Source organism: Mirounga leonina, unplaced genomic scaffold (genome assembly GCF_011800145.1).
Source record: "Mirounga leonina isolate KUSES-001 unplaced genomic scaffold, KU_Mleo_1.0 Mir_169, whole genome shotgun sequence".
Classification (NCBI taxonomy): Eukaryota; Metazoa; Chordata; class Mammalia; order Carnivora; family Phocidae; genus Mirounga; species Mirounga leonina.
In genome coordinates, this window is record NW_023270431.1 from 13,084,725 (window position 1) to 13,228,903 (window position 144,179).

A 144,179-nucleotide genomic window follows, 5' to 3' on the forward strand; every position below is an offset into this window, starting at 1 on the left:
ATAATTTACTATTATTTTTTTAAGATTTTATTTATTTATTTGTGAGAGAGAGAGAGAGAGAGAGAGAACATGCACAAGCATGGGGAATGGCAGGCAGAGGGAGAAGCAGGCTCCCCAATGAGCAAGGAGCCCAGTGCAGGACTCGATTCCAGGACCCTGGGATCATGACCCAAGCTGAAGGCAGACGCTTAACTGACTGAGCCACCCAGGCGTCCCTATAATTTACTATTAGATATTATTTTTGTTACTAATATCTGGCAGACAGTCATGTAGCTATGCTATGATTTATCTAAGTAGGTAGATCTCAAAGAATGGCATTATTGTGCTAAATTTACCAAGGTTTAATGTGAGGTCTTCATCTTTATAAATAGGAAATAGAACTTTTATCAATATGGCTAGAAATAATTTGGTTATTAGGGAGACGAACCAATAATAATTATATTCACCTGATGCCAGTGTAGAATTAATACCCACTGGTGTCTTGATTAATTTATAATGGGGACGAAAGCTTTCTATTCACTAGGCTGCTCACATCCATTTTCTAGAGCACAACATTTCTCCTGCTTCTTCTATAAGATGCCTGAGAATCTACCTTACTGAGCAGAGAAGTTTAATCGTAATAGCATAGAATTAAAGCAAAGGTAAATGGGTTGAACTGTGGGCTATTTATCAAGGCCAGAATAAAACCTGATAAAATATCCCGTCTCTCCCCATGGAATTCCTTTCTTGTGATCTAGTTCACTGTGTTCTCACAGGCTCAGTGTCACTGTGGCCAATGCTTGATCTGCACCATCACGTTTTATCTTGCTGACCCTGCTGTTGCTTTCTGGTTCCCTATCTTTTAACATATCACAGACTGATCTAGGGTTAGGTGCATGTTACGGTTCCATGGTTTGAGTCTTCCATTATGATGAGTTAAAAATTTGTTTTTCATTCCTCAAAAGTCAGCTATGTTACTCTTACTTCTAGGTTCTTAGGTGGGAAATGGGGGGAAAGGCAGGCAAATCATTGTTCCCTCCATGTTCCACAAAAACTTGTTCGCTGGAATCATTAAAGAGAGATTAAGAACAATGAGCCTGTGTGTATGTGTGTGTGTGAGAGAGAGAGAGAGAGAGAAAGAGAGAGAGAGAGAGTAAGAGAGTTAGGAGCAATGATAGTTGAATCTGTCATAAAATGAGTTTTGGATCTCTAAAATCAAATGCTTTGATGAAGTACCCTAATTTATTCATGAGTTTTGGATCTCTAAAATCAAATGATTTGATGACGTACTCTAATTTATTTAACAATATCTGTGCTTTTCAATGAACAGAGGCCTTTTCATAGAACATTTTGATTCATTCTCAGAATTACAGATCATGATTCAGTGAAACATTTGACAATACTGCACAGTGAAGCAGAATATGATTAAAATTGCAAAAACATGTATGGCTGCTAGAAGTAAAACCACATATAATTTGCCTTGGTAGAAATGCCAAATAAATTCATGTTCTGCTATTCTATAATGGGAAAGAACTATTTTTAGTTCTGTTATCTCTCCAGATCATCACCTTACAATCCATTTAGTTCCTCAGCAAATCTAAGTAGCAATAAGACACAATGTAGCTTTTCAGGGAATGAACATCAAAAGATCTCCTTGATGAAGCTTTTTCTTTCTATGCTACTGAGCGCAGCAATTTAATGTAAAGGGCCCATTGAAGTTGGAATTGAAAAAAAGATCCAATCATAATTTTTGAAACCAGAAGAATGCTAGAAAAGAGATTTTTTGAGCATGGCTTATAGCTTTTCTACTGTGGAAAACCTTATCATTTAGACCGAGAAAATGATGGCTAGATATAAAGATATTGATTTGTAAGATGGCTAATTTTCAACTTTTAGTTTCCACAAATATGATTAGAACTAAAATAAGCAGATGGAGTTTCATAACAGCTTTTTTACTGGAGTTAATTATTCAAAGAAAGAATGAATAAGAAAGGAGTATTTGACTATGCCAATTCCATATATTTCTATGAGAATTATTGTTTTCAAATCAATTTGGCATCCTTTCCCCTAGGAAATGTCTGAGATAATAAATAATATATTGGCCCAAACATATAAGAAAGGTCTTTTTTAATTTTAGAAAAAATTTATGAAGAACAGACTTAGACTAATGCTAAGTTACCATTTTATTACACGAGACATGTACCATGACTAAGAACTAAGGTAATAATCTTCTTAGTATTGATCACCTTTGGGCTAAAATTCAATCTATACCTAGTATTTTATATTCTCTAAAGCCAAAAATACTTTTGAGAAAATGTGATAGGTATGAATATAAAGTAATGGCATTGGCCAACAGAGCGTCATTTCCTTATGAACACGTTAGTTATTTGAAGTCCATTTCATAAACTTTAAACGCATGATTTCTGTAAAAAGTATTATCTACTAACAATAATAATACATTTTATATTTACTAAACTTCTTGCAAAAATCCTGTAACACTGATAGCGCACCAACTGCAATTTATTTAATACTCATACTGGTGGTATTACACTTGATTTATATTAGGTTACACAAGGAGTTTGTCTAGTCTTTCAAAAATTAAAAGAAAAATAATCATGAGCTATGTGACTGACACTTAAGCAATACAAAGTTCACCCTGAAAATCAGATGATTATTAAGTAAAGTTGCAGTGTTTACATTAATGGAGGATACAGTAGGATCTATTTTTGCATGCACTTATTCAAGAAATGTTTATAGTGATTATGTGTGGGAGATTGTTAGACATTAACACAAATGAATTGTACTCAGATCCTGAGCTTGCTGTCTGGTTAGATTATGACATGGCCATAAAGAATCATAATAGAAGGCACAAAGTGATGGCAGGTGTCTGCCTAATTTCTGGCACTTTAGGGCAGTCACTCTTCCTCAAAACCATTTTATAGTGAGTACATAAAAGCTGGTCATACACAACACCACCAACTGGAGGTTTTTTCTAGAATCCTCATTTGCTATTTGCTCTGAGCTTTCCTTAATTCTGGCCACAGATTTATTTTCAATCTTCCATCATGCCTCCATGGTTTGACACAGTACTTATTCTTCTTTTTCTGGCTTACTGACTTTGGCTACGCACTTATTCTTGGCTTGCCTTTCATCTTTGAATTTGTTCTGTTAAGAGATATTTCTATTGTTCACCGTGAATATTTAAGCATGTCTTAGTAAGAAGAGGGGAAGGAATTACAGAAAAGGGTTATAGGAAAACAGAGGAAACTGGAAGGAAGAGAGATCGGAGGAAACTTCCTAGACAGGGGAGTACAGTAAATCCACATTATTCTTGTTTAGTTATTCTTGTTTAGCTCTATAGAGTCACCATGAGCAATGAATTTGCAAATATTAAAACACTGCTTCTAGGAGAAAACTGGGTTAGTTTACTTTAAACATCTAATCATGGCATTTTTGTCAACCAACCAATACATAATCTTATTTTATGTGTATTTCCTTTTAAAAACACCTTATTTAATATGGGGCTCAGTCAGTTAAGCCTCCAACTCTTGATTTTGGCTCACGTCATGATCTCAGGGTTATGAGATTGAGCTGTGCCGCCTCTGTGCTCAGTGAGGAGTCTGCTTGAGTTTCTCTCCCTCTCCTTTTGTCCCTCCTCCCTCTAAAAATAAATAAATATCTTTTTTTTTTTTTTTAAGTAAAAGGACATTATTTTATATATTGATTCATCAACATTGAATTCATGGTCAACAGCATATAACTCGTGCCTGAGCAAAGCTTATATAACATATTTTTCTGTAAGTCCCATCCCAGCCTCCTTGCACTTAGGAACAGCAGACCGCACCTCAGCACTACACCTGGGGGCCATTTTAAATAGTAAAGTCACCAACAAAAAGCACAAAAAATGTGAAAAGCCTGGTACTAAGTAGACTATGAAAAGGACTCTGTTTATAGTAGGAGAGCTGAAATAAGAAGGCAGAACACCACCTTTGTTCTACCTCAGCTAGGAACACTGCCTTTGGGAGATAGTGGGAAATTTTTCCCTATTCCACCTATCTGCAAATGACAGTGAGAGTGACTCGGGGGTCATGAATACATTAGAGTGGGTAGGAAAATTTGCAAATATGAAATCTATAAATACTGAGAAACTAGTATTGTTCACGCCCATGAATTTTGGGTAGGATTTTAACATGGATAGTTAAGAAGGAAGGGTATTTGGTAAGAAACAATGGTATAAAAAAATTATGATCATGGGCAAGTAAGTACATGGCTAGAGTTCCTGGAGTACATTTCAGGCAGAAACCAGGAATAAGAATGGTAAATCAGGATGGGAACGGAGATTAGAAGTGTTGAATTCTTGGAGAATTTGGATTTCACATCTAAACTGAGTTTCAGACCCTTCATGTGGATTCAGAACTCCCTCTTCATCCAAAGGATTCCTTAGAAATCCAGCATCACAATGTGTAAACAAGGAGCAGATCTAGTTACAAAGCATGCAAGGGTCCTGTATCAGTCAAAGGCTACTCAGGAAAGGTGAATACACTGCAAATATTTCTAATAGAGTGAACATGGTGCAGGGATTTGATACACAGGTGCTGAAAATCTGAGTCTCCAAGAGGGGATGGAGGAGTACCTAGAAGCTACTTGGAAACCATGATCACATTTAGGACAAAGAACTGGAGGGAAAGGGAGAAGGTGGTGGTAGGTGGCACCAAAGAGCCAGCAGCGTAAGGGGAATATGAAACCAGATGAATCTGTTCTGTGTACCTGTAACTAAAAAAAAGAAAAAAAAAAAGCCTTTGCAGTAGAATACCTTTGCCAGGAGTTCCTGCCAGTGCTTCCAATAGGCTAAACATTGCCAGAAGGCGGCTGACTTGAGTCTAGGAAATGCTTCCGATGACGTGTGGAAGCCAGCATGGCAAGAAAACATGAGGAATGGTTCCAGGGACAAATAGGCCCAGCACCAGTGTAGAACTGAGCCACACACATCCCCCCTCCCTTCAGTTTGAATACAGTTGATGTGGAAAATCTCTGCATTAAGCAATGCAGAATCATCGGCTTATTTTAGTACACAGAGTAACATGATCTCTATGCCTCATGCTAAAGTACTGTGCTAGAATATCAAGAGAGATCAAGAGGAAAAATATTTATATATGTAATGAGATTCCAAAGTTAGAAATTTAAGTCCTAGTCCATTTAATGAAAAGTTCAGCAAGTATAAGTTGCTCTCAGATTCAAACGGACAACTGAACACATTAAAAAAAAAGGAGATCGTTAGATTCCAAATTAAGTGCACTTTTACTGAAATATTAGAAGTTTGGGTTTCAAAATATCAAGTTGGGTGAAGTTGTGAATATTTTTCTAAGTGCATTCCTTAATTATATCACTTAACTATTCTTTCTCATGCCCCTTTTGTTGGCTAAAGGTTTCTTAGCTTTTGCAATTTGTCACATGTCTGCAGGATAGTTCCGCAAACACTGTTAGAATTACACCTCCAATCTTAGGCAATTGATTTACTGGCCAAATGGAAAAACTAAAGCTAACAAACAATAATGCTTCACAACCTAATATGTTCACTTATTTTCATTTCCTGGGACAACCGATTAGAGCAGTCAGAATATTAGGAATAATCATAGCTCCAATTTTTTCATCTACTGTCAAATCTCCTTTTCTTAGTTGGCAACTGTAAAAACATTGATTTGAAAACTTTAGAGGGATTATGCCCAATGTAGGGACCTTAAAAGACCAAAAGTTACAGTGATCACAGCTTGATGAGCCTCCTGGTGGTGGTAGCCTTGCATAAATTTTACCCATTCCAGGACAAAGCAGACTTACCATGAAACTAACAAGCATATGAAGGATCATTTGGTGGCCATATTGCTTATGCAAAGCTAGATTTTATTTCACATAGACATTTTGTTTCTGACCAAAATATACAAGATATGGAACTCTACCAAGAAGTACGTCTAGGTGGGTGAAAGAAGATGAAAGGAATTTGCTCTTCTGCTTTCTTCACATTCTATATAAAGCAGGGCCTAACGATTACTTCCGTCTGTGAGTCATTGGAATTCAAAAACAAAGAAAATCCAGGTCATTCATCTGTGATTTGCTTCAAATTGACCTTGCATATGGCAGCCATTCGTCCTCAGAATTATAGATAGCTCTGCATCAAATACAACCAAATCTGGTCTCATAGTCAACTATTACCATGTTTTCATTCATCTTGTGGAATGAAGATGACTAATGAGTTTGATAAAACAGTTTATTGTTAATAAAACATGTACTATATGCACATATTAATTATGGGTTCTAAGTGTGACACATAATACAGTTGTTGTTGTTTTTTTTTTTTAAATTAACTGTCAAGCAAATGCCTTTCCCTGGTAGTAGAGCTTCAATAAACATTTGCTAATTTGACTTATTTAAGTTCCATTACCAGACAAATTTCAGACTCAGTTTTAAATGCTTTATTAAAAAAAGAAAAGTACCATATACCTTGTGATTTAGAAAATTAAGAGAAAGTGACCAATTTATGTATGCTACCATTCCTGTCAAAAGTTAGAATTAAGTGGTAGATTTGGCAGCTCTCTGGGATAGACTGTTACAGACAGCCAATCTAAATAATTAATACTTCTCATATTTACTTAAAAATTGGTAAACATTAATATTACCTTTATTTGCTTCTATTTGGACACTATCATATCAGGGAGCTATTAGAAATGGGTGTCTGGGGGCGCCTGGGTGGCTCAGTCGTTAAGCGTCTGCCTTAGGCTCAGGTCATGATCCCAGGGTCCTGGGAACAAACCCTGCATCGGGCTCCCTGCTCAGCGGGAAGCCTGCTTCTCCCTCTCCTACTCCCCCTGCTTGTGTTCCCTCTCTCGCTATGTCTCTCTCTGTCAAATAAATAAATAAAATCTTAAAAAAAAAAAAAAGGAAATAAATGGGTGTCTCGACTTGTGGTACTAATCCATTGCCACACATAGAGTATATGACCAAATTGGAGCTGACATTATGATGAGGACTTATTTGGAGAGCTATTATTAGCCTATCACGGGGACTATAGATTCTGAGAAGAGTTATTTTAAAATGCCCTCTATTTCTGTATGTATTAATTGATTCTCAAATTTAAATGTTTATTTTAAATAAACAATGAGATTTGATATCTCATTGCTGGTTCTGAAAGGTAGCGGTTTATGTGGAAAGACAACAGAAAGGCCTCTAAAGGCTGGAAGAGGCAGGGAAATAGATTCTCCCCTAGAGCTGCTTATAGAAAAAGATGTAGCTCTGCTAACAATGTTTATTCCAGTGAAACCTGTGTTGGAATTCTGTCTTATAGAAATGTAAGATGATATTTTTGTGGTTTTTAAAGTCACTACAGGGGCGCCTGGGTGGCTCAGTTGGATAAGCGACTGCCTTTGGCTCAGGTCATGATCCTGGAGTCCCGGGATCAAGTCCCACATCGGGCTCCCTGCTCGGCGGGGAGTCTGCTTCTCCCTCTGACCCTCCCCCCCCATGCTCTATCTCGTTCTCTCTCTCAAATAAATAAATAAAATCTTAAAAAAAAGTCAGTACATTTGTGGTAACTTGTAAATGGCAGCAATAATATCTGAATTCAATTCATTACTAATTCATTTTTTCATACTTCCTAGCCACAAAATTTCATCAAAAGGAAAATTTCAAAAACTTAAGATTGCATTTTGTCTCTTAAAAAATGAAAAAAAAAAGTGTGGAGGGGTGCTCTATGAGATTAAAGGAGAAAACTTTTTGGAACACAAGTCTCCTAATGTCTAATCTATTGTGCACTCGGATTTTCCTTCAGTGTTATCTTAAAGATGTTCTTTTATCTTTGTATATCTTGAAAACATGAGCTATTTTTATATGAGATCATTATTCTCAAGGGAAACAGGAAGTTGTGGCTACAGATGTGCTCCTGGTGGCAGGAAGCCGAGTTTTGCAATCACCATTTATCACTGTAGTTTGCATATTTGCTTCTATTCTTTCCAGCTAAAGTAAAGTTCATGAAAGCTGCTGAGACTGGCTCTCTTATCTGTCATTGAACTGTCCTTTCAACTCCTCTACTCCTGCCTCTAACACAGTGCCTGGTACTTAAAAAAGATACTCATTACTTATCTGTTGAATGAAAACAAAAATGTGCCACAAATATCTTTTTTTTTTAAGGAAGAAAAGTGATTTTATTTAATATTTTAAAAGTGACCTTGATTAACATTTTGGTGATCTCTCTCTCTCTCTCTCTCTTGCTATATATCAGAAAATCAAATCTGAATGTACACAGTGGTCGGTCAAGACCTGGACAGCTGTGCCCTGTCCTAGGCTCCATAGACAGATGACTGTACAGATAGATGTTAATTTTACAGTTCCAACCTAGCAGCTATTTGTGATGTCTGGAAATTATTATATAACCTATAAATAACCAGCAATGTGGTACTGGTAAGAAAAATGCCAACAACCAAGAAGTTAGAACTGGGTAATGTGGCTCAACAACACAATATTTGCAATCATAGGAAGTAACTAATTCTGGAATTTCTGAACAATATGGGTAGATTATAAGGACTTTCCTCTGAGGGGATTGGGAGAGACTCCAGAATTTCACTCATTAAGCATCTATCAGCCAGTATCATTTTTTATCTTCTATTGAAATAGGATTCTTTGAACTTATTGTTCATCTAGAGATGCAATTTAAATAAGTTTTGTGTGGTAGAATGTTATTACCCACAATCATCACTGAGTCTCATTCACTTGTGTCAAAAACAAGATATTGGCAAATACCAGCTTTGAAAATTGATGCAAGAGGTCACAGATTAAAAAGTGTGAGTATGGGGGTGCCTGTGTGGTTTAGTTGGTTGAGCATCTGACTCTTGACTTTGGCTCAGGTCATGATCTCAGGGTTCTGAGATGAAGCCCAGCGTTAGGCTCTGTGCTCAGTGGGAGGTCTGCCTGAGATTCTCTCCCCCTCTCTCTGCCCCTCCCCACCCACTCACTGCTCGAGCATAAGCTCTCTCTCATTATCTCTAAAATAAACAAATCTTTTAAAAAAGTGTAAGTATGTATGAGATCTTGAATCTCACAGTGGCCTAACCTCAGTCATCCTTTGATAGCAACAAACATAAGGCCCTTTCAGGTAATCTAAACAGTTGTGTTGTCTGAAGCCAGAAGAAAAGAAAAAAGGTGGAGACCTAATTATCCCCAGAGAGATTATCATAAGAGTGTTGAACAAGGCAAAGATGAGGAAACAGCCAGTGGGAGAAGTTAGAAGCTATGCTTGGAAACCTAAATTTTGCAAACATATGATCAAAGAGAAGGGGCAGTTAATACATTTTATTATGGTAGAAGTGCAGGGAACTTTGGGCTGTAGGCAGATTGCCTGAATGTGGAAGCAAAGCAAACAGGGAATTAACCAAAGTTGCCCTTGCTGAAGTCACAACCCTACACATCACCAAGACTGGGAGGGTTGCAATCGAGTGAATCAATGCTTCCTTCCCCATCCTGGTGAATATGAATGTAATGAACCAGGAAAAAAATTAATTAACCAAGAGGAGATTGAATACCCATTTGTGTTATGACCTTGAAAGTGTAATAAATCATTATTTTTAACTGCTATAACATTCCTGTGTTAAGACTTGAAGGAAGACACAGGGCTCTGACCAGCCACAGTATATCGTTACACCAATATCACACTTAATACAAAGAAGTACAGTAGACTCTAGGTATACAAGTGATGCATCTCCATAGTTTTGTCTGGGAAATTAATCTCAGGAAAATGTAAGGTTCAAACCAAACTAATCCCTGTGAATATACTGGCTGAGGTACACATGAAATACCCTCGATCTAGTATACTCATAACTGCTAGAAATCACCCCTCCCTTCCTAGTAATCAAGAGACCCTAAACTCTATTGGACCATTGGCTTCTGTATAGGATATATCTAGTATTTAGGAATATTTACATATATACATTATAAATATATGATAAATCTATTATATATAGGTATATTACTATATAGAGATATATTAGGTATATTACCATATATAGATATATTGGGGAAAGAAAGCAAAACTGTTGCTAGTGGTTCACTAGTGGGAACTGAGAGGAGTCACTCCCATTTCTACCCCTTGAGTCCCAAACTCATGAATGTTAGCCAAGGGAGAATCATATTCCATGCTAATTTACAGCATATACTGACCACAACCTAGAGGATATTGCTCCAGCACCATAAAGTGTTGCCACCTACCTGGTGGTGTAACTGAGTTTTCAAAAGACTAGCCACCATTCTATCAATCTGGATGCTTAATAATGATAGGGCAAGGTAAGGACCAGTGAATTCTATGAGTATAGCCTAATAGTGCACTTCAATTATAGTGAAATTGGTTCTTTGATCAGAAATTATGTTGAGTGGAATACTATGATGGTGGATAAGGCATTCTGTGGCCCATGGATAGTAGTTTCGGAAAAGGCAACATGATCGAGTAAACTATTTCCAGAATAAATCTATTCAAGTAAGAAAAAAAGTGTTTCCCCTTCTATGCTGGAAGCAATCCATTTCAATCAACCTGACATCAGGTAGCTAGCTGATTCATCTGGGTAATGGTGCCATACTAGGAATTCAGTGTTAGCCTCTGCTGTTAGCAGATTAGATATTCAGCAGTGGTTGTAGCCAGATGAGCCCTGGTGAGTGAAAGTTCAAGTTACTGGGCTCCTACATAACCTCCATTCCTGCCATTATGGCCATTTTGTTCATGAGACTATTGGTCAGTCACAGGAGTAGGTGAGGAAAATGGCTGATCGATGTCCATCCTATCCACCTTCTTAAAATCCTCCTCTTCTGAGGTCACCCTTTGATGAACATTCACCAGGGACACAAAATCTTCACATTCTGTACCATTTTGAGGTATTTATCCACATATCTCCTCCCTAGACCTACTTGTTGTTAATTTTCCAATCATGTTCCTTTGAAGTCCCTGACTATCCATCCAAATTATTAGCCACAGTTCATAATCCAATGTACAGTCATATGTCTGGCCATGTCTCCTTCCCAGCAAAATAAACAACCAGATACACTGCATAAAGTTCTTCCCAGTGAATATTTCCTTGTCCTTCAGGCCAATTCAAAGTGGGACTGTACAATCAGAGAAAGACAATTAGCAAAAGGTTTCACTCATATGTGGAACATAAGAAACAATGCAGAGGATCAGAAGGGAAGGGAGGGAAAACTGAATGGGAAGAAATCAGAGAGGGAGACAAACCATGAGAGACTCTGGACTCTGGGAAACAAACTGAGGGTTGCTGGAGGGGAGGTGGGTGGGGGGATGGGGTAACTGGGTGATGGGCACTAAGGAGGGCACGTGATGGTACCCAGGAGAGCACTGGGTGTTATATGCAACTGATGAATTATTGAACACTACATCCAAAACAAATGATGTACTATATGTTGGCTAATTGAATTTAAATAAAACAACAACAACAAAAAGTGGGACTGTAATGCTGCAGCTATGCACTATTGGATGGTTTGGGCGTGCTGTATTGAACCATCTGTAAACCAAGCCTGAGTTGTTGCTTCCTTGGTCACTGGTTATCAAGAATTCCTCGTAAGGTAATAGGAGAGCGCTGTAGAGAAACAGTAATATGTGTAGCTAACAAAGGGGCTAATGGTATTTGAGCCACTTCGTCATGCAATGTACTTGTTCCTTAAAGACCTGTTTGAGCATGACTTGTATATACCACTTCATTTTGGTGAAGGATTGCTGCTACATACAACCAAATTTATAGTTTGATGGGACCGATAAACACCAAACTCTTGATGGGAAGCTCTTATGGCAATTTTGTTGCCTTTGTTCAAGAATTAAATGTCCACTAAGACCTATTTCCATAGCCAGCACTCATAGCTTCAAAGTCAAAAATGTGGCAACGGAGCTGATTCCTCTCACTGTTAACAATTTTTATTTCCTGCCCCTACTACTTCAGATTCATCTGGTTTAGAAATTGTAATTCTAAAAGGAGGAATATGTCCACCATGGGAAAAAGACAATGATTCCATTAAGTGTGAGACTACCATGTAGCCAATCTGGTACTTGTCCCTTTAAGAAATGGTGCTTAATTCCCCTCTCCTTCAATGTGAGCTGGCTTTAGTGACTTGCTTCTAGTATGGAATACAACAGAACTGAGGTTATGTCACTTCCAAAAGTACATTATAAAAAGACTAAAGCTTCTGTCTTTGGAATTCTTGCATGTTCCCCAACTCTTTGATCACTTGCCCTTGGGAAGCCAGATACTATCTTACAAGGGCACTTATGGAAGCCTATCAAGAGATTCATGTGGTGAGGAAATGACTGGCCAACAATCCGCAAAGAATTGAGGCCTCCCAACCAAGACATGTGTGATCTTGGAAAGGGATCCTTCTTCAGCTGGCTCTTCAGATGAGTCTGAAGCCAGAGCTGACAGCTTAACAACCACTCCAGGAAAGGTTTTCAGCCAGAATGTCCCAGCTAAGCAGTCTCCAGACAGAAACTGTGAAATAATAAACTTTTGTTGTTTAAATCTACTAAGTTTTGGCTACTTTATTATGGAGCAACAGATTACTAATACTAACCAATATTAAAATTCATCAGGGAATGAAGCCTTGTGGCATTTGATCTTCAACTGTGTACAGCTCAATGGAAGGTCAGATTGCATGGGAGGATATTATGGGTTTTTTCATGTGTCTGTTGGACATCTCTATGTCTTCTTTGGTAAAATGTCTATTCAGAGCCTCTGCCCATTTTTTTATCAGATTGTTTTGTTTTTGCTATTTAGTTGTGTGAGTTCTTTAAATATTTTGGATATTAACCCCTGATCAGATATATGATCTGCAAATATTTTCTCCCATTCAGTAGGTTACTTTTTCATTTTGTTGATGGTTTCCTTTGCTGTACAGAAGTTTTTTTAGTTTCATGTAGTCCCACTTGTTTAGTTTTGCTTTTGTTGCCTTTGATCATGGTGTCAAATCCAAAAAATCATCTCTAAGACCTATGTCAAGGTGTTTACCACCTACGTTTTCTTCTAGGAGTTTTATGGCTTCAGGTCTTACATTCAAGTCTTCAATCCATTTTGAGTTATTTTTTGCTTATGGTTTAAGATAGCGATCCAGTTTCATTCTTTTGCTTTTGGCTGTCCTGTTTTTCCAGCACCATTAATTGCAGATACTCTCCTTTCCCCTGGAGTTGCATTTTAAGCATTTGGATTTGAGACATCTATTACATCTCGAAGCAAATATGTCATGTAGGCATTTGGATAGATGAACTTGAAGTTTAGGTGACAGGTCTGAGTTGGAAATATATATTTGGGAATTACTGGAAAATATTTGATAGTTAAAACCTTGGGGCTTGATGACATCATCAAAAGAGTGAGTGTAAATAAAAAAGGTAATGATTAATAATAGGATCCTCCAAAATTAAAAGGCAGAGTAAAGAGGGAGCACCAGAAAGGAAGAATGAGAACATACAGACACTGGACTGGAAGAACCATTGTCCATTTCATGTGGATGACTACAGTGGAAATTTTTCTTACCACTTTCATACTGTCACTTCCAATCCATACTTCCTAAAGCAGCAAGAGTGAGTTTCCTATAACACTTCCTTACTTTACTTCCTTCAGTGGCTTATTTTTGTACTTACAAGCCTTGGTCTTGCACTGCCGAAGTATTCAATGGTATTGAGAATCAGTAAACTTTAGCCAGGATTGTTTTTTGTTTTTGTTTTTGTTTTGGCCCTCCTGATTCTGATCTTCCATACTCCTGACATTGAAGGACTTGCTAAATTCAAACTTTCTGCTTCCTTATCCTGTATATTCCATGGTTCTCTTAAGGTTTTGATCTTCATATTCTGAATACCAGCATTGCAATGGACAGTTTCTTCAAGGGTAGCTCAATAAAAAAGAACTGGCTCTCTTGAAGTAAAAGATTTGTTTCCTTTTGACATACCTCCTAAATGCTGGTCATTTTTCTGTGTAATAATTTGTAGAAGATTCCTTCAAAATAGGTCCAATAGCTCTCTTCCTATATCATAGCATTTAAAATTGATTGAATATTTATTATTTAATACGGAAAATCACAAAATCACAAGCTAGTTTTCCAAATCAAGTTATTTATAGGTTGGTAGATTATTAATACCTTCTATTTGAATAGTGCTTTAAAATTTAAAACTCAGGACGCCTGGGTGGCTCAGTCGGTTAAGCGTCTGCCTTCAGCTCAGGTCATGATCCCGGGGTCCTGGGATTGAGTCCTGCATCGGGCTCCCTGCTCAGTGGGAAGCCTGCTTCTCCCTCTGCCTCTGCGTGCTGCTCCCTCTGCTTGTGCTCTGTCAAATAAATAAAATCTTAAAATAAAATAAAATAAAATAAAATTTAAAACTCTTTCCAAAGCATTATTTATTGTCTTGGATATTACTATCAGTTAAATAGCTATGTTTTAGATAATAAAGTCAACATAAAAAATACATGTGTGCTACTTCCTTTCTAGAAATTTATGTGTAGTACTTTATTATTCTCCCCCTTTTTAATATTGTCTCATTTGCAATTTGAAAAATGTCAAAACAATATTTTATTGAGTTCCAAATATATGGTTAATATGAAATTCTAAGAAATGTAATGGGAGATACAAGTTTAACTCCTTAAGACAAGACTCCTTTGTTTGAGATCCATGTGCTCACAGATGGTAACATGACCAGGAATGCCATTTTGAGCAGAAAGAAAATATGATCTTAGCAATCATAATGCCCTTAGACATGATGTAGGAGACAGCAGACACTTAATGAAAATTATGGAAAAACTGCTCTGTGTAAATCTTTAGCAACCAATGGAAGGTACTCCTTTATATTTTGCTTATAGCCTTTCTTTTTCTTTCAAAAATTGTCTTTTGTTTGTTTGTATATAGACCCCTAGTAGTACTGAGAGCCCTTGCACAGCTATTGTTTTTGTCTTCCTTCAGAAAATTGTTGTATATATGCAAGTAACCCAGGGATGCAGGACAATTTTATCCTGGCCTTTCATCAAGTCTGACTTCACCATTACATGTTATTTCTAACCTCAGTATTCTCTCAGGCAATTATTGAAAAATCCATTTTCAATTTCCTTTATTTTTTTTTTTTATACTTTCATTTGCTGTCATGCATCATTCACTTTTCAGAAGTGTTTTCACTTTAAGAGGACAAACAGCTAGTGTTGCCTGACTCCATGCTTTGCCATTTCATTTTAGAGATCTTTTTGGAATTTAAGCAGACTAATCTATCTAAATAAAAAAAGGCATATCAGATTTCACTGACTCCTGACCTCCTCGTAAACAATCAGATACTCTCTTATCTCACTCTGGAAAAAAAAAAAAAAGAAATGGATCTTTTCTGTGCTCTGATAACTCTAAGTTTATCTGAGACTATAGCACTTGATGGAACTGTGATAGTTATGGAGCATTAGCTACTCCGTTTAGGAATAGCTCATGTTTACAAATTCACTTAGTGACTAAATTTATCTCATTTTTTTTATTGGCTTAAATGTAGACTGTTTCTCTCAGCAATAAAAAGACATTTTAGGATGCTCTTTTCTTTCAAGGGGATACCTTTTATATTTGTGTAGAACTCTTCTCCATGTTTTTAATGAGAGAATAAAAAAGATTTTACATCAGTAAATATAAAGACAGGGAAGATTAGAAGGAGAAATAACTAAACCCATTAGCTATTTATTTTTGCTATTTAAAAATATTCAATGAAGTTGTTATATTAAGTCACCTCATTGCTTTAAGTATGCATTAAGCTATTTGAACAAATGCTTCTTTGAATAGTTCTCTGTTATCCCAGTCTCTACTCTGAAAATCCAAACAAAATCTGCTACATCCAAGACCAGCTGCTTTTTTTTTAATGTATGTGTGATATATGCATGTATATATTTGTATTTTTGCTTTAAGCTTAGATTTCTGGATCTTCTTTGCTCATGCTTTCTTTAGATCTAATAGTCAACCCGTTCATCCAAGTCCTGTCTGATGGTTATTCCTTCATATTTTCTGAGACCCACTTTTTCCCTTCTAAACCAAAATCTAATCCTTACATTCAATGACCTTACACTTAGTTGCCTACAGTTTGTTCTTATTTCACAGTGGTGCCCATTTAAATTCACTGAACAACTTTTCTGATCAGAAATGATCCCTAGCTGCCCATCCATGCTACAGGATAGAGTTCATCTTGGCAAGGGAGAGCTTGCTATCTTTTCCAACACAATGTCCTACTATTTCACACACACACAAAAATCTACTACTCCTATCGGGCTTATATCTTCATTGCCTTTTATTTATTTTTTTTAAGTTTTTTTTTTTTTAATTTATTTGAGAGGGAGAGAGGGAGAGAGATAGGGAGAGAGAGCATGAGCAGGGGGAGAGGGAGAATCAGACTCCCCACTGAGCAGGGAATCCGATGTGAGGCTTGATCCCAGGACCCTGGGATCATGACCTGAGCCAGAGGCAGACACTTAACTGACCGAGCCACCCAAGTGCCCTTCATTGCCTTTTAAAATGTTCTTTCCATAGCCAAATCGTTGGCACTTACTCCTTTTCTCCAATTCTTTTAATTAAACAAAATTTTCAAATACAAAATTTTTATCAAAGTAATACACTTAAAATATTGCTGAAGAACATAAAATGTGAAAATACGATCTCTTACATTTTTCTATTTCATACAAACTGTTGCTTACCAGCATAAACCATCCTCAACTCATATGGCACTTCTCATTTACAAATGTTTTTCTAAATAATGTTTATATTGACACATGTTGGCAAAAGCATTTTAGGCATTATCTCCTGATTTCTCATCTTGTAGGTGTAGATTTCCCATCTTGTCTTCTCTTCCTCAGCATATTTTTTCTACTCTTTGAGTCAAGGAATAAATTATGTCTATGCCTCCTTTTTATGCACCATTTAATTTTTTCCCCTGAGGTTAACAATTATTTCATTTTTTTCACTTTTTTAATGTACCCACTATAATTTTCCAAGTCCCAAAATGTTCTTCCACCTCCCTATTTAAAATATTTTCCATATGCCATCTTCCAATTCCATTTTCTTTTCTTGGAGTCATCATTCCAATGGTCTTCTTTTCTTCAGTTCCAATCTAGACTGTTTATGTTTTAGGTTTCTTCAACTGCCATCATCTGAATATTATCTTTGCCTCTGTGACAGACTTCTTTTCTTGCCAAATCCTAAATTTTATGTCCAGGTTCCCAATAGAGGGAACATTAAAAAATAAACATTTTGAGTCATCATATGTCTCAATGTTTTATTCTATTTTCATATTTGATTGATAGGTATAGAACTCTATGTTGAAAATAATTTCACTCCAATTATTAAAGCAGGAACCTCCATTCTGAGAGGAAGTGGATGTCAGAGTACGAGGACCTTAGGGTCATCTTGTCCCATGAACACAACTTGGAAACTATGAAATCATTCTAAATACCCCAGAAACTAATCTGAAGACTGACAGAACAAGCTCCACAACTAAAGGGAAAGAAGAAACCACATGGAAGAACATAGGAAGTGCAGAGACATGGCTCAGGGGAGAAATGGAGATGGTGGGTGCTGCAGAGGGTGCAGAGGGGAGGGAACCATGGTCATAAAGAAGGTCGAGAAGGAGAGAGAAAGAGGGAGGGAAAGAGAGAGAGAAAGACAGAGAGACAGAGAGAGGAACACATAGGGGAATGCACAAGGAGAACATTTCCCCAAAGCCATTGGCTGGGAAAATGAGAAGGACTGATTTTTGTGAGTTCTTACAACCAGCAGGGCTTAAAGCCTGGAGCTTTGAAAGTCAGTAGGTTTGGCTGGGACAGAGTACTCAGGGAGCTGCACTGCTCCTGTAGAGAAGTCAGGCAAACCCAGGGACAGACAGTGTGGAGAGAACAACTTAAAGAACGCCTGGGGCACACAGAGGGGAGATTATTTGCTCTTCTTGGAGCATTTCGCTGAGAGGCAGCATTCATGGAGACTCTGCAGGGACAAAGGAGCTGACTGGTGCCATTTCCCTACCCTGCCTCTCAACATAAATACCAAAGCCACATGCAGGAAGCAGCACAGCATCGACACCGGCTGCCTAGCTTGCCTTACACCAAGGCCCACTCCCCTGCACTCTGCAGGGTGGCCCTTCTTGGTCAAGCTTACCTCAGTCCCAATGTGGGGGCCCCTCCTCTAGAACACCAGCACAAGTCCCTGGCCAAACCACATCCCTAAAGCCTGGAGTTTTAAAAGTCAGCAGGGCTGGGTGGGGTAGAGCCCAGAGGGCACTGTGCTACTCCTGGAGAAGAGGCAGGCAAACAACCGAGAGGCAGACAGTGCAGAAATAGTGATCTGAAAAATACCTGAGACACAAGGGGGCACATTACTCACTCTTCTTGGAGCACTTCCCTGAGAGGCAGCATTCACAGAGACATTCTCTGGGAACAAAGGAGAAGGCTGGCGCCATTTCCCTCCCAAGTCCCTCAGCATAAACACAGAGCCACCTGTGGGAAGCAGCTCAGCACCTACACTGGCTGCCTGACTTGCTTACACCAAGTCACACACCCCAGTGCTCTGATGGGACTGCCCTTCTCAGTCAAGCTTGTCTCAGTCCCAGTGCTGTGGGCCCCTTCTCCAGAAGACTAGCGGAAACCCCTGCCCACACCACATCTCCCAACCAGAGAGTTCATCAGGGCTTCAGTTCTACTGGAAGGAGTATCAGGTCTCATTTCACACACACTGAGCAGAGCACACCTAGTTATAAAACTCACCACATACTGGCAAAGGACCAAACACTGCAACTGCAGGTAAGGAGAAACTCTGCAGAGGACTAACCTGAGGGAGAGAGCAGTCAAAACACAGCAGCAGAGTGCACACAGCACACACACCAGAGACACTTCCTGAAGTGCCCTTGGACACTGCATTACTTCTACATAAAGCCATTACTCTCAGGAGCAGGAAACATAATGGGTTTTTCTAACACACAGGAGAAGGCAGAAACATAGACAAAATGCCAAGATGGGGGAATATATCCCAAATGGAACAAAATAAGGTCATGGCCACATATCTAAATGAAACAGATATAAGTAACATGCCTGATGGAGAATTTAAAGCAACAATCATAAGAATACTCACTGGGCTTGAGAAAAGAATGGAAGACTTCAGGGAGACCTTAGCACAGAGATAAAATAATTAAAAAAGAATCAGTCAGAAAGGAGGAATGCAGTAACTGATTGGAAATAGGCTTGATGCAGTGAACAGCAACCTGGGAGAAGTAGAGGAAGGAATTAGTGATATAGAAGACAAAATAATAGAAAATAATGAAGCTGAGCAAAAGAGAGACAGAATTATGGAACACAAGAATAAACTCAGGGAATTCAGTGACTCCATCAAACATAATACCATTCATATTATTGAAATCACAGAAGAAGAAAAGGCAGGCCAACATGAAGATATATTAAATTAAACTTGCAAAATATAATGAAAAAGAAAAAAATCTTAAAAGCAGGAAGACAAAAGAGGTCCCTAACTTACAAGGGAATACCCATAAGGCTAGCTACAGATTTCTCATCAGAAAATTGGCAAGCCAGAAGAGAGTGGCATGATATATTCAAAATACTGAATAGGAAGAATCTGCAGCCAAGAATACTCTATCCAGGAAGGGTATCATTCACAATAGAAGGAGAGAGAAAGATATTCAAACAAAAACTAAAGGAGTTTGTGATCAATAAACCAGCTAGGCAAGAAATATTAAAAGGGACTCTTTGAGTGGGAACGAAAGACCAAAAGCAACAAAGACTAGAAAGGAACAGAGAAAATATCCAGAAACAATGACAAAACAAGTAATAAAATGGTAATAAATACTTACCTATCAATAATTATTCTGAATGTAAATGGACTAAATGCTCCAACCAAAAGACATAAGGTATCAGAATGGGTAAAAATAATAACAACAACAACAACAAGACCCATCTATATACTGACTTATTTCAGACCTAAAGACACCTGCAGTTTGAAAGTGAGGGGGTGGAGAAACTTTATCATACAATTGGTTGTCAAAAGAAAGCCAGAGTAGCAATACTTCCATCAAATTAAACTTTTTTTTTTTTAAAGATTTTATTTATTTATTTGACAGAGACAGATATAGCGAGAGAGGGAACACCAGCAGGGGGAGTGGGAGAGGGAGAAGCAGGCTTCCCGCGGAGCAGGGAGCCCGATATGGGGCTCGATCCCAGGACCCTGGGACCATGACCTGAGCCGAAGGCAGACGCTTAACGACTGAGCCACCGAGGCGCCCCCATCAAATTAAACTTTAAAACAAACACCGTAACAAGAGATGAGGGAAGACACTATATCATAGTAAAGATGACAATCCAACAAGAAGATCTAACAATTGTAAGTATTTATGCCCCCAACATGGGAGCACCCAAATATATAAAACAATTACTAACAAGCCTAAAGGAACTCATTATAATAGTACAATAATAATAGAGGACTTTAACACCCCACTTACATCAATGGATAGATCATCTAAACAGAAAATCAACAAGAAAACAATGGCTTTAAATGACACACTGGACCAGACAGACTTAACAGATATATTCAGAACATCCTATCCAAGAACAGCAGAATACACATTCTTTTCAAGTGCACATGGGACATTTTCCAGAGTTGATCACACAGTAGGTCACAAATCAGGGCTCAACAAGTACAAAGCAATCTACACACTTAATGCAATCCCTATGAAAATACCACCAGCATTTTTCAGAGTTAGAACAAACAATCCTAAAATTTGTATGGAACCACAGAAACCCCAAATAGCCAAAGCAATATTGAAAAAGAAAAGCAAAGCTAGAAGCATTACAATTCCGGACTTCAAGATATATTACAAATCTGTGGTGATCAACACAGTATGGTTTTGGCACAAAAATAGACACATAGATCAATGGAAAAGAATAGAAAACCCATAAGTGAACCCACAACTATATGATCAATGTTTGACAAAGCAGGAAAGAATATTGACGGTAAAAAGACAGTCTGTTAAGAAATGGTGTTGGGAAAACTGGAGAGCTACATATGAAAGAATGAAACTGGACCACTTTCTTACACCATAAACAAAAATAAATTCAAAATGAATGAAAGACCTAAATGTGCGACAGGAAACCATCAAAATTCTGGAGGAGAAGAGAGGCAGTGACTTCTTTGACATTGGTTATAGCAACTTCTTACCAGATACGTCTCCTGAGGTGAGGCAAGGCAAATAAAAGCAAAAATAAACTATTGGAACTTCATCAAAATAAAAAACTTCTTCACACTGAAACAATCAACAAAAGTAAAAGGCAGCCTACAGAATGGGAAAAGATATTTGCAAATGACATATCTAATAAAGGGTTAGTATCCAAAATATATAAAAAAAAAAAAACACCTTAAAACTCAACACCCAAAACCAAATAATCCAGTTAAGAAATGGGCAGAAGACATGAATAGACATTTTTCCAAAGACATACAGATGGCTAACAGACACATACAAAAATATTCAACATCACTGATCATCAGGGAAATACAAATCAAAACTATAATGAGATATCACTTCACACCTGTCAGAATGTCTAAACTTAACAACACAAGAATCAACAGGTGTTGGCAAAAATGTGAGAAAAAAAGGACAACATTCTTATACTGTTGGTGTGAATTCAAACTAGTCCAGCCACTGTGGATAACAGTATGGAGGTTCCTCAAAAAGTTAAAAATAGAACTACCCTATGATCCAGCAATTGAACTACTAGGTATTTATCCAAAGAATACAGAAGTACCTATTCAGGGGCGCCTGGGTGGCTTAGTTGGTTAAGTGTCCGACTCTTGATTTAAGCTCAGGTCATGATCTCAGGGTTGTGAGATAGAGCCCTGTGCTGAGCATGGAGCCTACTTAAAGATTCTTTCTCTTCCTCTCCCTTTGCCCCTTCCCCCATTCACGTGTTCTCTCTCTCTCAAATAAGTAAATAAATACTACTAATTCAAAGGGATACCTGCACCCCAATGTTTATAGCAGCATTATCTACAATAGCCAAATTATGGAAATAGCCCAAATGTCCATTTACTGATGAATGGATAAAGAAGATGTGATGTATATATACAATGGAATATTATTCAGCCATAACAAAGAATGAAAATTCTTCCCATTTGCAATGATGTGGACGGAGCTAGAGAGCATTATGCTAAGTGAAATAAGTCAGTCAGGGAAAGACAAATACCATATAATTTCACTTATATGTGGAATTTAAGAAACAAATGAGCATAGGGGAAATAAAAGAAAGGCTAACCAAGAAACAGACTCTTCTCATTTTACAGAGAACAAACTGATGGTTACAGAGGGGAGGTGAATTGGGGGATGGTTTAAATAGGTGATGGGGATTAAGGGGTGCCCTTGTCGTGGTGATGTGCACTAGGTGTTGTAAATGTTGGATCACTAAATTGTGCACCTGAAACTAATATAACACTGTATGTTAACTGGAATTTAAATAAATAAAAATTTAAAATAATTTCACTCAGAATTTTGAAATAATTCATTATTGTATTATAGCTTTCAATTTGGTTGTTGTTTGAACTATTGATCTCATGTATGTAACTTATTTTTCTCTCTCTTGCAGATTTAAGAATGCCTTAATCCTTGCATTCTAAATTACACTTGGATTATGTCTTGGATTATGTCTATTTTCCCCCCATTTACTGTTCTAGGCAGCAGCTTACTAAAGTTTTATGTCATTTCATTCTGGGTATTATTCTTTCACTTTTATTTTTGTTCATTCCTTCTTTATTTCCTTGATTTATTTTCCCTTATATCGTCCTTTATCCTACTGCTAGTAAGCTGTTGAACATCCTAAATTGATCATTTAAATGTCATCTTTGCTATTTTTAACATCTTCCTTTTATTCCATTTTTAGAAGATCTCCTTTAGTTTATTTTCCAGCAGGAAGGATGAAGTATCTTTTACCTATTTTAAATTTCCAAGAATTCTTTCTTATTATCTTGTTATGTACTGGTTCCATGTATAGCTTTTCTTGTTTTATAGATGCAATATCTCCCTTTATCTTTTGGCAACCTGTACTGCTTCCCCTGGCTCTTTTCTTGTCATTGTGTTGATTTTCTTTCACGTTTTCGGTTTCTAAAAATTGTTTAATGATCCTTGAATATCATATTTATTAATTCAACAAATATTTATTGAGCACCTACTGTATATTGAACAACTTTGTTCTATAAGATAGTGATTAAACAACAACAAAAAAAGCATTGCCCTAGGTTTGAGCTGCCCTAGGTAACAACCTGACTGGGAGTTTGGGCTGCTAGTAATTGTGGAGTTTCTGTTATTGAATTAACTCTCTAACAAATAGCAATATTCAACTCTGAAAGTAATATGAAGTTCAACTAAAAGCCCTGGAGATCAATCAAAGATCAGCCAGAAAATAGAATCCAACCTTGGCAACAAAGGAAACACCATGGGGGAGATTTTCACCCAAGTACTCTCTCCAGCAATAGTTGATAAAGTTTAAGCAGAAAGCCATGCTTTTACTGACCTGACTGTACAGAGTATGGAGTTCAGGGATGCTAGAATGACTAAAAACCGAGGGGTACAATCCTAGAACAAAAAAGAACCTTATAGGAGGAGCCCCAAATTCTGCATATAAATCTCTTCAAATTCTTCGCTAACTCCAGAACTGTTTTGTTTGTGCAAACAAGATTCCAAGGAGCCCAGTAGAAAGCAACAGCTATAAGACTGATGGAGATGAGGAGGAAATTTAGTTAGTCCCCACCACAAGGGTGACAAGAGTATTGAATTCAAGTCTTGCCAAATTAGAGAAACCCTATAAGCACCTCAAGTTTTCTGCCGATATTCCAGAAGGGACACACTTTAAAACGATTTCTCAGGACTAAAGGATTCACCTTAAGACTAAGAGCAAAACAAAAATTGACTTGCCTAGCAGAACATAAAACTACACATTTGTATGTTCAAGGCAGTCCATCAGCTATTGAACAGCCTACTGAACAAAATTGAACATTTTTCAGAGGAAAATATAAGAATCCAGAGTGTTTACAACCTATGACTAATGCATAAGTATATAATGAAGTAATTACTAGATATGTGAATAAGCAGAAAATATGACCTATAATTAAGGGAAGAATCAGTTAAAAAATCCACAGATAACCCAGATATTAGAACAAGTGTACAAGTACTATGAAATAATATGCTTGTCTGGGTCCTCTATCAAGCAAACACCAAGATGAACTTAGACGAGCAAGGAATTTATTAAACGAAGGGCCTAGGAGAAAAAAAAATGGGAGAGAATTGAGAAAGCCTGGGAGAGCCACTAGATTAATGCAGGTCTGATTCTGAGTGAGGGAGAGAGAGAACAAAAGATTGGATGTTGGTATTTTAGACTGAAGTGAAGTTCTAAGGAAGACTGTCCTCCAGCCATATTTGCCCATTAGAAGAGCCTTGCACATGCCAGGAAAGGTCTCCCTTAGCACACCTTGTCATGCTTAGTCTTTGGCTGGGAGCCACTTGTAGGAAATCTATCACACTCTTCACAGTCAGAGATCTGGGTAACATGTTCTCATGGCTGCCACAGTCCACTCTTCCACACACAGATTTAAATCTCCACATAGGTTTGAAGAGCAGCTCCTTTGTGGTTCTAACATACCACCTCTCTCGAGGAGAAAATTAGTTAGCAGGACAAACTACATTTTTTTTTTTAAGATTTTATTTATTTGACAGAGAGAGACACAGTGAGAGAGGGAACACAAGCAGGGGGAGTGGGAGAGGGAGAAGCAGTCTTCCCAAGGAGCAGAGATCCCGATGTGGGGCTCGATCCCAGGGCCCTGGGATCATTATCTGAGCCGAAGGCAGACACTTAATGACTGAGCCACCCAGGCACCCCCAAACTACAGTTTATGTCATTGCAGTTGATTTATTCTTGTAACTAATATTCATCCTTTGCCTTTTACACTCAAATTTGAAATTCCTTTCATGGTCAGCTATCACCTTGGCAAATCTAGTTGGCTTAACTGATCATGTGATCCATACCTTCAATCCTAAAGCGTTTGAATCACTGAAAATCACTTTTTTTCTTTCTCAATCTGAGATAGCTGTATGTATTGACTGACTGTCATTTGGGAAAAGGATTGCCAAAAACACAAATTAACCACCTGTGTTGCACACTTATTCTTTTCTGTCCTCATATAAAAGCAGCCCATCTCGTCCTGCCAATCAGAGTCAGTGACCTCTGGCGTTATGGTAACTTCTTACCTGCTGTTGCCTGGATACAACAGGTGCCCCACTGGCAGCCTGACTTGTTGTTCAATAGGATCGTTAACTATGTCCTTTGGCAAGAGTATAATTTCTCTGGAAACAAAACCCCTAATGCTACAGAGCCCAGAACAATCAGGATAGGAAGCACAGATTTCCCAGTGAAGCACTGAGAAGACTACTCTTGTTTTCTTCTCTTAGTTGTATCTGAAATCATGTATTATTTTATTAGGGACACAGTGTCATAGCAAGGTCTCTGATTTAATACATTCTGAAGTACACCTTGTCTTTTCATATTGTTGTCATTCAGCTGGCGTTATAGTTGTACCTTTAGAAACTGTTCCAGCATTCTATGAGGACCAATGTCTCTGGGTGGTGCTATATGTATTATAATCAGTGGATCTCATGGTCCTGTATCCATTCTTGTATCTCTTTCACTTTGAAGTGGGTTCCCTGGGTCACGTGTTATGCTGTATGAAGATTGATAAGTCCCTACATAGACTGAAGTTCTGTAGATGGGGAAAAAAACTTCATACCTGAAATCATACCTAAAATAGGTAATCTATCCCTTTGAGTATGAACAGCTGGTCCTTCTAGAATAAAAGGAGCTTGTGCATTTGAGTTGCCACCAGTGGCCAAGTGGTATCCTTGAGGAATTGTGTCATATGTGGGGCGCCATATTGCTCTCTGTTGCTAACATGAACATTCATAGGCAGAAGTGGCGAGAAGGCCCTAATGAGAGCCCATGGCATTGGGTTCATAACAGTTTCTTTGTCTATCACCATGACACTGCATTCATATGTCCATCATGCTGGTTTGGACCAATGATGAAGGCTGGCTTACATCAACTTATCTATATATCACTGATCAATATTTCTTCACTGATGGGTGCTTTCTGGTAGGTATTCACATAGGATACAAAAATCTTCTCTTTTCATGACTGACCACCCCATATGTCCATCCATATGAACCTATATACTATCTTCTCACCTCCAATATTCTAGTCATTTTCCTTTAAATGCCCTAACCAGGAAACTGTATATATATATATATATATATATATATATATATATATATATATATATATATATATATACACTCATATTGGGCCACCTCTTCAACCAAAGTTGATGACTAGGTACACACTTGCAGTTCTGCTCATTAAAAGATTTTTCCTCCTTGTTCTCTTTCACAGAAGCTCTTAAATGTGGTTATAATGAAACCTCTGTCTGTTTTAGCCTTGCAACCATGTGCCAAGGAATCCATCTATAAATCAAGTTTGCTCTTTTTCTCCTTTTTAGCTGTTATTATATGGACTGTCCCATAGGACCTGTGCCTTCAGTGTGAACGAGGTTATGATTTTCAGTATATAGTAGGGAGGGCCATCAATCAACTATACCCCCTGCACCACTGGATCTGATAGTTACCCCCAAATTTATAGTCACCAAATATAACTATGATAAATATTTAAAGATTCTAAAATGATTCAAAATGGATAAAGTTTCAAATGGATATAATGGGTGATAAGATGAATAATTTCAGGATCTTTGGAAATTATAAAAAAGGACTAAATGGAAATAGAACTGAAAAATACAACACAAAATAAAATTTTATTAGATAATTTTTATCACACATTGGATACAATAAAAAAAGACCAATAGTCTTGAAGACACGTAAATCCATTTCACATACTGAAGCACTGAGAGGAAAAAGTTTGCAAAAAGTTATAAAGAGCCTCAGTGACCTGAGAGGACATGTCAAGCAATCTAACATATATGTAATCAGAGTCCAGGAGAGGAGAAAGAATGAGACAGAAAAGACTATCTGAAAGATATGGTTAAAAATTTTCCAAATTTGTTTACAGATAGGAACTTACAATAGCAGAAAGATTAGCCAACTACAGAAGGGAAAAACACAAAGAAAACCATTAAGTAGGCCCATCAATCAAATTGCTGAAATCCAGAGGTAAAGAAAATGTTTAAAGCAGCTACAGGAAAAACACATTGTAGAGAGAAACAAGAATAAAAGAATGGCAACTGACTTATCAGAAAAAGTTGGTGTCAAGATAATAATGGCATGACACCTTTAAAATGCTTGATGAAAAAGAAAACACCTGCCAATTTAAAATTCTATATGGCACAAAAATATCTTGAAAAAAATGAAGGTGAAGTAAAAACATTTCCAGATAAACAAACTGGGAAATTGTGTTGCCAGTAAAGGAAGTTATTTAGGCTGAAAGAAAATGATACCAGATGGAAACTCAAATTTATAGGAAGTCAGAAAAAGCCCTGGAAATGGTAAATAGATGAGTAAATATAAAAGGTCATCTTTCTTTTCTTAAAATCCCCAAAGGCAATTGATTGCTTAAAGGAAATATTATAGCAATGTTTATGAGGTTTATAACCTAAGTAGAAGAAAAATAAATGATAACAATAGCACAAAGGATGGGAACAGGTTTAAATAGAATTATATTTTTAAGTGCAGTATATTATTCATGAAATAGTGTAATATTAATTTGAAGTAGGATATATTATGTTAAATAAGAATACTGCAATCCCTAGAGAAATTTACTTAGAAGTAATAAAATAAGATTTTAATCATTAATTCAGGGGCTAGAATAGGAAAATATTAAATCATTCCATAAGAAAACAGGAAAGGAGAAACAAAGAAACAAAAACAAAAGGCACAGGTAGAAAACAAGTAGCAAGAAGGTAAATGGAAGGAAAAAATCTATCCAAAGACAGAGACTGGTAGACTGGACACAATGAAATATTATTCATTTCAAAAGAATGAAATCTTGACGTTTGCAACAAATGGATGGATCTAAAGAGCATAATGCTAAGTGAAATAAGCCAGTCAGAGAAGGACAAATACCATATGATTTCATTCATATGTGCAATTTAAGAAACAAATGAACAAAGAAAAAAGAAGACAAACCAAGAAACAGATTCTTAACTATAGAGAACTGACAGTTACCAGTTATGGGTCGGGGGGGTGTGGTTGAAGTAGGTGAAGGGGATTTAAAGTACATTTATCACGATGAGCACTGAATCACTACCTTGTACACCTGAAACTAATATAACACTGTATGTTACTTATACTGACAAAGATTTTTTTGAATGAAAACATTAATAAACAAAAATAAAAATTAGAAAAGATACAACTCTATGCTGTTTGCAAAGGATACTTCATACATTAAGACACAAACAGGTTCATGATATACCATGCAGAAGATATACCAGGCAAACACCAAACATAATAAAGCTTGTGTAAGCTATGTTAATATCAGACACGGTAGGTGTCAAACAAGGAGTCTTACCAGAAATAAAGAGAGGCATTTCATAATGATAAAAACACCACGGTATAGTAACCATAGGCAACAATACTGTATTATATACTTCAAAATTGCTGAACTAGATCTTAAATGTTCTTACCATATACACACACAAAAAAGATAATTATGTGACATGATAGTTACGTTAGCTAAAGTAACAGTGGTAGTCATATTGTAATACACAGATGTATCAAATCAACACATTGTATACTACATTTACACAATCTTAAATGCAATGAAATCTCAATTTAAAAAATCAATCAGAAGGATATTAGAATTCTAAATGTATATACACCTAATAACAAAAAAATACACAAATATATTTGAAGATTTTTAATACTGTTTTTTGGTAATGGATAGAACAGCCAGTAAAGATATGGAAGACAGGTACAACCTATCAAACAACTTAACCTAACTGATATTTATAGAAGAGAACACCAAACCACTAGATTACTTTAATCTCTTGGGGACAGATGCATTTTTGGAATCCAGAATTATTTGTATCTTTAGAAAGATTATTTAGTGTACGTAATATTCAGGTCCACATTCTCTTATTCATAATTACTCAAAAAGCTCTAAAAATGAAATTTTGGGTCAGCTTGGAGCCAAAGCTTTTTTGGAAGCAGAATCTGACCTTCCATGAAGCATGGGTTGTGTCTTAGCTTCCTCTCAGCCATAAGTGATGCTGCAATTCACTGATGTTTCATTGTGTGTTTTATTTTATAGTTTTGTAATTAACTATACCATGGACAGTTTGAAATAGCTGAGATGCCCCTGTAAGTAACAGAAATAGAAAAGGAGGCATCTGCCAATATCTAGAGGGCACAAAGTGAGGATATTGCTGAGGCTTCAAAACAAGCATGCAGTTGAAGACCTTAAAAGGTTTCCTGATACTAATGAAAAGACTATATCAAACCTTATTAGTTCACCAAATATGCATCAGTGGAAGTGCAATTAAGCTAGAAAAAGGCTCACATTGAAGAAATGCTGAACATTAACAATGATGTGCCTGTTGTACATTCCTTCAAGGGAAAATTATGAGATGGGAATATTACTGAAATAGTTTAAAACATAGTGAAGCAGGTGGATAATTGTGAGGATGATGCTGACGGTGGGAAAAAAAAAATCTCTGGATGATATGGTGAAACTGTAATCAGTTAATTGCTGGCCTTGAATAAAACACGAGGTCAGTGCAGTTCAATCAATTAAAGAAAATCTGCTTGGGTAGAACCCCATGTTAATAGCTCAGATAACATTGAAAAAAGCTTTTTAAGACTATGTTCCTTAAAAATGTTGTGCAGTGAATGTCTGTCCCAAAAGACCACATACTACATTACTGCATTCCCTTGAAAGTCCAGAATAAGAAAATCTACAGAGACAGAAGATAGATTCGTGGTTGCTTAGGGTTTAGGTGAGATGGGGAGATAGGGGTGATAGCCAAAGTATTCAGTTTCTTTCTGACATGATGAAAATGTTCAAAAATTGACTGTGGCGATGGTTGTATATTTCTGTGAATATACCCCAAACCACACTAAATTGGACATTTTAAATAAGTAAATTGTACAGCATGTGAATATTTCAACAGAGCTGTTAAAAAGAATGGCTAAATCATAGTTCATTTCTGAAGAATCTCTTAGCCAAGTTCTCAGGGGTCCAATTCCAACAAAATGATAATGAAAGTAGTATACACAATTTTCCAAGATTCTCAGATTTAATCATAATTTATTGCATATATAGACTCAACAATTCAGCTTATCTTGAAATTGCATATACACTTGAAGTTTGTTTTCATTAGGAAAAAAATCAACACAAAATCATTTACAGATTATATTTACACCATTATTTATTACTATATAAACCAAGACAATCTTAATAGTCTTTGATTATTCCACTTGGAGTGAATATTCATACATTGTGCTCAGCAATTCAGATGATTTTAGGGTGCTTCTGCAGATAGTGGTGTTTATATAATAAACTGTGTTATATACATAGCATTTAAAAATTTCCGACTTTTGGAAAGTTATCTGTCCCCAGAGTATCGTATAAGAGAATGTGGGCCTGAAAAAAAAAAAAAAAAAAAAAAAGAGAATGTGGGCCTGTATGGTATCATATCCCCAGAGAGTTTGGGGACAGCAGCCTGTAATCAGAAGCTCTATAAATAGCTTCACTTCAGGTAATATTTTGCAAAAAAAAAAAAAAAAAAAAAAAAAAATTGTACCAGGTTTTTTAAAATGCTTTTTAGAATTAGAATTAGATTTCAAAAATGCAGGAAAGAGATTCTTGAACTGAAATTCTTGAATTTAGAATTTTTTAAATGTTTATTAGAATTAGAATTAGATTTCAAAAATTCAGGAAAGAAAATACTGATTGCTACTTAGAGTGATAATCTATATCAATGCTGTCCAATAAATAGCTATGCTTACAAGTTTATATTTTCCGGTAGCCATATCAAGAAAAAAAAGAAAACAGATACTAAATTTAATGATAGTTGTATTTAGCCCCATATATTAAAAACATCATCATTTCAACGTGTAATCAATACAAAAAATGTTTAGATATTTTATATATTTTTTCATCTTATATATATTTGAAATTTGGTTTATTGTCCTTATAGGGAAACTCAGTTTGGACTAGTCACATTTCAAAAGTTTAAGAGCTACATATAATTAGTGGCTATCCTTTTGGACAGTGCAGAACTATGTAACTAGAGGTGTATCTAATGGTGTCTGCATTGGTGAAAAACCTCAAGTTCTACAAATCTGCACAAAAATAACAGGACTAATGGGAAAAATAGGGATAGGACATACCACTCTAAAACCATGCAACTTTGATAAAGTGAGCCATAATGAGTCAGTAATTTGTATCTGGAAAAATAACATGAAATGCCCAGGAAGACAGCTCAGATTCCAGAGCATATTTTAAAAGTTTGGAGTGGCTATCCTGGCAATATTTCATACAGAGTAGAGCTGGTGTTACCAAGACAGTGTGTATGAAAGTATGTTATTAGCTGTAAGCACTGCTTTTGGTTTTTTTGGGGGGGTGCGGGGGAGGATGGTAGATGCACTTTATATTATTTCTAGTTTGCTGAGAGCGGTCTTTTTCTTTTAAATCATTAATAGATGTTGAATTTGGGGGCACCTGGGTGGCTCAGTCATTAAGCATCTGCCTTTGGCTCAGGTCCTGATCCCAGGGTCCTGGGATGGAGCCCCACATCTGACTCCCTGCTCCGTGGGAAGCCTACTTCTCCCTCTCCCACTACCCCCTGCTTGTGTTCCCTCTCTCGCTGTCTATGTCAAATAAATAAATAAAATCTTAAAAAAAAATAGATGTTGAATTTTGTCAAATTCTTTTTCTGCATCAAACATAATGATCGTATAGCTTTCCTCACTAAATTCATTGTTTTTCAACAATGAACCAACCTTACATTCTTGAGATAAATCCCACGTGATCTTGTATTTATCTTTTAAAACTCGGGAATTCAGTTTACTAACTTTTGCCCAAGGATTTTTTCTTCTTTGTGGAAGGTATTGGAGGTACTGGTCTCTTATTTTCATTTCTTGTAATATCTGTCTATGTTTGGTATGCAAGTAATGTTACCTAGTATAAATTTCAAGTAGGAAACTACTAAGAGTTATAAGGACATTTAGAGTAAGTTTCTTTCTTTCCTGTTTTTTTTTTTTTTTTAATTTATGTCAATAAGTCCTTCTGTAATGGTCTTTGTTAATAAAATTTAATGAATGTGCTATTTTGATTATCGAACAAAAATGAAAACAACAAAGCATACCATTTTCTTCTATTTTGTTTTAACTTTTGAAAGTGGAAAATTTCTCATTATAAACATACGATTTCTTTCAATTTTACCAATATTAGCAGTTATTGGTTTGAAGATAGTTGCATGGTCTCTTAGAATCTGTTATGAGAACTGGAAAGGCATTTGAAAATATGGGCAGGAGAAATTAAAAATATCAGGAGTTGGTATTTTGAGATTTCAGGGATCCAGAATTGAGTTTATTATACTCCTTGTATAAAGTGGCCTACCATTAGCTGCCTATACAAGACCTTATATTTTATGCTGTTATCATTTACCTTTACATTTAAAAAATCTGTTTGTTATACATAAGTCTAGTGTTTGAGTATTGCATTCTTCCACCATATGATACATATGTACCAGAATTTACATATTCATTCCCCTAATGATGAATACTTAGTCTTAATTCCCATTTACAGTCATTTAGGTTGTAAAATAAATTGCAATAAATATCCTTAATGATGTTTACTTGAAGACCTGTGTGAGCAGTTCTTTAGTGCATACATCCAAGGATGGCATTGTTGGGTTATAGAGTATTTAAGTATTTAATTTCACTAGATACTGAAAGTTTACTGAAAAATTATAATAGTTCTGCTTCTTCAAGCAGAGCCTGACTTTTTTTATAATTATAGGTTCTGAGTGGTACCTACTGTTTAGAGTTGCATTTCCCTAATGTTGAGCTCCTATTTATATATTTTTTTGATATTTAATTTTTCTCTTTTGTGAGTAGCTTATGAATAGTGGCTTATTTTCTATTGGGTTTCTTTTTTTTTAAGATTTTATTTATTTATTTGACATGGGGTTGGGGGGTGGTGAGGGAGAAGCAGGCTCCCACTGAGCAGGGAGCCTGATGTGGGGCTCAATCCCAGGGCCCTGGGATCATGACCTGAGCCTAAGGCAGACGCTTGACCAACTGAGCCACCCACGCTCCCTATTCTATTGGGTTTCTGATTTTTTTTTTCTTAACTGCAGGCATTCCTTCTGTTTCCTAGATATTATAATCCCTTATCAGCAATGTTATTGCAAACATCTTCCATGTTTCCCACTTGTCAACTTTTTCCTTGTAGTCTTTCACTAACCACAAATTATTAGTTTTAATGTAATCATACGCATCAATACTTTTCACGTAATGTTTGCATTTTATCAGTGTTAAGAAATCAACTATTTTGCAAGGTCACAAAAACATTTATATATTTATTCTTTTTATTTTATAAATTTTACTTTAAAATTTAGATCTTTAATTCACTTTAAATTTATTTACTTAGTTTTGGTGTGAGTTTTAAATCCAACTCTGTTTTCCTTCACATACTGAGCCAAGCCTCCTAACATCACTTACTAAGCAACACATTCTTTCTCCATTGATTGGTAATGACATCCTACCACATTTATCCACTGATCTGTTTCTGGATTCTATATTGTTTCCCTTCTATTAGTTATCCTGTGGCTGCCCTAAAATATTTTAAATGTTATGTATTTATAGTATCTCATATTTCTTTACTTTTAAATATGGTTTTGACACTCAGAAATTATGTTCTTCCTGTACGTATTTTAAAATTAATGCATTAAAAATTTTTGTATTTTTCCCCCAAATGGCCTTGGAAATCTTAGTTAAGTCAATTCCTATGTTGATATTTAAAATAGTATCCTTAGGCTTTTGGGGAAGATGGCAGAGTAGGAGGATCCTAAACTCAATTTGTCCCACAGATACACCTAGATAACATCCACATAAGTGCAAATAACCTAGAAAATGACCTGAAGATTGGCAGAAAGATTCTCCACAGCTAAACATAGAGAAGAGGCAACATTAAAAATGGTAGGAAGGTCAAAGGTGCAGGTGGCAACCAAGTTGACCTAGGAGATTGTTCGTGGGAGAGAAGGTCACCACAAGCACAGAAGAGAGGAGCAGACCCCAATGGGCACCCTAAGCACAGGGGACCCACACTGGGAAACAAATTCTACATTTGACTTTGAAAACCAGCGATGCTTAACATCACCAAGTTTTAGAATCGGTGGGGCTTAACACCTGGGACTTGAAAAATCAGCCAGCCAGGCTCTGAGAGAGCCAGAGGGCAATAGGAAATGGAGTCCCTGCCCTTAAAAAGACAGCACAACAAACAGCCCCACTGCGATACAGCATAGAAGCAGCAGTTTGAAAAATGCCTGGGGTGTACAGGAAGGAGATTTATTTTGTAGTTTCAGAGATTGTGCTGGAGCAGCAGGGATCTATAGGAGACTTCTCCAAGAACAAAAGAGCTCACAGGCACCATTTCCCTCCTCTGACCCCAGCCTAGATACAGGGACATTTGTGACAACCAGCACAGGACAAACACTCCACCTAGCTTGCTAACAGAGTGACCCACCTCTGCAATTTTCCCTCAGTAAGAGTCCATCCAAGGGCGCCTGGGTGGCTCAGTCGGTTGAGCGACTGCCTTCGGCTCAGGTCATGATCCTGGAGTCCCGGGATCGAGTCCTGCATCGGGCTCCCTGCTCAGCGGGGAGTCTGCTTCTCCCTCTCCCGCTCCCCCCTCTTGTGCTCTTTCTCTCTCTCACTCTCTCTCTCAGATAAATAATAAAAAAAAATCTTTAAAAAAAAAAAAAAGAGTCCATCCAAAATGGTGCCACAAGCATGGCATTGTGCAAGCAGCTGACAGGGGCCAGCACCACTCTAAAGGAACAAAGAGAGAATGTTTAGAACCAACAAGAGAAAAGAAAGCAGTAACATACAAGAGAAACCCCATAAGTCTATCAGCTGATTTTTCAGCAGTAACTTTGCAGGCCAGAAAGGAATGGCATGATGTATTCAAAGTGCTGAAAGGGAAAAACCTGCAACCAAGAATAATCTATCCAGCAAGGCTATCATTCAGAATACAAGAAGAGATAGACTTTACCAGACAAACAAAAGCTAAAGGAGTTCATGACCACTCAACCAGCCCTACAAAAAATGTTAAAGGGTATTATTTGAGTGGAAAGGAAAGACCATAAGCAGGAGTAAGAAAAGTAGGAAGCACAAAAGCAGTACAATTAAGTATATCTATAAAAATCAGTTGAGGGAGTCACAAAATAAATGGATGTAAAATATTACATTATATACCTAAAATGTTTGGGGGAAAGGAGTAAAAATTCAGTGCTTTCAGAATGGGTTCAAACTTAAGCAATCATCTACTTAATAAAACTGTTATATGCACAAGATGTTATACATAAAACTAACGGTAATCACAAATCAAAAACTCGTAATAAATATGCAAAAAAATAAAGAAAAGGAATCCAAGTATATCAATAAAGTAAGCAAACTGTGAGAAAAGAGAGCAGGAGAAGTAAACAGAACTACAAAAACAACTGTACAACAAGTAACAAAGTGGCGATAAGTACATACCTACCAAAAACTACTTTGAATGTAAATGGAAAAAATGCCCCAATAAAAAGACATAAAGTAACAGAATGGATAAGAAAGAAAGACCCACCAAATGCTGCCTACAAAAGATCTAAAGACACATGCAGACTGAAAGTGAAGTGATGGAAGAGCGTTTATAATGCAAATGAAAATGAAGAGAAAGCCAGGATAGCAATACTTATATCAGACAAATAGACTTTAAAACAAAGACTGTGTAACAAGGGACAAAGAAGGACACTACATAATCATAAAGGGAACAATCCAAAAAGAAGATGTAACAATTGTAAATATTTATATACTCAACATGGGAGCACCCAAATACATAAAGCAACTATTAACCAACATAAAGAAATCAATAGTAGTACAACAGTACTAGGGGACTTTAACCACCACTTACATAAATGGATCAATCAACCAAACAATAAGTCAATAAGGAAATAGTGGCTTTGAAGGAAACATCGGACCAGTTGGTTCTAAAAGATATATTCAGAACATCCCATTCTAAAAAGGCAGAATATACATTCTTTTCAAGTGTACATAGAACACTGTCCAGAAGATCACATATTAAGCCATAAAGTCAGTCCCAACAAATTTCAAAAGACTGAAGTCATACCATGCATCTTTTCCAACCAAAATGCCATGAAAGTATAAATCGACCACAAGAAAAAATCTTGAAAGACCATAAATACATGGAAGTTAAATAACATGCTACTAAACAATGAATGGGTCAACCAGGAAATCAAAGAGGAAATAAAGAAATACATGGAGACAAATGAAAGTGAAAAAACAACGGTCCCAAATCTTTGGGATGCAGCAAAAGCTGTTCTAATAGGGAAGCTTATAGCAATACAAGCCTACAGCAAGAAGCAAGAAAAATCTCAAACAACATAACCCTACACCTAAAGGAGCTAGAAAAAGAACAAAGAAAACCCAAAACAGCAGAAGGAAGGAAATAGTAAAGATTAGAACAGAAATAAGTGAAATAGAAACCAAAATCATTAATAATAATATCATCATTATTATAATAATAGAACAGATGAATGAAACCAGTAGCTGGGTCTTTGAAAAGATCAACAAATTTGATAAACCTCTACCAGACTCATCAGAGAGAGAGAGAGAAACTCAAACAAAATCAGAAATGAAAGAGGAGAATTAACAACTGACACCACAAAAATACAAAGAATTATAGGAAGCTATTAGGAAAAATTAAATGCCAACAAGTTGGGCAACCTGGAAGAAATGGAAAATTCCTAGAAACATATAACCTCCCAAAACTGAATCAAGAAGAAATAGAAAATTTGACAGAGAATTACTAGAAATGAATTTGAATCAGTAATCAAAAAAACTGCTAACAAACAAAAGTCCAGGACCAGATGGCTTCACAGATGAATTCCACCAAACATTTATAAGAGTTAATACTATTCTTCTCAAACTATTCCAAAAATAGAAGAGGAAGGAAAACTTCAAAATTCATTCTATGAGGCCAACATTACCCTGATACCAAAACCAGGCAAAGACTCCACTAAAAATGATATTGGCATATATCCCTCATGAACATGGATACAAAAAAATACTAGCAAACCAAATCCAAAAATGCATTTAAAAAATTGTTCTTCATTGGGGCGCCTGGGTGGTGCAGTCAGTTAAGTGTCTGACTTTTTGTTTTGGCTCAGGTTGTGATCTCAGGGTTATGAGATTTAGCCCTGAGTTGGGCTCCATGCTCAACACAGAGTTTGCTTAAGACCCCCTCTCCCTGCTCTCTCTCTCTCTCTTAAAATAAATAAATAAATCTTAAAAAAAAAAAAAAACATTCATCACAATCAAGTGGGATTTATTCCTGGAATGCAAGAGTGGTTCAATATTCACAAATCAATCAACATGATACATCATATTAATAAGAGAAAAGATAAAAACCTTATGAATATTTCAATAGATGCAGAAAGGGTATGTGACAAAGTATAACAAAATATAACATCCATTCATGATAAAAACCCTAACAAAGTAGGATTAGAGTTAATATACCTAAATGTAATAAAGGCCTTACATGAAAAACATCATACTCTATGAAAAACTGAGAGCTTTTCCCTTAAGATCAGGATCAAGACAAGGATGTCTACTTTCACCACTTTTATTCAACATAGTACTAGAAGTCCTAGCCACAGCAATCAGACAACAAAAAGAAATAAAAGGCATTCAAATTTGGTAAGGAAGAAGTAAACTTTCACTATTTGCAGATGACATGATAGTATATATAAAAAACCCTAAGGACTCCAGCAAAAATCTCCTTGAACTGATAGAGTTCAGTAAAGTCCCAGGATATAAAATCAATATACAGAAATTCATTACATTTCTATACACTAATAATGAAGCAGCAGAAAGAGAAATTAAGAAAACAATCCCATTTACAATTGTACCAAAAATAACAAAATACTTAGGAATAAACTTAACTAAGGAGGTGAAAGACCTGCACCCTGAAAAGTGTAAAATGCTGATGAAAGAAACTGAAGATACAAACAAATGGAAAGAAAGGATTCAGAGAATAAGTGTTGTTAAAATGTCAATACTATCCAAAGCAATCAACAGATTTAATGCAATTCCTATCAAACTACCAACTGAATTTTCAGAGAATTAGAACAAATCCTAAAATTTGTATGGAACCACAAAAGACCCCAAATAGCCAAAGCAATCTTGAAAAAGAACAGAGCTGAAGGTATCACAATCTCAGGTTTCAAGATATACTACAAAGCTGTAGTAATCAAAACATATGATCCTGACACAAAAATAGATACATAGATCAGTGGAACAGAATAGTGAGCCCAAAAATAAACCCACACTTTTATGGTCAATTAATCTTCAACAAAGGAGGCAAGCATATGCAATGGGGAAAAAGTCTCTTTAAGGAGTAACATTGAGAAAACTAGACAGCTACATGCAAAAGAATAAAACTGGACCACTTTCTTGTACCATACACAAAAATAAACTCAAAATGGATTAAAGACCTAAATGTAAGACCTAAAGCCATAAAAATCCTAGAATAGACCACAGGCAGTAATTTCCTTGACATTGGCTATAGCAACAGTTCTCTAGATATGTCTCCTGAAGCAAGGGAAACAAAAGCAAAAATAAACTATTGGGACTACATCAAAATAAAAAGCTTCTGCACAGGGGCACTTGGGTGGCTCAGTCGACTGAGTATCCAACTCTTGATTTCGGCTCGGGTCATGATCTCAGGATCATGGGATTGAACTCTGAGTCGGGCTCGACACTGGGACTAGAACCTGTTTGGCATTCTCTCTCTCCTTTATCCTCTGCCCCTCCTCCCCCCGCATGCACTCACTCTCTCTCTCTAAAAAATAAATAAGATTCTTTAAAAAAAAAAAAAAAGCTTTTGCACAATGAAGGAAACAGTCAACAAAACTAAAAGACAATGTACTTATTAAGATACATGCAAATGACATACCTGATAAAGGATTAATATCCAAAATATATATAAAGATCTTATACAACTCAACATTAAAACAAATAATCCAGTTAAAAAAATGGGCAGGAGACATTAATAAACATTTCTCCAAAGAAGATATACATATGGGCAACAGACACATGAAAAGATGCTCAACATCACTAATTATCAGGAGACTGCAAATCAAAACCATAATGAGATATCCCCTGACACCTGTCAAGATAATTAAAATCAAAAACACAATAAAACAAATGTTGGCAAGGATATGGACAAAATGGAACCCTAGTGCACTACTGGTGGGAATGCAAACTGGTACAGTCATTGTGGCAAACTGTATAGCGGTTCCTCAAAAAATTAAAATAGAATTACCATATGATCCATCAATTCCACTACTGGGTATTTACCCAAAGAATGCAAAAACATTAATTTAAAAATATATATGCACCCTTATATTTATTGCAACATTATTTACAATAGCCAAATTATGGAAGCAGCCCTAGTGTCCATCAGTTGAATGGATAAAGAAGATATTACTCAGCCATATTAGGAATGAAATCTTGCCATTTACAACAACATGGATGGATCTAGAAGGTATAATACTAAGCGAAGTAAGTCAGCCAGAGAAAGACAAATACCATATGCTTTCATTCATATGTGGAATTTAAGAAACAAAGCAAATGAACAAAGAAAAAGGAGAAAAACTGAAAAACAGACTCTTAATTATAGAGAACAAACTGGTGGTTCGTGGAGGAGAGGTAGATGGGGAAATCAGTGAAATAGGTGAAGGAGATTAAGAGCACACTTATCATGATGAGCACTGAATAATGTGTAGAATTGTTGAATCATTTTACTGTACACTTGAAAGTAATAACACTGCAGGTTAATTACACTGGAATTTTAAATAAATAAATAAAAACTATTTAATACAAATAAAATAGTATCTTTATTTTCATATCTATATTCTACGCAGATGTGGCTGTATGATTTTCATTTCCATAAGTTTATAATTTATTTTTTAATCTTGATTATCTTTTAGTTATAGTTGCTTGGGTTTTTTGTTTGTTTCCTGGGGTTTAGTAACATTGCTTTTATGATCTATAATAATTACATATGCCACATATGGATAATTAAATATATACATATTTATTATACAAAAGAGCTCTTTTCAAAGTATGTAAGTTTTCTGATTTGTTTTGACTAAGGATAAGATTATTTCTTGATAATTTTGAGTAATATAAATAGTTTTGATTGTCCATTAAAGGATTACATTTCAAAATATAACTCTATATTACACTGGTATGTATTTTCACAAAGTAACAAAAATAAATAACTCTGACATTTACTTATAAAATGATTTCTCCAAACCATTATTTTGTAAAGTCTCGGAAAACATGAAGCATGGAATTTAGCACATATACTAGTAAATAACCTTGGTGAAAAAGATGAGCTAGAGATATAAATTTCGGCATCATCAACTTATAAATAGATAGTTTTTAAAGTCATGACACTGAATGTGGCCACTGAGGATAGAGAAGTGATTAAAGGACCAAAGCACTTGACCTGCAGAGGTCTGGGAGATGAGAGGAACAGACAGCGACAGGAATAAGACTAGGTTAATGGGAAATGTGAGAGGCCAAATGAAGTTTCCAAAGGAGAAGGTGACCAGGTGTGTTAAATAGTGTTGAGAGATCACAAAAGATGAGGACTGAGTATTGACCACTGGATTTTTCAGCATTTAAGTCATTGGTAATAAAAAACAATTTCAATGGAGTACTGGGGACAAAAGTTGATTGGAGTGGCTTAAGAAGCCCAGAAAGATATTGGAGATAGCCAGGATAGATAACTTTTTCTAGGAATTTTGCTTAAAAGTAGAATATAGAAATGAGAACAAACTTGGAGCCAGGATAGAAGGATTTAAATCCTGTGTCCACCACCTGCTAGTTGTGTGATGTTGAGTAAATTATTCATTCCATTTTTGCCTTGGTTTTGTCATCTGTAAAATGAACTTTTCTCATAAGGGTATCAGGGAACTGGGGGTGCCTGGGTGGCTCAGTTGGTTAAGCATCTGCCTTCAGCTCAGACCATGATCCCAGGGTCCTGGAATGGAGTCCCGGGGCTCCTTGCTGAGTGGGGAGCCTACTTCTCCCTTTGCCTGCTGCTCCCCCTGCCCTGTGTTCTCTCTCTCTCTCTCTCTGACAAATAAGTAAATAAAATCTTTAAAAAAAAAAAGTACCAGGGAACGAAATGAGTTAAGAGAATTAAGATATGAAGCTCTTGTAGCTATGTCTGACACAGAGTTGATGCTATGTAACTCTGAACTACCATTATTACATAAGAGAACCAAAGAAAGGGAACAGAAGCTGAAGGAGATGTGGGTAACAGGAAGGGTAGTTAAACATCTGTTTGAATGCTGAGGGGAACAGTTTGCTAACAAAGAAACACTGATGCAGAAGAGAGGAGAGTTGCTAGAGCATTTCCTTAAAGTGAGCTGGAGAGGGTAGTATCTAGTTTTTAATAGTCTGGTTTATTTATTATACAGAGATTGCATCCAATCCAATGTCCCAGGAGGGGAGGTTAAGTACATGGTGACACTAGATGTAAGTGAGTATTTGCTGATGGGAAGTTGTGTATATCCTCTTCTGATTACTTCTTTTTCTCAGTGAAATAGGAAGGAAAGTCATTACATAAGCATGGGAGGAAGTGTCTGATACTTTCCTTCATATTTGCATCATTGTGATTACTGTTCTTCAAAATTAATTAAAACTTCTCAATAGGTCAAAATGTATTTCCTCCTCCACCTGAACAATGAAATTTGGGTTTGTGAAAAAAGTAGAAATTTTCTCCTTGCTTTCATGCGGTCTCAGCTAGGAGGTAAGTCAGAACCAATTAATAGGTAAAAAAGTCAAGGACAAAATAAAAATCCATGCATTGTGCCAGGGATTGATTTTGTCACCTCCGCATGTCTCTCACTTCCTTCAGCTCTTCAGCTGCTGATTATTTTCATGATACATTTCCTTTTTCAGGAAATCCCCTAATTTTTTTTTCTTCTATGTTGCTTTAATTTTTTCTCTCTCTTAAGCTCAGCAAAGTTCGCTGCTTCTGGGAACACCTTCCAGAGGAAATAGTCATGTCACAGTATAACCCTGCCGCTAGTCCATAATATATTGAGTCAATGAGATTGTAGGACCCAAGGGCAGGCACTCCTAAGATGGCCACTTTGGCATAAAGATTATTCTACGCTGACGTCAATCAAGACTATTGGCTCAAGAGAAGCTTTCCCCCTCCCTTATCTGCATAGAAGAATCTAAATTGTTGTTGTTTTTTTCCCCAGAATAAGGGTTATTAGCAGAGATAAATTTTATCTGAGTGGCCCATCTGCATGGCAGATCAAACATCTAATTACCAAATATCTGCTCTTCTTATTGCCCTATGAAGTACATTCCTTCCCTCTGCAGTCCCAGACCCTTATCCCTTCCTTAGTTTAGGATGACAAAACATACCTCATTTTGTCTTGGGCACTTCCATGTCTGTGTGGATTCCCTGTACATATGTTATTAAATTTGATTTTCCTGTTTATCTCTCTCATATCAATTTGATTCTTAGTCCAGCTAGAAGATCCCTTGAAGGGGACAGAAATTTTTCTCCCCAACAAGATTGACTGGGGCCAGTGAATCCTTTCTTTTGGAATTTTGGATTGGATCCTAGGTGAGGCACCCTAAATCAAACTTTGTGTTAATGGGATCATAATATTTAAAGCTCCAGAGATATCCAAACCCAAATTTCCACCATGTAGATTAGATTACAGGAAAAAAGCAATCAAAAGGGAGAAAGATATTCAGAGGGCATGCAGGATAAGATAAATTAACATTTGGAAATTTCTTTTTTGTAGATTTTAACAGCCTTAATTCCAGTTCCTAAAGTCCAAATTCATTTCTTCCCTTGGTCCCGGTGAGATATTTAAGGATCTTATAATACATTCTTTTTTTTTTTTCCCCTGAAACTATTTAGTTTGGTTTTCTCCATTACAACCAATGAGGTACTCTCTAAAACATTCACCCTCAAGGAGATAAAAAGCAAGCCCAAAAGAAAGAAATGCAATCGTGATCTAAATGATTTGGTAGCTAGTAAGTAGGCAATCATTTTATTCGGCTTAGCCTGGAAAAATTAGGAAAGTGTGGACAGAAGAGGTAGAATTTACTGAATGTTCCCAATTAGAGTTTCAATCAATCAACTAACAATCAAGAAAATTATAAGATGTGGTCCCTTTTCCTTAGGGATCTAACAATTTAGTTGGTAGAAAATAGAAACAGAATTAGAACAAAATATGTAAACAAAACCATATATGGTTCAGACTAATAAGAGTCTAGAGAAGAGACTATGGTAGTCAGCAAAGATCCATGGAAGACACCAACCCGCATTAACACCTTGAAGGATGTTCAGAAACCAATTCATTCATCCATAGCATCTGCTGGTTAATCACTAATACAAGGTGATGGTTATAAATATTAATGATATAATCAACAAGATAAGGGCCTGACCTTAGGGAAAATATTAGTGTACTAGTGAAGATAAATCTGTAAGCAAAAATTTGGAAAAAATGGGTCACAACTCTTGGGTAGGTCAAAAACTACTTCATCAATATGAAAGCAATCACAAAAATGCTTCTTCAAAATAGACTCAAAATTTCCCTTTCTAGTCTCAGCTTCTCTCATTTGGTTTCATGCTATCGTGTGAAACTGAAGGTGGCTAAAATGGAATTTGTAACATTCCCATTGGATCCTTCTGTAGTGACTTGACATTTTGATTGTGTGTTCTTTGTGCAAGAGCAACTGAAAAAAAAAATGGTTCCTATGGCAAATTTCATTTTAAAAACATACAGAACCTCTATTTGAGTTTGTAGGCTTTCTTTCCAGTTATTTTATTTAGAAACTTTTTGTTTGCAAGAAGATTTTCTTGCTTAGCTCAAAAGTTTCTGTTACCACAGTATCAGTTGAGTGGGCAGTTGCCCCAGGATGAATTTAGTTGGAAGGGGGCGCCTGGGTGGCTGAGTCAGTTAAGCATCTGCCTTCGGCTCAGGTCATGATCCCAGAGTCCTGAGATCGAGCCCCATGTTGGGCTCCCTGCTCAGTGGAGAGCCTTCTTCTCCCTCTCCCTCTGCCTGTTGCTCTGCCTACTTGTGCTATCTCTCTGTCAAATAAATAAATAAAATCTTAAAAAAAAACAAAAACGAATTTAATTGGAAGAAGAGATCATCTCAAGAGCAACAAAACCAAGGGTTAAAGTACAGTCCTGACTTTGGAACTAAGTCAATATTCCAGATTTAAGACAATTCTTCAATGTACTGTTTTCTATGATTTTCTGTGTTTAATGTCCCCACAAAGAATTGGCTTCCTCACTTTCTGTTGTATAATAAACATAATTTCTTCTTCCTTTTCAAGTTTACTTAGCCACAAATGCTTATAATTTGATCTAACTCATCAACTCTCACAAACTGGTCTAACTCATGAATTCTCATAACTTGAGCTAACTCATACATTCTTATAGAGTCTATGGAAACTACATTCTTCCAGCTTCAGCTATTGCTGCCATCAGTCTGGAGCTTACTCCTTCCTGCTAAATTCTGAAAGTGAGAATTTTATTGGCCACCCTCTAAAAACCGCCCATTCCTATTTTAGGTAACCATGCCTGAGAGACCTATTGCTTTCCAGGGCTTACTTTCTAATTAAAATAAACTTGGCTGGGGCAAGAACCACAATGTCTTACACACTACGGAGACATCATTTAGGGTGGAAAGACAAAGGCAGTCTTCTGTTGATAAATAGTGGCTGAGGTCAAGTTAAAATAGAGTGAGGGCACTGTAACCAGCTTTAAAAAGAAAGAATAGATATTTAATCTTACATTGAAATTTGTACCATAAACTAAATGAAAATAATTTAAGATAAATACTAAACATTTTTAAGCATACATTCATCATTTTCTCCTGTATTCATAGAACTTTCTATTATCTATTTTGTCTATATTTCCCTCCCTACCCTCTGTTAGTTAATACTTTCTATGATTCCTTCTCTGCTGTCCAATATTAAAATATAGGTTATAAAATACTTAATTTTATTCACATTCTTTCCTTTCTTTTACCAGAAAAGTTTAGCCTCATAAAAGCATTAAACTTAATTCAAAGGGATACACGCACCCCGATGTTTATAGCAGCAATGTCCACAATAGCCAAATATGAAGAGAGCCCAAATGCCCATCAACTGATGACTGGATAAAGAAGGTGTGGTATATACAATGGAATACTATTCAGCCATAAAAAAAGAATGACATCTTGCCATTTGCAATGACGTGGATGGAGCTAGAGAGTATTATGCTCAGTGAAATAAGTCAGAGAAAGACAAATACCGTATGATTTCACTCACATGTGGAAGTTAAGAAACAAAACAAATGATCATAGGGGAACAAAAGGGAGAGGAAAACCAAGAAACTGACTTTTAACTGTAAGGAACAAACTGATGGTTACCAGAGGGGAGGTGAGGGGACAGTGGGTTAAATAGGTAATGGGGATTAGAAAGTGCACTTGTTATGATGAGCACTGGGTGTTGTATTTAAGTGTTGAATCACTAAACTGCATAACCTGAAACTAATATTACACTGTATGTTAAATAACTAGAATTTAAAATAAAACTTAAATAAAAGCATGGTTTTATTTTTCAGTTCCTGAGTAGAAATTATTCTAAAATATTATACAGAGAAAACAGTTGGTACAATCAGAATTAAGGTTGAGGTTTTTCAATAGCTAAATACTCTAGATTATTGTAGCCCTGATGAATCACCTTGGGACATGATACCATGGTTACAGGAAATTTGGGTGGCAGAATGGAATTGCTCTGCCGAAACAAGCATAGTATCTATTCTACTGACCTCTATTTTACTTTTAGGAATTCTGCGCAAAATACAAAAAATATAAATCAATTTTGGCTTATATGTTTGAGGAACTTATATACAGCATTATGCATGTCTACAAATTTTGGGTTATGATCCCTCATAGATGTATGGGCTAGGGCAACATCTACCCTAATGGTGGTCCAGCATTCCATCAGAATTGAGACCCAGTGAGTCTGGACCAGTGACGATGTGTATTCAGGGTCTCCTTGGACATGGCTTCCACATCTTAATACTAGAACTCCTCAATGGACCATTCCTCTTCATTCACCCCTCCTTCCACATCCATGAATATTTTCCTGAAGAGCATTATGTTATAGATACATTATGCTAAAAGTCTCACTATGCTACTGGATACTGAGAATGTTGTCACTTTAAAAAAAGCACACATTCAGCTGATAAGGTATTGTATCAAGTTCCACGAATGTTTTGATGGGTCTTCGGTTGTGAACTTGATGAATACCTAATGCCAAATATTCTTTGTTTTTAATAGCAATGCCCCTAAAATATAGCTTCTATTTGTCGTCTGTCAGATTCTCCAGTTGTGTGATTCGAAATGTTCACAGAGGCATTTCTACCAAGATGGGTTAAGAAAACTGAAATTTTTTTTGTTTAAAGAGAATGTGAAGAGATCTCTCCTACCACATATTACCAAATACAAACTATACTGGAAAATCATAATTAATTATATATAATTAATTAAAATAATCTCTGATCAGTGGAAATGATAGAAAATCCTGAAATAAACCAAAGTGCATTTGTATATACTAATCAATAATGTGAAAACATAAATGACACTATGGAAACTTATTTAAGTATTTGTAATAAAATATTACATCACTACCTCATATAAATACATTTCTAATGAAATTAAGATTTAGATGTAAGAAAAAAACACAACAGTACTAAAAGGTCTTATGAATGATATATTTTAGAGAAAAAGTTCTTTCAAAGCGTATGTAGAAAACAAAAAAACCTCAAGATTAATGTTTAAAACATTTTGCATAAAAATATAAATAGGAAACAGAGCAAATATCAATATTGATATCAATAGTTGTTCTCTCTGAATGATGAGACTGCTTTTTTTTTTACCTTCAAATTATCCCTATATATTTTTCTATGATAAATGAATTTTATTTGGTAATTAAAATTAATGTTAGAGGAAAAAAAGCTAATAGGATTTATTACCGATTTTGCATATAAAAGCATTGAAAAAAGATTTTTCTACAAAAAAGGGATTATCTGCTGCTTTATATTTAAATTGTCTTCAAGTTTATATTTTCTTACAGCTTTCATTCATCAACTCAATTTGTTAGAGATTTCAATTTTAATCCACAGAAATTTTCCACTGCTGACATTTCTTAGTGAGGATACATTTGACTGCAGAGTGTATGATTAAATATCCAACAATGTCAAACAATACCCAGAGTATTTCATTTGTAAATTTTATTGCCCACAGAGTAATTTTAAATAATTCTTTTTTATTGTTATGTTAATCACCATACATTACATCATTAGTTTTTGATGTAGTGTTCCATGATTCATTGTTTGCATATAACACACAGTGCTCCATGCAGTACGTGCCCTCCCTAATACCCATCACCAGGCTAACCCATCCTCCTACCCCCCCTCCCCTCTAAAACCCTCAGTTTGTTTTCAGAGTCCATCGTCTCTCAAGGTTCATCTCCCCCTCCAATTTTCCCCTCCTGCTATCTTTTTTTTTTTTTTTTTAACATATAATGTATTATTTGTTTCAGAGGTACAGGTCTGTGATTCAACAGTGTTGCACAATTCACAGCGCTCACCATAGCACATACCCTCCCCAATGTCTATCACCCAGCCACCCCATCCCTCCCACCCCCACCACTCCAGCAACCCTCAGTTTGTTTCCTGAGATTAAGAATTCCTCATATCAGTGAGGCTAATAGAAGCTTTTTATCCATCACTCAGGTTAAATTTACATAGAGTTAAGAGTCTTTTAAAGGATATGATAAATGTAATATTGTTTTACTATTGACTTTTTAAAAACATGGTCACAGAAGGTTTTCTCATGCCTTGGGTCAGCACAATGGCACAAAAGATACTAATTGACTCATATGATACACACAATATCCTGTTTAAATCACAATATTGGATTGCCACTCTTTCAACCTCTTGCTTGCAATTTTTTCTATTATTTTTTTAATTCTAGTTAACATCTGATGTTAGATTAATTTCAGGTGTACAATATACCTATATTAGTATAGGTGTATATATAGTATAATATACTGTATTAGCATATTAGTATAGTGATTCAACAATTCTATACATCATTCAGTGCTCATCACGATAAATGTATTTAAGATTTTATTTATTTTGAGAGAGAGAGAGAATGAGTCGGGGGGGTGGGGAGGGCAGAGAGAGAGAGAAACAGATTCCCCATGGAGCAAGGAGCCTGACATGGGGCTTGATCCCAGGAACCTGGTATCATGACCTGAGCTGAAGGCAGATGCTTAACCTACTGAGCCACCCAGGCATCTCTGATAAATGTATTCTTAATCCCCTTCACCTATTTCACCCATTCCTCTACTCTCCTCCCCTCTGGTAACCACCAGTTTGTTCTCTATAGTTAAGTGTCTATTTCTTGGTTTGTCTGTCTCTCTCTCTTTTCCTTTGTTTGGTTTCTTAAGTTCCACAGATGAGTGAAAGCCTATGAAATCAGTCAGTCAGAGAAAGACAAATACCATAGGTTATTTGGTCAGTTAGCATTATATTCTCTAGCTCCATCCATGTTGTTGCAAATGGCAAGATTTCATTCTTTATGACTGAATAATATTCCATTATATATATATAATACATATTATCCATTCATTATCCATTTGTCTATTGAAGGACTCAGGCTGCTTCCATCATTTGGCTATTGTAAATAATGCTACAATAAACACAGGGGTGTATGTATCCTTTTGGATTAGGGTTTTCGTATTATTTGAATAAATACCCAGTAGTGTGATTACTGGATCGTAGGGTATTTTTTTTTTTTTTTTTTGAGGAATCTCCATAATGTTTTCCAGAATGGCTGAACCAGTTTGCATTCCCACCAACTAGTGCATGAGGTTTTCTTTTTCTCCACATTCTTACCAACACTTGTCATTTCTTGTGTTTTTTAATGTAGGTATTGATTATATCCACTTATGTCATTGTAGTTTTGATTTGCATTTCCCTGATAAGTGATGTTGAGCATCTTTCATGTGTCTGTTGGCCATCTGCAAATATCTCCTCCCATTCAGTAGGTTGCCTTTTAGTTTTATTGTTTCCTTCACTGTGCAGAAGTTTTTATTTTGATGACGTTCCAATAGTTTATTTTGCTTTTGTTTTCCTTGCTTCAGGAAACATATCTAGAAAAATATTATAGCTGATATCAAAGAAATTCTTGCCTGTGATTATAGGATTTTTTTTTATGGTTTCAGGTCTCACATTTAGGTCTTTAATCCATTTTGAGCTTATGCTTGTGCGTGGTGTAAGAAAGTGATCACTTTCATTCTTTTACAGGTAGCTATCCAGTTTCCCAACACCATTTGTTGAAGAGACTGTCTTTTTCCATTTAATATTCTTTTCTTCTTTGTCAAAAATTAATTGACCATATAACCGTGGATTTTTGGGTTCTCTATTCTTTTCCATTGATCTATGTGTCTATTTTTGTGCCAGTGCCATACTGTTTTGATTACTACAGTTTTGTAACATGACCTGAATTCAGGAATTGTGATTCTTCCAGTTTTGTTTTTCTTTTTCAAGATTGCTTTGGCTATTCAGGGTATTTCTTGGTTTCATACAAATTTTAGGATTATTATTCTAGTTCTGTGAAAAATGCTGTTAATATTTTGATAGGAATTGCATTAAATGTGTAGACTGGTTTGCGTAGTATAGACATTTTAACAATAAATGTTCTTCCAAGTCATTTTCTTCCATAATGTTTTATAGTCTCAGAGTGCAGGTCTTTTACCTCTTTGGTTAAGTTTATGCAATCTTTTTCAAAAGAATTTTTCTTGAGGTTTTTGATACCACAACAATCATGAAATCAGGTATCTTTACTATCCAATGCAATTAAAAGGATGGCAATTTATTCAGTATTTGGAGAAGAAGAAACTTTAAGGTATGACTATTTCTGTCACTACACTTAACTCCATGCAGGATTCCATCTTGCTGACGTGAAAATACAGGCATTTTTGGCATCTGTATATATCAGACAGTTTTCCTTTTGATCAGACTATGATACTTTAGCTGTATTTCTTATTTGTTGGAGCAAGAAATCAAGATCTTTAATAAAATATGATTTAGTAGATTAGAAAATGATACTTTAAACACTGCCTCTGTGTCTACATATGCTAATGGAGAATTTTAATTTACTTTGAAAAAATAGAATAATAAATTCTCTCAAAAATTTGTAAGAGTTTCAGGATTTCACAATTTGGCATGAATGAATGTGTAAAGAATCCAAACTACATCTTTTTTGATTTTTTTATTTTAATTCTAAGCAATATCTTCTCCAGCCTGTGGTATCCAAAAGCATTATTATGGAATTGGCATGTCATAGCAAACCTCTTCCAAGGAAACACTTTGATCTTATATACTTTTCTTTCCCCCAAGAACTCTAACCAGCACCTTTTATACCAACTTAATTGCAACCAGATTTTCCCCACTCCCATCCACGTTTACAGGCTCTGTGACTGTCTGCAATCTTGCACATAAAATCCACAATTTGCTTTGTGTTCCCTCAGGCTTTCATTTAGTTATAAATGCTGAGGGTGGTGACCTTGTGTTTTGTTATGACTAAGTATTGCCACAATCTTAATGCTTTCTTCATACATATTTATTGATGGTATCTAAAATATTTGGCTTCAGAAAAGGCCACTTTCTCCTTGATAGATTTCTTCCAGTGGGGATCTTGGCAGGTGTGGGGTTCTTTGAATGACAAAATCTTTCCAATGTAAAATCTAGAAATTATAAAGAAGCTTTTTTTTGAAACATCTTTTTAGAATAGAGTTTATCTTATATGAATGCAAGTAATAGAGAGTATGTCTAAGTGGCTTAATTAAATAGAGGTTATTTTTTATATTTAAACAAATGTCTAGAGTCAGGAAATCCAGCAGTTCAATAAAGCTACATACTCACACTCACACTCAAGGAAACCTTGTAAGGTTGAACCGTTCACCTGAGCCCAGATGGTGATGTATACTTCCTGAAGAGCAGCTGTTCTTATGTACGTCTAACTTGAACTAATAGGAAAGAAAATTACAATTTAATTAGGGGTATGCTAGAGCAAAAGTAAATCTATTTTGGACATAAAATTAAGGGCAGAAAAAAATACTTAACTCACTTAGCATTCCTATTTGTTTGAACACCCTAAAATGTCACTCAAACAGGTCAGGAGGCATGTTTATCAGTTATACTGGGCAGAGGAGATTGCAGAGGCATCAAGAGTTTATCCTTACACATAATTCTCTGTACCAGCTATTCTCTGTGAAGATGAGGTGGCTGGGGACAGATGTAATTTAACTTTTACTTCCAGTATAACTTATTTCTGCGTACTTGGGCTGTTCAATAGAAAGTCAAAATGTTAAGTGAGACAAAAGTGTCATATCTAATTTAGCAGAAAGTTCCTATTCATCAGTTCCCCACCTTACATCTTATCTTCCCCACTTGCAGCACTAGGTCTGTACCACCTTGGTCCATCTCCCCAAGTCTATTATAGCAAACACTATTAGAGGTTTTTTTTTTTTAATGTATTTTTTTCTGCTTTATTTATCCTTAAGACACATTCATTAGAAGCAGGATTCTATTTATTACTGTTCACCTTATTTATCTTACCTGTGAGAAAATGTTTAACAACCAATAGCTAAATGATTCATTCTAGCTGTCAGATGAGCAGTGCTTTCTTATCATGGTAAATGCAGTTCATAAACAGTTTTGTTTACTTCTCATCCTTCAGGAAGCATAAAAAAAGCAAAGACAACTTTGAGAAATTCCCCATACATCCTCTAGTGAATTTTTTTCTTTTTAGGTTTTTTTTCAGAATTGATACAATTTACTGGTTTATATTTGGATTCATTTTTATCATTCTTATTCATGGATATAAGCAAATTAAAATGTTTGTTGAGGTTCTATGTGTAAGATTTTTCCTTTATTTTTGCTTGAAGTATGAAGAATATCTGATCTTTAAAAAAATCCAGCTAAGATTAAAAAAAAAAAAAAAACAAGATGAGTAATTAAATTGACATCTAGGGTTAGCTGACATAAAATGCCCTTTAAAGTCCAGGTTTGGGGAATCCAGTTGACTACCACCAAGACATAGTAAGGAATACACAGAGAATTCAAGGAGTATAGGTTGTGAATCAGTTACTTCTAATGGCAATGGATAACTTAACAGAAGAGAATGATAAACTCAACTTCAAAATCCCTCAGATTTTACTTACAATCTTACCTACAATCTTCATATTACTGTGAAGATTTCATAATTATTATTTTAACATCTCATAATTTATAGACCTTAATATAATTAAATTTTCCTCTTATTGCATACTTAAATTCTATTTATTCTATGAATAATGCCTAAATTAGCAAATTCTTATAAATATTTCCTTTTATGTATCTGAGTTTTTCTTTAAAGGGCATTTCCAGAAGTAGAAAGTTTCCAATGGCATAAACTTTGTTTTGAGCCCTTTGAGTACATACACTGCCATATTGTCATTCAAATGAAATTGCTTCCAGGCATAAACACAATTTCACTGTCCCTTTTTTTTAGCATTGCACTCCACCATTTTTAATGAATTTTCTGTATTTTACATTAGTTGAATCAAAGCAGTGGATAAGAAGTAAATGTCTTCCAGTTGGAAGAACATCTGCACACTTGCAGCTTCTTAGATATCTCACATTTAAGAGATTTCTTGCCCAAGGCCCTCATTAAAGGCCAGTTTATTGATCTCTAACATATCACATGATACTTGGCTGTCATCTAAGAGGGTATCTCAATCATTTCATCACTATGGTTTTCTTTGAAATCTGATTAATGGTAGGAACAGTTTCTTAGAATAGACATATTCACAGGCACACACCACACTGCACACGTGTGCACACACAATTTAATACAATTTCAGGAAATTCATGGATTACCTCATGTCCATCCACTTTAATGACCTTAGCTAAGGAAGATGGGCTATAAGTAAGTTACAAGTAAAGGAGAAGATAAAAGGAAAGATCTGAAGTTTTGAGGTGTCTGGGGAGAGTAATACCAGGTGGGGCTCAGCAGTGGGGATGATGAAGACTGGTAAGTTAAGGATTTTCCTGGACTTCCTGGTGGAAGGGAGGACAACTAGAGTGGGAAGAGGGTCACCAAAAATAACCACAGACCCTTAGTCTTACCCCGGATTTAGAGCCAAAGTTAATTGGTGTGAGACTATTCTTCACTTCACTTATATTGATACTCCGGTTTTCAGTCTTAGGAAAGGTGTTAAAATATAAAGAAGCTATAATTTTTAAGTTGTGGTCTTCATTTTGGATCATCTAGGAAGGTATACTGACTTCGTTCCATTCTCTCCCTCCAGCCCCAGGCCAAGCAAAAGCCCTTTTTTTGGTGGGCGACCTTACATAGCTATATCTAGAGTAATGACTTCTTATGTCAATGAGATACTAATGTATTCAGTGTTTTCTGTTCCCATATTTTTTTTATTTGAAAAACTTTTGAAACATTCTAAATAGTTATTCACAAATATTCTCAAGTTCAAGGAAATATGAAGTATCATAGTTTGGTAAATCTATCAATCTGATTTTCAGAATCAGAATAGCAATCTACCTATTCTGCTTAATAGCAAACAAAAGATACTGCATGAAATCAGTGGCTGAATATAGAAAAAATATGTTTCTGACTTTTAGTAGATAAAGTCTTAAATACATCCATTATAACCATTTTTAAAACCTAGATATTTATTGTATTAAATAAGTTTAAAGAATACCTTTTATCTTGTTAAAGCCAAGGTATGATTAGGCTCATAGGCTAACATGGTGGAAATATTTATGTTAGTGATATCTCACTTCTGGAATTGTCATACAAAGGACAGAAGAAAATGCATCAAGTGTGAGTTGCAGTCAATTTGAAGAGTGTTTTACAATCAAAGTGTACCATGGATTTCCTTGGAAATTGCTTGGCCTATGATCATATAAGAACAGTAATTAGGTTTTTAATACCCACAGAACCAAGAATCTTCTCAAACAGCATCTTGTTAATTTTCCTATAAAGATGTTGTGCTAATACAAGAAACGTTACAGTTTAGCTGTGAACACTATAGGCACATCTATATTGTGTGCCTGTATAATGTATACAGATGTATAATGATTATTAAAGGGCAAACTGAACCCAGAACCCATGCAAATCTTTTTAAAAGAAGCCATTTCAAAAACATCTATCAGTGCATAAAACTCACTTCTTCAAGGCTTTTTTTAGAGCATTCTCTGAACATGAGTCAAAAAGGTCATCTGAAAAATAGTGACAAATATCTTGTGGTATTTTCTCCTTAAGCTTTCCTCAATCAGTGCCATATGGACACTTACTAATGTACAATCATTATAAGATTTTCTATCTATTCCTTTAGCTCAAAGTAAATTAGAAACAAACAGAAAGGGAAATAGGTCACCCTGGATAGGATTATGAAAATCACATCAAAAGTGACAAATAGCAACCTGACAAAGGCAGAAGGGAGGGGAAAAAATTAAAAAAACAAAACAAAAACAGAATTGCTAATCTATACAATTTATGGCTGCTTAAAAGGTGTGAAATTACCAAGAAAATATGTTCAGTATACTTATTTGAAGGATGCATCAAGGAACACAAAACATTTTAGAACTATATTAACACAGATGAAATACAAAAAAATGTGGACACTAGAGTGCATATACCTCAGGTATTTGGAAAATTTCACTTATATAGATACCTGAGAAATCCAGACATACAAATGGCTAACAGACACATGAAAAAATGTTCATCATCATTAGCCATCAGGGAAATCCAAATCAAAACCACACTGAGATACCACCTTACACCAGTTAGAATGGCAAAAATGGACAGGGAAAGAAACAACAAATGTTGGAGAGGTTGTGGAGAAAGGGTAATCCTCTTACACTGTTGGTGGGAATGCAAGTTGGTACAGCCACTTTGGAAAACAGCGTGCAGGTTCCTTAAAAAATTAAAAATAGAGCTATCCTATGACCCAGCAATTGCACTACTGGGTATTTACCTCAAAGACAAAGATGTAGTGAAAAGAAGGGCCATATACACCCCAATGTTTGTAGCAGCAATTTCCACAATAGCCAAACTGTGGAAAGAGCAGAGATGCCCTTCAACGGAATGGATAAAGAAGATGTGCTCCATATATACAATGGAATATTACTCAGCCATCAGAAAGGATGAATACCCAACTCTTACATCAACATGGATGGGACCGGAGGAGATTATGTTGAGTGAAATAAGACAAGCAGAGAAAGTCAATTATCATATGGTTTCACTTATTTGTGGAACATAAGGAATAGCATGGAGGACATTAGGAGAAGGAAGGGGAAAATGAAGGGGGGATATCGGAAGGGGAGATGAACCATGAAAGACTATGGACTCTGAGAAACAAACTGAGGGTTTTAGAGGGGAGGGGGGTCAGGGGATGGGTTAGCCCGGTGATGGGTATTAAGGAGGGCATGCATTGCATGGAGCGCTAGGTGTTATACACAAACAGTGAATCATGGAACACTACATCAAAAACTAATGATGTACTGTATAGTAACTGACATAATAAAATTAAATTAAATTAAAAAATACTATTGTATTTAAAAATAAAAATGCATGCGATTTATAAAAGAACAGTTGGAGATTAACTAAATCATATTTTGGCCAATCTAATCAATCAATAAATTATAAAATTGACATTGAAATATATCTCAGGAGAGGAAGGGGAGCCAAGATGGCAGCAAAGTAGGAAGACCCTAGGTTTGCCTTGTCCCTCGAACACAGCTAGATAACTATCAAATTATTCTAAATACACAAGAAATTGACCTGAGGACTGACGGAACAAACTGCACAACTAGAGGGAGAAAAGAACTCACATCAAGGAAGGTAGGAAGTACAGAGATGTGGTTTGGGGGCAGGGAGAATAAGACTGTGGCTGCTGTAGAGGATAGGGAGTCCTGGTCATGAAGAAAGATGAGAGAGAGTGGGATGCACAGGGATATGCACAAGGAGAACACTTCCCCAAAACCATTGGCTGGGAAAACAAGAAGGGCTGACTTACATGAGTTTTTGCAACTAGCAAGGCTCAAAGACTGTAGTATTAGAGGTCCCTGGGCTTGACTGGGATAGAGACCTGAGGACACTGCCCTACTCCTGGAGAGGACACGGGGTAACAACCCTGGGGCAGACTGTACAATCTGAGGATCGCCTAAAGGGCCCAGGGAGAGACTGTTTCTACTTTTTGCAGTGCATCTGTGAGAGGTGGCATTGTGTCTCTGGAGATAAGAGAACCAGTGGACACCATTTCTCTCCCCCCAACCCCAGCATAGGTACAGAGACACCTGCTGAGAGCCGCTAATAGGAATACTGGCTGTTTAGCCTGCTTGCTTCAAATCCCATGTGCTCTGGCATGACTGCATTTCTAGGTCAAATCTGCATCAGTCCCAGCACAGTGAGACCCTTTCCCAGAGGATCAGTGCAGGTCCCCACCACACCAGGTCCCTGAAGTTTAGAATTTTAAAAATCAACAGGCCTGGCTAGGGTAGAGCCTAAGAAAAGGGAATGTGGGAGAAAAAAATCTATAATATGTGAATCCATAAATGTTACAAAAGTATGAAATATTCAGTACAATTATGGCTCTACATAATGTATGTGTGTAAGTGACACACACACACAAGTACATATACTTGTGGTGCTATGGTGATAATGATAAATTTCTCTCTTAAATATTCATCTCATATTGTCAATATAACCTTTTTCCAATACATAATATACATATATAATATACAGCACAAATAACATTCAGCATTAATAACCCAGAGGGTATTTTAATTTATTAATTTATCTCTTCATTTATTTCATAAAATTTTTGAAAGACTCTACTTCAATTTTATTAAAATGTGCCAAAAAATAAAAGGAAATGACTAAAAAGTTATTAAGTCTCCACCACTAACTACCTTGTTATTAAGAAGAGACTTCAAAATCTGACAGAAGGAAGACAGCAGTGTAAGAGGAACTCTCCATGGAGAGAGCCTTAGACAATACAAGTCAAGCTTCCATCAATTCATGAAAAGACTTTCCAATATCTACTGAAAATTCAAGCCCCATATCTGTTTAACTATGTGTGATATGATTAAGTTTCACTAGCAAATTACTGAGAAAATTTGTACTGTGCATCCCCCTTTAAAAAACTGTCAGAGTTTGGAGGAAGACGGTGGAATAGGGGACCCTGAGCTCTCCTCACCCCATGTTGTCAATTAGATATCATCCACATCCACATCAATAAACCAAAGAGCTATCTGAAGCCTGGCAGAACAAACACCACAGCTAAATATAGAAAAGAAGCTGCATCTGAAAGTTTAAGAAGGTCAGAATGGCAGAGGGAGGTTGCCTGCAGGAGGGAGGGAGCTACATGTATGGAGAGGGCAGAGAAACAGACTCTCACACGAGGCAGCTCACGTGGGGAAGATGTTTCTACCATTATAGGTTACAGATCTCTTCTCCTGAGCTGCTTTCAGGATTTTCTCTTTGTCTCTGAGACTCGTCAGTTTTACTATTAGATGTCGGGGTGATTTTTGATTTTGAGAGGGGTTCTCTGTGCCTTCTGGATTTTGATGCCTGTTTCCTTCCCCAAATTAGGGAAGTTCTCTGCTATAATTTGCTCCAATATACCTTCTGCCCCTCTCTCTCTTTCTTCTTCTTCTGGGATCCCAATTATTCTAATATTGTTTCGTCTTATGGTATCACTTATCTCTCGAATTCTGCCCTCGTGATCCAGTAGTTGTTTATCTCTCTTTTTCTCAGCTTCTTTATTTTCCATCATTTGGTCTTCTATATCACTAATTCTCTCTTCTGCCTCATTTATCCTAGCAGTTAGAGCCTCCATTTTTTATTCATTAATAGCCTTATTGATTTTTACTTGGTTAGATTTTAGTTCTTTTATTTCTCCAGAAAACGTTTCTCTAATAACTTCCATACTTTTTTCAAGCCCAGCTAGTATCTTTAAAATCATCATTCTAAACTCTATTTCCAACATCTTATTGTCCGTATTGATTAGGTCCCTGGCAGTCGGTACTGCCTCTTGTTCTTTTTCTTGAGGTGATTTTTTCCATCTTGTCATTTTGTCCAGAGGAGAATAGATGAATGAGAGAAATGCTAACAGGCTAACAACGTCCCCATAAAATATACACTAAACAAATCAGAAAAGTCCTGAAACCGGGGGAAAAGAAAGGGAAAGAAAGAAAAAAGAAAAAAAAAAGAAAAAGATAGAAACAAACAAAAACAAAACAAAACAAAACAAACAGAATATGATCAAATATGATCAGGCTGGTGCATAGATCGGTGCCACACACTACATTTTGGGTGTATTTTGGTCTGTTAGGAGAAAATGCCTCCCAAAATTTTAAAGAAAGAAAAACTTATATATGTATAAAAATAAGGGTTAATACGATGAAGGGATGGAATATGACTGTAAAGATGAAAGTTATAAAAGATTTCATAAAAGGAATTGATAAGAACTTGATTGAAAAAAGAAAGAAGAGGATTAAAAAATTGGGGGGGAGAGAATGTAATCAGGCAGGAGACTAAAACAAAGCCATACACTAGAGCCTTAGGGTATATTTTGATCTGTTAGAAGAAACTGTATCCCAAAATTTTAAAGAGAGAACTTATATATATATATATATATATACCAAAAATAAGGGTAACTACTATGAAGGGATAGGATATGACTCTAAAAATGAAAAATAAGATTTTTTTAAAAAGGGATTGACGTTTGTTGAAAAAGGGAAAAAGAAAAATTCAGGGGCGCCTGGGTGGCTCAGTCGCTAAGAGTCTGCCTTCGGCTCAGGTCATGATCCCAGCATCCTGGGATCGAGCCCCGCATTGGGCTCCCTGCTCAGCAGGAAGCCTGCTTCTCCCTCTCCCCCTTCCCCTGCTGTGTTCCCTCTCTCGCTGTGTCTCTCTCTGTCAAATAAATAAATCTTTAAAAAAAAAAAAAGAAAAATTCAAAAAAAAAAATTAACTTTGAAAGACTAAAGAATCATGGGAAAAAAGCCATGAATTCTATGTGCAGTATTCCCCTAGCGCTGGAGCTCTGCCATTCTCATTGATCGGTAAACTTGGTCTTGGCTGGCTGTTCTTGCTGATCTTCTGGGGGAGGGGCCTGTTGCCATGGTTCCCAAATGTCTTTGCTGGAGGTGGAATTGCCCTGCCCTTGCAGGTCCGGGCTAGATAACCTGCTCGGGTTTGCTCTCGGGAGCTTTTGTTCCCTGCAAGCTTTCTGTACAGCTTTGGAGGATGAGAGTGAAAATGGCGACCTCCCAATCTCCGCCCCGGAGGAGCCGAGAACTTGGGGCCCGCTCCTCAGTGCACCTCCAGAGAAAAGCAGTCAATCACTCCCGTCTCCCCAGTCTCTGGCCGTACTCCGTGCTCACCCGGCCTGTGACCGAGTGTTTCTATCTCTGGCACATGACCCCGTGTGCAGTCTCCAAACCCAGCAGATTCCTGCAGTGCGCTCCTGTGCCACTCCTCCCAGGGGAGGAAGGGGAGTATCCCCAGATCTGCCACTTGTTGGGTCCCTGCTGGAGGAGCAGTGGCCCGACTGTGCCGCGGATCACAGTTTATGGCAACCCCGAGTTGAGAGCCCACTCCTGGCTCCGTCTCTACAGCCAGCTTCCCCGCTCTGATACCTGGGAGCTCTGCTGCACTCAGGAACCTCCGGTCTTTCTGTGACCCCGAGGGTCCTGAGACCACACTGTCCCAGTGAGGGTTTCACCCTCTGCTTAGCCACTGGAGAGATGTCCCTCAGTGGAGCAGACTTCAAAAGTTCTGATTTTGTGCTCCGCGGCTCTATCACTTGCCAGAAGCGGCTGATGGAGGCCCCCTCCCCTGCCATCTATCTTCCCGAATATTGCCTTGGATTCACTTCTCCGCATGTCCTACCTTCCAGAAAGTGGTAGCTTTTCTGTTCAGAGAGTTGTTGCTTTTTTTTTCTTCGATCTCCTGTTGAGTTCGTAGGTGTTCAGAATGGTTTGATCCCCATCCAGCTGAATTCCTGGGACCAGACAAAATCCAGGTCTCCTCTAAAGTCACTACTTTCAAGAGCAGAAGACACAGGTGACTTTCATAGCACAAAAAAACAAACACAGAGAGGCAGAAAAAATGAGAAGACAGAAATTTATCCCAAATGAAGGAACAAGACAGGGCCACAGTCAGGGATCTAAGTGAAACAGACATAAATAACATGCCTGTTAGAGAATTAAGAGCAGTGATCATAAGGATACTCCCTGCACTTGAGAAAAAGAGTATAAGACATAAGTGAGACCCTTATCAGAGATATAAGGAATAAAATAGCAGAAATAAAGGGCACAATAAACAAAATGAGAAACATGCTTGAAGGAATGAACAGCAGGATGGAAGAAACAGAGAAATGAATTAGTGACACAGAAGACAGAGCAATGGAAAGTAATCAAGCTGAACAAAAGAGAAAGAAAAGAATTATGCAAAACAAGAATAGGCTTAAGGAATTCAGTGACTCCATCAAACATAACATTCATATTTAGGAGTCCTAGAAGAAGAGAGAGAAAAGGGAGCAGAAAATTTATTTGAAGAAGTAATAGCTGAAAACTTCTCTAATCTGGGGAAGGAAACATATTCAGATCCATGAGGCACAAAAAAAACAACAAAAATCAACAAAAGCAGGTCATGATCCTGGAGTCCTGGGATCGAGCCCCACATCCAGCTCCCTGCTCAGTGGAGAGCCTGCTCCTCTCCTTCTGCCTGCCACTCTGCCTACTTGTGCTTTCTCTCTCTCTGTCAGATAAATAAATAAAATCTTAAAAAAAAAAAAAAGAAACCTAGACACCTGCAGATTGAAAGTGAGAGGATAGAGAAACATCTGTCTTGCAAATGGATGTCAAAAGAAAGCGAGAGTAGCAATACCAAATACACTTTAAAACGAAGACTGTAACAAGAGACAAAGAAAGGCTATATAATAATAAAGGGGACAATCCAACAAGAAGATACAACAATTGTAAATATATATATGCACTCAACATAGGAGCACCCAAATACATAAAACAGTTAATAACAAACATAAATGAACTATTTGGTAATAATAGAATAACAGTAGGGAACTTAAACAGCCCACTTACATCAATAGACAGATCATCTAAACAGAAAATCAACAAGAAAACCGTGGCTTTGAATGACACACTGAGCCAGATAGATTTAACAGATATATTCAGAACATTCCATCTTAATACAGCAGGATACACATTCTTTTCAAGTGCACACAGTATATTCTTCAGAATAGATTATATATTAGCCCACAAAACAAACTTCAACCAATTCAAGAAGATCAAAATCATACGATGCAAATTTTCTGACCACAACACTATGAAACTAGAAGTCAACCACAAGAAAAAGATCTGAAAAGACCACAAATACATGGAGGTTAAATAACATGCTACTAAACAGTGAATGGGTCAACCAGGAAATAAAGAAAGGAATTTAAAAAATACATGAAAAAAATGAACATGAAAACACAATGATCCAAAACCCATGGGATGCAGCAAAAGTAGTTCTAAGATGGAATTTAATAGCAATACAGGCCTACCTAAAGAAGCAAGCAAAATTGCAAACAGCTTAACCTTGTACCTAAAGAAGCTAGAAAAAGAACAAGAAACAAAACCTAAAACCATCAGAAGGAAGGAAATATTAAGATTAGAGCAGAAATAAATGATATAGAAACTTAAAAAAGAAACAAACAACAACAACAACAACAACAACAACAAAAAAAAAACAGTAGAACATCAGTGAAACCAGGAGCTGGTACTTTGAAAAAAAAAAAATCAATAAAATTTATAAACGTGTAGCCAGACTTATCAAGGAAAAAAAAGACAAAGAACTCAAATTAAAAAAAAAATCACAAATGAGGAGAAATAACAATCAACACCACAGAAATACTATAAGAGAATATTATGAAAAACTATATGCCAACAAATGGTTATACCTAGAAGAAAAGGATAAATTCCTTGAAACATATAAACTACACCAAAACTGAAAAAGGAAGAAATAGAAAATTTGAACAGACCAAAACGAGCAAAGAAATTGAATCAGTAATCAAAAAGCTCCCAACAAAAGTCCAGGATCAGATAACTTTACAGGCTAATTCCATCAAACATTTAAAGAAGAATTAATACCTATTCTTCTTAAACTATTCCAAAAAATACAGAAAGAAAACTTCCAAATCCATTCGAAGCCAGCATCACCCTGATATTAAAACCAGATAAAGACACCACTAAAAAAGAGAAGTACAGGCCAATATCCCTGACGAATACCGTTGTAAAAAATTCTCAACAAAATATTAGGAAACTGAATTCAACAATCCTTAACACATTCACCATGATCAAATGTGATTTATTCCTGGTTGCAAGTGTGGTTCAATATTTGCAAATCAATGTGATACATCACATCAGTAATACAAAGTTAATAAAAACCATATGACCATTTCAATAGATGCAGAAAAAGCATTTGACAAGGTACAACATCCATTCATGTTAAAAACACTCAGCACAATAGGGTTAGAGGGAACATACCTCAACATATTAAAGGTCTTATATGAAAAATCCACAGCGAACATCATCTTCAATGGGGAAAAACTGAGAGCTTTTCCCCCTAAGGTCAGGAACAAGACAAGGATGTCCACTTTCACAACTTTTACTCAACATAGTACTGGAAGGGATAGCCACAGCAACCAGACAACAAAAATAAATAAAAGACATCCAAGTCAGTAAGGAAAAAGTAAATCTTTAACTATTTTCCAATAACACAATATTATATATTTAAAAAAAAAACCCTAAGGACTAACAAAAAACTACTAGAACTTATAAATGAATTCAGTAAGGTCATAGAATACAAAAATCAATGTACAGAAATCTATTGCATTTCTGTACACCAATAATGGAGCAGCAGAAAGAGAAATTAAGAAAACAATCCCATTTACAATTGCACCAAAAATAATAAAAGACTTAGGAATAAACTTAACTAGAAAGGTGACAAGGGTATTCTAAGGAGAAAGTTTTGTGAATGAGCACTTAAATCAGAGAGGAGGTAGACAGGAAATGAAGAAGGCCTGAGGATGCCAGGTCCCTTGTCCCATTTTAATAATTTAAAAACTTAAGTTTGACTCTAACTAGGAGAATAAGGCCAGCAGGCAGAAACAAAGTGGGTTGGACATGTGGAAAACTTGGTACATTCACTTTACAATTTTTAGGATTCTTGTGATAAAGTAGAGCAGAGCTGAGGAAACATGAACTCTTCCTCTGTATTTGTGAAACAAATATTCAGGGGTATAGCAAGGGCTGAAAAGAAGGTTGAAACATTTGGTACACCAAGAATTTTACAGCTCTGACAACACCAAATACTAGCCAGAGAAACAGGATTCTCGGCTTGCCTGGAGTGATGCATTTCCTAGACAAGGCCCAATTACTCATCCACCCTGATGCCAAAGTCCTTTGCTATTTATTTTGCACCAATTGTGGAGCATACTTCCTGACCCCAAACTTTGGGCTCAGCCAAATGACTTATTTGGGTCAATATGATATTAGGAGATGGATTTCAAGTGGTGGCATGGGATAGACTTGTGCATTTGGCCTTGCACTTTTGCAATTCTGCTATGATATGAGAAGGCCAAGCCCTGGTCTACCTACTACTCCCCAGAGAATGAGAGGCATGTGGAGCAGTCTTAGGAAAATGAAGAGACACATGGAGCAGACTAATGTGGTGATGAGCCACTCCAGTGATCATAGCCTCCCCAACAAACCAGTACATCATGTGAGAATCAATTACATTTTTGTTTTGTTTTTTTTAAACCACAGAATTTTGAGGGTGTTGTAACATAATATTACTGTAGCTATAGTTAGCTGATTTTATTCATGGATTAAAAGACTCAATATTGTAAAGATGTCAATTGTCTCCAGATTAATCTCTAGATTCAGTGCAATTCTGATGAGGGTTTTAGCAAGTATTTTTATTTTTGTTTTCAAAATTGATTCTAAAAAATTCATAAAGAAATGTAAAAGGTAAGAATACTCAAGGTGATTTAAAAAAGAAAAAGAACACAGCATAAGAAGAACTTCTACCACCAGATAACAAGACCTATGAGAAAGATTTGGTGATTAAAAGAGTAAAAGAATAGGGGCACCTGGGTGGCTCAGTTGGTTAAGTGTTTGCCTTTGGTTCAGGTCATGATCCCAGGGTCCTGGGATAGAGCCCCACATAGGGCTCCCTGCTCAGCGGGAAATCCCTCTTCCCTTGCTCCTCCCCACTGATCATGTGCTCACTTGCTCTCTCTCTCTCTCTGTGTGTCAAATAAATAAATAAAATCTTGGGGAAAAAAACAGTAAAATAATAGACAAAATGACCAAAAGGATAGAAAGGCAAGCCCAGAAAATAGGTCTACATATGGACTGTCACCTAATTTATGACAAGGTGTCAATGAAGTTTAGAGGGAAAATGATAAGCTTTCAACAAACAGTGCTGGGACAATTGGATATCCATATGGAAAGGAATTCATCTTGACTCCTATATTCCTGTTTATAAAAAAAAACAATAAATTCGAGATGATTACAGATCTAAGTAGAGGATAAACACAAACAAAAACCTTTTAGAGTAAGCAGTAGGAGAAGTTCATTACCATCAACAAAGATTTCTTGAGCAGGAGACAAAAAGCACAAATCATTAAATAGAATAAATTTAATTATATTAAAATTAAGAAGTTCTGTTCAAAAAAACACATCAATGGAGTGAAAAAGCAATGCACAAAGTGTGACAAAACATTTGCAAAACATCTAAATAAGGAAAGTCTTGTCTCTAGAAGGTGCAAACATCCATATAAACCAATTAGCAAAAGAAACTCAACAATGGATAAATAACAAAAGACTTCAACACACTTTATAAAAGAAGACATCTATAATGTCATACACATATGAAATGAACATACAAAAATGTGAAAATGGCTAGTAAGCACATGAAAATACCCAGCATTAGTCATCATGAAAAGGCAAATTCAAACCACAGTGAATACTGATACACATTCACAAGAATGGTTAAATTAGGACTAACAATAATGAATATTAGCAAGGATGCCAAACAGTTCTGATCCCTAACATTGCTTTAAAAATGCAGCATGGTAACTATTTCACAAATTATTTGGCAGCTTCTTATAAAGTTATATTTATACCCATACTATGACCCATCAATTCCTCTGTAGGTATATCTAGGATATCTTAGACAAATAAAATCATAGGTCCCCAAATGACTTGTACAAAAAGGTCCATAGCAACTTCACTCTTAATAGCCCCAAACTGGAAAGCCCAAGTGAACATCAGTAGGAAAATAGATAAGCAAACTGTGGTATACATTTACATGATGCAATATTTCTCATCAATAAAATAAAGCAAATTACGGTTACACACAACAGCAGGGATGAATCTCAAACACATTATGCTGAGAGAAGGCAGACACAAAACAGCACATGCTGTATAATTCTGTGTGTTTGAAGTTTTAGAACAGTCAAAACTAATCTATGGTGATAAAAAGAATAGTAGTTGCCTCAGAGGGGGGTGGTGGCACATAAGGGAATCAAGCTGGAGTGAAAATATGTATCTTTATAGGAACAGGGACATGGATTATATGAGCATCTGTCTTTGTTCATATAATGAGCAAATGATATGCATCAAGGGACGCCTGGGTGGCTCAGTCGGTTAAGCGTCTGCCTTCAGCTCAGGTCATGATCTCAGGGTCCTGGGATCGAATCCCACATCGGGCTCCTTGTTCAGTGGGGAGTCTGCTTCTCCCTCTCCCTCTGCCGCTCCCCCTGCTTATGCTTTCTGACAAATAAATAAAATCTAAATTAAAAATGATATGCATCAAAATTCATCAAACTTAAGGTCCTTATACCTTACATAAATTACATATCTTATTATAGGTTGGAGTTTTAGTTTTTAAAAACTGGTAAAATGCCAGCACTATAAGTAATATTCAATGAAACTTAGAAAAAAATTTCTTGAGTGTGTATCATATTCTTGAGTTTATGTTTAAGCAGTTATAAAGAGGCATAAGCTTTGAAAGAGAGCTTTCTTGTAGATGGATAGGGAGAGAAGATTATAGGACTTTGTAAGTTGGCATAAAAGCAGGTGCCAAAAGATATCATCAGAATTTTATGCTTCAGAATTTAATGCTTGGAAAATAATTAATGAAAATAGAAATATTTTAAAGCAGATATATAAACTAACTAATCTCTCCATATTACATATATATTTAAACCCATGGGAAAAAAGGAAATAATTATTCAAAATTAATTGAATACTAATTATGCTTTCCCAGGACTAGTTAGATGTCAAATTTGGTAAAGTTACTTAAACAAGGGGGTTATGTTATTTAAATTTAAAATACATGGATTGTACAAACTAAATTGGCAATATTAGTTGAGCTCCAATTCTTTTAGATAAATATGTTATTGTTATGTTTACATGGTATCACATAGCCAAATGAAAAGTTAAAAATTAATTTAGGCTTACTATTGTCTGAATGGTGAGTTACAGATAGAGACAAGTTTCAGAATGGGAAACTGTGGGGAAAGGTAGTAAGATAAGAGTAGGCAACAAGAAAGCAGGTAGAGCTGAGGAATGAGATCACCATGAGAGATAAATAGATCCTGGTCTTTAAGGAATGTCTTATATTCAATTTTAAGTTACTATGTATACTTTTAAGTAAATTTCCATGACTTCAGTAAAAATCTGGCATACTAAAAAAAAGTTGTATGAGCAGAGGGAAATTGTGTTGTTAAATGAGGCAGGATAATTGGAGCAAGAGAATACCAGGAAAAATGCAGACAGAGCTCAACAAGCCTCCTTGGAAATACTACGAAAGGGTGAGTCTCCCGCAGTACTTGGTAGAGGCACGCAGATATATATGTTTAATTGTATTAAAAAGATAGCATTACCCCTGAAAGCTGGATAACTTGTGAATTTTCAGGAGATAGAAATGGGTTAAACAATAAAACAGATGGAAAAATTACTCACCTTTTTTTACTCAAATCATTTGGCAAATAGGCTACATACACCTAGGGTTTTTAATAACTTCAATTAATTTCCAAATGTCCTCCTCAGATCATAAGTGAGTTAAATAAATCTCACATGATTTTCTGAATTTCTCTAAAGTGAATATTTTTAGTTCATGGGGTTAAAAGTCTAATGTTTCCTTGCAGGTCACAAATGCATTATCAGTATATGTAACCTATTTATTATTAAAGAAGCTAATTTCTAAAGGGTTCAAACTAGCAGATTTACTTTACTCACCCTAAGAGATACCAGTCTCTAATATTCACAGGGAAGGAGGAGAATAAACAATGTCCTTTCTACTCCTAAAAGTCTCTTCAAGGGGTATTTTTCCATTTCTGATATTTTCCTATATAGCATACAAGGTTGTCATTGCTGGAATGATTTTGCTAAGTCTACACCTTCCTTCAAAATATGTGAGCACTTTGACTAAAATTCACAGCCAAAGGAAAGTTTCATCCAACATCATGTTAAATATAAATATGAATAAGATCTAGAATTTTAAAACCTAGAAGATTTGTGATAATCTCTAAAGAATTGTCTTCCCATAATAATTTAAAATACCTCAGTTACTTTGGAATGCACTTTACATGCATGGGGTATGAATTTACAAGACATAGGCTTACGTATACAAAAATATAGCATTCTTTATTTTCAATAACTAAATTTCATCTTGAGTCCCTTTCTACCTAATGGCAGAAAACAAGTTTTGTCATTTCTGAATTAGCACTGTCATTTCAATGCAATTCTCAACTCTTAGTGTTTTCCCCACTTCCTCCTTTCCCCATCGGTATCATCCAAGTTCCCAATGAAGTGGGGCTTCTTACTTATAGTCAAAGCATTAGGGGGAGATGTTTGTTCTTTGTTTAGTGTCTTTTTTTACTAGTACCTGAGATATTATGTATGTTGTCTGACTGATTCTTGGTCCTCATCACCTCGCCACACTGGTGTCTACAGAGGCATCTGAATGTTACCTGTTCTCCCAACAGAATGTTCGATGCTCTCTGCCATAGCATTGCCTTACCACAGCTATGAGACCCTTTACTGTCCACTGAATCTTCATTACCTCAGAAAGAATATGATGCTCTTCCTCAACACACTGACAACATAGAGAATTGGGATTTTCTTTCATACTTTCTGCCTAAACTCACAATGTAGTTATTTCCATGTTAGTGAAGGTAACTAAAGTTACTGAAGGACGCCATTTCCCAGGGTTCCAAAAATCTACACTCAGGACCCAACTTAATATCTTCCTCCCTTGAAGCTAAGCACAGTTAATTGGATGATAGCTCTCTCCAGTCCTTTCTGAGAAACATTTACAAGTACCTAATACTCTGAGCTCTTTTTTTTTTAATTTTACCCTGAAGGTGCATGTTCTCTCTCTCTTGCTTGCTCTCTTTCTCTCTTAGAAAAAAAAAAAAAAAAAAAACTCCATTTGTCCCAAATTTTCTTCCTTAAATGAGGACTGTGATTTTGATATTAAATATAAAGAATTATCTGACTGGTTTACTGGATCTTTTTGTGACACCTTCTTCTTGGGTCAATAGCAGTCCCAATGTCCATAGTCACCATTTAAATGTGAGTGCAGAGTTAAAAGAAAAGGTGAGAAAGAGACCAAAAAAAAGAGCACATTTTACACTTGCTAATACTTAATGATGGCCATTGAGCAACATATGCAAAGGGATATCACCAAAGGTAAATGTATATCTTTCAAAGGATTTAATTTATAGTGGATTACCTTCTCTGGTACATGTCAAAGCATTATAAAACACATGAAAAATACAAGAAATGTTCTGAAATAAAATATTGACTGTTCTTCTATAATTAACAGCCTCAGAGTTACATTTCTTTTTAGCTTTGAATGAACATTTTGCTTTTCCTCATTAGTACTCTGAAGACAAACAAAGCTTAAGAGTAAAATTTAATTTTGCCTGTTATAACTCTAAATTAACTTAATAGCTAAATCCACATAAACCCAGTAAAGAAAACTCCAGATAGAATTTACAAATCTGTTAATTGATTTGCCAATCCACCTTGATTCACTAAGTTGACAGTCCCTCTCCTTCATAATTATCCCTAAGTATGATTACACTTATATGTGGAATCTAAAAAACAAAGGAACAACAAACAAAAAGCAGAAACAGACCTGTAAGCACAGAGAAGAAACTGATGGTTGCCAGAAAGGAGACATGTGGGAGGATGGGCAAAATGGGTGAAAGGGAATGGGAGGTACAAATCTCCAGTTATGGAATGAAGAAATCATGAGGATAAAAGGAATAGCAAAGGAAATACAGTGAATGGTACTGTAATAGTGTTGTATGGTAACAGAGGGTTGCTATACTTGTGAGCACAGCATAATGTATAGAGTTGTCAAATTGCTATGTTGTACACTTAAAACCAATGTAACATTGTATGTTAACTAAACTTCAATTTAAAAGATGAATTTTTAAAAAGTCTACTCTGCTTGGGGATAATCTTCTGAGATCCAAAGGAAAGTTCCAGCAGCTGAATGTTTAACATATTCTTTCTACAGGTGTTTACCTTCTGAATCTATCCTATTTCTTCAGCAAAAAAATGTATGTGTCCTAGTAGAGGCAGTGTTAATTCTGGCAAGGGAAAGATAGTCTGGCTCCAGGGGGTTCCAGTTACTGTGTAGACTATGTCTTGAAATTCCTTGTGATGAACAAGAAAACCAGAGGTCCTTGAGAAAAACCCACAAATCTAGGAGTGAGATCTCCTTCTTGAGAGAGAAGGAAGAAAGAAAATAGAAATACTAAGCCTGTCTATCATCCTAGTCTAGATTACAGATATTTTATAATCCCTGGGAAGGGGGAAGGAAAGGACTCTGGAAATATATGAGTTATATACATTTTAAGATTTGTTCAAAATGCTTTTTCCATAAAACAATCAGATGTCAATTTAAAAATGATACTAGTAAGTCAAATGATACTAATAAATCAATAAGTCAACTTTCCTAAACTGGTTTAGGTTTATACATTTCTTTATTTTTAATAAAGTTAACCTGAGTATGCAAGTTCAGCTTTTTTAGTTTTCACACCTATGTGGGATCATACAGTATTTATCTTTCGCTGACTTATTTTACTTAGCATAATGCCCTGAAAGCCCATCGATGTTTTTGCAAATGGCAGGATTTCCTTCTTTCTCATGGCCATATAATATTCCACTGTATGTATATGCCACATCTTCTTCATCCATTTGTCCATTGATGGACAGTTAGGTTGTTTCTATTTCTTGACCACTATGAATAATGCTGCAATATATACGGGAGTACGGATATCTCTTGGATAATACTGTTTTTCTTTCGTGTGTGTGTGTGTGTGTGTGTGTGTGTTTATCCAGAAGTGGAATTGCTGGATCATATGGTAGTTCTATTTTTAGTTTTTTGAGGAAACTCCATACTGTTTTCCATAGTGGCTATACTAATTTACATTCCCACCAACAGTGCACAGAGAGTAGAATGATGGTTACCAGGGACTGGAGGGATGGGGAAAATGGACAGATGTTGGTCAAAGAATACAAACATCCAGTTAAAAGATGAATAAATACTGGGGATCCAATGCACAGCATTCTGATTATAGTTAGCAATACTGTATTGTATACTTGAAATTTGCTAGGAGAGATCTTAAATGTTCTCACCACAAAAAAGAAATGGTAATTATGTGAGGTCATGGAGGTGTTAGATAATTCTGCTATGGTGGTGATCATATTGCAATATATAAGTGTATCAAATCAGCATACCGTAAGCCAAACACTTACACAATGTTATAATGACAATTATATCTCAAAGCTGGAGAAATAAAGTTAACCTGATGCACTTAACACTATATCATCATAATGAATCAAATTGATGTATTACTTTCAATGGGTTAATAATTCTGAGAGTACTTTCCATAGAATGGGTAAACAAAGAGCATATTTTTACCTACTCTCCCTCTTTCCTTCTTTCTATAGGATATCTGGATCATATTTAATTCAAAACTGACATTATTTACCTGAGAAGTCTTTAGACAAAGCTAATGATTAAAATGCTCTTAACTTAAACCTAGTTTTTTTTTTTTATATCAAACTGCCTTCAGTGAATATGTGTAACTGTCTTATCTTCATCATTTATAAAATTAAGTCCACATATATCCCAAGGCACCTTGAAATCCCCCTTTTCCTTCAACAGTGAAAGACACTTTTTCACCATTGTTTTGTCATTAATCCAACTAGAGCTATGAAAATGCTCAACACATTAAGATTGTTCATGATGAGTTTCAAAATCATGAATCCAGTTAAATTTTGGACGAAGTTATTTTTCTCTGTAATGATCTTCCACTGTGCTTGGTTATTTTAATTCATTTAGAGACAAATTTATTAACCTGTCTTGAAAGAAACTGTATTTCTTTGATAGCACCCAGTCAAGTACTCATGGGAAGGTTCCTTCAACAGCAGTGAGGCTATTATTAGTGCCTTGTTAATACCAGTCCCATAATCATGGTAACCATCTGATGGTACCACTCTTGGGTCCTGAAAACTATTACATGATTGTAAAGCCCCAGTTGCAGCAATAAGAAGGGTTAACTGTAAGCATTAGTTTATCACTCACCTGTCTGATATTATGCAATGTGCTTACTTCTTTGTTTCAGTTTCTGATAGTAAAAAGATCCTCTGGCAATTTTTATCTCCTCAATACATTCTCTGGTAAAGACCCTTCACATTTTTTGCATTAGGCCAATATGTCACTCTTCTCACTAATATTTTAATGTGTGTTTTATTAAGTTTTCATGAACTTTCATTTCCAATGTTATTACATATGCTCTGGGAGCTGAAGATAGGAGTTTCATCCTGAGAAATTATAGTTTCAGTCATCTTTCACTGAAATTTAAATGAACTCAAAGCCAACATTAGCTTATACAGATTGACAGCTTTTCACACCCCATCTCAGTGAAGTTAAGGTTAACTGATTCATCTCTTGTTTATAGTTCAGTTTTTGCAGAAATTTCTGAATTTATCTGTGAATCATAGGCAAATCTGGAAGGCACAAGACCATATTTACTCTGGGAATCTCTAAGAGCATTAATTTACCAAGCAAAATAGTACCAATTTAGAGTTTATAGGCATTTTAACACCCCTCCAGACAAATATAAATCCTCAATTGATGCTGATGATATTATGACTAGTGATTAAGTCCTGAGGTCATTTCTTTTCTAAGGTGTGCCTCTTCAAAGACTGGTTTTATGATGGGTAGAGAGTAAATCAAGAATCTAACTTCTTAGTGAGCATGTGTTTGATTAGATATTATACCTTGATAATTTAGGACCTAGACTAATCATACTCTTTGAGAATCTGGAAAAAGAAAATGGGGTTATAAAGACTGAGAATTTTGCATTTATAATTCCCCTACATGTAAATATTGCCAAAAATTTGCACACTGAGAGCTGTCAAATTTCTTTCCTCTAAACTAAAATGTATTTAATATACAAGCCCTATAACTAGAGTCAATTCAGTACTTAGGATACAGATATGGACTTGAAGTTTCAAATGCCTACAAATATGAAACTGATCATGTAAAACTTCCCGCAATTCATATGATCAGGAAATTGTTAAACATCAACAATGAAATACTATTCTAACATTTTCTAGAAACAGAATAAAAGGAAACAATTTTCTTATGAAATTCACTTTTAAATAAAACTGCATTCATAAAACACTATTTTGTGGATTATAATTCAGATTGTACTTCCATTTGAGCAATTATACAATTACTTAACAATAGCAGCAAAACATAAATGAGAAAATTCATACTTTAGAATAAAACAAAAATCCATCTGGTTGTGGATCAAAAGGGACTGGTTAAATAGCAGTAATAATATATACTTAAACCATCTAAAATTAAATAAAATAGAAACAACCCACTGACAAGATTTATATTTATATAATGTGCATTTATTTAAAAACTATTTAAGTATAATCCTATCACATTTCCATTTCATCTACAGTATAACCACTTAAATAGTAGCAATAAAACTAAAGCAGAAAAAGTTCTACATTATTTTAGAAGACAAATTTTTGCTTATATCTGTATTATTTTAATGTATTTGTTAACAAAATTGCTGTAAATACAGAAAATGCAAATAGAATTAAATGGAATTGAATCATATGCTTCCCAATGAAATTATTTACAGTTATAAAAATTATCTTACAGATTATAATTCTATAAATATTCCATTTGAGCAAATGGCACTTTACAGATAGCATTAATTGCAAAGAGGGAAAAAAAATCAAAATATGAAGAAAAAAAAGGATCTTGCTATGGTTCTGGAAGTAGAGTCATCAGAAGGAAAGGTAAACACAGAGAGTGGCTCATATCTGTTTGCAGACTATGTGGACACCAGACCGGATCCAGTGGTTGGTGCAGTGATACTTATTATTGCTAATGAGAATATAATAAGCTAGAGAAATCCCTTGAAAGAGAGGATTCTGGGGAAGGTTTGCCCTTGTTTCCTGTAAGGGGGGCAAGGGCAGGTATAGAAAGGGGTCTCTGTAACATGTGCCTTTTGACTAGAGGATTGCATGAAGCACCTGAGTCTAGGCCATTCTAGTAAGATAACTGAAAAGGAGGTCCAAAGGGTCTTCCAGCACAAGAAGCATCAGGACAAGCTCTGTCTTGTGGAAGATCTGATGCATCAGAATGGAACTGGCCTGATGGAGGGTTCCTTCTCCTGGGGTCATGACTCATTGGGTGTTATCTGTTCTGTATACCTGTTCTATATCTATAAATCCTGGAATATTCCATCACAGCCTGATTTCCCTCCTCCTTGGGGGATCTGTTCATCAGAGTGTTCCTGGTCATCCTCACAAGACCTCTCTGCCAAATGGCACACTGGGAACAGCTGGGACATATACTTTGAACTGTTTTCATTTAAACTTTTCCTCAATTAAGGTTTATCTTAAGTTTGCTTTTTTCCCTTAAGTTTCCTCTTAACCATGAACACTATCAACCTGATATTGTGAGCTTATTTCTCACAGAAAACAAGCTAGCATTCATAATTACCAGTGATTATTTTTAACTTTTCTAGGAAATTATAGACTTGTATTTTATAGATGCCCAACTTTTTATGTGTTTGTCTGATCCATTCAATTGCTTTGGAAATTTTCTTTTTGTGGTAAATTTCCTTTAAATTAAGCTTTGGGGAAAATTCATTTCTTTCTCTCAATGTGCTTCAGAAAATGAGCGTATTCCTTAGAACGTTTGCCTCTCACTTTCTGTTTTTCTTCTGATTACAGTGGAGTTTTCTCATTTTGTAGAATTTTAATATCTCAAATTGTGTTGATTATGCCATCTTTCAGCTAATTTAGTGTACACTTGTTCTCATTTTTCTTTAAGAATTTTTAACAAGTGCATGTGTTTCCTATTGCTACTAGAACAAACACCACAGACCTAAAGGCTTAAAACAACACAAATTTCTTCTTATCTTGTGGTTCTGAACATCAGAGGTCCCAAAACAGTTTAGGCTAATATCTATCTATCTAATATCTATCAGCAGGGTTGTGTGCTTTCTGGAGGCCCTAAGAGAGAATTCACTTCTTATTTTTTCCAACTTTTAGAGTTTGCCCACATTCTTTGACTTGTGGCCATATCACTAACTTCTTCTGTTGTCACCTTTTCTTCTCTGATTCTGAGCCTCTTGCCTCCTCTCTTGTGATTACATTGGTCCCATCTGGATAATCCAAGATAACCTCTTTGTCTCAAGTTCCTTAATTTAACCACAGCTTCAAAGTTCCTTTTGTCATATAACATATTCATAGGTTCCAAGGATGAGGATACAGACCTCTTTGAGAGGCCATAATTCAGCCTACCACAGTATTTTACTCAGCCTCATCCACTGATTACTTCAAAATAACTTCTAAGAATTGTCTATGTTTTGATGTATTTGTTACTTTGGATTCCATGTTCCCACCATCCAGGATGCCTTCTCCAACAGCAAGTGTTCACTCAGAGACTTGATCTGGCTCTTCCAGAACTTGTTCCATACCACTTTAAGTTCACTCACTCTTATTTTCCACTTTCTTCTTGTGAAAGCAGTCTTAGCCTTCCCTGAAGATCAGAATTTTCATCAGGTCTTTTTCGGATAAAATCTGAAGCTGTTCATTATTCTGATGTATTCTGAAAACTGTTTTTATTTACAACTGCTTGAAATTGGAATTGTTTTGATGCAGCTTATAAAGAATGAATATTTCTTGTTGGATTTATCACCAGCAAAACTTGTTTTAATAATTTAGATTTCTCTTCTTTCAGTCCTTTTTCTAAAAGTCTCTATTTCAAGTCCAGGGAAAGAGCTTTCCAGGTCTTTATTGCTTCTGGTTTTTGTATTTCTGATAATATCTTCTCAAGTTTAGCTTCCATTAACATTGATTCTAGGACTCAAAATAATTTGGTATGAGTCGAAGCATCTTGAAGATAATGGTGGTTTTCTATCAAAAGGGCAGAAAATCAGTGTCCAGTTGTCTCTAACTGTATCAAGTAAAATTCTAATGATTAAAATTTTTACATTTTGCTAGAACTAAAAACATCATCATCTCCTACAACAATACATGAGGATCTGGGCCTGGTCTAAGATCCACTGTCAGCACTGCCACCCTGTGACTCATTGACTTCAAGACCAAAGTGACCCAGAACACTGTAGCCACCGACAAGCCCTGCATGGCCCCAAAAGATTCAGCTGAGTTCCACCAGGTTGCCAGGACCCCTGCTACTATAGTTTGCAGAGAACCCTGTAGCCATTCTTCCCTGAACCACACCAGTGCCTGGAAATCAGGGAAGAACTCCATGCAGTTGGGGGTATGAAGGAGACAATTCACAGTAGAAAACCTTCCTCACATGGTGACAAATAAAGATAATATCTCATGGCCCTAGAGCATTCAGAAGTAGAGATAATAGACTGGGCTTCTGGCCACTCCAGCCCTGCTTATTGCTCCCAAAGATTCAGGTAATCAATGTCTTGCTGTACCTGTCACCAATTTAGGGGTCATTAGTTAGGAAGCTCGATAACTGAAGAATTGTAGGCCCCAACTCTGATGAATGTTCCCTTGAATAAACTTTGAATCTGTGACCTGTGGCCTCATCTCACCCACAAAACCCATCAAAAACTTGCAGCTCTCAGTACCCCTCCTTGATTTGTGTTTGGTCTATCTTAAATGTGCATAGGGAGGGGCCCAGCATGGGAGGTGTCCTACAAAATGTTTCAGAACTCTTGTGCTAGAGCAGGCTTGTATCAGCTGGTGAGAGCTCATTGTGTCTATCTTCTTGTTGGACCTCCTGTGGTTTGAAATCATTCATGGTGGAAGAATTTATACCACAGATTATCAACAGGTATTGCAAATCAAGGTGCTTTTTTTGGTTAGTATTTTGTCTTTTCTGGAGAGCCAGTTTGGGTAATCATTTTCTAGTACATCACTACCTCAGAACTTCTAGGTCTCGGCTATGCCAGCTATGCTATTCATCTGTCCTTGGGTTTATGCTAACCACCATCATGACTTTGCTCTATTCACCATGGTCACCCCAAGGCAGGCCCACTGGCATTTGTCTGTTTCCTTTCACATCTCCTACAGAGAGCACAACAGAACTTCTGACTTACATGCACACCTAAGGGAAACTCAGTGATAGTGTCCCTTACCCTCTACCTGAACACACCCCATACCCATTCCTATTCAGCTCAAGTTTTCCCAAAATGGCATATCCCTCACCACTGCCATGAGTCTGTCCCCTGCAGATTTCAAAACAGAAAACAAAAGAACTCTTGCTTTTAGCTATATTTTTCTAGAGTTTCTATTTTATTTTCTGCTTTTCAATACTGCATTTAACCCAGGTGATGGCAGAGTAAAATTTGTCTCTCTCTCCCCTACATGTCCTTTCCTTTACTCTATATTAAACACTCTAGACTCTCCCTTCCAGGGCAGAGGCCATGGCATCCTTCAATTTCCTCTGATTTGGGTTACTCTAAATCATGTCTTGACTTTCTTTGTCTCTCCTATTTGACGTATGTATGATCCTAATATGAAGAGTTAGCAAGTTCTAATCTTAACATATAAAGGGAGATTTTTGAATTTGGAAAAAAAATACATGTCCTACATTCTAGGGAGTGAGCTTTGAGACTGAGAGCTGATCTATGACTCCTTTTTCTTAAACAGCTTCTGCCCTCTCCTTCCCTGAAGTGAGAAATTTTGTGGTTTCGCCTTAATGGTGGAAGAGCTGAAGAGAAACATAGTTTATAGAAAGATTATAAGCATATAGGTTAAATATTTTTAAAATGTTATTTCTGTTGTAGTTTCAGTATTCCTATTGAGAAAAAGAAGAAAAAGCACTCTACCTCAACAAAATACCAGAAATGTATATGAATTTTATAAGTTTTGACTTTTTAAGAACATATTACTTATTTACATATCCCTATGGCTCCTAAATGTTTAAATATAAAAGTATGAAATGAGTCCTGAATGTCCTAGAAATGTCAAAAAGTAAAATAATGGTTAGGTAAAGAAGTACCCACTTAACAAGGTAACTGCTTGTGAAAATGTGCTACAGAAAATATCTTATCCACTAAAATAACTAGCAAATATGTTGCAAATACTAATGACTGTGGGTGTATTTTCTAAATATTGTAATTAATGTAATGTGCTAAATGCCCCACCCCCAAATGACTAAATCCTGCTCTTTAGCTTATGACTACAAAGTGTAAATAAAAGTAAAATTGCACTGAGTTGTCATATGATAATTATTACATTTGAAATAGTCCTACTTCTCCCTAAACAGTTCCAACCAGGCCAATCACTGACAGGAATTTGAGAATACTTTTTTGTTCCAATTCAGCTTCTGCAGTGCCTTCAGAATGATCTTTGCAAATCACCATACTAATCATACTGTTGCGCCTTCACTTAGTGTGCCATCCAAGTCTCTTTACAATCACCTCAAACCCACCTATGTCATTTCCATCTATTCCCACTAACAACTATGCATCCTCTAATTCAGACACATTGATCTGGTTCTTATATCTAATACCTGCAAGCTTTTTAGTTGCTTACCTGAGCTCTATCCCATAATGTATATTTCAGATATAAATAACTGAGCTTAGATTTATACAATGTGTCTCTACAATGGATTAGTCTAGGGGTGGAAAACTGATCTAAACGGGACCAATCAGATGCTTTCTTCTAGAATTTTGAATTGAAATTAAGAGAGCCTAACTCAGTCAGTACTCCAGAATATAGGAGGTACAAATCTGAGAACAATAGAATAAGTAACCTGCAACTGCCTGTGGACTGAGAAGTTGAAAGTTGGTTTTTGGAGAGATGAGATGATAGAAATGTACCAAAAGCATTAGACACAAGGGACCGTAAAGCCCCTAGAGTTTATCTGTCCCTGGTTCCAGGGTCTTCCCCACACTGCTATTTTGCTGCTCTTGGGTTTTAACACACATTCCTAAGTTCTCAAAATAATTCTCTTTTGTTTTGAAGCAAGTTTTAGATGATTTCTGTTGCTGGTAACCCTAAAATGTTCACAGACACATAACCTAATCAGGAATTAAAGATGAAGAAGACATTGACAATTTTGTAAGATACATAAATTTCACATGTCTCAAAATTAACCCCTTATTACATACCATAATTTCCAATATGTGTCATGACGGTTTCCATTCTCAGATCATCTACTAATACTGATCACTTTATTGATGTCTGTTGATAACTTGCCATTTTTCTGTGGTAAATTGTCATTGGGAGTTGATTTCTCATTTCCCAGAATACCTGGCATGCAGCTGTTTTCAGTAAATAAATATGAACAAAATAAAGTGCATCACTAGGCTAGGACCTATATGCAGCTAGTGGGGATTTTCTCTGTTCCATTTTTCCTATCTGCTTGCCTACATATAGAGAACCCCCTGGAAATAGAGGCTGGCACAGCCACAAATTATACATGCCACATGGAAGACTACCTACTAGACCAGGAATACATGCATTCGGCCAATACTTGAAAAGTATTTCTATCATATGAAATATAAATGAATTGTGGGGATTAATTTGTAGGTCCCACAGAGACTAGAATGCTGCCAGTCCACAATAAACTTTTGTTAAGTGTACAAATCCATTGACCTAAAGCCAAATATTTATGTAGTTGTCTTAGAAAAGTAAATATATATCAATCCATAATAGAAGGAATAACATTTGGGATGCCTGGGTGGCTCAGTTGGTTAAGCGACTGCCTTCGGCTCGGGTCATGATCCTGGAGTCCCTGGATCGAGTCCCGCATCGGGCTCCCTGCTCGGCGGGGAGTCTGCTTCTCCCTCTGACCCTCCTCCCTCTCATGCTCTCTGTCTCTCATTCCCTCTCAAATAAATAAATAAAATCTTAAAAAAAAAACAAAAAGGAATAACATTTGTGTCTGCCCCCAAGGTCACTGTAGAATGATCCTTATTTAAGATTGTTGCTGGAAGATAAGTGGTGATAAAGCAATTCTAGAAAAATATGATTTGAGGGGAAAGAGAAGTGCCCATGTCACAACTTTGCTGCAACTGTGTTTTAGAAATTGAGTTTTAGTTAAGATTTTGCCCCATAAAAGTACCTATTGTTGGGTTTTAACATCTGGCTATGTCTGTTAGCCATAGATTTAAAATGTAGCTTTCTGTTTTAATAAAAAAGAATGACAACAAAAATTGATAATTTTTGGTGTAAAGGAAATGTAGGTTTGAAGAATAGAGTCACTACCTGATGGTCTGTTGTATCCCTGGGAGTGGGCCACCTAAATGGGATTTGAGGGTTTGACAGTTCTGATATTTATCATTATGATGACCTTTTAAATGGGGGAGAACAAAGTAAGCTTTGAAGATGGGAGAATGATGAAGGCAACCTTGCATTCACCTGAATCATTTCTCAATATGGCTTAATTTAGATCCTTCAAAATAAAAACTCTATCATAAATTTTTAAAATACCAAACTCTCTTCAGATGCATTTCTACCCTTTAACTTAAAAGAACCTTTTACATATTCCTTTGAATTGGAACATTTGAAGACATGCTCAGATATACAGTTGGAAAGCAGCCTTCTTTGTTAAATGATATATGATGACAATATAAACTCATTGAAAAAAATATAAAATATTCCTAAAACTTGACTAGAAATTTTCACTCTTAAAACAATCTCCATAGTTAATTTTTAAGACTATTTCAATGCAATTTTAAGTTTCTTTTGTAAAATGATTATCCTTTATGATATTTTATGACATTTCAGTTAATTGAAATTAAAATTTTAAAAATACATCATTGCATCTTTGTATTGTATATAGGGTTTTAATTACAGATTTTTTTTATTATTTCTGTGGGTAAATTGGAAAAGGAACCATTTTATTTTTAAAGATTTCATTTATTTATTTGAGAGAGAGCATGTGTGCGCATGAGAAAGAGAGAGAGGAGGGGGAGAGAGAGCGAGAGCACACACAGGAGCAGAGAGAGGGACAGAGGAAGAAGCAGCCTCCCCACTGAGCAGGGAGACCAACACAGGGCTGGAGCCCGGGACCCCGATATCATGACCTAAGCCGAAGGCAGACACTCAACCAACTAAGTCACCCAGGCGCCCCAGCAAAGAAGCCAATTTAATCATTTTACTTAAACCAATCCAGTGAAAGCAGGAAGAGAATTTGTGGTTTCTACAGGCATTGGTATAAACCTTTTTATTATTTGTGGCCATAAGAAGAAATATAGATTTCTTACATAGAGATCAAAAATGAAAATGGTAGCATGAAGTAGTCTAGGAGAGGGAAATAACAAAATCTACCAAATAAAAAAATCAGTTTCTACCAAATACATCAATTGAATTCTGATCAAGTGATTTAATGGTTAAATAATTTTATACTTGTTTTGAAAAGAGAACCCATCAAATCAACAAGATGGTTGAGTATTTTCAGTTAGATATACAATGCAAGCTACACACAGTTATGGCGGAAGTGTTCTTCCATGTATTCTTTTTATTTCCTTATCTTCATCAAGCATTGGGAACTGATGTCCATATTGTTCATTATTTCCTCATCATCGTAAATTATAAACTCTTACATGCATGTTCTTGGTTTGGAAAAATAAAATTGAAGTTAAAAAAACAAAACAAAACTGGATTTACATATACTCCCTTGCTGCTCTATCATTTCTGGCAAGTAGTGATGGTTTGGATCTTGATACAGAAGCCGTTTAATAAGTACTTTGGAAAGAGTAAGTAATAAGATAATGAATATTAAGATTATCACATTAGTTCTGTGATGGACTTCCTTTCTGAAAGCAGTCAAGGAATTTAATCTTTCTAATTCTCAGTTTTTACCACCTTAAAATGGAGTATTTTTTTAACTGTATCTTCAGGGTTATCCTAAAACTAAAAAGAGATAATGTTACATAAAAGCCTTTTGGACATATTTTTTACTCATTATACTTTGAGGTTTGCAGTAGATATACTTTTCATTTTCTTTCCTTCATAAAGATGTCTCAGGAGTCTAGAAAAAGAAGGAAAATAAAGAGCAAGGGGCTCACATCCCCCCGTAAGAAGTCACCTATTCACCAAAAGAGGGGATAATACCTCCTAACACACAACGTGCTGAAAAGCTCTCTTTAAAAGCTCTATTTAGAATACCATCTGGTCCCAACATGCTTCATAAAACAAGGAGAGTATGATGGGTCTTGGCACATCTACAACTCTCTTTCTGAGTGAAGGAATGTTTGCCATAATACCCGCTAATGGATGAACAGCAAAACACAAAACAATGAACAGCAAGTGGGCCCCCGTCCATTAGGCTATACCACCTAAATATAAATAGCAATCAAAGACTAAGCATGCTTATGATAATCAGTATGCAGACAACATTCCAAGGACTCACTGATGGGGTCCAGAATAATAGACTTAAAGAAAAGCAGCAGTACTGGAAAAGTGAACAGATTGCTGGGCTGAACCACCGAAAGGGAGAGCCAAAAGCATAATGCCAAAAATTCTTGGAACAGTCAGAAATGTTGTACACCTGAGTTAACACAGAGATCATGCCAATATGCCCAAGTATACTTTTTAAAACTGGAATGACATTTCCGTTAGTAATAACAAAACCACCAGGTATAATTAATTATCCTAAGGAATCGTGTTAGCTTAATCCTATCTTTAAGGAGATAGGTTCTCCTAGAGAATGTATTAACCTACCTAACCAGTGAATATTGGTATTTGTCTCACAACTCAAAACCCTCTAAGTGGACAAAAATATATTATGACAGAATTGTCAGACTGCTTTTTTTCTTTGTATATACATTGCTCTTCTCCTTTGTTACTTCTTGTCAGTGCCTTTACAAAATGAAATTTCACTCTTTGATGACTAGAAATATGGATCATCCGATCCCCTAAATCTTTACAGAAAATCTTCTGTATTTCCACTAACATACACAGGGCTAACCATACGTAGAAGCACATGGACACAGGCGCACACACGTACAGGAGATCTCAGACAGTCTAGAAAAAAGTCTTATGGTTTAAGATTATGTGAACCTTCAGGGAGAGGTGGCTAGTTTTTAACTCATAGGTGGTAGAATCATTTGATGTCCAAAGACAGTACTCTTGATCCATTCTGTAATTATAAGCAACCGAAGGAATATAATGAGAATTGGAATACTTGGTGGGATAACCTAATTAATCAGTCAGGGCAAGATATAGGAAGAGGAAGAATGTAGTAATGAGAAATATCTCCACGTACAGCAAAAATCACATAGCAAAATTTGCAAGTAAAAAGGAATGCAGTGATTTACTTTATTTGAATATGCACAGGTGAACAAAAGAATACAAACAATGAGAGAGATGAAATGTCAGATAGCTACCTCATTAGACTGAGTAAGAAATTTTCTCTAACAACTACGGCAAGTCATTTCTTCACTCACTTGGAGAGGGCAAGGAGAAGATATATATTTAAGTTATGATAACTATTAAAAAAAAACCAAACATGATGGATAGGTGTATTCCATTAAATGGTCTTGGGGATTTTACTAACATCTCATTTGACTCCACCCCCATTTTCTTCCTCTTTCCCCACCCCCCCAACTCTACTTCACAGATTCTCACCCAAGGAAAAAGGTAATTAAGTACAGGTTTTGCTTCAGATATGATAAGGAACATTCTGGGTAAAGACATAGCCACACTGCAATGACAAATAATCTCTAAAACTCAGTGACTCCACACCTGCAATGTTTATTTCTTGTTGACACAAAGTTGGCTACAGTTCTGGACACCTTCATGACAGCCGTCCCCATGCAGCAATTATGTGATTCAGCCCGCTTCCACTTTTTGGACCCCCTGTCTTAATAATTTGTCACCTCAACAACTGTCACTGCAGGGGAAGACACAGAAATACTGCTCATGAATTTGTCACTTCCTGGCTGAGGTGGTGAACAACATTAGATCTACAGTCAGTTGGTAGCTCTGAGTCAGTCATAAGGCCTTGTCTATCTGCTGGGGGAGCTGAGAAGTGCTCTCTCATTGTGCATAGAAAGGGAGGAAGACCAGATACTGGAGAACCTTTAAAATGGTTATGACATCAGAGCTGCATTTTTAAGACAGTGAGGTGGTTTATTAAAAAAAAAAAAAAAAAGAAGTAACTGTAAAGAAGAACTGAACAAATACAAAGTAAACGGAAGAACTTTGCTGTTTTTCTATAACTTAAGGGACTCAGGGAAAACTACAGATTTGTTTGAAGGGCAATGTGGTTAAAGTCACAAGTGATGACCAGAAAATACAGCCTGGAAAGGTGCTTTCTACATGTAATATGTGCTGTGTAATGACAAAAACAAAGAAAATCAGCTCAAAAAATGTTCATTTCTTTAAACCTTACTTACCAAACCCCTAAGAACAATCTCTGCTCTCCTCTTGTAAATTTTCTAGCTGCTTTTATAAATGTTACCTGGACAAAGGCAGGTATTCTATATCATTTCTAAAATGGCTTCCATAGTTTATCTTTTGCTTACTTGCATTCCAAAATTGATGAGGTAATATCATGAGTAAAATTATTTTTTGTTCATTTTGGGATTTATGTAAGCAATGGTGTTTTTATTTCCCTTTATATAAACTTAAATATACTTTTACAATATGATTTGCATATTTATTATAAGGGCAAGTCAAGAAATACAAACCATGAGTTAATCCGTACATTCTTAATCTTTACACTTTGAGCATATACAGTATAATAAACATCTTTATTGAAATAACTCTATTTTTGGACAGTTAATGTGATAAAAGTAGATGGAAATTTAAGTGACTATTCCAAAGTTAAGCATTATATTACTTAAATTAGTACAAATGAACAGATTCTAATATAAATATGACAAAAATAGTGTATTAATGTTTTTGGAAGATTGCTTAAATTATTTCATAGTAAAATTCATCAAAAAACTTAACAAAAGTATTTAGTTTACTCAAGATAATGATACTTTATGAAGATATTGATTTCATAAAATGAAAATGGGAGTGACTGTTACAAACTTGAATTCAGGGGCTCTAGCCAAGTCTCCTACCTGAACCTATACCATTTAAGACACCTTATCCTTGTGTTTTTTCTGTCTTAGCCAATGGTCTTGAAAATGCAATGTTTACTCTCTTCCCTTCCAATTCACTTCCTATATTCTCCAATCATTTTGGTGAAAATCCTCTGGCAACTGTTACCATTAACCTTCATATTTTCCTATCTACTGGGCACTTTGCAGTCCTCATTCTATAATGATCTCATTGATGCATTTCACAGTATTGGTCTTTTCCTACTTCTGGAAAACTATTCCCTTTTCTTTTGTGCTACACCTTTTCCTGTTTCTTCTCTTAATCCCTTAGATCTTTTTTTCTTTTTGGCTTCCTTTGTGAATTTCTTTCTTTATCCTCCTATTAGATATTAGTGATTTCCCTAACTCTAATTTCCATTCATTGAGTTTGTTTTTTAATCTACCTTTATCTTCTGGGTGATCTGTCATATTTTAACCAAGACTATATGCTAGTAATATCTATATCTACATATGATAATGTAACTCTAATCTGGCATCTGGATTTCATACTTTCCTATAAAAGTGCCTGATGGACATAGATCTCTGTATTTTCTCCAGATGCTTCCTGATCAACAAGTTCACTTCATCTTAACCACCAGGATTATACATCTTGAATCTCATTTCACATACTGGCACCATCATCCACACTTTTGCAAAATAGACAAGTCATCCTGGATACCTATCTTTCATTTACATCAATCAATCCCTTCAATCAAGGCCTTGTAATTTTACTTCTAAAACATTTCTCAAGTCTAATATGTCTTCTCTATCCATAGTAAGAAGACTTTAGTTCTGGTCCTCAGTCTTATCTTGTCTAAATTACTCCAAAACCTCCTCACTAGACTTCCCCCCTCCAGAATTTCTTCTCTCAAATATATTCTTTGATTATTCTATTACCTCTGCCTCAAATATCCTTTTACTGATTTTCCCAATTCTTTTCATTGATTTCTGCTTTTCCATTAAGATTCAGCTCAGGTGTCATTCTCTCGGAAAATTTCCTGAATCACCTTTTTGTGCTCATAGGAAATCCTTGCATATCATCTCTCTTTATTTGTTCCACTCTATGGTACTTACCTTCTCGTATTTAACATTTTCTTTATCTCTCTCTCCTTTCTGATGGATTGCTAGCTCCTTGAAGACAGAAATACTTAGAGTACAAGTGCTTAGAACAATGTCATTCCCAGTCCAGGAATTCAGAAAGTGCTACTTGAACTCAACTACCTTATCATTGGCAATTCATCTATTTCTGCTTTACCTCACTGACTCCTTACACATAAATGTTTAGGAATCCTAATTCCTCTTCTGAGGCATTTCATTAACAATTTTTCACTTGTGTTTTAAGGGGGAAAAATGCACTAGAACTCCATAGAAGCCAGAAATTTGTCTAGTGGTAGCCATACCTCCAATTCCATTAACTTCAGTTATCCCATAGGTAAAAGTGAGGCAGCAGGTGAAGGGAATAGTAGGTATAGAGGTAATGAAATGAGCATGAAATCTGTTCTCCCTAATGGCAGAGAGGTCCAAGTCTATAGTCTTTATTTTTATAATGTATTTCACCACACATGCATTTACTTTGATGACAGATTTTTTTTCTTCCAGCTACCAAATTTTACCCTCCTCCTAAAAATTAAAAAATATTTTGAAATTTCTGCTCCCATGTCAACCAGTTTCTATTATGTCCATTTTCTGGGTCTTTTCGTAACTATTATCAATTGCCAGTTTTCACTTTTCTGTACAAGGACCTCAAAATACATGAGATATAGTAAAAAAAAAAAAAAAAAAAAAAGACACTTTTTTCCCCAGGTATTTTTCATTCTTCTTGGCCCTGTGTCTAGGTTTTGTCTATCTATTTTCACTCAGGTAACTACTGGTAGCTCTTCCTTTCTTTTAAAATAGTGACTAAAGAGTCCTGTTTTCTTTGTAAGTCTCTTATCTAGTAATTTATACTTCAATGGTAATTATATCCATAGCTCATCAGAGCACTCCATCCCAACACTTGGTTAATGTATTATTTCTTTTACAAACCAACTGTAGTGAATGACACATTTAAATATTTGTTCAGCAAAGAGTGTAAATTTGGATAATAAATTCTTTAGGACAATGATTTTATTTACAACATATTGATAAATACATTCAGGCAATTGATATTTTCTCTGTAGGTGTGAGAATTTACACCTTCCACAGATTCAAAACTGATCCAAAGCATATAATAGCATTTCTTTGACAAAGAAGAAAAATATTTTCTTAGAAAAAAATGTTTTGTTTGAGAGTAATAAGAAATATTTATAAGACGACATCTTTCTCATGAAAATCTAAGAATATTTAGAAATGTTCTATACAAGTTTCTTTTGGATAGCATACTCAAATAATATTAGCACTGCTCAGACATCACAATACTCTGTGTTTAGGTTTTATTTTATGAAAGGAGCTAACAGATGGAGCTGCCACTCTGTCCTAACAGAGAATTTCATAATTTCACAAGGTAGCCAGAAAATGTAGCCTGGAAACATGCCTTTCTATACTCCCACTCAATGGTAGTTGTAAAATGTCAAAGTAAAAAAAAAAAAGGAACTCAAAAATGTTAAGCTCTTCAAGCCCCATTTACCAAACCACTGGCATCATTGTGTTGCTTTCTCTCCTCTTTGACTTTCGATATCCCCACTTGCAAATGTTACCTGCACAAGCCAGAGACTAGATGCTTCTAAAATATCTTCCCTGCAGAGGCTCTCCTGTTTGTTTTCACTCCAACATTGAATAATGAATGATCTAAATAAAAAGATTCTGTTTTTCTTTTGACTTGAGGTAAGTGGTTATTTCTTTAATGGCTTCAGTTTTTTAAGTTTTTTAATTAAAATTATTTGTATAGAGAGGCTGGGAAGATGGCTGAGTAAGAGGACGCTAAGTTCACCCCCTCCCACAGATACAATTAGATAACACATCAGTGTAAATAACTCAGAAAATGACTGGGAGACTGGCAAAAGAAACTCCACAACTAAAGGTAGAAAAGAGGCCACATTAAAGAAGGATAAAAGGCGGAAATGTGATAAGGAGCTAACTGGACCTCCAGGACCACCAGGAGGGAGGGAACCATAGGCATAGAGAGGAGAGAGAAACAGACTACCACACAGGGGAGACTGCTGCGGAGAGAAAGACAAATCCTCAGAGCATTTGTCTTTGAAAACTAGAGAGGCTAAATTGTGAATTTCATTGTTACAATCAGTGGGACTTAAAGCTTGGAATTTTAAAAAATTAGTGGGCTCAATTCTGGGAGAGCCCAGAGTATGATAGGAAGCCAAGTTCCTGCCCTTAAAGAGACAACACAACAAACACCCTGCAAAGATAGATACAGCATAGAAGGAGCAGTTTGAAAAATGCCTGGGGCATACAGGAGAGTTAATTACTAATCTCTGAGCTTGTCTGGAGGGGCAGGGTGTGCTGTGGGACTTCTCCAGGAACAGAGAAGCTGGCAGGCACTGTGTCCCTTTTCCATCCCCCAGCATAAACACAAGGCTAACTTACAACAAGCCCTGCCCCCCACCCCCAACACACACTGGGCTTCCACAGATCCATCCCTTCCAGGCAGGCCTGCCTCAGTTCCTTTGCTGCAGGTCCCTTCCCGCAGACGACCAGTGCTAACCTTGCCAACACTGCATCTCCCAACCTGTCTGCTTTGCAGGGCCTTGGTCCTGGCTGCAGCAGGCCCCCTCCTTTGGAAGACCGGCTTGCACCTTGTTAAAATTGCACACCCACACCCATGCATGCTGTCCAGTGGCAGTGGTGGCAGGTCTCATTTTACAAGAAGACTGGAAGGAATCGTGTTAAAACTGCACCCTCACTCAAGCCAGCTGGCCTAGCAGCAGTGGCCCATCCCCTTTTGTCCGTGTGCAAACCTTGCTAGCACTGCATGCCCTGCCCCCTCCAATAAGATCTTGGCCAGAACCCATTCAAACCAGGGCTACAAGCCTGACAATGTGTAAGCAGCCCCACTCCAAAGTGATTCCTGCCCTGGGGAGAGGGAAAGATAACCACATACATCAGTTCAAGGATGGCCCCAACAGTAGGCTGGAGGTAGACATTTGATCAGGCTGCAGAGCCTGCCCACCAACAGAACCGTCTAGGGGGATAACCCAGAGAAAGCACCCAAGAGTTTGGTGCTAGTGCATCTCTGGCAAATATCTGGTCTGATTAAACTCAAGCCCAAGGCAGCCCCAGACTCATCGACTAACACCAAAGGGATCAGATACTGCCCACAATAGGCAAAACAAGCAGACAACTAGGTTGAAGGAAAAAGTGGCCAAGACACAATAGCAGGATGCATATGACACATATAGGAGACCCCTGAAGTGCCAGGTTCTAGTGAATAGGGGACACTGCACTGCAGGGCTTTCTCTTCATAAGGCCATTACTTTAAAATGCAGGAGATGTAGTTGACTTTCCTCACACACAAAAACAGACAAAATGAGGAGACAGAAATATGACCCAAATGAAAGAACAGGACAATCCACAGCAAGAGACCTAAGCAAAACAGATACAAGTAATATGCCTGATAGAGAATTTAAAGTAATGATCACAAAAATTACCCACTGGACTTCAAAAAAGAGTGGAAGACATCAGTGAGACCCTTAACAAACAGAAAAAAGAACTAATCAGAGATGAAGAACACAGGAAATGAAATATAAAATAAACTAGATGGAATAAATAGCAGGCTAGAGAAGCAGAACACCACAAAGTGACCTGGAGGACAGAGTAATGTAAACAAGCTGAGGAGGTGAAAGAAAAAGAAAATATGCAAAATGAGAATAGCCTTGGGGAATTCAGTAACTACATCAAGCATAACATTAACATTTATATAGATCCAAGAGGAAGGAGGAGGAGGAGGAGGAAGAGGAGGAGAAGGGGAGGAAGAAGAAAGAGAGAAAGAGGCAGAAAATTTATTAAAGAAATAATAGCTGAAAACTTCCCAAAGCTGGGAAAGAAAACAGATATCCAGATCTGGGCAGCACAGAGATTCCCCCAACAAAAATCAACCCAAATACGTCCACACCAAGACACATAGTAATTAAGATGGCAAAAAGTAGTGATAAAGAGAGAATTCTAAAAGCAGCAAGAGAAAAGAAGACAATTAACATACAAGGGAAACCCCCATAAGGCTATCAGTGGAATTTTTCAGCAGAAACTTTGCAGGCCTGAAGAGGGTGGCAGGATATAATCAAAGTGCTGAAAAGAAAATAAATCTGAAGGCAAGAACACTCTATCCAGCAAAGCTATCATTCAGAAGAGAAAGACAGATAGTTTCCCAAACAAGCAAAAGATAAAGGAGTTCAGGACCACTCAACCAGCCCTACAAGAAATGTTAAAGGGGACTCTGATGGAAAGCAAAGACAACAAGTAAGAGTAAAAAAAAAAAGTAGGAAGCGCAAAATCAGTAAAAAAATAAGTGTATCTGTGAAAATCAAGGGATTCACAAAATAAAAGGATGTAAATTATAACACCATATACCTAAAACATGGCGGGGAAAAGAGTAAACAATGGGTTCAAACTTAAGCGACCATCAGGTCAATATAGACTGTGAGATGCATCAGATATTATATATAAACCTAATGGTAACCACAAACCAAAAACCAGTAATAGATATGCAAAAATAAAGAGAAAGGAATCAAGTATATCCCTAAGGAAAGCCAGCAAACCATGAGAGAAGAGAGCAAAGGATCAGAAAAACTACAAAAATAACCACAAAACAAGTAACAAATGGCAATAAATACACACCTATCAATAATTACCTTGAAAGTAAATGAACTAAACACTCCAATCAAAAGACATAGGGTGATGGAACAGATTAAAAAAAAAAAAAAAGGCCCATTAATATGTTGCCTGTAAGAGTCTCATTTCAGACCTAAAGACACATGCAAACTGAAAGTGAGGGGATGGAGAAACATTTATCATGCAAATGGATGTGAAAAGGAAGCTGGGGAACACTTTTATTGGACAAAATAGACTATAAAAAAATAACAGGAGACAAAGAAAGACACTATATAATAATAAAAAGAACAATCCAACAAAAAGACATAACAATTGTAAATATTTATGCACCCAACATGGGAGCACCCAAATACATAAAACAGCTAGTAACAAATATAAAACTCAATACTAATACAAAAATAGGGAACTTTAACACCTATTTACCTCAATAGACCGATCATCAAAACAGAAAATCAACAAGGAAACAGTGACTTGGATGGTACACTGAACCAGATGACTTAATGGACATACTCAGAACATTTCATCCTAAAACAGCACAATACACATTCTTTTCAAGTGCACATGGAACATTCTCTAGAAGTGATCACATATTAGGCCACCCAAAGGGCTCAACAAATTCAAAAAGATCAAAGTCATACCATGCATCTTTTCTGAACACAGCACTATTAAACTGGAAATCAACTACAACAAAAAATATAGAAAGACCACAAGTATACAGAGGTTAGATAACATGCTACTAAACAATGAATGAATCAACCAACAAATCAAAGAAAAAATCAAAAATTACATGAAGATAAATGAAAATACAACAATTCAAAACCTTTGGGATGCAGCAAAAGTGGTTCTAAGAGGGAATTTTATAACAATACAGATCTACCTCAAGAAGAAAAATCTCAAATAAACCACCTAATCTTACACCTAAAGGAGCTAGACAAAAAAGAACAAAGAAAATCCAGAACCAGCAGAAGGAAGGAAATAATAAATTAGAGCAGAAATAAATGATACAGAAACAAACAAAAAGAACAGATCAATGAAACCAGGAACTGGTTCTTTGAAAATATCAACAAAACTGATAAACCTTTAGCCAGATTCATAGAGAGACAGACAGACAGACGGAGAGGACTCAAATAACATAATCAGAATGAAAAAAGGAGAAATAACAACAAACAACACAGAAATACAAAGGATTATAAGAGAATATTATGCCAACAAATTGGACAACCAGAAGACATAAATTCCTAGAAACATATAACCTACCAAAATTGAAGCAGGGAGAAATAGAAAATTGAACAGACTAACTACCAGCAATAAAATTGAATCAGTAATCAAAAAACTTCCAACAAACAAAAGCCCAGGACCAAACGACTTCACAGCTGAATTCTACCAAATATTGAAAGAAGAGTTAATACCTATTCTCCTCACTTTTCCAAAAAGTAGAAAAGGAAAACTTCCAAATTCATTCTATGAAGCCAGCCTTACCCTGATACCAAAACCCAATAAAGACACTACAAAAAACAAAAGAGAACTACAAGCCAATACATCTGATGAACATAGATGCAAAAATCCTTGACAAAATATTAGAAAACCAAATCCAACAATACATTAAAAAAATCATTCACTACAATCAAGTGAGATTTATTTCTGGGATGCAAATGTGATTCAATATTTGCAAATCAATCAACATGATATCACATCAAAAAAAAAAAAAAAAAAACCATATGATCATTACAATAGGTACAGAAAAAGTGTTTAACAAAGTACCACAACCATTCATGTTAAAAACCCTCAGCCAAGTAGGGTAAGAGGGAGCATACCTCAACATATTAAAGGCCTCATATGAAAAACCCACAGCTAACATAATATTCAATGGGGAAAAAGTAAGAGCTTTTCCCCTAAGGTCAGGAATGAGACAAGAATATCTTCTCTCACTCAGGCACCTGTGTGGCTCAGTTGGTTAAGTGACTGCCTTCAGCTTAGGTCATGATCCTGGAGTCTTAGGATCCAGTCCCGCATCAGGCTCCCCACTCAGCAGGGAGTCTGCTTCCTCTCTCTCTCTCTCTCTCACAAATAAATAAATAAAATCTTTTTTAAAAAAAGTTAAAAAAAAAAAAAGAATTATCTTCTCTCACCACTTGCATTCAACATAGTACTGGAAATCCTAGCCACAGGACAAAAGAAATAAAAGGCATCCAAACCAGTAAGGAAAAAGTAAAACTTTAACTATTTTCAGATGACATGATGCTATATATAGAAAACCCTAAGGACTCTAACAAAAAACTACTAGAATTGATAAATTCAATAAGGTCACAGGATACAAAATCAATGTACAAATCCATTGCATTTCTATACACCAATAATGAAGCAGCAGAAAGAGAAATTAAGAAAACAATCCCATTTACAATTGCACCGAAATAATAAAATACCTAGGTATAAACATAACTAAACAGGTGAAAGATCTGTACTCTAAAAACCATAAAACATTGATGAAAAAAATTGAAGAGGACACAAACAAGTGAAAAGACATTCCATGGTCATGGATTGGAAGAATATTGTTAAAAGGTCTATACTATCCCAAGCAATCTACACATTTAATGCAATCCCTCTCAAAATACCAACAGCACTGGGGCACCTGGGTGGCTCAGTAGGTTAAGTATCTGCCTTCGGGTCAGGTCATGTTCCTAGGGTCCTAGGATCGAGCCCCGCATCAGGCTCGCTGCTCAGAGGGAGCCTGCTTCTCCCTCTCCCTGCCACTCCCCCTGCTTGTATTCTCTCTCTGTCAAATATGTAAATAAAATCTTAAAAAAAAAAAAAAAAAAAAAAAAATACCAATGGCATTTTTCAAAAAACTAGAAAAAATCCTAAAATTCGTATGGAACCAGAAAAGACCCCAAATAGCCAAAGCAATCTTAAAGAAAAACAAAACAGAGGAATCACAATTTCAGAATTCATGTTAGGAATCAAAACAGTACGTTGTTGGCACAAAAATAGACACATAGGTCAACGGAATAGAATAGAAAGCTCAGAAATAAACCCACAATTACATAGTTGATTAATATTTGACAAAACAGGACAGAATATGCAATGGAAAAAGTCCCTTCAACAAATGGTGTTGGGAAAACTGGACAGCAACATGTAAAAGAAACTAGACCACTTTCTTTCACTATAGAAAAAAAAAACAACTAAAAATGGATTAAAGACCTAAAAGTGAGACCTGAAACCATAAAAATCCTAGAAGAGAACAAAGGCAGTGACTTCTTTGGCATTGGCTATAACAACTTCATTCTAGATATGTCTCCTGAGGCAAGGGAAATGAAAGCAAAACTAAAGTATGGGACTACGTCAAAAGAAAAAGCTTCTGCACAGCAAAGGAAACAATCAACAAAACAAAAAGGCAACCTATGGAATGGGAGAAGATATTTGCAAATGACCTACCTGATAAAGGGTTAGGCTCCAAAATATATAAAGGACTTCTACAACTCAACACCAAAACCACAAATAATCCAATTTAAAAATGGCAGAAGACATGAACAAACATTTCTCCAAAGATGACATCCAGATGGCCAACAGGCACATGAAAACATGCTCAACATCACTCATCATCAAATAAATGCAAATCAAAACTACAATGAGATATCACCTCACACCTGTCAGAATGACTAAAATAAAAAACACAAAGTGTTGGCAAGGATGTGGAAAAAGGAACTCTTTTGCACTGTTGGTGAGAATGCAAACTGCTGCAGCCCTGTGGAAACAGTACTGGAGGTTCCTCAAAAAGTTAAATAAATAACTTATTTATTTATATATATAATTAAATAAATACTGGGTATTTATCCAAAGAACATGAAAACACTAATTCAAAGGAATGCACCCCTATTTTTATTACACATTTACAATAGCCAAATTATAGAAGCAGCCCAAGTGTCCATCAACAGATAAATGCATAAAGAAGAAATGGTATGTGTGTGTGTGTGTACACTATGGAATATTTATTATTCAGTCATAAAAAAGAATGAAATCTTGCCATTTGCAACAACATGGTTGGAGCTAGAGAGTATAATGCTAAGTATAATAAGCTAGTCAGAGAAAGATAAGTACCATATGATTTCACTCATATGTGGAATTTAAGAAACAAATGAACAAAGGAAAAGGGGGAGAGGGAGAAAGACAAGCGAAAAAACAGATTCTTAACTATAGAGAACAAACTGATGGTTATGAGAGTGGAATTGGGTGGGGGGATGGGTGAAATAGGTGAAGGGGATTAAGAGTACACTTATCTGGGGCGCCTGGGTGGCTCAGTCGTTAAGTGTCTGCCTTCAGCTCAGGTCATGATCCCAGGGTCCTGGGATCGAGCCCCTCATCGGGCTCCCTGCTATGGGGGAGCCTGCTTCTCCCTCTCCCACTCCCCTGGCTTGTGTTCCCTCTCTGTCTCTCTGTCAAATAAATAAATAAAATCTTAAAAAAAAAAAAAAAGAGAGAGTATACTTATCTTGATGAGCACCAAATAATATATGGAACTGCTGAAACACTATATGGTACACTTGAAACTAATATAACACTGTATGTTAACTACACGAATTAAAATTTAATAATTTATTAAAGTAAATTAATTTAAATTTAAAATAAAACAAAAATAAAATTGTATGAACTTCATAAGCATGTAAATGCAGAAATATAAACCTTAAGTTAATTATACATTTTTCTAATTTGTGGGAATACAGTACAATAAACATCTTCACTGAAATCTTGCCATATTTAGGAATTCATATACACAAAATTGGGGAGCTAGTTATTGGTAAATATTATCAAGGGAACAGTGTATCATTTAAATCATTGTATGTAAGATATATAAAAATACATATGTCAATATCTTTTTTTTTTTTAGAGAGAGAAAGAGAGCAAGCTAGCTAGCATGGGGGAGGGGCAGGAAAGGGAGAGAGAGAATCTTAAACATGCTCCACACACAGTACGGAGCCCAATGGAGGGCTTGATCTCACGACCTTGGATCACCACCTGAGCCAAAATCAAGAGTCAGATGTTTAAAGAATTGAGCCACCCAGGTGCCCCTGTCAGTATTTTCAAAAAGTAAAAATGAATATTTCCCTTAAAAATATTGAAATGACTAATTGAATTATGAAATTAATGTACATTATATTATCAACAAATGTGTGATTACATTTTAATATAGTATTTTTTCAGTAAAACAAAGCCAATACATTATTTTGTAGATGCATTCACAAAATCCTTAGTGAAGCATTCAAAAATTAGAAATAAAATGTGATAAAAATAAGAGTTAAAACCATAAGCCTGCTTTATTACTAAAGAAATTACCACAAGTTACAATTTAAATTATAACAGTACTTTAATAACAGAAGTTTCTCACTGTCTTATTGAGTAACATTCTAAAATAAGCATTTTAGGGCTAAGTCAGCTTGGCTCCCTCAGCCTCCTTCCAGTTCAAGTTTCTTCACTCCTAAGGTGTGGCCTTAATTTCTGTGACCCAAGATGGTAGTTTCTGAATTCCTCAGAGCGAGATAGAATAAGGGAAGAAAAAATTGTCATGGTTAGATGTAGCTTCCTTTTTAAAAAAGTTTCTTAAATCTACCACATGGAAGTTCTCTTCTGATCCCATTTGCTAGAAATTAGTTACTTGACTTGATCTAGAGGCAAACAAAGCTCAGAAATGTTGTCTTAAACTGGGTGTCCATGAGCTTAGAAGTCAGAGTTTCTACTATGAGGGAAAAATAAAAGGATCCTGGACATAACATTTAAATTCATACATATAGAATTTGCCATCAGATAATATTTAATATTTCATGTTTCAGAAACTATTAAATAAATTTTTCAAAATAAAATTTAAGCTATTTTTTCACTGTGAATTTTTTGAGGTACACAATTATATCCTATGGGAAAAATACCGTGTTGTTCATTATTTGGTAAATTTATTGCCTTATATATATTATGAAGAAAACTAATGGATGATCAAACTGAATGTTAATGTTGCTGTCATCATTACAACATCTTGGGAGGGATGTTTTTGGGGAAACATGAGAATTATACCAGGTTGTGCCCTACTTTTATGAAGTTAAATAAAGGTGCTGCAGGAGAACAAATTCTTTATGTTCCATAGGGCTTTGGGTAGTGGGATCAGCAAGAGACTGCCTCATAATCATTGGGGGATATCTCAGCTTTATTTACTGTGAGTTCTGTGCAATGTGAGTTTCACTGTTCATTTTTATGTTTTCTGCAACAGTTTTGTTCAAGAGAAAAATAAGGATTTTCATCAATTTCACAATAGTGCCCCTCATTTTTCATGATTAAATTTGTTGTACCTTTACAACCACTGTTCAGGAACTATTTATATTCATTTTACAGAGAGGAACCTGAGACTCAGATCTCTTAAATCATCTAAGTAATAAATCGTAAAACCTGGGCGCCTGGGTGGCTCAGTCGGTTAAGCGGCTGCCCTTAGCTCAGGTCATGATCCCAGAGTCCTGGGATCAAGCCCCATGTCAGGCTCCCTGCTCAAGGAGCCTACTTCTCCCTATCCCTCTGTCTCCCAGCTTGTGCTCTCACTCTTTCTCTGTCAAATAAATAAATAAATAAAATCTTAAAAAAAATAAATTGTAAAACCTAACTTGATATCATGAACTGATGGGCTCCAATGATATTTTTGCCAGATTGTTGCTTCCAGAAGACATGAGGTTCTTTCACACTTTCTGTAGATCTCATCCACACTGGAGCCAGTGTAAATTTTAACTCCAAGGAATATTTTAACAACCTGTCTTATCTAGCTCAGTGCTTGTGTAATGAGGATTTTGAAATATATTAATGTATTTTCTCATTCACATTTCTAACAGTTTTACGGAGGTATAATTGATAGACAAAGAACTACATATACTTAATGTATACAATTGATGAGTTTGGATATATGCAAGCACCTGTGATACATCACCATAATTAAGATAATAGATGTATCCAACACCTCCCAGTTTCCTTGTGTACCCCTGAATTTTGTTTTGTTTTATGATAAAAGCAGTCAACCAAACTAAGTATAGAAGTAGTGTACCTCAACATAATATAGGTCACATACAAGTCCACAGCTAGCAGGAAAAATTGAAAGCTTTTCTCCTAAGATCAAAAACAAGAAAAGATGCCCACTCTCACCACTTTTATTCAGCATGGTACATGCACACTGAAAATTCAAAACACTGATGAAAGAAATTAAAGGAGCTGCAAATAAATGGAAAGACATCCCATGTTCATGGATTAGAAGATTTTATATTGTTAAAATGTCCATACTACCCAAAGTGACCTACAGACTCAATGCTATTTCCATAAAAATTCCAATGGTTTTCTTACAGAATTATTAAAAATAATTGTAAAATTCATGTGGAATCACAAAAAGCCCAGAAAAGTCAAGGTAGTATTGACAAAGAACAACAAAGCTGGAAGACTCAGATTTCCAGATTTCAAAATATGTTACAAAGCTACAGTAATCAAACAGTATGGCACTGGCATAAGACAAACCAAAGGAACAGAACAGAAAATCCAGAAATAAACCCATGCATATATGGTCATATATGATCTATGATAGCAGTGCCAAGAATACACAATGGAGGAAAACAAAATAACCGAAAACGTGGCTTAAATGTAAGACCTGAAACCATAAAATTCCTAGAAGAAAACAGAATAAAAGATCCTTGACATTGGTCTTGGCAACAATTTCTTGGATATGACACCAAAAGCATAGGTATTAAAACAAAGACAAGTGAGATGACCTCAAACCAAAAATCTTCTCTATAGCAAAACAATCAACAGAATGAAATGGCAACATACAGAATGAGAGGAAATATTGCAAGCCATATATCTGATAACAGGTTAATCTCCAAAATATATAAGAAACTCTATATAAAAAAAAAAAAAAAAAAAAAAACCTGATTTTTAAAATGGGCAAAGGACTTGAACAGACATTTCTTTAAAGAAGATACACAAATGGCCAATAGGTATATAAAAAGGTTTTCAGTATCATTACTTATCAGGGAAATGCAAATCCAAGCTACAATCAGATATCACTTCACACCATTAGGATAACTTACTATCAAAAAACAAAAGATAACAAGTATTGGTCAGGATGGGGAGAAATTGGAACTCTTGTACACTGTTAGTGGGAATGTAAAATGTGGAAGCCTCTATGGAAAATACTATGGAGCATCCTTAAATTAAAAATAGACCTGCCATATGACCCAGCAATCCCACTTCTGGATATATATTCAAAATAATTGAAATCAGGATTTCTAAGAGATATTTGTACTGCCATGTTCATTGCAGCATTGACATTTCTTTATACATCATTTCCCTCTAGTAATTCAGAACTAGTAGTATGCTGGATCTCACTTCTACTGGCTTGCAGGACATGATTAAATTTTCAGGAATCTTGGAAATTGTTGGTTGTTAAGCTAAATTCAATAAATTTACATCTAAATAAATTATAACAAATTTAATAAATAATAAAACTAATCTCTCTTAATTATTTTAAATTTTATTAATATCTATGTTTTTAAGGTTATTTACTACTACTGATCTGGCAAAAATAGCATATGATGGTGTGCCACTTCTCACCTATCTGATGTCAGGCCAGTGAGGGAGAATGGTTTTTATACAAGAGAAATAGACAATCACTACAAATCAACACACTCCCCACTAAAGAGGAAAAAAAAAAAAATAGTAGGTTGTTAACTATTACCATACCCCTCCAGATGTATCTATTTACCATACAAAAGATTAAGATTGTTAAAGAGAAAAGAGCAAAAGAGGATTATCATAATAGGTGTTTTGAATCCTTAGAGAGACCATAATCTTACTACCAGATATTGAGAGAAAAATGTATTTTCTAAATTCCTTACAGTTATATTAGCATTGTAAAAATCCAGGATTTGTGACTTTGAAGTTTCACCAGAAATCAGTGGCAGAGAGAACTCAAAATGCTATATAAAGGAACCTCCACGCAAGTAGGGAGGAAGTGAGGAGGTTTCTGTGTTGGTGGAAAGATAATCAGGTAAAGGAAGAGGTAGTGTGAGAAAGTCAGCTCCAGTGTCCTTGTTTCCTACCTCTACATGCCAGGGTTAGATCCCAAATATGTTAATGGGGAACTGGGGGTTGCCTCCTATCAAAGCATTAAGTAGGTATGAGGGAATTTAAAACACCAGTGGTAGTGGTTCATTGTCCCAGTGACTAAGACACCATTTGTCCCACCAATCCATAATGATACAAGCTGTCTAGTGGGAGAAGTCTCTAAATCTGCACTATCCAATATAATAGTCACTAACCACATATGGATATTGGGCACTTAAAATGAGGCTACATTAAGTTATTAAAACTGTGTTTTAAATACTTAGTAAGAAAAGATAAGGTAAAATCTCATGGTTCATCTTTTATATTTATTAATGTCGGTGTGATAATTTTTTGGACATAATGGAAAAATATATTATTTAAATTAACTTTACCATTTTAGTTCTTAATATGGCTACTATAAAATTTAAAATAGCATATGTAGCTCATATTTGTGCTAATATTTCAATGATGAGTGCTAATCTAGAAAGATGACCTTGATTTAATATCCCTCCCACATATGCTTCTATAGGGGTCCAGAAATTCCTTAATGCCCTGGTGCAGTATTATATAGAACAAGCAAATGAGCTGGTGGGCAGAGGTCTTAGGGAAGATTTCCAAGGGCAGAGGTCTCAAGACTGAAGACAATGGATGGGTCCATTAGCCAGGTTTAGAGCAGCAAATGTTGCCTCCCTGTCCAAAGGCCATAAAAAGACTTGTATCACCATGAAATTCAACAAGTATAGAGGCTGATATGCAGAGATAAGCAGGCAGAGCCCACTAGAGGCCAGCATGGATCCTGTACGTCTAGATGTAAGCTTTTTATGCCCTTGCTGCCATGAGATACTTAAGCTAACTCATTAACTAAGGGCAATGATGCTTTGAGAAAATTGACCAAACCAGAAAAGTAACTATTTTTAAATTTATGTACATATATAGAATTCAAACATTAATGTCTTTTCCATGAGACATTTTATTTTAGTGTTGTTTCTGAATAGTGATACCATTGCTTTACAAATATATTGAAAAAAGCATAAAAAATTAAATATATCTTAATTACTACCAAATGTGCCATTATGTAAATTTTAAAAGAAACTAAGATATAAACTAAAATAATTCAGAAAGTTCTGGGTAAAAGTTCATACAATTGATAAAGAAAACAAGTGCTAATGATACGGCAATAATTTAGGAGATGGGGATTTTTTTTTTTTTCCCCTAATCTAAGTTTCAGGAGAAACAAAGTCATTTCCTGGTAGAGTATTCTGGCATTTATTCATGCAAATGTATTCTGCATTGTTTTGGCATGGAATAAAATATTTTAATGCCCTAGGCAAGGGACTACATTACTTGTTATTCCCTATATCTCTTCCATTGAACACCTAGTAAAACATTTAAGATACATTTGGGAGGAGCATGGGAGTAGCACTTGTTTAAACCTTGAAAACTGCATAAAGACTCTGAAATTAATAATTAAGCTTCCCACAACTGTAGTTCTATAAAAATAAAAATTTTATGATGGCAAAAATAACTTCTCTTGTAGTTGATTAAAATATTGTTTTTAGTGAAAAAGTGGGATTGTCAAAATACTGTCACAGTAATCAGTTCTCAGTGCTAACAGCAGCTAGTGTTGTCCTATTTTCACAGTTCTTGAATCCTAAACTTTGGAAGCAAAAGCAAGGATTTACTTTTCAGCTTTAGAAGCTATGAATATATGAATAGTATTTAAATTAATTTTAAGGTACTCTATTATTTCTATCCACCAACAAAGGAACATTTGAAATAGTTTTAGGAAAGTTTTTCTATCCCAATATATGTTGATAGAAAGTAAATAAACTTTGGGAAAATATAGCACTTTAAATTATTCCAAACTGCAAAAAAATGTACAAATGATAAGCAAAATCAACAGAAGGTGTTTTCCTATATTAAAGCCATAACCTGAATAAATAAAAATTATAAAAGAAATTAAAGAAAAGGTTGAGTATTATAGAAAAAGGACTGATATTCTAGAAAAGGCTAAACAAAGGTGCTTATACCTATGGGATTCCATAGAATGGCTCTCTTTTAATATGAAAATGAGGACATTTCTTGTGTAACAGATTAATAGATAAAATTAATCACAAATGTGAGGTCCACCTGAACTTTTAGTTTTATGTGCCTCTCTGAATTCCCCACAAATATATCCTGAAGACCATATATGTGCATGCATCTCTCACCCCAAGTTTAAATTTTAAAAGTTAATTCTTAGTGTCATTCACTTGTAAGTTCACGGACTCATAATTATCTTGCATTGCGAGAATTACAGAGGAAATCATTGTACCTCTGAAGAAAGAAAACTGAAAGAGTTGCATTTCTTCCTCCAAAGTGAATTTAACTGATGCACTGGACCACACGTTTGACTCTACCTATTCTCAGTGTTGCTCCTCTATTCATTCTGCTGTCCTGGCCTTTCCACAGCCGCTTGCCCTTGGACATTTCTAGAGTATGATCGGGTATCTATCTGCAAATATCTCACTTTCAGGACAGATGCCAACCACCTAAATGATTTCTGAAGCCCCTTCATTTGACTAACTTTGAGGAGGCATTACCCCTATAAAAAATCTCTAAGACTCTTCCCTATCAATTGATTTCTCCTTTATCTCCTAGAAGTGGGTGATGAGCTGCAGATGACAAAAATCTTTGTCACAGTACCCTAGAATGTCCTACATCCATGTCTGACTTCTGTTCTCTCTGCCTTTGAGCTCCTTTGACACAACAGGAAAAATCTAAAAAGTCACATTTAGCAAGCTGCTATGCTAGTTTTCTCCATTGTTTAGACAATGCTGTGGAATCTAAATTTTGAAAACTTTTTGGTTTCAGTTCTTTAAAACAAATGTTTAGTTTAGTATTTCAGTGATTCTCTTCCCTCTGTGATTTGAATAAAGATCATGTGATTTATAAACAAAAGTGACTTAGTAATATTTTCATTTTTCTTTTCAGTAGTATAAGCACAAAATACAAAGTATACATTATATTTTTATGAGGAATTTTTGTAGTTACAAAACTCTATCCAAATGTCTAATCTATGGAAAGTGATAGGATAATAGTCTTTCTTCAATATATTTTTGAAATAACATATTTCTTCTCTTTCCAGCCTAGCCTGGGTTTAAAAGTAAAATATCCATTGAACAAAGTAGGAGAAACAAATAAAGGTAAGTACATAAGATCATCAGGGCCTACAAATCACAGAATGGCTATAGAATATGAAGCCAATACCAGTGGTTCCAGTAATGACTGTCAAATTGAAGGCTGAGGGGCTAGATTGAGTCTTTTAATGTGATAGTTCAAGACAAAAAGAGAGAGTGGTTCAAAACTATCTACCTCAAGTTCAAGACTAGTGCGGAAATTGCAAAGATATAAAGGAGTGATTGTTCCCGTTACTATAGCCTTATTCCACACAACATTTTCCCCTTACAAAACCCAATACAGTATTAAGAATAAAGCATATTCTCAACAAATACTTACTAAATTGGATTTAACAAAAAACAAGGATTACAAAATGTCAGTAGGAATGAAATCCTGAAGGGAAAAAATAAGTTGGTAGTTTTCAAAAGATTTAAAATTATGGGTCATTATTGCTTAGTTTTCTCTCAACACAAACTCAACTCGTGGTGCACTGAAAGGTTCTGAGGTCGTAGGAACTCTCAACAATGGAATTTGGATAAGATGATTGTTCAAATACCTAAAAATGCTTTATGAACATATCTGAGAAAAATCAATGATTTACCTAAGTTTCTGCATTTTCATAGAAGTAATAATATCAACTACTGCGGATCAATATTATTCACCTTAAAATTTAGGAGTAAATCAAGTCACTAAATTATCTATTACTCAAAATTAAAGTTGATTTATTAAATTAATGTTTATATAGTCTATGTTCCTAATATCCTTTTCAAAACACTATCTTTAAAACCATTCAGTCTGATAACAGGTTCTTCTTTCCTCTTTATGTAATATTCAAAGGTGTATAACCAGGAGTGACTTGAATGTTTTCTTTAAGCAGTTACTGCTTATAAGAAGCAGTGTGTGACAATTCGAAGGGATGTCATATACTTTTTATATTAGTGGGAATGGATAACAGAGCTTTGTGATATGGATTCAATTTTTGCTTATAAGCATGTTAAGGATTACTTTAATACTAATCTTAAAATAGTAGGCTTTAAAGTTCATAATTTTATTGTGAGGCATTTTGTCTAGGCTGCTATGTAATTTTATGATTGAACTTATTCCAAATGATGTCAGATAAAGGAGCCCAGAAATATGACCCCTAAACATGTTAAAGACTCAAATAGCTTTCTTGATTTTTAGATTTCCTTTGTAAATTAAAAAAAAACAACAACCTTTTTCATAGATTAGCAAGATGTATGTTACAGGAGTTAACCAACAGGTCTATATAACTAAGCATAACATCCTAGATTTGTCTTTAATAGCAGATTCATATAGCATTAGGAATTCTAAATATTTTGTTCATGATTCAATCTAAAGGAGATTGATAGCAAGTATGGAGACCTAACTAAATTTTAGTGATAACTTTGTATCTTTAAATGATCATGCTTTCTCATGAAGAAAATACCGATTAGTCAATGTATTACTAAAAATTTAAAACATTCATACCCCAGCTTATTTAAATATACATTAAACCAAGTTTAAATTATTTTAGGACATGAATTTTATTTTATTAAAATATATAAATTATACAAAAACAATTTTAAGGCTAAAACCCTATTTCATATACTTAAAATGATAAGTGCTCATAGAAAATCAATTCAGATAATTCTGCATAAATTATTAACCCATTTTTAAATTAATATTAACCACCATAGTCAAGATATTCGAGGTTATAAACGTTAAAATACCCATCTCACTAGACTATTACTTTGCCTCACATTGGCAGAGTATTATGAATTTCAGGTTGCTTTCATATCTGTTGCCCATTTGAGGAAAAGCACTGAATCTAGTTCTTGTTATTCCCATCACCCAACCCACAATCTGGCACATTATATTCATCAGAAAATGTTTACTGAATTCACATAAAAGAATAAATGGAAAAACAAGTGATTTTCTGGCCCAATATCCTGCAAAAAGGTAACTATTTTTAACTCCCATTTTATATAAAGGAAGTGGAGGCACTGAGAAGCTAACCTAAAAGGTGCTTCAATTTGAGGAAGTAAGTTCATTTCATACCAAAGTTCAATTATCTAGTGAATGGAATATCCAGTCAACTATTTGCATTAAAAAAAAAAAAAAATCAATGAAGATGCTGGAAAGGAAGCTATCCTTGGGAAATGGAGAATATATTTCCACAACTTGTATATAAGAAACATACCACCAACCACCACATAATAGCTTATAAACATTTATTATATAACAGGCATAAGACTAATAAGGATATTTGTCAGAGGAGAGAGAGTGCACAAGCAGGGGGAGTGGCAGACAGAGGGAGAAGCAGGCTCCCTGCTGAGCAAGGAGCCTGATACAGGACTCCATCCAAAGACCCTGGGATCATGACCTGAGCAGAAGTCAGAGGCTTAAACGACTGAGCCACCCAGGTGTACCAAGACTAATAAGGTTTTGTCTTGAATTATTAGCTACCTAGCACTAAATGATTTCTAAAGTATATCTCCATATAATCTTCATTTCAATTCTGTCAAGCAGATGCCAAGAGGAGCACCGATTTTATGAACAGTAGGTCTGTAGTTAAGATGGTTACTGTGAGCTTCCAGAGCAGACTTGCCAGGTCCTGTTTGCTGTCATTTGTGTTCAGGACATCCATACTCACAGTGCTCCTGCTAGATGGAGGAGACCTGCTGTGGCCCTTACCAAGCAGATTCTAATAGTGTCTGTCCTGGAAATATCCAACATGGCTCTGCTCAGAGCTATGGGTTTTTTATCTAGCAGGGGCTAGATATCTAGCATGATGTTCTACCAAAATTCTAAAAGAAAATAGATAAATCCCAGCTTGAGTGATACCAGTTTATGCCCTAAGGCACTTGAGAGGTCTTTCTTAGGATGCACAGGGCTGGTCATTCCAAAACCACTCAGATGTTAAATATGGACCTCTTATTTATGGCTAAGACACTAACTCCAAGTGAGCAGAACTTCCTCTACCCCTGCTAATGGTTGCTGAGGGCTGGGATTTCAACCCTTTTCACCAAGGCAAGTAGTTCCACTTTTCACCTTAAGAGTTCTAAAAAAGGAAAACCATCCAGGCTTCTTTAAAAAAAAAAAAAAAAAATGGATTTAATCAGATCAGACAAAAGTGCGTTATCCAGGGTTAATCCTAGTTATTTTTTAGTCAGGAATGTTGCTTTCTCTGCTATGTCATGCCCTTACAGAACGTTAGGTAAAACCTCTGCCCTCCCATTCAGTCTCCCGTGGCTTTGTTTATTTATGAGAGTATGGTACAACCTGAATGACGTCAGACTGAGTTAACCAAACTTGCCCCAGGTAAGTAGTTTGTTCAGAATTACTGGTGTGTAGTGCCTAGAGTAAGGGATTTAGGGAGCCCATACTCATACTTAAATGAACTGTACAGGGATAGAAGTATTGTTTAACACTGGAAAACTCAAAGAGAATCAGTTCTTATTACTCTGTAAACACTGATTTGCAACATCTGTATTCAGCTGAATGAAGGGATCATACACACATCAAATTCTGTTTTTGTTGTTTGTTTTTTTGGAACCCTGGGAGTAAACATCGCTTGGAATCAATCCCAGAGAAATGTGCAAAAGACTCTCCTTTTCCAAGAAGGAATTCTTTATAAGTTTGAGACTATCTCTAATTTTACTTAGGGGAAGTATTAGCAGAAATTAAATTGAGAGTCCACATCTTATAAAACCTATGATTTTAATATGTTGGGAAAACTTAAGGAGACTCAACAAGATGCTATTTGCATGAGGACAGGAAGGAATGTATTGGAAAGAAATTTAGAAACTAGTCTATGCAGGTGTGGTTGACTATACAGAAAGTATGAGAGAGAGGGGTATGAAGAAAGGACATTCAGGTTTTTCGACTAGTAGTGGTACTCAAATAGAAAGATTAAAGACTCTACAAAGGATGAGAAAATGTAAGGGTGATGGAAATGATCATTTTGATCTTGAGTATGTTAAATTGATGTTCCTTTGGAAACTTCTTGCTCTGTAAGTAATTAGAAATATGTGTTTGGAGAAGAGATAAATTTGGTTCTGACCACCCTTGAAGACTTTCTCTCCTTCACTATCCTAAGATGCTGCGATTAGTCACTTCCTGGTCCAGTGAGTATTGGCTGTCCATACTGTACTTTGGAATGGAGACAGAGATATTTAGACTCAAATCTGCCCATCATTATTTCTTCTTCTACTGAAGGAATTTTAATTCTCCAGGCTTTTATTTTTCACTTTGGAGTTCAAATAGCTCTACCAGGTTGAAGTAAAATATGCAGATAACAGAATTGATCAAAATAACCTGAAGGAATAAAATATGACATAAAATCTTAACATAGTTGAAAGGTTAAGTCATTCACCAGAGGAAGAAAAAAACAAGTTTTGAAAAATTATCATAAAACTTTGCAAGTTAAAAAAAATGCATGTTTTAATGAAGTCTCAAGAAATCACATTTTTACTTAAAGTTTATAAATTCTTGTTTTATTATAATACTCTATTTTATGGTAAGAACCATAAAAATATATATAACTTTAAAAAGTGTTACTGTTATAGGAGTTTTAATACTGTAATATTTAGGGGAAAAAAGTATTATAGCTGTAACTTTTTGGTACTAGCCACCTCTGAAGTGACTGCAAAAAAATGAAAAACATTATTAAAGACAAATTCAGGTGGAAATCTCCAGAACCAAAAGTATCTTTTGGGGAGAAGGGGAGACACTTGTTAGATCTCCACAGGGCAAGAGTTTGTCACAGGTTATCTGGCACTCTTTTTCCTTAAAATGGTAAAAGGCAACATCTCTCAGCTGGATTTCAGTGACCTTTTATCTTCTCTGATATAAAATCTACAGTGCAGCCAAATGACAATGATGTATTCATATTTCAGTGCCAGAAGAATGGTATGCATTTACAAACTAAGTAAATCAGCTAATTTAATCAAAGAAATTTTATAATTTCAGAAAAAACAAACAAGATATTATAGGCAATGCAATACTATAAAGTGATCATCACAATAATTAAATTAACATGTGCTGTGTTCACCTTAAATGAAAGAATGCATAATCCTCTCTCCCACTCATATAACATGGCACAGAACACTTAAGCCTGCTACAGATTGGTGGGAACACTGATCCCTTGTGTGAGGAATAATTAAACTTTAGTAAATCACTCTAAAAGCTTATAAAAGCAAACACCAGAAGCTTATAAAGAAGGATTGTGAACAAAAAAAAAAAAAAAAAAAGAAGAAGAAGAAGAAGAAGAAGGCGGCGGCACTTGCTGGAGTTGATTGAAAAGCTGTTGTAGCTAAATTAAAAGATTTATAATGGAAATTTTAGCTACTTTGATATTCAGTATTGTCACCATATAATTCCTTTAATCGTTTTCAATTAATGTAAGTAAGTGGTGCCCCTCAAAGCGTATTTACTCACATAGGGTATGTCTTATTTAATGTGCACTAAAGACCTAAAAGCTTGCCTAAGATATATCATACAATGCTCTAAAAGGATATTACTGGCAGTCTCAGACTTTCTCAAAATGTTCATGCTCCTGGAACATGTGTCTCTCTACCTAAAATTCTAAATAAATTCTGGGAAAGGAAATTACAGAGTGGGGGTGGTGTGGGGTATTATGTTCAACTGGATCTGACAAATGAGTTGCAAATTGTTTGCTTGTTTCTAGCTTTATAAGAATCACTTGGTAAGTAAATTGATAAGATTTTAAAATATTGCAGTTTTGTAATAATCACTACTTAAATAAACTGATGCTAAAGATTGATATATGCTTAGAAGAATTTCATCAAGCAAAGTAGAGATGGAGGCTGGGAAATAAAATAGTGAGATCAAATAAGAATATACATACATATGCACCTCCAACCCAAATCCATACCTGTACATGCGAATGGGGATTCTAGTCATATTCATGATCTAGCAATTCTCTAATTCCCAGCCTCATACCAAGGCTCTGTACTTTAATTTGAATTTCATATTTTTATAGAAAAACTTACTAACACAAAAGAAGATTTAAAGTTTGTACTTGAAACAATAAAGAGCAAATATGTTAGAAGAAAATGACATTAGTGTGGCGGAGGAACAACTTAGAGAATTCTTCTAACATTTAAAAGAAACAGGATATATGGTATTACAAATGCATATAAGAAGATCATAAATGTTCCTGAGGAAGCAACCAGGATAAACAGAAGTCTATTCAAAAATATAAGAGGGGTGCCTGGGTGGCTCAGTCATTGAGTGTCTGCCTTTGGCTCAGGTCATGATCCCAGGGTCCTGGGATCAAGCCCCGCATCGGGCTCCCTGCTCAGCGGGAAGCCTGCTTCTCCCTCTCCCATTCCCCCAGCTTGTGTTCTCTCTCTCGCTGTCAGGTAAATAAATAAAAATCTTGAAAAAAAAAATAAGAAAACACGTTGAAGGTGGACTGAGATCTGAGCCAAAAAGGCTCAGAAAGGAACATCTGCCTCCAGACAGTAAATGGAGTAGCAATTACCACAGAAACCAGCTTAGCTGGAAACAACTTTGAAGACTGTACAATACAAACACCACTACTTAAAGGTACTGGACAGCTAGTGAGCATTGAATATAGGGCTGATTCCAGAAATGAGATGACTTTTTGTATCTGCTTTTCCTCAGGGTATCTTCTAATTTGGGAGGCTACCAAGGGACTAAGAATGTGGGCTTTAAATAGGCAGAAGGTTCCTCATAAGGGGGAGAGAAACAAGCAAAACTGTAGGTAGTTTTACAAAGCAAGAGTTGAAGGTGGGCATTGGTGCTTCATACCTATGGCTTTCTTTCAATACACTTTCTAATTCTGAAGCTATATGGGTAGGAGGCTAAAGAAATAAGCAAAACCTTTGTTTTCTATTGCTGCTATAACAAGATACCACAAATTTAGTAACTTGAAACAACACAAATTCATTACCTTACAATTCCACAGGTCAGAAATCTGCAGTGGGTCTCACTGAGCTAAAAATCAAGGTGTCAATAGGGCTGACATTTTTGAAAAGCTTTAGGTGCTAATCCATTTCTGTGCCTTTTCTAGCTTCTACAGTCTGTCTGTATCCCATGGCTCATAGCCACTTTCCGTCTTCAAACCCAGCAATGGCCAGTTGAGTCTTTTTCAAGATGTAGCACTTTGGTTCAGACTCTTCTGCTTCCCTCTTCCCCAATTGTAATTATGTCGGGTGTACTTAAATAACCCAGGAAATTTTTCCAATTTTAATCAGCTGGTTAATAATTTTAACCCCATCTGCAATTTTATTTCCCGCTCCCCATGTAACATACCACATTCATGGGTTCTGGTTATTATAACGTGGACATCTTTTGGGGAACATTATTATGCCTACCATAACCTCTGCAAATCAGAACAGAGTTTTCTGCTAAGGAGATAAAGACTAAACAGGATCTTCCATGGGAAGAAGCTCTAAAGAATACACCAAGCTGTCTACTGAAAACCTGAGGAAGTAGAATGTATCTCAGAAATAAAGGCCAACTAGAATTTGACTGAGCTTTGTCAAAACTGCAACTCACCCCCAATTCAGATCAGCTGTAGATTTGAGCTACTCAGTCTCCAATATGTCTAGGATAAAAAAGGTAAAACACTTTCTAGAAGAAAATAACACCTTTTGGACCTGCTATAATTTGACACTATTTCTTACATTCAAAATTTACTAGACATGTTAAGAAAGAGTGCTATATGAGTGAAGAATTAGAAGGAATAAAAGAAAAATATGGCATCAGATGATCTAGATATTGAAATTAGCAGACAAAAACTTTAAAATAGCTAAGTCAATTGTGTGATGAAATAGATGAAATAGGTAGATTTATCACTAGTGAATTATGATTTTTTTAAAAAATCAAATAAAATTTCAAATACAAATTTAAAAATACATTTCAAATTGATGGGGTGCCTGGGTGGCTCAGTTGGTTAAGCGTCTGCCTTTGGTTCAAGTCATGATCCCAGGGTTCTGGGATCGAGCCCCACATTGGGCTCTCTGCTCAGCAGGGAGCTTGTTTCTCCTTCTCCCTCTGCCTGCCACCCTGCCTTACTTGTGCGCTCTAATAAATAAATAAGATCTTTAAAAAAAAACATTTCAAATTGAAAATTTATAGATCCTTCACTGTAGAAGACAGGATTAGTAAACTGAGCTACAAATCGATACAAAATATCTGAACTCTCTAAATAGGTTGAAGAGAAAATATCTTCCAAAATAAAGATCTTTGTAGACAAAAATTTGAGAAAATGCATTATCATCAGATCTTAACAGAAAGAAATACTAAAAGGAGTTATTATGGAAGAAGAAAAATTATCTTAAATAGAAAATCAGAATACAAGAAAGAATAAAGATGAACAGAAAGATAAATTTGTGGGCATGAATAGATATACAAATGTGTACTATAATTACACATATAAACATTTTAATCACATTAGCAAAAAATGTAAAATGAGACTAAAACTTAAAAAGAAATGCAGAGAACCTCTATAAAAATTGTACTGAAGCCATAATATCTAGTCAAATCTAGGAGATATAAAACATGCTTTTGGAGGAATATTTACCATCATATATTATCATAAAATACCTATTTTTATTTAAATATTAAAAAATCCTTTGTAAATCAATGGAGAAAAAATTCAACTTCATAACATAAAAAATACTTATTACATAATTAAGCTAATTAAACATTAATCATACACATTGAGTGAAAAAATCAGTACTTATTTAAAATAACAAACAATATTTCTATCACAATGCATTAAATCTAGAAATTAAATAATAAAAATAAAAACTTCAATAATCATTTTCCTAAGAAACTTCTCAATTCTTAGGGAAAGGGAGAACATTCAAAGTATGAATATACTGAAAATAAAATCAATGAAATTAAAAAGATCATAAGATATAACTACATTCATAGATATAACTAGCTTCATAGAAGAAACTTCAAAAATGGGAATTAATGAAGATAAATTAATCAAGAATTTAGAATACTAGAAAAAGAATTAGAATGTTAAGGAGGAAGTTGGAAGAAACTGACAAAATTAGAAATAATTCACAGAAATTGTAAATAAATCTAAAATTTGTTTCTTATGGGGAAAACTGCTAACTCATTGGTGAACTACTCAATTTTTAAGTTAGACTATTTCTATGCAATACAAAATGAAGAAACCACAAAGGAAAAAAAAATAAGTTAATCCCACAAAGATTAAAATGTTTTCCATAAAGATTCCACAAATTAAAAAAAAAACAAAAAACAATTGGAGAAGCATTACCAGTACACATAATAATATGATAAACAAGTGGAGCTCACCAGGAAAACTACAATTTAGTGACCAATACACATTTTCAAATAAGCTTAACCTCAAATTAAAAATTGCAAAGAATGCAAGTAAAAGATAATTTTTCACTCTCAAGTTGGCAAAGCTTAATAAAAGTATTTGACAAAATTCATTGTGCTAAAGATATGAAATACTTGACAGCCCTGTGCATTATTCTGGAATTTTAGTGCCATGTTTTTGGAGGGAAATATCAACCAAAATATATCCTTTATTGCTCAAACCCATTGGCCCCCAAATTTTCTTTTAAAAAGTGTGTGTGTATATAAATTAAAAAGTTATATATACATATATATATATATTTTTTTTTTTACTGAACAATTGCTTTTTAAGATACAGAATATCTATATAAGGGATACAGTGTTTGAAGCAACATTACTTGGAAACTCTATCAACACTAGAAACACTATAAAGAGGGAATCTTCTTTGTAGTATAGCTCATCCAAAGATTACTACAGGCATAGAAGAACCAAGTAGAGCTGTAATGAAAATGAAGTGAAACAAAAAGCAAGGTGCGGAACAACACACACAATATAAATTGCAGTTTTATGTTAGATTTCTGGAAAGGTCTACAGGAAACCGCTGAGGGTATGTACCTGTGACAGTGAAACTCAGTTGAGGGGAACTGGAACGTTAACCTTTATTCTTCACTTTAAATGCTTCTGTAGCATTTAAAAATATGTACTACTTCAACCATACCAATTTCAAGAAAAAGAGAAATGAAGGTAAGAAGGCAGGATAGATTAAATTTTGTGTGACACTGGCATTATTAGCTGCATGGTGTAATGAACAGATGTTGAAGGAGCTCCTTAGTGGTGCCATGCTGCTGCTGGATGCTACTTCACCCAGGAGTGTGGCTTAGTCTATTATTATGGCAGTTATTAATATTCTATTATTATTATTATGTCAGTTATTATTAACTGACAGATTAGTGTCAGAGTTTCAATGTGAAGTGGTACATGGAGACATGGCCCTCATTGATATGTACTTGTTTTATGGAAGTTAAAAGATTAATTAAGAAGAGCAAGTGATCGGGCGCCTGGGTGGCTCAGTTGGTTAAGCGACTGCCTTCGGCTCAGGTCATGATCCTGGAGTCCCTGGATCGAGTCCCGCATCAGGCTCCCTGCTCAGCAGGGAGTCTGCTTCTCCCTCTGACCCTCCTCCCTCTCATGCTCTCTGTCTCTCATTCTCTCTGTCTCAAATAAATAAATAAAATCTTTTTAAAAAAAAGAAGAGCAAGTGATCAATAATAAATGTTTCATGTAGGCAAATGCAGCCTCAGCTGGGGGTCTGGTCCTTGTATCTTCCTGTGTTATAATGCCTCGTAACCTTATATAACATTAAAACCTCTCAGAGAAACAGACCATTTTGTAACCCTGAGAAATTTAGTAGACCATGAAATTGTGCCATTACCTTGGAGGCGGAACTGGCTGTAGTCAATTAGGTGTTAAATAGCATTTTCTTTCATTTGATTATTGGTTTAAGTGTTACACAAGAAAGAAGGACTTTGGGTAAAAATCTGCCATATGCCTATTAAAATGTGTCTCCACCCTCACATTCCAAAGACCCTAAGGGGAAAAAAAAAAAGAATTTTGAATTCTTTTTGGACCTTTTTTTCCCCCAGAAACAGTATAGCATCACATTTTTTTACATGACTGAAAATAAAAACAAAACCAAAATGTCAGTGCATTCTAGGTCATGGAGAGAACTACTACCATCACAACAAACTGTGATACCTCTAAAACTCAAAGTATTGTGTATTTGACCACTGAGCGCAAAGATTCAGAGACCGCGGAATGCCATTCCACTCTGGTGATGTAGGACCACAGATCCCTTTCCTTCTCCTCCCTTTTAGACTAGGGATGAAACCCTGAGTGAAGAGGAAAAGGAAGTAAAAAATCATTGAGAGGCAAAAGGACATGGCATGGGGAATATTTTATGATGAGACTTTGAATTTAGGCAGTTCCTTTTATGTGGCATGGGGAGGGGGGTGGTTTCCAACTTGAAGAAGCAGAGGTTGGCTAGTAAGTATTTATCCTATGCCCAAGGGAATGAGACAAGGGATCCAAGGGATCCTTTGGATTTTCTTTCTTTGTCCAATCCCTGTCATCAAACTAGGAAAGAGTGATGAAGGTTTAACAGTAAGAATAAATACATTCATATAAAACTATTTTTTTAGCCTTGTCCTTTTCTCCCTCAACCCAACCTCTACTGGTACTCCATAATAGGAAGAAGCCATTTCTGTAAAACAAACTTTGATAAGCAATATAAAATAGAATATCAGAGATCCAAAAGGCACTCTTAAATGACAAGTGATGCTCCCTAGTGAAGTGATTAATGATTGATTCTTGAGTGAGGCAAGGAAACTAATGGCCTATGAGTGGCTGAATGAATAATATAAGGTGAGGAGGGCAGAGCAGAATGACCCAGGACCAGGGAAATTATTTTTTTAGATTCTATGTGAAGTAAAGAAAGGAGATATGAGGTGACCAGTGAACTTAGGACAAAGATCCATGATCCCGAGGGAGCATATTAAGTTTTGCTCTTGGATACGTGGTGAATTCCCACTATTCTTTTTATATGTGAAATCTCATTAAAAAATCATCACTTGCTAATGCATCGTGGTATTGAGTCTGTTATTAGGGTGCTGATTAGAGTAGCCATGTGCTTTGGAGTGAAGAAGAGACCATCAACAAGAGTGCTGTCACATTTTACACAAGGACAGAAGTTCTGTTCAGCAAAACACTTGGGTGATGTTTCCCTGCTCCTCCTGTTCCCAGACACAAATATTCTTTCTCTTTTCCTCCTCTTTCTGTCAAAGTTGCTCTGAAGAATGGATCTATCGGTCAACTACAACATATTAACTAAACAGTGTGTTCTCTTTGATGCCGTGTCACTTAAAATGTTACTTGAGGGGCACCTGGGTGACTCAGTCATTAAGCGTCTGCCTTCGGCTCAGGTCATGATCCTGGGGTCCTGAGATCGAGCCCTCTATCGGGCTCCCTGCTCCACGGGAAGCCTGCTTCTCCCTCTCCCACTCCCCTGCTTGTGTTCCCGCTCTGTGTTTCTCTTTGTCAAATAAATAAAATCTTTAAAAAAAATAAATAAAATGTTACTTGAATCATGAAAAAAAAGGTACTCCTACCTAGTTGACATGATTCCAAGTATCAATGATAGGCAACTCTTCCAACAGAGTCACCTATTTTGGATCAGAAATCAATAAAACTTATCTATTCTATTAAAAAAATATTACTGACAACTTATTATCAAGCTGATACTAACTCAACCTATTCTATCAGTATTTTGAATTATAAGAAGATAAACAGTTGATACTGTTCAGGAAGAAGGGTTTGGACCTGCAGTGCACTCCTGGAACTGAGAACGCCACGTGAAATTTACCAGAACACATCACCTCGAGGCCCCACTGACTGAGGGTAGATTTTCAGCATGGACACCAGTCATCCTGCAACCTTCTAATATCCTTCATACTGTGACCTTCCCATCAAGGCTAGTTATGTTAGAATTTTGGAATTAAACACCCATTTCACTCTCAACTTCATTTCTCAATGTCTCAAGTTTGTGTGATCCTGACTGTTTTGAAAGGGAAGTTTAGCTTCTTGTCTTTTCTCCCCTTGGGAAATTCTTTCCTTCCAGAACAGAAAAATATAAATTAACAATTCTCTTAGACACAGAGGACTATTTCATAAATGAATCACCTAGAAGTTCATTGTAAAAGACTAAGTTTGCTATGATTTTCTGACTTTGAAATAGAAAAAGAAAAAAATATATTATTTAATTTCATAATCCAAATGTTCATGCTCCCAATGTGTCCAAGAAGGTGGATATTTAACCATTAAGGCACCACAAAAAATTCTTCCATTTTCTATCTGTAGATTAAGACCAAAAGGAACTTTGGATTTATATTTTGGTAAGTAAAATCCCATTACTAAAATTGCATTATCCTCAAGGTGAAACACAGCAAAAATGAAATTAAGAACAGAAAGACTTAAACAGATGGTGAAAGTATTTACAAACACCACCTAAAGTTCTTATTCTCAAAATTTTAAGAAAATCATTTAGATAATCCATCTTCTGTTCCTACAAACTTTATTAATCTTGATTTTCAGATTTTTAATTGTCTCTATTATGAGAACTCCTAGGCACTTTTATACCTAATTCTGTGAGTGCAGTAATTGCTATTAAATTTTTGTTAAAGATCAGACATCAGAAACAGTCAACTAAATTAAATGGCAGATCACTTAATCTCTAGGACTCTGGGAAACTTCTTTAGAGAAAGAACCAAAGCAGAACTGGATAGACGATTAATGAACAAAATGAAAGCACTGTTGGAATTTAGAGATCACTGGGAACTAGTGAAATGTGTTTGAATTGTGACCTTGGAATAATCAACCATAAGTATTATAAGTTACAATGAACTTCCACAAATAATTTTGAAGGAGTTTGACTACAGAATATAATATAATGTGAAATGTTAAAATATTACTAATTATATTGATAATATATTCTAACATTTTCGATTAGTAGTTAATTTTAACAGAAATTATTCTTTATGTTTAAGAAAGTACCTATTAGTCAATAGAAATTACATATGGTAGAATGCCTTTAAAATGCCCTTGACAAAACAATGTGTGCTATTATCTCACCAACTTTAATTTCTGTTGAGACACTTCAATTATTATTTATGTACACTTATGATTGTTGAATACACAGACACATGTGATCACTCATTTTAATATTATCTGGGATTTTTTTTATTTCTAAGACATATCTAGAATTTAGATTATAACTATTGCATTAAAGCATCCTGTAATTCAGTTTTATTAAGTATGATTCTTTTAACTGACACAGTTATGAATATCTTTTATAATCCCTAGTTTAAACATTTATCTGGAGTTTTCAGATAAATGAAGAATTGAGGATAATTCAAAGCAATTCTAGTAAGGGTGAGTTTATCTCTTACCTCATAGTACTTGATACTCTTGGACTTTTTTTTTTTTTTTTAGAGTTTGTAGGGTTACCTTTTCTAAGTGGGAAAAAATATGGTCTTCATATGAAGCATTATTTTAAAATTGCTCTGAACTTGTTTTGGCTTTTTGATTCAGAGAGATACTCTGTAGTATACATGTGAACTAGAAATTAGCCCTCATTCAATCAACTGGCAGTCAAATATTGAAAAGTCATATAAGTAGATGATTGGAGTTTGATTTTTCTCTTAATGGCTTAAGTATTTGTAGTGAAACAATATAATATGTATATAATATAGAGAATTTATTTCTCATAGACTTTTAAAATTATGTCCAAGATATTTCCATTGCAGAAAATGTTGACACCTATATACAAAATTAACCTCTGATTTAATATTATTTCAAAAGCTTAAGAATTTAATGAAAACACATCACACATATAATTTCATGTTTTTTTTAAATGCTTATGTTAAAACATGAGAGCTTCCATTTCATTAGAAACTTTCACTATTTTCAAGGAATATTTAAACATAGTTTGTAATTATGTCAAATATATATTCACATCATCAAATGAAAGGGTTCTGTAAAGTTTTTTTTTTTTTTTTTAACAGAAATCAGAGATGCCAAACGTTTGTGATTTACATTCTGTAGTAATTTTGGTTACTTTAAATGAGATAACTTCATCAAAATGTGTTTCATGGGATTGAAATTTAGAGGTTTGGAATCAGACAGATTGATGAAGCCCACCCACTGTCATTCTGAAACCAAGAAACATTAAGTAGTTTTCTCAAGGTCACACAGAGAAAAGATGGAAATGCCAAGCACAGAACCAGAGTTTTCTGGCTTACAATCAGCTGTCCTCTTAAATACATAAATTATCTTATTAACCCACACATTTTACTGATGAGACAACTAATAAGCAATGTGGTAAATATAGTACAAATCATAACACTAGAACTAAAATAAACCAGCACATTATGGTCAGGGAGTTTTAGGAAGTAGACAAAATTTGAGTGTTCTCTGGAATTCTGAAGGCAAAGAGATTTAACTTTGAGATAGAAGATTCATGTTCAGTTTCCACATTTTGAAGGAGAAAAGTAGGACTGGCTCTAGACAACATTTTAAAATAAGTGTAATTCACCTCTTAAAATCACTCCTTACCTCACATCATTTGTTCTCCTATCCTGTGATCTCCCTCATTGACGCATTTGCTACCATCTTTTAATATCTCCCTGTCCCTCCTTATTAAGTCTTGCTCTTTTCAGGGTTGTCCCCACCTCCACATAAAATGAACACAGCTTATCTTAGCCAGAGAGATATCAGCTTCTCCTAAAACATTCGGGACTTTTTAGTCCTAGTGAATCTCTATAAGATGGTTTATAAAGCAGTACTGGGAACAAAGAATAGAACAGAATACTTTTACTCAAATCATAATAGATAGTGTACAAAGTGTCTGCAAATGTGTGTAAAATGAGTCCTGGACAAATAGAGAAGTAAAAGTTGATATGTCCTCTTCCCAGGGAAAAATGTACCAGTCCTAGATATTTATAAGATTTATTACATATAATTGCCATGAAGAATAAAACAAGGCATATTCCTTACTATCTCATTAATTTAGAATATAGTTAAGTGCCAAAAATAGCAGAAACTCTGCTACATAAACAAATGGGTATGTGAGAAGACTGACAAGACTGACTTAAATCATTAACATTAAATTAATTATATATTTTAAATACAGAATTAAATTTTATTCATATATATACTTGGTGAACATATGGTTTTTCTTCTCTGCTGTTCCATGGTAATATTTATACAAATAAAAATTAACATGCCATATTGTACGTATTGTCTGTCCCCCAACTTAAGGACTTCACGTTTTTTCAAATCTTCTCCAAAAATAATTTGATTAAAATTTCTGATTCTGTACAAATTCATTAAGAAAGTATTTGATACATAGAGGTGCCTCTTTTGTCACCTAAGGCCTTTCTCCTTAAAGTGTGTGTGTGTGTGTGTGTGTGTGTTTTAAATCAGCTGCAACACCATCTGGGAGCTTATTAGAAATTCAGAATTCCATCCCAGACTTAGTGAATCAGAATCAGGATTTTATCAGGATTCTGCAGGTGATGAGTATCACATTGAAGCTCGAGAAGCAGCCACTGACCTAAGGGAAGAACTGGGGAGGCCATGTCTGGTTTCATCATGTGATGCAAATGTTTTATGCATGGTAGAAAACACAGGAAGTCAGAATTCCACTTTATTTTACTATAATGTAAATAAAAAGTTTGCCCTTAGATTTTACTAACTCAGTATACCATGTCCATAAATACTAAGAGGAATTTCATGGGACACACAGGTTCTGGAAATTTAGAATCTACAATGGCCATCTAAGTCCCTACCCATTCATAAGGTTACACATTCATCCTTGAAATCATCAGAACTGACCCACCCATTGAATTCACTACTGGGAAGTTTCAATTTCAGAAGTAAACCCTGGTCTAGCTTAAATCTCTAAGGGCTACATGTGAGAATTTCCTTATAATTCAGTATAGGTGTATTTATCATTTCTATACTTACTCCTGTGTTTTTGATATATTTTGTGTTTTAATCACTAAAACCTCAAAGAGAAGAAAAGAGAATTTTGGCAATGTTCTCCCCAATTTCCTACTCATAAGGCCTGCCTGAGTTTAAATACACAGATTCCTAAATGTTCTTCCCCAGACCACTTTTTGCCCCACCTACTCTCCAGAGAAAGACCTCTCTTTCTATCCCCTGCCTTTTCTCCTCTTTCCATTTTTATCTTTTACTTTATTGCTGAGCTGGAAAAAAAAAAAAAAAAAAACGGAATACTAGTGTCCTTCTTTTCTGGCCATACTTAGGCCGGCAGTCTCTTACCCTTGGAGCAGAATGATGCAGTCACAGCACTAACACAATAAATTATCTTAATGAAGAACATTCAAGCGAAATGTAATTCTGTCATTTCTGCTTTTCTTAGACAGCATCCTTCTCCATCTGTTCTGAATTTAGAGCCAAAGTGTTCTCCAGATAACTTTAGTATCTGTGGGAATGGATGTGTAGGAGTTCAAAGACTGGACTCCTGGAGGGATTGTCAAAAACTAGGAAATATGGAAAACCTCCTTCTCTTACACACAAGGGAAAACACACACATACACACACACACAACCAAAAGACCCATCTGTGGGAACCCCACATATGGCATTATAGAATATAATACCACTCCAGGAACCCCTCTTATTTTGTTTGTATCTTAGAGTGAACTCCCAAAACTATCCTTTTTTCACTTCTCAAGAGGTGAGATCATTCATTTCCTCTAAAACCTGCCTGGGAAAATCATTGTACTTTCCAAAAACAGTCACCATCATATCCCACCCCTTTTATTGCTGATCCCAAACACAGAGACACACCTTTATAATGATTTTGCTACAAATCTTCATAGGGAAATAAGAGATTCCAAAATTATATTATATATATATAGAGAGAGAGAGAGAGAGATTATGAATGCTACACATTTTACATGACTTTTGGTCCAATAACTTCTTACTCTCTCCAAAACAGAAAATGGAAATTCTGGAGTCTTTCATGCATCACCTTTAATCCTCCTGAACTAGATTAATAAATATTCCTTTTTCCTGTACATTTACTCTATGGTACTCTCTTCCCACTCTAAGAATACCATCAAAACAGCTTTATTTCCAGTAATTATTTGTGTTCTATGTAAACTAATTAGATCAGCCTTGTTAGCGGGTTCTTCAAATGTTCTCTATCCATGCTCTTTTGGTCTATCAAATACTGAGAGAATTATGCTCAAATATGTGCAAAACATGCTAAACAAGGCAATCATTAAAAGTGCAGTGTGAGTTATTGGGAATTTTTATGGCAAAGCCTGCATGGATAAAGCTGAAACATTAGAAGAAATGCTAACAGACTGAAGAAAATAGAACCAACCTTTTCACATCATTAAGTCTTAACCAGTCAGTAACATATTTAGTATTCACTATTCACAAGGCATTGTAGCATGTGGTACAGGGATTTATAAATAAATAAGACTTCTATAAAATAGTGTAAAAGAGGAAATAAGGCACACATCAATTCTGATAGAAGATTCATCCGATAAAATTTCAACAAACAAAAGACAAACAGAACCCAGGGGCAGAGATCTCTTCTAACCACGTTAATTAAAAATGCCCCCAGGGCGCCTGGGTGGCTCAGTCGTTAAGCGTCTGCCTTCGGCTCAGGTCATGATCCCAGGGTCCTGGGATCGAGTCCCACATCAGGCTCCCTGCTCGGCAGGAAGCCTGCTTCTCCCTCTCCCACTCCCCCTGTTTGTGTTCCTGTTCTCGCTATCTCTCTCTCTCTGTCAAATAAATAAATAAAAATTAAAAAAAAAAAAAATGCCCCCAGAAGAAGTGAGAGTCTCGAAGGGTGAGTAAAATCATGACAGAAAAATAGAGAAAAAAGATATTTTACAAAAGTCAGACAGCAATAAAATTGTGGCTTGTTCAGGAAAAGGGAAATTTTCTATTTCAGTTGGAATAGAGAGGCCATAAGATGTCTGGGTTATATTTCAAATAAGGGTATTGTTATGGGCTAAATTGTGTCCCCCTTAAAATTCTTATGTGAAGTCTAACCCCCAGTACCTCAGAATGGGACTATTTTTGGAGACAGGACCTTAACATGGTAAGTTAAAATCAGACCACTAGGCCTGATCCTGAGCTCTAACCCAGTCTTACTGGTGTCTTTATAAGAAGAGGAGACTAAGACACAGAGAAGAGGTGCCAGGGGTTTCTGGGCACAGAGGAAAGGCCACGTGAGGGAACAGGGAGGCGGCGGCCATTCGTGAGCCGAGGGAGGAGAGGACACTCAGGAGAAACCAAACTGCTGACACCTTATCTTGGACTTCCAGCCTCCAAAACTGTAAGAAAATAAATTTGTTGTTTAAGCCACTCAATCTGTGGCATTTTGTTGTGGAAGCTGTAGCAGATTAATTCAGGGATGTAATAGAAAAAAAAAAGAATGGTGTCTGTTTGTCTTTGATTATCCTTTAAAAGCTGCCACACACGTACATACGGTCTTTTAAATCTTTTACTATTAAATCTCAATTTCAGGAGCGCCTGGGTGGCTCAGTCGGTTAAGCGTCTGCCTTCGGCTCAGGTCATGATCCCGGGGTCCTGGGATCGAGCCCCGCATCGGGCTCCCTGCTCTGCGGGAAGCCTGCTTCTCCCTCTCCCTGCCTCTCTGCCTACTTGTTCTCTCTCTCTCTGTCAAATAAATGAATAAAATCTTAAAAAAAAAAAAAAAAAAAAAAATCTCAATTTCAGCTGGTTATTAACATGAAAACCCTCAACACTTCCTCCTTGTTGTTATCTATTATCCTGCAGTCCATTTTTACCATAACAGGGCTCCAAGTATTAAAACATCTAAGCCAAACATTGTTCCAACCGTATCAGGTCTCCAACAAAAATCTTCTACTCAAGAAAAGCTCACAAATTATCTACATCTATAGAATGAATATGAATTAATGGGACATGTATGAAAATATGAATACGACAAAATATTTATAGACCTATTGCATAATCCTAATTCTAGAAGGTAAAGCATGAGTTGTTTTTTGGTTTTTGTTTAGAAAGAAAGAATGAGTGGGGAGGAGGGGCAGAGGGAGAGAGTGAGAGAGAATCTTAAGCAGGCTCCACACCCAGCATGGAGCCCGACGAATAGCCCCATGTGGGGCTCAATGGGGCGGGGGGAGGGGGGAGTGGGGGTGGTGCCTAGTCTCATGACCCTGAGATAATGACCTGAGCCGAAATCAAGAGTCAGATGCTTAACCAACTGAGCCACCCAGATGCCCCTGAGGTTTTAGAATTCTTTATAAGTATTTGTTTGAAGGAGATTGAGTTCTGTCCGTGATCAGGCTTCCCAACCAGTTATACCAGTTAAGGTTTCTTTTTTTTTTTTTTTTAAAGATTTTATTTATTTATTTGAGAGAGAGAATGAGAGACAGAGAGCATGAGAGGGAGGAGGGTCAGAGGGAGAAGCAGACTCCCCGCTGAGCAGGGAGCCCAATGCGGGACTCGATCCCGGGACTCCAGGATCATGACCTGAGCCGAAGGCAGTTGCTTAACCAACGGAGCCACCCAGGCGCCCCAGTTAAGGTTTCTAAAGAGTGATCTGTAACTTAATCGTGCTCAGGGATAAGTGAGGAGCATGGTATTCATCCCCCATTCTCCTGCCCCCTATAAAAAGTACGTCATACTTAAATACAAATAATAAAGCAGCATGACTTACATAGCTTAGCCTTGGTTTCAAATAATTTATCTGTTAATTCGATATTCATCTAAGCTGCTAGAAGTTTTAATTTGTGAAAGCAATATCTATCAGAAATGCTACACTAACTTGGATTTTTATTATAAATTTTTGTTCAATCGTATGTTCTTTCCCTATAAAAGACTCAGTCATTTACTGAAGGACTGAAGCTAGTCCTCCTGTTTCATTTCTCATAGTTTGGTATTCCGTAAAGAGTGCATATTGTATAAATATGGAAAACATAAACTATAGCCAAAAAGTGTCATTGGTGTCCGTATTATAAAAACAAATGAATAAGGAATAATTGAAAGATGGCTGAAGATGGATTAACGTTGAGAATGTGCCATAAACAAGACTTATGATCAATTCAATTATGTGCCCTTGAGGTATAAAGAGGGGGGAAATGGTCAGAGAGATGTTTCAAGCTTATTCATAAACCAATAAACCTTAAACTCCTTATGATTCCAATGAAACAACAAAGGATACAATTTAGGCAGTTTAGTTTGTTGGGACAGTAAGATGAATGTTACCATAAATATCAATTCTGTCATATCCTCTCCCACTCTTAGATGTTCTAGAAAAAAAGAAAAGTTTAAACAGCAAATCTTTTTTCTTTTTTAATGCAGATATACAAAATTGAAGACGATACTTGGAGTACTTGGATAAAAGTACTTGGATAAAAGACCATTTTTATAACTCATATTACTGTTTTCTTTCATTTTATTATGCAATGATTTGATGAAATTCATAAATTTTGCTTTTTATAGTTAAGAAACTGACAGATGTATTTGGCTGCAGAAATATTTCTGAACTTGTTCCAAAAGGATATAGAAAAGAGAATGTTTGACATATATATATCTTCATGGGGGTTTCAGAAAACACATTTCTTGGCATAACAAGTTAGGTTTTCAAGTCAAAATTTAAGTAATCTCTACATCCAATATGGGGCTGGAACTCATGACACCGAGATCAAGATTCACATGCTCCACAGACTGAGCCAGCCAGGTGCCCCTCAAGTCAAAATTTAAAAGAATAACCCCCATAATGCATGGTTCTTCTTTCTTAACAAGATAGAGATCTATTTAAGTACAGAGCATTTACATTCTTATTGACAAAAACAAAAAGTGAGCACAAATTTTGTGCAAAATAAAGCCCTTTAAATTATGTTTCATCAAATGTTCATGATCATCATCAACAAATGGTTTTCAAGGATTCACCAGGAGTGAAACTAAGTGTGGGGTTTCTGGTTAGATGAAGGCATCAGATATAATATCTTAAAATAAGACATATGTTTCTTAATTACAGGAAACAGAATAGCCTATTCTACATAGTTTGAGCTCCAGTGGATTAAAGGAGGTTTGCGACCTCATAGTATTATAAGAAGACTATAGGGTGAGCTTCCAGAAGGAACTCCCCAAACTTCATTGCACAACTGCCTGCTCAGGGAGTTCTGCTGCTAGGGAACCCAGAGGCAGCCAACCTCTTCCTCCACCCATACCAGCAGCAAGAACAGAGATGGCGCTGATGCCCCCTGAAGCTCACACCCAATTCAAACTCTCGCATGGATAGGTCTACTTTGTGAGGCCTAAGTAACACCAAACACTGTCATCTTGAGAAAGGTAACTAACAATTTGAGAATGTAAAGAACTGTCAAAATGGGTGGGGGGGGAGTATTTAAAAAGACTGTGTAGCCACTAACAGCAAATGTCTATTTCCATATACCACCAAATTCTAGGTCATTAGCATTGCCAGATTTTTTTATACACAATGGTATATAAACATCTACTGCAGTTCTTTTTTAAGATTTTATTTATTTATTTGACAGAGACATAGCGAGAGAGAGAACACAAGCGGGGGAGGGGGAGGGGGAGAGGGAGAAGTAGGCTTCCCACGGAGCAGGGAGCCCAATGCCAGGCTCTATCCCAGGACCCCGGGATCATAACCTGAGCCGAAGGCAGACGCTTAACGACTGAGCCACCCAGGTGCCCCATCTACTGAAGTTCTATACTAATTATCCACTCTGGTTTTAAGAAAGAATGATACATGGAGGGAACTAGGGAGGTCTAGAAAAGGTCTTCTCTAGAGAAGGTCATAAAATACTGTCTATTATTAACTCTTGAGTAGTATTATCTTAAATTTTATCTACAATGTATTTTATACTTTCTCCAACCAACTAAAGGGTTAAAGGTGCTTCTAAGTAGCATAAACCAAATAAGAAAATAAAAATGAGCATTTTTTAAAGTAACCAGTTTTATAATTTCCATTCCAGTAAGAAAATGTCTACGTAAATATTGCCAGTGTTTGCTTCTCTTATGAAGGAAATAAAGTAGCCACAATTGTTTTCTTGATAAACTCTGTAAATGCCTCTACCACCTTCCTCCTGTCTACTTATAATGATAATTTGTTTTAAGTGAGTCAGCTGAGATACAAATATTAATTTATTTCAGCAGAGGAATAAATGTGAACAATATTAGAAAACAAGATGTGATGGGTATGAAATACACAATTTATTGCATGCTTCTACCTGCCAGGTGTTTACTGGACACTGTGGTGAGTAACCTCAGGTCACTGTGCTCAAGCCATTTACAGACACTATAGTAAACATTCATTTCCAAAACAGGCAGTATGTGTATGAACCATGAGGAGACATGGTTCGTGTACAGAAGAAGGAAGTAATCAATGCTTTTGACTTCGTGGAAGAGATGGTGCCTCAGCAATGTCTTAAAAAGTAAGTAGAATTTCAACAATCCAGAAACATATGTCATATTAGTAAAATGAGTTCTGCCAATGTATTATCCCTTCTGGGTAAAAATGTAGGAGACTTGGTAAAATAGACAGCCTGTCAACCAATGATGTAAATGCTAATCATTTTACATAGATTTGGGCACTTCCCAGCTCCTTTCCATTCATATTACATAGACTAAGATAGTCTTTGAGAAGCAGAAGCAAAATACTCTTAAATTGGGCCAATAAGGGGGAAAATCCTGCTTTTATTGTTTAATGTAAAAGAGAATAAAATTTACATTGAAAAGATAACCACTTGGGAAAGAGTGGCTTTCCTACCACTCCTAGTGGCAAGTGGACAGTAAGTGATTATAGAAAGCATATATCTCTCTATGTACTTTTTGTGATAATACATCTTATATGTTTAATATGATTAAACTATGGAATGGAGTATAAGGCTTGAGGGAGGCTCAGCCTTAAGAGGATAAGAAGGAAAACGTAAGAATTATTTTAAAGGAATAGTAAAAAGAGTATGACACAGAAACCCAGAGACAGCAGGAAAAATATACATGAAACTAATAGATTCCCCCACCACCTCCCCCAGGGAATGGAAAAATGAGATCAGTTCTGACTGTAAAATCACAAGATAAGCAGATAGAGGAAAAAGCTTAGTTGATAGAACAAAGAGCGCCTCAAGCTTTGGGTATTTTGTAACAAAAATTCCTTTAAACTAAAAGGGTGTTTCAACATTCTGAAATTTCCAGTATTTTATAGTCATTCTTCCTGTTATTATCCAAACCGAATACTTTAGGTCCTTATCACACATGATGTAATCTAGTCCAATAATCTCCATTTAATTTGAAGAAAATTCCAACAAGTACAGCAAGACAAGGGCACGTGGATAGCAGCAGCTCCATTTGTCTGAATGGGCTTAACAATAAGCTTAGAATTCTGCATGAATATTGTTAGGTAACCTTTTCTAGCTCTCCTCCTTGCAACTGGACAGGACAAAGAGAAACCAAGGGCATAACCAAAAGCAAGCTGAAGTGGCAAAGTTGTGAGATCTCAATATTATGTTTGTACCTCCAATTTATTTGTGGCTATGTCCAGATTTGGGCGGTACCTGCCAAGTAGTCTGGGGTGTTAGACTCCAGACTCAGTAGGGAGTCTGGAGCATAAATCATTAATTGAGGCTACATTAAGGACTGGACTATAGTAATATGTTTATCAATATATAAAAATATATAATGTACTTTGTGTACAATTCCTATTCTTCTCCTAAAATATTTACTGCCTCCATCAGATTTAACTCAAAAAATGCAGGTTGAAGGCCTACAAAAGAGGGACGATTAAGAAGATGGGTTAGCACCGTCATGTTTCTGTAATGACCACTGTGAGCTACCAACAAACCAACTCCCTGGTAACTGTTAGTTGCAAATGGGATGCTTCTGAAATCAGCTACCCCACTATGAAGGGGTCTGCTTCCCCCTGCTGGAAGCATCCAAGAGCTGCATCTACTCCAGGAGTTCCTCGCAATCACCTCATCACCAATGCTAGTAAAAGCTGACGTTTATTGTGTGTTATGTTGCTCAATAAATGGATTTAGTACATGAAAATGGTAATAAATTGCCTCTTCGCTCCTGAGCATGACTAAATCTTGTTTGTAACTCCTGAAGATGTGCCTATAATACTGTCTGGGCCTCTCTTTAACCACAGCACATGTAATAACACTCTCAATTCCATGAAATAACATCGTTGAATACTCTAATATTTGAAAAGTACTCTATTGGTCCCAGCCTATCTTCAGTATGTGCCCACATGTTCTACTTACCCTCAAAACTCACAATCACATGCAGAATCTCTAACTTCTCAAAGAGAAAAATCCTATATGCCTTCTCTGAATATCACGTCATTTTTCTTCCTAGATCACTTATTTAATATTTCTTTTCTTCCAGACAGAAAAACTTCAGGGTCCTGGGGAGGCCTTTTTTCTTTAACCAATTATGTGTGTATTTCATTATAATACCTCCTACAGTAACTGAAATGCCATAGTCAAACTCTTTCCATATCTAGATAGATTATATAGATATATATTATTTACACAGACTGGAAGTCAACTGAATTTTTCTAAAACAATTTTATACAAAGCCACCAAAAAAAATTCATCAATTTTCACATATATGTGATATACTCTAATATTTTATGGCCAAGGTTAGGATTGAAACAGAACTTAATAAACCCTCAAGGACTGAGTATCTCCTGAAGTTTCTGAATAAGTAACATATTTTTTTTATTTATTTATTTGAGACAGAGAGAGAGAGTAGGAGCAGTGGGGAGAGGCAGAGGGAGAGGGAGAAGCAGACTCCCCGCTGAGCAGGGAGCCTGATGCGGGGCTCGATCCCAGGACCTGGAGATCATGACCTGAGCCGAAGGCAGACGTTTAACGACTGAGCCACCTAGGCACCCCTGAATAAGTAACACATTTTAATTATGGCTGGTAGTCATTTGGATGTTTTCCAGTTGACATCAGGAAATGAGGTACATCCTCAGGAAGATAATTAAAAGAAAATTGTAATATAATTTTCTATAACTAATAAATACACATAATGAATACTGAAGACAAATTGGTGCTTTGAAATTAAGTTTGTTTTCCAAATAGAATGTGTGTGTCACAGAAGGAGGTTTGTTTCAGAGAATGAAACGTCTAAGATGAAACTGATCTCTGGTAATTCATGGCAGTTAGGAAAAACAAGACCTCAGGTTTGAGATTTTAATAGATTAATATCACATGGGAACAGCTGATTAAAAACACAACATTTTCAAATTTGGGGGACCCAAGGTGAATATATTCTTTATAAAACTATGTCCCCAAATTACTAAAAGTTTGAGAATGTTTTGTCTCATTTCATCATTCATTGGTCAGCACAAGCTGATACTATTTTCTGTAAGTAATAATACCTGTAGGTGACCTTCAACTTGACTTCATAATTTTCATATTACAACATATGAAATATGAAAGTTCACAGTACAGATAACAGAATTCAAAATCGGCAAGAATCTAACACTATGAGATCAGAGCCCAAAATCAAAAATTATCTAAAATTACTTTGACTCATGCAGACTTGTGTTCTGAGATTTTTCAGCTCTGCTGATGTAAGCAGAGATTCTTTATGAGCTTTATTTTGGCATAACCATGAAATTAAAATTGGCCAATAGATTCTGATGTAAATAATTCTTAGAGAGTCTAGGATTCACTAAATTCTCTGATGGCAGTTTTTTTTGTTTTTTTTTTTTAATATCCTGGTAGCATTTTATGTTTTTTCTTTTTACTCAGTATATTCAAGGACTATGATTTCCATATCTGGGAAATATTTAGATTTTTAATTTTCAACAAGTCTTAACTTTTTTAAGATTTTATTTATTTGACAGAGAGAGACACAGTGAGAGAGGGAACACAAGCAGGGGGGAGTGGGAGAGGGAGAAGCAGGCTTCCCACCGAGCAGAGAGACTGATGTGGGACTCGATCCTAGGACCCTGGGTTTAGATCAACCTCTTTATAAAAAGAAATGACAAATTATATACTTTGTTAAATGTTAGGGGAATATCTATGTCCATAACGAAGTATCCAGGTTAAAGAAAAATACTAAGTACATTTAAATTAATACACAGTATTTCATTTTCCCATTCAAGTTATTTTAATAGGCCAGGATTAATTATAATTATATATGTCAACTTGTTTGGTAAAGAGTAACACATTATAGATGAATGAAAATTGTATAATTTTATTCTTATATTTAAGAGTAAGTACTAACTGAATATTTGGCTAATATATTTCTTGAAACAATGGCAAATATTTGCTGCTTCTATTTCTGTACCTCTCATACTTAATGTGGTTTTCTTAAATATCCAGAATATATGACTGCTAGTAAAATTTGACCATATTTCCAATCTATACTTCTTGGGCAAATCTAATACAAGACTAATTATTTTACAAAATTATGAAATATTGCAAATATAAAAAGAGTTCAGAGAATAAGACTTCCTTAGAAGCAAAAGTTACTGTGTGTCATTCTTTGCTTTAGATCACTTTTTCTTTTTCTTTTTTTTTTTTTTGGTTAAAAGATGTGAAACTTTACCAATGTAATTAAAATCCACACCTAATCCATCCATTATTGTCAATTTCTTTATAGGAAAGACTAATTTTCTTGAAGTTGATGTGTGATCTTCCAATCTTTTTTCATATTTCCTGTATTTATATTTATATATACCTATGTGTATCTCTGTGTGTATAACAGCATGAGATATTATATATTTTGGAATTTTAAAATTCATGTGAATAGTGACTTGCCAAACCCAAAATAGGTTAAAAAAAAAAAAAACAGAAAACAAAAACCTGGGGTCTGGGTGGCTTAGGCCATTAAGCATCTGATTCTTGGTTTCAGCTCAGGTGATGATCTCAGTGTTGTGAGAAAGAGCCCCTCTTCCAGCCCCATGTCAGGCTCTGCATCAGGTTCTGCGCTGGATGTGGAGCCTGCTTAATATTCTCTCTCTCTTTCCCCCTCTGCTCCTCCCCCCTGCTCATGCACGCACACTCTCTCTCTCCCCCTCTCTAAAATAAATAAATAAATAATAAATAAATAAATAAAATCTTAAAAAATAGATTAAAAACCTAAATGCAAGGCCCAAAACCATAGAAATCCTAGAGGAGAACAAAGGCAGTCATTTCTCTGACATCAGCCATAGCAACATTTTTCTAGATATGTCTCCTGAGGTAAGGGAAACAAAAGCAAAAATAAGTTATTGGGATTACAGCAAAATAAAAAACTTCTGCACAGCACAGGAAACCTTCAACAAAACAAAATGACAACCTACTGAGTGGGAGAAGATTTTGCAAATGATGTATCTGATAAAGGGTTATTATCCAAAATATATAAGGAACTTACACAATTCAACACCCAAAAAAACAATCTAATGATACAATAATTCCACAATTATTTACCCAAACAAAAAAAAAAAAACTAATTTGAAAAGATACATGCACACCTATGTTTATTGCAGATTTATTTACAATACCCAAGATATGAAACCAACCTAAGTGTTCATCCATAGATGACTGTGTAAGGAAAATTTTACACAGCCATGCAAAAGGATGAGATCATGACATTTGGGACAACATGGATGGACCTAGAGGGTATTATGCTAAGTGAAATAGGTTTGACTAAGACAGACAAATACTATATAATTCCACTCATAAGTGGAATGTAAAACAACAACTGAATAAGCAAAAAGCAGAATCAGACTTAGGAATACAGAGAACAAACTTGATGGCTGCCAGAGGGAGGTGTGGGGGATGGGCAAAATGTGTGTAGGGGAGAGAAAGATATAGGCTTCTAGTTATGGAATGAATAAGTCACAGGGATGAAAGACACAGCATAAGAAATATAGTCAATGATATTGTAATAGTGATATAACAGATGGTAGCTACACTTGCAGTGAACATAGCATAATGTATAAACTTGTCAAATCACTAAGTTGTACACCTGAAATTAATGTAACATAGCATGTCAACTACACTAAAAAAAAAAAAAAAAATCATATGAATACTGTCTCACTGCACATGTCACCTTTTTCTTTCACTATTTCCTATTTCAAAAGCTTTATGATATCCTACTTTATGTATATACCATAATTTATTCATTCATTTCTTTACTGAAAGCAACATGACCTTGTTGCTATCCCCCTTTCATATACCTCGGTCTTAGGGCTCAGCATTGTGAGATAGTGTTAACCACACCCTCTTTCTTGAAACACTCTGTTCTCTTCACTTTTTTTTTTTTAAGATTTTTTTTTTTATTTATTTATTTGAGAGAGAGAATGAGATAGAGCGTGAGAGGGGGGAGGGTCAGAGAGAGAAGCAGACTCCCCGCCGAGCAGGGAGCCTGATGCAGGACTTGATCCAGGGACTCCAGGATCATGACCTGAGCCGAAGGCAGTCGCTTAACCAACTGAGCCACCCAGGCGCCCTGTTCTCTTCACTTTCTTGCTACCCACTATCTCCTGAGTTTCCCCAGACCCCTTTTTGTTTTCTCATTTTTTTCCTCCCCTTGGATGATTACATATATTCTACTGATTTTGATTACAAGTTGGCCAAGGTTTTCTCCTGACCTTCAGACCTGTAACTGGACAAATCCCCTCAGAAATCTGACTGGCAGCCCATGTGTATTTTGCTCAAAACTGAATGTTTCTTGTCCACACTTGACCTTTGTCTTGTGTTACTATGTCAGCATGAGCATGGTCCTTGACTCCATCACCTCCACAACTAATCTATCATGAACTACCGTGCAATTACCTATGTAAATCTTGAATCGAACCACTTTTTCCTGTCTCTAGTCATCTCACTTTATCATCCATTTTCTAAACTGAATCCTAATAATCTTTCCAAAACCAAATAGGATTATGCAACTTCTTTACCTGACAAGCTTAAGTGGCTCCATATCATTCTTCAAGTCAAATAATCCGATCTCAATGTAACTCATGAAGCCTAACATTTCAATTTCTTCACACACCTATTATATTCATATTGACACAAATATTTTCATCAAAACGTTTAAGGATAGAGAAAGTTGGAAACGGAAATTAAATATATTTCTCCTGATATCTTAAATGTCTTTATCTAGGTCTGGGGACAGTACCATACATACAATAGAAAATCTTAAAATTAGAAAACAAATTGGATCCCACAGTCTTAGAATGAAGATAAAAGATGACACTGGCCTTGAAGAGTAAATAAAGTTCTTATTTTAAAAAATAAATCCTATAAATTACAGGGCAAAAATTTCCTTTGAAACCCAAAGTGGATGAGTACTTTCTTAAAGCTTGCGAAAATAGTTTGCATTTAATAGAAGTTAATACGTATCCAACTGAACCAAATAAATCACAGATTCTATTTTCTTCTTTGATCAGTTTAGTTGTTGGTCAAAGAGATGCAGAAGATAAAGGTTATCTGAATTTAAAGGTATTGACATCATTTTTCCATCAATTATATCATTTTTTATGGTTTATTTTGGTTTACAGAAATATGGGCTGGATAAATGACACACTTACACGAATGAAAAACAAATTGAATGACCATAGAAAAAAAGTGAAACTTAAACAATAATAAGCTACAGGGAAATTTCAAGAAGTATGAAATAAAAATGACTTCTTCAAGACCCCCATATGTTTAGTGTCTTTATTGATAACTTGGATCAACACATAAAAAGCCCACTTATTAAGCAGATTACTGTAATATATCTGTGAGGAACAGTGATTTTACATCATTAGAGAATTAGAAACTGGACAATAAAGCTGAGAAAAAAATCCAGAATGCAGCAAAAGAGAAAAAGAAAAAAAAAAAAAGATACGAAAGAGCTAGTCAGAGAGACCTGGTAGAGATGAGAATTCCAAAGTACATTTAACTGAAGTTCTAGAAAGAGAATAAAGAAGAGAGTACAGAAAAAAAAGAGTGTTTTCTGAAACTGAAAAAAGAAATATTCAGCTTGAAAAAGAACAAGTTCTACATAGAAAAATAAAAACAAATCCATACTAAATGGACTATAGTTAAACTGCAGAATACCAAAGAGAAAACTTCGAAATCAACTGGGGAGAAGAGAGAGATTACCAAAATAGAAACAGTAGACTGACAATATTAGTAACTAGTAGAAAATAATGGAATGCTACCTTCAAAGTGTAGAGGAAAAATAACTCAAAAATATTCTACATAAATCTTAAATATGATTAAACAGAAGAGGAGGCAACTTTGACAGTTTAAATGCTTGATCTTTGCTAAAAGAACCATTAAGGGACATAGTTCAGCATGGAATAAATACTCAGAAGGGAAGAGTGATACTTCAGAAACAATGACGAACAAAGAAATGAACACATACGTACACTTAAGTAAATACTGACTATAAAATTAATAACTGAGAATGATAATAGTAACAATATTAATGACAAATTTAAGGCATTGATGAAAAATAAAGGTGAAAAAATGCTAAAAATAAGGAAGATGACATAATCATAAAACATGAAAGCATTGTAAGAGAGGATTCTAAAGCATATTGAGGGAAATAGACTGATAAATTTGACCATATTTAAGTTTAAAATTGCCCCCAATTCAGCTAGTCAATAAACAATTACATATATTTAAAAAAGAAAGGTAGTAACTCCAGCCAATGTTACTTAAATGACATCACTAAGGGGTCCCTGGGTGGCTCAGTCAGTTAAGCATCTGCCTTGGGCTCAGGTCATAATCCTGGGGTCTTGGGATGGAGTTCCATGTCAGACTCCTTGATCAGCAGGGAGTCTGCTTCTTTCTCTGCCTCTGCCCCTTCCCCCGCTCATGTGTGCTCTCTCTCTCAAATAAAATTTTTTTAAAAAATAAAAATAAATGATATCAAAGTTAAGTAGCATTAAATTTTACTTAAATTTAAAGTAAATTATATACATAAGTGATTGAGTATTTTAAATTTTTCTTTTAGTTTTGTTCTCCTATGTTTTATTATTTTTTTATCGAGGTATAATTAACATTTAACCTTATATTAGTTTCAGGTATATAACATGATTTGATATTTGTATGTATTGTAAAATGATCACCACAATAAGTCTAGTTAACATCCATCACCATAGTTACAAAAAAAAATTGTTTTCTTGTAATAAGGACTTTTAAGATCTACTCTTAGCAACTTTCAAATATGCAATACAGTATTAACTATAATTTTGATTTTCTTAAATATTAGAAGAGTGCTTAGTACATAGTAGATACTCAGTAATGTTTTAAATGAAGATTTGAGAGTGGCTGAAACAATTCAAGTTCAACAGCAAACAATAAAGAAAGAAAAAGTTATAGCTCAAAGTTTTGATAATTTAGCATAGTTCCGTAAATGAGAGAACTATCGTGAAAATTAAATCCAGAAAATGAATGCTATTTCTTGGAAATCAATAAAAGTTGTTAACTATTTCAGAAAATCATAATACAAACATTCACACTACTCAAGGTATTTGAATCATTAATACAAGACAATTGTGAATCCACACGTTTCACTCATGGTGCAAACATGCAACTATTTCACTATGTGTTCTTATGAAGTCTTGCTAAGACCTTTAGATATTGAAATACTTATTTCCTTATAAATTAACATTTTATATTGATTAGATAACAAGGCATAATATTGGCATTTGGAAATTATGTAGATGGGTTGTATTATCTATGAATTTCATTTCAGGATAGCAGAAAGGGAATTACAAAATATTTGTTGTTAAAAAAGAATCTGATAGGGCTGAGAACTGTCCCAAGTGAACCAACGCAATTACTGCTAAACAAATTTTCTGGTTATGAAAGTGATACAGGCTTTTTACTAGTTTCCTAAGGCTGCTGTAAAAAAAAAAAAAAAAAAAAAAAAAGTACCACAGATTGGGCAACTATAAACAGAAATTTCTTCTACCACTCTAGAGGTTAGAAGCCTGAAATCAGGGTGGTGGCATGGCTATGATCCCTCAAGAAACTTCTAAGGGAGAATCTTTTTTTTTGCCTCTTCCAGCTTCTGGTAACCCCAGGCATTCTCTCGTTTATAACAGCATAACTCAGATCTCTGCCTTGTCTTCACATAACAATATCCCCTCTTACTGTGTCTTCTCTTCTTAACAACCACATATGGTCCACTCTAGTGATCTCATCATAACTTGATTATGTCCACAAAGACTCTATTTCCAAATAAAATCATATTCACAGGTGCTGGGGGTCAAGACTTCAATCTATCTTTTTCGGGTAGGGGAAGAATCCAACCCGTAGCAGGCTCATTTTAAAAATACAGAAAGTACAGACTATTTTCAAGTACTTCTTACTGCAAATAAACTTGAACATAATTTTTTGGCACAATATTTTTCTATTTCTTTAGAAGTGAAATATGGAGAAATATTTTTAAGTACAAAGTAGATTAATATATTTAAGCTCTTACTGCATACAAATTGCTTTACAGAAAAGTTATGCTGTTTATGCCCTATTCAATAGTGTAAAGTTCATGTCAAATCATATGCCCTCCAGCATTGCTCATAGCCTACTGAAGTCTGGGGTTTCTACATATTTATTTGCTTACTTACACAATTAATGAAAGTAAGCTGGTACTGACAAATGGCATATTATGAGAGAATAAATCAGCCTAATCTTAATTAGTACATGGTGGTTCTGAGGGAAACATTTTCCATGATAATACTGGTATACCATTTGCTATTACAAATTGAAACAAGTAAAACCTCTAGAGAATTTTATAAACAATATGCAAAATTACACTGGAAACAAAACTGAAAAGTGAACATTTATTTACTTAATACTAAAGTTTTTTACAAAACTTAAATGTAATTTTAATACCAATAGGTCACTTTTCTTCCTGAAACTATAAATATATAGGATATACATGTATCCTATTGGTTCTGCTCTCCTAGAGAACCTGGACTCATACAGAAGGCTAAGCAGCAGAGAATTCAGCCAAGGTCATACCACAAGAACAGTATGATTAAGGTACCACTACAGGTATCCTGACCCTTGGACACATGCCTCCCCTGCCATGCCACCATGAACATGGATATTGATCGTGATCATTACTGTACTTGTGACTCTGCTGTGGCCACAGTGAATACTCTTCAGCTGTCTTAACATCTTGGTTAAGTGCAAAGTCTCATATGGAAGTATCTAGTTAACCAGCGCCAGAGGGTGGGGAGAGGAAATGCTCAGCCCCCTTCATTTTCTATAGGGAAAGGACAAGCCCAGCTTGTCACCAAAGACTACACCAGGAAAATTCCCTCAAACTATAAAAGGAATTCAGATTGTGGTCAGCAAAATAGACGCCAACATCAACTACTGTGGCATTCAGAGCACCTGGAAAGACTTTACCTATCTCCTCAGCTTCATTTCCCAAAATTTCTCATGATACTTCTCCCCCATTGAAGGGTGTCTATATATGTTCTTTCCTCCTTTGCCTACCTCTTAGTAATCATTCATATCTCAGGTCAGTATCATTTCCCTAGGAAAGGACCCACACTAGGGTAAACGATGCTCTTATATACTGACAGCACCATATAACTTCCTTTTTACCACTGATTGTATTTATAATTTTATGTTTGCTTTTATGATTGATTAACATCCACCTCCTGCCCTAGACTATAAGATACATGAATTATGTAGTCATGTCTATTCTTGCTCATTTTTACAATCACATGGTTCACATGGAATGACAAATTATTGGGGGGAACTCAAGAATGAGATATTAAAAGCCCTAAGAAGTACTTTTCAGTGAGGTTTAATAGTAAAGAATAAGGTAAACTTTGAATAAGTAAAGCATGTGCTGGATTTCTAGGAAGTAGAGGAAGACCTGGCTAATTTGGAGGAAGTCAATCAGTGAATGCCTTACTCTGGTTTTCTAAGAAGGTTCTGTCTTTTTGGCATGTCAATTCTGATGAGACTAGAAATATAACTCCTGAAATTTTCTTTTTTGATTATAATCTGGAAGGGTCTGTTGCTATAACAGATACATAGGAAGGTGAATTTTTTCCTGGTCAGGTTATATACACTTTCAGGAGCCAGCAATAATATTTCTAGAGTTACTTCAGCAATTCAGTATAAAGGTAATCTACTGTTGATATCTCGGTCCTGGAGAATTCTAGAAATTATACACACTGGAATTCTGAATTACTCCTGAAGTTGAATAAGACTTCCACTAACCAGAGAACTTGGTAGGAAGATTTCCACTGAAGGCACAGAGAACAGAGGTAGTGATATTGAAAGGTTCTCTCTTCCTCAAATTCAAGTTAGGTGTGTATGTGTGTGTGTGTGTGTGTGTGTAAACATGTATACATATACCAATACATATGTGTATATATGTATGTGTATGTATATAGCATATATATAAACATTTATAATAGGTTTCAAATATATGTTTAAATATTTAGGTCACCAAGAAGCATCTGAAGGAATTCTCAAACTGGTGTGCTAAGAAGAACATTTCCAGCATTAAAATTTTTCTTCCTCTGCTTCATTCACCTATTTTAATTATATTCTACCTGAAAGATGATATATATTCTGGGGATGTCATCATGAGTTTTATTTTCAGTTAATTGAACTCTACTGTGACTCAAGCATAAGCTCTTTTCCCGATTCTTTCAGAAAACACTTCCATAGATATTAAAACTAATGATGAAAAGTTCTTCCAATAGTTAAGAGAAATCAATTCTGAACAAGTTAAAAAGAAAAAAAGCAAATAACCAAAGTTCTAACAACAACTACAAAAAATGTCACCAGTAATACTGAAACATGTTGCTTATAGGAAGTTGAATATTATAACAAAATGGAAAGCGACACTGAGAAAGTTTCAAGATTTAGAGTTTCTTTAGTAAATGTCATAATAAACAAGTCAGAAAAAGTCAGATGCTATCCATTCACACTCCTTTTGGATTCCTAGAGGAAAGTGACCTTTATTGCTAAATTCAGGATGCTATTTGAAGTACCGTTGACTCCAAAAATGTGAAGAACTAAACAGATTTTAGAGAAAAACCAAATAACATTTACATGCTTCAAAATAATGTTCTACACAACTAGTTAAAAATATTCTAAATTATTCAGTTATCTTTAAATACCTCCAGAAAATAAAAATAGAATTATCTTTCTTCCCTATGAAGAAATAATTGTAGCACACTCTCTACATTCCAGGAACAGTGGGAGATAACTGGAGCTATTCTCCTATGGTCTGCATACACCTGAAAAGTTGACATATTGCAATTGATAATCTTTTAATCCAGAAGCATACTCTCCATCTCCTTTTCCCCCATGAACTTTGTTGAAGAAATAAGTAGTTTGAAACAGCTCATAGTCAAATTTACACTGTTTTTATTCTGTTCATTTTTACAACTACTTCAAAGATAGTGTTACCTTCTCCACCCCAAGACACATAATTATCTTGGTGTCTCTCTTTCTTGATACAGGCAGCTATTCATATAGGCTTGATTGTTTCTCTCTTCGCACCAGTTTTCATATGAATAAGTTAGTCCACTGACATGACCTAATAATAATGAGCTATTAGTTCATATTTTAGTATCATTATGAACTCATAGATCTAAACATATGTAATGTGATCCAATCATTTGTGGTCTTTGATAATCCAATTGTCTAATATTTTGTCAGTGAGAACCTCTTTATGCAAGCACTTTGGGCATAACCTCTTGGTCTCTGGTATAACAGGTTTCAGCTCATCTTGCACATTTCCTGCCCCAGCCCTGAATTCAGTTCATTCTCCAAAGGAGTCCTGTTCCTCTTGCTGAGAAATTACATGTAGGCATGATGTAGGCATTTTTTTTTATTTTTTTTTTAAGATTTTATTTATTTATTTGACAGAGAGAGACAGCGAGAGAGGGAACACAAGCAAGAGGAGTGGGAGAGGGAGAGGCAGGCTTCCCGCCAAGCAGGGAGCCCGACACGGGACTCGATCCCAGGACCCTGGGATCATGACCTGAGCTGAAGGCAGACACTTAACCAACTGAGCCACCCAGGCGCCCCGGATGTAGGCATTTGATGGCATGTCTTTTCATAAGTTACAAAATAGCCACTTTCTTTGGTCAGGGATTTGAGAAAACAGAAAATCTCTACTTTTCATCAAAGCTCTTAGATCATCAACCAAAGCTATTTTCAAATGATTTCCTTGTTAGGTATGTAAAACAATACAAGAGTAAGTAAGGAATATCATACAAATCTTAAAAGCATTGTCAAACAAGAGCCTGACCAACTTTCCTCCCTGTATTATATTCAGCTTTCAAATTTTTCAAAAATTACTCTATGCTTTTTCCAGGTATTATCATCAGCCACCTTCACATCCTGCTCTCTTGGCTTTCCGCCTCGCGGTACAGTGCTTTTTGCCCCGGTAGGCTGTGCTGCCCACTGATGACAAAGGACTTCTCCAATTATCCCTCACATCGGGGCTGAACAGTCTGAGGCATAAGGCAGAACATTTAAATATCTTCCTTTCTCAGGAAATACAGTTTTTTATGTTAGAATTGTATTTTCAGTTCTCATAAGTGACACTACTTCACAGTCCTTGATGTGTCAGGTAATTTGGGAGAAACATTGCCACATACAGTATTTTTTTTTTAAGATTTTATTCATTTATTTGTCAGAGAGAGAGAGGGAGCACACAAGCAGAGGGAGAGGAAGCGCATAAGCAGGGGGAGTGGAGGCAGAGGGAGAAGCAGACTCCCTGCTGAGCAAGGAGCCCAATGCAGAACTCGATCCCAGGACCCTGGGATCATGACTTGAGCCAAAGGCAGCTGCTTAACCGACTGAGCCACCCAGGTATCTCCACATATAGTATTTTATTGCTAACGTGTAATACACTTCTAAAATCCTCATGCGATTAAAATACTTCAGATCTTTTTTTTTTTTTTTTAGATTTTTATTTATTTTTTGAGAGAGAGAGAGACAGACAGAGATAGTGAGAGAGAGAACACAAGTGGATAGGAGAGGGAGAAGTAGGCTCCCCACAGAGCAGGGAGCCTGATGCAGGACTCGATCCCAGGACCCTGGGATCATGACTTGAGCCAAAGGCAGCTGCTTAACCGACTGAGCCACCCAGGCATCTCCACATATAGTATTTTATTGCTAACTTGTAATACACTTCTAAAATCCTCATGCGATTAAAATACTTCAGATCTTGTGTTTTGTTTTTTTTTTAGATTTTTATTTTTTTGAGAGAGAGACAGACAGAGATAGTGAGAGAGAGAGCACAAGTGGATAGGAGAGGGAGAAGTAGGCTCCCCACAGAGCAGGGAGCCTGATGCAGGACTCGATCCCAGGACCCTGGGATCATGACCTGAGCCGAAGGCAGATGCTTAACTGACTGAGCCACCCAGGTGCCCCCAGATCTTGTTTTAAAAAAAGACTGGGAAGGGGGGCACCTGGGTGGGTCAGTCTTTAAGTGTCTGCCTTCAGCTCAGGTCATGATCTCGGGGTCCTGGGATCGAGCCCCGCATCGGGCTCCCTGTTCAGCGGGAAGCCTGTTTCTCCCTCCCCCACTCCCCCTGCTTGTGTTCCCTCTCTCGCTCTCTGTCAAATAAATAAGTAAAATATTAAAAAAAAAAAATTAAAAAGACTGGGAATCTGATGAGTGAAGGAAGCTATTAGAAAATTGTTTTTAAAAACAAAAATAAAACAATGAATACAGTACACTAAAGAAATAGTCAACACATCTTAAGTTAGCCTCTTCCATTACTTTGTGGAATACATGGGTTATATTTAATAACAGCTTTACTTTATAATAATAGAATTCTTATTTCTGGAAACTTGAATGTTTTCATTTTCCTTTTTTTTATGAGGTGTTTATAAAATTTCTTGCTTTGTCACTGATAACTGAATCATTAAGAAGTTTATACTTGATTATTTGTGTACCTAAGAGAAAGTCAGAAAGTGAAGTTGAGGGAGAGCGAACTCCACATGCATTCTCATTGCTTTCCAAATAGTATGCCTTGCAATTTTGCCTGCTCTCCTCTCTATAAAAGCAATATATGAATTTGGGTGCTTCAGAGGGCAAAAGCTTTGAGCAATCGTCACTGAAGCCAATCAGATAGACATAGTCATATATGTACTTTCAAAACCGTATTTCCATTTAATGCCCACAGTGATTCATGCCAACATATACCAAACACTGGAGAATTTTGGTCTGCCTCTTCCAGTCTCTGTTAAATGTCTCACCTGCTTCCCTCCTCAATAGCTATAGGAGTGCTGTTCTAATGCCTGCATTCACATCTTTTTTTTTTTTCAGCATCCTTTATTCCTTTCAGAATTTTTCCACTGCATAATCCTCTAATTCTTCTTCAGCTCTCCCGGACCTTTTTAAATTCCTAAGTTTATATTTCTTTTTTGATTATAACTAATGAATCATGCCTGTGAACTTGCTTGCCCTCCAATAAACATTTTTATAGTTGAGGAAAATGTTACAGAAGTAAATCTGAACACACTAAGGTAAACCTGAATACCAGAAGGAAGCTCACTGAGAAGTACTATTATAATTAAAGAAACACAGGCTGTTCTGATGGTTCAGAGTATATGGGACATTAAAATCTTTGATGAGAAGTGAGGAATTCTAATTCTTAATTAAATGCTTTGTAATTTGCACCATTCTAAGTCTATTTCAAGGTTATAGTGAATTTAAGTAGAGGACTCTCAGCCTTGTCATTATTAACACATAAAGAGGTCTCCAATCCTTAAAAAACACGGGGTAATAGCTGAAAGGTTAATGTAGCCAGCTGGCTACATTGTTGGGTTTTGTTAACTTTAATAGCATAATACAATAAAATTTCTTAGTGTTATTATAATTTTTTTTCTCTTCCATAAACTGATCCTTTATTTTGTCTCCCTGAGGTTTTTGTTCCATGGACCACAAATTATTGTTAATTATACATACGGAGGGTATTATCTTATTTATAAAATGCAAACAACAAGGGAAGACAGTGATATCAAGATACCTCTGGGGCACCTGGGTTGCTCTGTCGGTTAAGTGTCTACCTTCAGCTCAGGTCTTGGTGCCCTGGTCCTAGGATCAAGTCCCGCGTTGGGCTCCTTGCTCAGTGGGGAGCCTGCCTCCTCCTCTCCCTCTGCTGCTCCCCCCGCTTGTGTGCACACTCTCTCTCAAATAAAATCTTAAAAGATATATCTGTCTTCACAAGCTTCATAACACTAATTAGATTTCTTTCATTACTGTTTTTCTCCAACTCAGGAGGAAAATGAATTCCCTTTTTCCTACTTTGAGATCAGATTTCTCCCCCTCTATTTAATATCATGTAACCAGGCAGCACTATGATACAGTGTTGGAGTTTTGGTTTCCTTGAGTCCAATAAGAATTTGGTTCCCTTTGAGATTCTATACTTCTGTTTCAAAGGCAGTTAAGCATGACCTTAGCATATGTTAAACATTTAAAAAAAAATTTTTTTAACTCGATGAACTCTTATTTGTTCTCTACAGATTCTTTTAAAAATGGGAATTTAAAGACCCAAACAAGAATGATCTGTTTTAATCTGAAATATATTATTTTAGTAAAGAATGTGTAAATTCATCTTTGATTTAATGAACTGCTATAATTTAAAATTAATTCCAGCACATCAACATTTATGAAATTGTGATTCTCAACTTTATTTCTACTTTGCAAAGTTTTGTTTTACTGACACCTGTGAGTTTCACTTACACAAATGAAGACTGGGGAGAGGTGTGGACTTGCAATGGTTGATTTCTTTTTAAGATTTTATTTTTTTAAGTAATCTCTACACCCCTTGTAGGGCTTGAATCTACAACCCCAAGATCAAGAGTCACAGACCCTACGAGCTGAGCCAGACAGGCGCCCCTCAGTGGTTGGTTTTGTAAACTCATAAATCTTTATTTTCTTTCTTTTTTTTTTTTTTAAAGTAGGCTCCAGGCCCAGTGTGGAATGCAACGCGGGATTGAACTCACTACCCTAAGATCAAGATCTGACCTAAGATCCAGAGTGGGATACCAAACTGACTGAGCCACCCATGCACCCCAACTCAT